We start from the raw sequence: 144,179 nt of genomic DNA, 5'->3' as shown, positions 1-144,179 counted from the left end.
CTCTTTGACCACACGATAGGCTGTGAATTGATATGGCACACCAATCACAAGAAAACACATGCTACTCGCCTATGCCGACGGCATCGACATCATAGGTCGGTCACAGAAAGTAGTAATAGCGGCCTTTGAAAGATTCCAAGGAGAGTCAGTGAAAATGGGTCTGACAGTAAATGGAGATAAAACGAAATGGATGGTTTCAACTCCCAAACTGCCTTGCACAACCGAGCAGATAAAGAAAATGGAGAAAGTTGGGAACCACAACTTTGAGACAGTCAGTAACTTTATCTAACTCGGCACCGTCGTAACCGAAACGAATGACTCCAGTTTAGAGATTAAGCGAAGAATATTACTGGCAAACAGATGTTACTTTGGACTAAGTAAGCAGCTTAGAAACTAGGCCACCTCTCCACGAGACACTGATACTACCCGTGCTGTTGTATGGTTCTGAAGCATGGGTACTTGTGAAAGCAGATGAGGCAGTGCTAGGAGTATTTGAGAGAAAGATTCTTCGTAAAATATATGGACCAGTTTGCGTTATTGGAGAATATAGGCGATGCAAAAATCACGAGATGTATGACGACGATAGCATAGTTACACGCATCACAATACAACGGCTGCGTTGACTAGGTCATGTTGTCAGAATGGATGAAGAAACTCCAGCAAAGAAGTCTTTTGAAGGCAAACACGGTGGTGCACGCAAACCGGGAAGACCAACAGCCCGATGGAAAGATCATGTGGTGGGAGACACCTCGAAACTTGGTGTCAGAGATTTTAGAATGTCCTCAGAAAATCGAGGCACTTGGAACGCTATTCTACTTTCGGCTAGTGGATCAAATATTCTGTCATAGCCAATTAAAGTAAAGTAAAGTAAGAATATCCCCATAGGATTTTCGCCATCCTACCGACCGTTACGCTGTTTCACAATATTGCATGCGCATTCGTCGCCCACTCCCTTAACTCGGAATGCGTCGACCCGACAGGCTTTGGGTTTTTTTTTGACGCCAGTCCTCTGGCCTTCACAGCCAAATCGTCTGCCCTTTCGTCACCCAAACGAAGAAGATTTTGCCATCCTCAGTGAAGGCGTTAATCTCCTTCTTACACTGCAAGACTGTTCGTGACTTTACCGTCCTGGTTGTTATTACCCTTATGGCAATTTTACTGTCGGTAAAGATTTTCACACCGAGGCCACTGTAGCTCAGAGGTTAGCATGTCCGCCTATGATCCTGAACGCCTGGGTTCGAATTCTGGCGAGACCATCGGAAAAAAATTGATTTTTCAGCGGTGGTTTTCCCCTCCTAATGCTGGAAACATTTGTGATGTAAAATGCCATGTAAAACTTCTCTCCAAAGAGGTGTTGCACTGCGGCACGCCGTTCGGACTCGGCTTTAATTAGGGAGGACCCTATCAATGAGCTTAAACTTGAATCGGACTGGACTTATGATATGTGAGAAGTTTGCCCCTGTTCCATAGTGGAATTTTCATGGGCAAAATTTGCCACCACACCACCTCACGCATTCCGTGATCGGAGCATCTCTCCGCCTGCAGGACCATATTATGGTCAGGCAGTCTAAAACGTATCTCAGTCCATGGGTTCTCAATGTAGACCCTCAAGCCCTCTTTGTCCTCTAGCTTTGATCCATCCGTGTAACATGATCTTCCAGATGACAATACTAGGGTTCCGTCAATTCAAGACTGTGCCGATGGCAGCAGTGCCTCGCACTCGACTTCAAGGTTCATCTCAGGTATCCGATCGGAAAACTCTTCCCTTCTTGCCAGGTTTCCTATCGTCGCCACCATTATACCGCCATGTTATGAGCTGCTCCCATTCCCAGTCCATTCTCCCATCGCCCTTAGTCTCATAGCCGCAGTGGTTGCCTCACACTTTATCTGTATGTCAATGGGTCGGATGTCTAGAATAGTCTCCAGTGCTCTAGTGGGCGTGGTCTTCATCGCTCCACCTATGCCAACACAACATATTCTCTGAACCTGTTATATGATCCTTATGTTGCACTTTTTCTCCATAGCAGTTCACCAAACTAATGAGGCGTAAGTAAGTATTGGTCTAATCACGCTCCTGTAGAGCCAGTGGACTATCCTAGGATTCAGGTACCATTTCGAGGCTACGGCCCATCGACATAGTGCCCAACATCTGTGAGCCTTCTCAGTACTCGCCTTAATGTGACACTTGCAATTCAGTTTCCTGGCCAATATCACACCTAAGTATTAGACCCTGTGAGATGTTGAAATCGTGTTATTGAGGAAACGTGTTGCGTTAAATTGGCCCACCTTCGTATTGCTCGTGAACAGGCATATTTCAGTCTTCTCTGGGTTAACATTGAGACCTCTGGGTCTAGCTCAGTCATATGCCATATGCAAGACCCTTTTGGCTTTCTGCATAGCTCGTTCGGATCCTCACCTCTTAGAAGTATTATAACATCGTCTGGGTAGCAGACGGGTTCAAATCCCTCCTGAGTCAGCATCTGTAATAGGTCATTTATGGTGGTCACCTATAGGAGTGGCGATTTATTTATTTTATCCACAACCACGTGCAGGGCAGTCTCCACCGACCTTCCCTTGACATAGGCATGCTGTTTGTATTTGAGCACTTCGCTGGATGTTCTACTCTTTATCATCGTGTCCACAATACGTTCCATGGTTTTGAGTAGAAAGGACGTATGGCTTATGGGTCTGTAGGCCTTTGCCTTGCCGGTCTTGGGTATAAACACCAAACCTATAAGGTTTATTATTGTTTTCACCAACGAGATACGGATGAGCGACATTGTCCAAAAAGTTGGTGGGTAGGTGCGCTTGAAAAGTGTTGTGTGCGAGCTGGCATAACATATTACTCATGTGCATATCTCTGGTGTTAACCGTATGCAAGTGTGTTAAATTCATTTCAGTTTTGTAAACGAGGACTGCCGTTGCCTGCTTTATTACACCATTAATCAATTTCAAAAACTTTCATGCTACTGCTCCTATGTGGTTCTATGGAGAGAAACAAAACAAAAATCACCAACAATAAGAAGCCATAGATTCATAAGCACTATATTGACATTGGTGGGCGAACTGAGGTCAAGGCTCAGCATTTTTCACATTAGTATGCGTTCGTGAGGTTGCGTTTGCTAATGTGATAGCAAAGTCCTGCAATATAAACTCAGCCTTCTCTTTTGAATACACAAGTCAATGAGTCTAACCTTTTGTGTCTGTTAAAGTAAATGATGTAGAACTAATAGATCCCACATCAACATTGCTTACAGGCTAATAGGGGGACGTTTCATTAGAAGAGGTCATGAAGAATTGCAGGTTCTGCATGCTACTATGTGCGAGTTTAATAACATACCTATTCCACGGAGTATGTGTAAAACAATAAAGACGAGCTTAAGTCGGACAAAGCCCCAATGGGTATGCAGGCTTAGTTGTCGAAATTAAAATTTGCTATCTAGAATATCGACCAAGACCCTTACATAATGCAAGAGTCATACACTCAGCATACACTTAGCAGTGACCCGACTAAAGAACAACAAGGCAGCAGGAGCCGACGGGTTACCCGCTGAACTAATTAAAACCGAAGGCGACACGCTGATAAGGCGTATGCATCAACTGATCTGCGCAATCTGACTAGAAGAACGCATACCCGATGATTGGAACCTTAGCATACTATATCCCGTACACAAGAAAGGAGACAAGACGGAATGTGCCAACTACAGAGGAATAAGTCTCCTCCCCATCGCATATAAGATACTCTCGAGCGTACTGTGTGAAAGAATAAAGCCTTAAGTCAATGAGATAATTGGGCCCTATCAATGTGGCTTTGGACCTGGTAAATCCACCCTAAAACAGATAATCACACTGCGTTAAATCGTGGAAAAGACCCTAGAAGGACAAATCAACACCTACCATCTCTTTGTTGACTACAAAGCTGCTTTCGATACTCCTTTACGTTCAAAGGTATTTCAAGCCATGTCTGAGTTTGGTATCCCTACAAAATTAATAAGACTCTGCTGATACACGTTTCTCAGTAAGAAAAAGGAAAAAATATCTCGGAACCATTTAATACCAAACGAGGTTTCAGACAAGTAGACAGCCTATCGTGTGATCTATTTAATATCCTGTTGGAGAAGATTATACGAGATGCAGAAGTGAATAGATATGGCACACTAATCACAAGAGAACACATGCTACTCACCTATGACGACGACATCGATATCATAGCTCGGTCACCGAAAGTAGTAACTGCAGCCTTTGAAAGTATCGAAAGAAAGTCAATGAAAATGGGTCTGGCAGTAAATGGAGATAAGATGAAATGGATGGTTTCAACTCCCAAACAGCCTTGCACAACCGAGCAGATAAAGAAAATGGAGAAAGTTGGGAACCACAACTTTGAGACAGTCAGTAGCATTATCTACCTAGACAGTGATCTGTGATGACGGACACAATGACTGGGACGTCTGCTCTAGCCAATGACAGCAAAACAGTAGACCTCTTCAAGTCTAGATTAGGCCACATAGTTTTGGAATGCTCACAGCCCCCTATTTGTGACCATCAATCATTCGTTGTCCTTCAGGCCTGGTCCTGAAAACTTAGCTTACATGTCGCTAGAGGCATAGCCACAGATTCCAGTATCCCTGGAGGTAGTTCCTAGCCTCTCAGGCTCATCTGCTATACAATTCCCTAGGATATCCCTGTGGTGCGGCACATAGAATCGGTGGATTTTAAACTGTTCAGTCTTCCCGTTGAGAGATCTGCGACAGTCGAGGGCGGTGTTTGTGTTCAGAAATATGTTTTCCAGGGACTTAATGGCTGCCTGAGAAGATATCTATGCCAATTGTCGTAATGACATTATATCTCAGCCATTCCACCACTTGCTTAATTGCAAGGAACTCTGCTTGATATACACTACAGTGGTCGGGAAACCTTCTCGATATGACCAGTTCTAGATCTTTAGAATACACCCCATATCTCTGTACATATCTTCCGATACAAAGCTAATATCTAGTACCTCCTGCCTGTTCCTGGTAATTAAGGTCGGTTTATCCCCTTTATTACATATCACCAGATTGCAACTTATAATATATTCAATAAGCAGCTCACCCCTTTCCTTGACATCTGAACTTCCCCATATCTGGGGATGTGCATTAGCATAACTTCCAACAATAAGGCTCCTCTTGTCTCCAGAAGCGGCTTCGACCAGCTACTTAAAGTTTGAAGGCGGCATCTATGAATCGTCCGCCATATTTAGGGAAGCCAGCCAGTAGAGTCTTGTTTATTTCAAGACTTGCTGCCGCTTAATCTGCAGTGCTTAGCGTCGGAAGAAGAAAAACATTTAGACTACTCTTTGCAAGAATACAGGATCTGTGTCTCCCATTCCCCGTACCCTTGAGTACTTCAAATCCCGGAATTCTTAGTCCAAAAACCATTCCTCCACACACCCATAGTTCTTGGATAAGAACCACGTCAAATCCCCCAGCCATCAGGAGGACCTTTAGTGCCACCAAAGCGGCCTTATAATGGTGGAGATTTATCTGTAGAAACAGGACCATAGTCAGGATTCAGAACTTTCACCACTGTTGTGTTAGCTTCATCTTCTGACTCCATCAGGAGTTCATCCTCAAACAATTCGTTAGAACTTGTCATGATGAGCTTCCGTACACATCCAGGGACAGTTGGTGAAAGCTGTGGAACCACTCTTCCTCAGGCCACTGGGCACTTGCGGTGTGGACGATTTCTCCTTAGATGCTTCACTAACTGCTGCTGTCGAAGTACTCTCTGAGTTCCGTGCTTCTCCGCTGGCGCGCACTTTGAGCCCAGTCCAACTTTGTGACCCACCCAAGCAGGGCTTGTCGGGTCCCCTTTTGACTCGATTGTGGCAGGAGCATATTCAGTCTCCTGCAATCCGCCAGACTTTAGCGATGTTGTCGATTCGTTCCTCCGGCAAGAGTTCAGCAACAACTGCTGAGTTGTCTGATGAATCCCCAACCCCACCGCTTTTATAGACCTTCATTTTCAACTTGTTGAATGCGTAGGATACAACCCCTTCAGACTTGTTGAGACCTGCGAGACAGCCGGAGTTTAGTACGAACACTGCATGTTTCCGGTCACCATCAGCCTCATCCAATCTACCAATCTTCCAGTCGGTGGTTGAAAGATTGGGATTACATTCCCTCAGGATCTGAGGGAATTCTTGGTATCCAAGCATGCGCCATTGGTCTAGAAGGAATATCTTCCTTCTTTACTAAATCTAGTGCTACACCTGGCCAGATCTCACCAATCTTTTTTAGCGCACAACGATACATTTCAATTGAGCGTTGATCGCCGCAGGCGATTAGTCTGTATCGGCCTCGGTCGGTCACAAACTGGAGGAGACCCAGGAAATTCCTTAAAGACATCGGTGTATACTAATGCCAATCCATTGACTATCCCACTCCAATTATTCCTAGGTATGCAACGCTGCTTCTTCTCCCTTGTCGACAACTGCCATCACCAAACTGTCCCTAGCGATATTAGCAATCGTTCTTGGACCCATCTTACTGTTGTTCGCCCTAGTTCTTTTAGGCATGGGATGCCCTCCAGGTGACCACAGCCTTTTGGCTGACTGCGGTGAGTTTCCGAATCCCGACGTGTAATCTTTGGGGAAGCCTGTGCAACGAATTCCCGAACCCGAGTTAGGGAGTCTCTTTCCCTATTAGTGAGAGTCTTAGGATCATTCGCACCAAGCCTCTCAATAAACCTGAGAGCGATGCGTCTTCTATTATTCCAACCTCTTAAAGTGCGTGTTGGTTTGCCGGGAAAGGCCGATGGCCTAGGCAAATTATAGGCATGGGAAGAAAGTATAGGTTTGGCCTTGTCCTTCAGATTTGAGCCAGGTGTCTTCATCAAAAGCCCCTGTTGACAAGTCGCCTGTCGGCTAGTGGAGCCTGGAGCAGCCGCTCCACCAGTAGAGGTTTCAGAAGCAGACAACATGCTACGGCCTGATACCATCACTGCAGCTGTTGGGTCCACTCTAAGCCTACTCCCGGGCTCTAGATCTGCTGCTCCACTGGAAACAGACGTAGATCATCAACCGCCTAATGGATACCTCTATCGCAGCTATCCTTGAGTGACTTAAATTTTTCTTCTAAAAATAATGACCTATTACGAGTTACCGGAAAATTCTTGCGGAGTGAAATAACAATACGTCCGCTGCACTCAACGGTTCAATCTGTTCAGAAATACGTTGACAAAGGCTCTAACATGAAATCTGAAGCTATACCCAAATATGAACCGATTCGGACCAAAATTTGTGGTAAAATAAGCACTGTGCAAACTTTTGAGAATATTGACCTATTACGAGTTACAGGAAAATTCTGGCGGAGTGAAATAACAATACGTCCGCTGCACTCAACGGTTCAAAAATCTGTTCAGAAATACGCTGACAAAGGCTCTAAAACTGGAAATCGGGTGATACATATTTATGGGAGCTATACCCAAATCTGAACCGATTTGGACCAAACTTCGCACGATTTGTGGTAAAATAAGCACTGTGCAAACTTTTGAGAAGATCGGTTGATAAATGCGTTTGCAAAAGCTGTATAATTTAAAATATCTAAGACTTAGTCGATTTCGGAAATGACTGGTAATGTCGAGAGTTGTTAGAGTTGTCTCGATAGAATTGGTTCACAAATCGCTATATTATTGCAATGGTAGTCCAAATTCGACAAACATATATATATGGGGGCTATATCCAAATCAGAATCGATTTCTTCAATAGGCTTCGTCTGTAGGCCAAAAAGAGGATTGTGCCAAATTTGAAAACGATCTGATGAACACAAATTAACATGGACAGACAGACAGACATAACTCATTCGCATCAGGTAGTGATTCTGAGTCCATCAGTATACTTATTAATCTTATATGTATATAAAAATCAATTTGTGTTTGTTTGTTTGTTTGTGTATAGACTCAGAAACGGCTGAACCGATTTTCTTGAAATTTTTACAGATGGTGAAAATAGGGTACTACATTTTTTGATATTTGAAAGGGGGGGCGGACCCTCCCCCTTACTCTAATTTTCAGAAACGCCAGATCTCGGTGACGTGTGGTGCAATTTAAGCGAAATTTTGTGTGCTCTCATATGGTACCCTAAAAATAAAAATTTGTAATCCAAATTTTGGATGGGGTACTTAGGGGGGCTGCCCCACCCTAAAACCTACCAAACATATATTTAGACCAATCACGACAATATGGGTCTCAAATGAAAGGTATTTAAGATAAGAAAACGTATCTGATATCCAATTGTCGGACCAAGCGCTAGGCGGACCACCTCAAGCACCAAAACACCCCTAAATCGGACATATTTACCGACCATGGCAATATGGGGCTCTAATGAAAGGTATTTGCGAGTAGACTACGAATCTGATATCCAAATGTGGGACCAAGTGTTTGGGGGTCCACTCCTTCCCCAAAACACCCCCCAAACAGGACTTATTTACTGACCTTGGCAATATGGGGCTTAAATAAAAGGTATTTGAATGCAGAATATGAATCTGATATCCAAATATGGGACCAATTGTTTGGGGGCCGCTTCTCCCCAAAAGCATTCCCCAAAGGGGACAAATTTACGACAATAGCAATATGGGGCTCAAATGAAATGTCTTTGGGAGTAAATCACGAATTTGATATCAATATTCGGAAAAAGTGTCTATGGGGCCACGCCACCCCCATAACACCACCAAAATAGTCAGTATTTTCTGACTATTACAATATGAGGCTCAAATAAGAGGGTTTAAAGTGGAACACGAATCCGATATATATTTTCAAGGCCAACTCACTGAGTGGCCGCCCATCCCCCAGAACACCCCCCCGGCAGGTCATGTTTGCCGACTATGGAAATATGGGGCTCAAATTAAAGGTATTTGGGAGTAGACCACGTATTTGATATCAACATTAGGAGCCAACAGTCTAGCGGACGTCCCACCACCATAACAACGCCCAAATAGGACGTATTTGCTCACCATGACAATTTGGGTCTTAAAGAGAGTGGAACTAAATATTCATAGTTTTTAGGGCCAATACCCCAAACCGGACATATTTTCTGACTTTTACAATAAGGAGTTTAAATGAGATTAGAAAACGAATTTAATACCCAATTTTGAGGGCAATGCCAATATGGCGTTCAAATAAATGATATATAGATATATGAGAATAGAGCACGTTGCTGATATTTTTTTCGGGCTTAGAATTTGGGGGACCACCCCACTCCCCAAAACACCCCTAAATCGGGCATATTTACCGACCATGTGGATGTCGAGCTTAAATGAAAGGTTTTGAGGGGTAGAGTAAGAATTGATACCCATTTTCGGGACCAATTTTCTGGGGGTCTACCCCTTTCCCAAAATACCCCATAAACAGCAACTTTTAAAGGACCATCGCAATATGGGGCTCAAATAAAGGTATTTGGGAGTAGAATACGAATTTGATATCCAAATGTGGGACCATGTATTTAGGGCATCATCCCTTCCCCAAAACACCTCCAAAGGGAAAAAATTTTTCGACCATGCCAATATCTGGCTCAAATAAAAGGTATTTGAGATTAGAAAACGAATTTGTTAACCTATTTTGGGGCCATGTGTTTGGGGGACGCCTCATCCTGTAAACTCCTCCTAAGCCAATGGCAATATGGGGTTTAAATAAATGGTATTTGAGAGAAGAGGACGATGGTTATTTTTTCAGGGTCAAGTATCTGGGGGACCACCTCTCCCCCGAAAACACCACTAAATCAGACATCATGAGAGTAGCGGGCTGAAATGAAGTATTTTAAGAACGGAGTATACCTAACATCCAAACTTGAATTCGTAGACCAGATCATTTGGGATTCCGATAAAGGCACTTATATTGTTAAACTGTTAGTCAAGCGATATACAATTTTCGTAGCATGGTATTTCACTAAAAGATCTTTAATTGTCGAAAATAAATATTCCAAGGAAACTTTTGTTCCATATAAAGTAAAAGAAGGCGCAGCAGAGCGGGCCCGGGTCAGCTAGTGGGTCTATATATCTTCCTTTTGGGTGTTGCAAGCAAATGCACTTAGTTTTTATACCCTGTACTGCAGTAGTAGAGTAGGGTTAACTGTTGGATGGAAAATAAACTGCAAATTTCATCTTTTCTCAGCGCTTCTTTCCTTGGCATATATACTATAAATAAACGCTTCAAATTAAATCGATTGGTGATTTAAAGTGATTCATTCGGTTTTCTTTTTCATACTTAACCCCCATTCAAAAGTCTCTTTTTTCGATAATAAAAAAAAGATTTAATTGAGATTTATTTTTACATCCTCTTTCTCTCTCTTCCCCTTGGGCCATTGGTAGTTTATAGTGAGCCAACGATGACAGTCCGCTCCATTCGAGTCCGATGCGTTTTGTTGGCGTATTCCTCCAGGATATTATCAATTAAAACTATGCTTCCAGAATATTGAATGCACACGCACTATCAACTGCGCGAAATCATGAATCTGTGAAAGATTTCTCTTTGGGCCATTATTTATTTCCATTCAATTTATGATAAAACACAATCAATTGCACTGCACTTGGGTGCACTAGAAAACAAACTGAAATTAATAAATATGTATTTTTTTTTTTTGTTAAATGATAACTGGACTGCGGGCTTATTGCAGCTGTTTGTATGCATTAAAGTGCTATAAAAATGGAATCCTTCCGAAAGTGTGAACCAATGAAATCTTGCCGCAGAAAAAAAGTAATTAAAACATCAATCAATCGAATGGAAAAAATTAACTTTAAGTTTCGATAATATATATTTCGTCAAATTTATTGAGAGAAAGAACAATAGCATGGAAATATTATACTACTAAGTTTCCCATGAACATTCCATTAAGAAGCCTGTTTTTTTCCCGAAAAAATCATCAAAATTGAGAAAAAATCGTAAAATTTTTCTTCAAATTTTTCATTTCGATTTCGCAGTTTTCGCAAGGCTAAAGACCTCTGGAAGCTCAAATAATGAGGGCTTTTCGTTTGATTTACCACTACTTTTAATAAAATCATAAATATTTCAATCTTTTTTTAATTCTATTATATAACAAGTAAAAGGGCGTTAAGTTCGGCCGGGCCGAACATTGGATACCCACCACCTCGGGTATATATGTAAACCAACTTTCACCGATTTGGACCAAATACTAATAAGTACAAGTCATTGTTTAATTGTGTATAACAAAATGTTGGTCTTTTTAGTAGCTATATCTAAAAATAAACCGATCTGAACCATATACGACATGCATGTCGAAAAGCCTAACATAAGTCACTGTGTCAAATTTCAGTGAAATGGGATTATAAATGCGCCTTTTATGGGGCCAAGACTTTAAATCGAGATATCGGTCAATATGGCAGCTACATCCAAATCTGGACCGATTTGGGCCAAGTTGAAGAAAAATGTCGAAAAGCTTAATACAAAGAACTGTCCCAAATCTCGGCGAAATCGGACAATAAATGCGCCTTTAATGGACCCAAAACCTTAAATCGAGGGATCGGTCGATATGGCAAATATATTCAAATCTGGGCCGCTCTGGGCCAAATTGAAGAAGGATGTCGATGGACCTAAAACAACTCACTGTCCCAAATTTCAGCAAAATCGGATAATAAATGTGGCTTTTATGGGCCTAAGACTCTAAATCGGAGGATCGGTCTATGTGACAGCTATATCCTAATCTGAACCGATCTGGAAGAATGTCGAAGGGCTCAACTCAACTATCGGTCACCAATTTCAGCAAAATCGGATAATAAATGTGGCTTTTATGGGCCTAAGACCCTAAGTCGGAGGATCGGTCAATATGGCAGCTATATCCAAATCTGGACCGACCTGAGCCAAATTGAAGAAGGATGTCGATGGTCCTAAAACAACTCACTGACCCAAATTTCAGCAAAATCGAATAATAAATGCGGCCTTTATGGGCCTAAGACCCAAAGTCGGAGGATCGGTCTATATGGCAGCTATATCCAAATCTGGATCGATCTGGGCCAAATTAACGAAGGATGTCAAAGAGCCTTACACAACTCACTGTCCCAAATTTCACCAAAATCGGATAATAAATGTGTCTTTTATGGTCCTAGGACCCTAAATCGGAGGATCGGTCTATATGGCAGCTATATCCAAATCTGGACCGATCTGAGTCAAATTGAAGAAGGATGTTGATGGACCTAAACAACTCACTGTCCCAAATTTCAGCAAAATCGAATAATAAATGTGGCCTTTATGGGCCTAAGACCCAAAGTCGGAGGATCGGTCTATATGGCAGCTATATCCAAATCTGGATCGATCTGGGCCAAATTAACGAAGGATGTCGAAGGTACTAACACCACTCACTGTCCCAAATTTCAGCAAAATTGGATAATAAATGCGCCTTTTATGGGGCCAAGACTTTAAATCGAGATATCGGTCTATATGGCAGCTACTTCCAAATCTGGACCGATTTGGGCCAATTTGAAGAAAAATGTCGAGAAGCTTAACACAAAGCACTGTTCAAATCTCGGCGAAATCGGAAAATAAATGCGCTTTTAATGGGCCCAAAACCTTAAATCGGAGGATCGGTCTATATGGCAGCAATATCCAAATCTGGACCGATCTGAGTCAAATTGAAGAAGGATGTCGATGGTCCTAAAACAACTCACTGTCCCAAATTTCAGCAAAATCGAATAATAAATGTGGCCTTTATGGGCCTAAGACCCAAAGTCGGAGGATCGGTCTATATGGCAGCTATATCCAAATCTGGACCGACCTAAGCCAAATTAACGAAGGATGTCAAAGGGCCTAACACAACTCACTCTCCCAAATTTCGGCAAAATCGGATAATAAATGTGGCTTTTATGTGGCTAAGACCGTAAATCGGAAGATCGGTCTATATGGCAGCTATATCCAAATCTGGACCGATCTGAGTCAAATTGACGAATGATGTCGATGGACCTAAAACAACTCACTGTCCCAAATTTCAGCAAAATTGGATAATAAATGTGGCTTTTATGGGCCTAAGACCCTTAATCGGCGGATCGGTCTATATGGCAGCTATATCAAAATCTGAACTGATCAGGGCCAAATTGAAGAAGGATGTCGATGGACTTAAAACAACTCACTCTCCCAAATTTCACCAAAATTGGATAATAAATGTGGCTTTTATGGCTACATAGGCGGATCGGTCTATATGGGGGCATTATCAAGATATAGTCCGATATTTGTAATTTGTAATTTATTTATTTACACCCGCACAACAAGAATATAAAATTCTTATAATTAATGTGCGGGTAATATCTCCAACAATTGTACATAGTAAACACTTAAAACTAAGAATCTATAGCTATACAATACATCACAGATTTTGAATGGATAACTTACGGAAAAAACTAACAATTGTGGCTTTGTAGATTTGAATTTAAAAGAAAAAAAAAAACAAAAGTGAATTTATCAATTAAAGAGGAATTAGTAGACTTAGTTGATCCGAAAAAAAGAAATTAAGGTAAGTATAGAAGAAAAAAATAAATATATAAATGAGTCTTAACATTCATCAACTTAATGCAGTAAAATGTTTCCAAAGTCTGGTTTTAAATTTTGCCGAGTTACTGAGTAATTGCAGATCGTTAGGAAGAGAATTCCAGAGACGTACAGCGAATATGAACATATGCCATTCAGAAACAAGCCTCCGATACATTTTGGGAATGATTTTCTACCTCTAGTAGATCTGGCGAAATCAATAAATCCATACAGATATTGTGGTGCCTGCGTGTAGATCAGTTTATGCAGGAAAGTAAGCGATCTTAGGAACAACAAGTGTTGTAAGGAGACGCCATACAGTGATAAACAGTATTCAGAGATGGAATCGCGCCGTCTCAAGCCAAATACATAACGAGTAACGCTATTAAAAAAGGTGTTTAGCTTACGTCTACTTACCGAGTCGCAATTAGCAAACAACTCACAGCCGTAGAGAATGCTAGGAACAAGATAAGTCTTTGCCAAGAGAGACCTAACCCGCAGCGGAGTAACCGACTGAGTGGCCCTGAGAGCACGCAATTTTGAATATCCCTGACCAACGACAGAGTCGATATGATTACTCCAAGTCAGAGTGCTGTTAATAACAACGCCCAAGTTCTTTGCATGAGGAACGATTTCCAGTCTAGAGTCGTTAATGTATATACCGACATCACATGAAAAACGAGACAGCCTGTTTCTGATAACCACACACTTGGACTTTACAGGGTTGAGACACAGGCCATTGGCTTTCGCCCACGTGCTGACTCTTGACAGATCATGATTAAGCAGACGTATGTTTTCAGCAATCTCATCCCTCGGACTGCCGATATATATTTGTACATCGTCAGCGTACATATGTACCTCACAATAAGACAATTGACCCGCCAAGTCGTTACTGTACAATGAAAAGAGAAGAGGACCCAGAATTGATCCCTGAGGAACACCTTTTGAAACAAGCAGAGGTGCCGATAGAGAAGACTTATAACTGACGGACTGAGTGCGGTGTGACAGGTACGACAAAATAAGACGAACGGACATAGAGGAAAAATTGTAAAGATGTCTCATCTTATCACATAACTAGGAATGATCCACAGTGTCAAATGCCTTAGAATGGTCAAGAAGAACAAGGAAATTTATCTTGACATTCTCCAAATTGACCCTGATCCTCTCAGTGACCTCAGCCAAGGCAGTTACGCAGCTATGTCAAGGTCGAAATCCGGACTGTCTCACATATAACAAAGAGTTCTCGTTGACAAAAGACGACATTTGCAAATACAACAATTTCTCAAAGACCTTTGACAAGTAACAAAGAATCGCAATTGGTCTATATTCCTTGGAATTTTTAGGCAGTGGGATGACTTTGGCATGTTTCCACGCTGATGGAAAGTAACTCGTGGTCAAAATCCTATTGAAAACATAGGTTACATGAGGAATAATAAGGGGGAGCAAAAGTCTTACAAATCTAGGATCAATGCCATCAGATCCGACAGCGTTAGACTTTACAGTCGCGACGCACTCAAGGACATCGGTGGGACCAATACAGCTGAAGCCAAAACCAGAGTCGTCATCGAGGGAGGGGGAGACATTGAAGCCATAGAAATTGGGATCAACTGGGATCTGTGGGACATTAACAAAAGCATCATTAAGCCCATTGATGTCCAAGTTTGTTGAACATCTATTAGTATCTTTCCCAATTCCTATGTCTCGAATAACCTTCCACGTTTTCTTGGAGCCTATTGCAGAAGTAAAGCGTCTGTAATAGTAGTCTTTCTTGGCTATCTTAATCAACTTATTGACATGATCTCTTGCTAAGCGAAAGACATCATGTAACTCAGGCGTCCTGAAACGTCTCCACCTGCGATGCGACATATTCCTCACGTGAATAGCCGAACGAATATCCCGGTCGAACTTATCCTGCTTATGGACAAAAAAGGAATCTGTGCAAGGTTTAAGCTCAATATCTATATTTTTAATGACTGTAGCGTTATTTCAACAGACAGACGGACGGACATGTCTAGATCGTCTTAGTTTTTTACGCTGATCAAGAGTTTATATACTTTGTAGGGTCGGAAATGGATATTTCGATGTGTTGCAAACGGAATGACATAATGAATATACCCCCATCCTTCGGTGGTGGGTATAAAAATGAAGGCCCTTTTACCATAGACAAAGCTGTTAAAGGGTTTACAACAAACAAAGTTAGTTACGTTCAATAATACTACGTTTATGGCTAACGTATGATATAGTGAAGTGAAACGTTACACGGTTACAATAAAAGCAAAACTTTGAGATAAAAGTATTTTGTTTGTGGTAACAATTTCGCAAACGTTTTAATATGTTTTTGTGTCCAGGTATTTGACCCAAAATTTAAATGCCTTTTTTTTGATTCGCTATTAGAGTACTAACAAAAATTAACTTAAATCCGTCCAACCATGTCTCAAAAAACAGTTTTACTATTTTACACCCAAATTTTAGTATAAAATTTTGTTTTTTATTTTACATTTATTAAGACACAATAACTTAAGCTGATTTTGGTTTTAAATTGTTGCGGATGTTTTGTTTAAAATCCTTGCTCAAATTTTCCGGTTGGCTACTATAAAATGCAATCACAGAAAATGCATTCATGAAACAATGTAATTGTTTAATATATTCATATAAATTCCCATTTCATTGGGATAATGGAATTTCTATTAGATTTGCAAAATATGAAAGCTCTCTCGCCAAATCAATACCCAATCATAGCCAGCGATATGATTTCACATATCGAAATCACATCGAATTATTAATTGCATGTGGACCACCACACTATTCGAATATAAAAGGGGGCGTGCGTTCATCCATCCATGTGGCCCATTCACTTTGGATTTGTGGTCAGTGTAAATATGCTTCCATAATTACGATATTGAATTATTGCAAACAATGGCAACGACAAAGTCAATGACTAAAGCCAATGTATTTTCGTTTTAAGCAAACATTAACTTTGTAACAACACATGAATGGCATAAATGTCCAATACTTAATCGGTTTGTGGTCAATATTGAAAATTAATTTGCCCTCTCGGTTTGGTTTTGCACAAATTCAGCATTCTTGAATAGCAAATAATATTAACCCAAAGAATTGACAAATATTTCCAATAGTTTTGATTGTAAAGATTTAAGGCTTTTGTGGCAGTCTGCAAACAAACGCACTTAGACATTTTCATCCATTGTGATGCTAAGTGCATATAAGCATATAGCTTAAAACTATGCTATCAAGTTCTATAGCAGTTCTAGTTCTATAGCAAAAGTTAGAAGAAATAAAAGATATGATAATGTTTGCATACTAAAGTTGGATTACAGAGACGGTCTGCTATCAGAATGCCATACCATAGAAACAACACACAGCAGATGTGTAAAATTTCCTTGTCATCGTAACTTGACATAAGTGATGGATAGGTTAAGCTACACTCGAAAAAATTTGTTAGTAAATTTCTTAGAAAAAACAGCAAAAATTTTTGCTGTAACAACAGAAAATCTGCTGAAAATGTGACGGCAGTCATTTTCTGCTGTTTTCAGATGGCAAAACATTGAAAATAGCTCAACAATTTTCTAAACGCTTCAAAAACTTTTATATTCCATTTTAATAATCAATTTGAAGGGTAGGTAATAAAATCTGTTTCTTATAGTCAACCATTTGATAATTTTTATACCCACCACCGAAGGATGGGGGTATACTCATTTTGTCATTCCGTTTGCACCACATGGAAATAACCATTTCCGACCCTATAAAGTATATATATTCTTGATCAGCGTAAAAATCTAGACATGTCCGTCCGTCTGTCTGTTGAAATCACGCTACAGTCTTTTAAACTATAGACATTGAGCTGAAACTATGCACAGATTCTTTTTTTGTCCATAAGCAGGTTAAGTTCGAAGATGGGCTATATCGGACTATATCTTGATATAGCCCCCATATAGACCGATCGTCCGATTTAGGGTCTTAGGCCATAAAATGCACATTTATTAACTGATTTTGATGAAATTTGGGACAGTGAGTTGTGTTAAGTCCTTCGTCAATTTGGCCCAGATCGGTCTAAATTTGGATATAGCTGCCATATGAACCGATCCTCTGATTTAGGGTCATGGGCCCATAAAAGCCAATTTTATTATCCGATTTTGCTGAAATTTGGGACAGAGTGTTGTCTTAGGCCCTTTGACATCTTTCTTTAATTTGGCCATGATCGGTTCAGATTTGGATATAGCTGCCATATAGACCGATCCTCCGATTTAGGGTCTTAGGCCCATAAAAGACACATTTATTAACCGATTTCGATGAAATTTGGGACAGATTTGGATATGGCTGCCATAAAAACCGATCTCTCGGTTGTAGGTTTGGGCCCATAAATGGCGCATTTATTGTCCGATTTTGCCCAAAACTTTGAGACAGTGAGTTGTGTGAGGCTCTTCGACATCCTTCGTCAATGTGGTCCAGATCGGTCTAGATTTGGATATAGCTGCCATATAGACCGATCCTCCGATTTAGGGTCATAGGCCCATAAAATCCAATTTTGTTATCCAATTTTGCTGAAATTTGGGACAGAGTGTTGTCTTAGGCCCTTTGACATCTTTCTTTAATTTGATCCTGATCGGTACAGATTTGGATATAGCTGCCATATAGACCGATCCTCCGATTTAGGGTCATAGACCCAAAAAGCCACTTTTATTATCCGATTTTTTGAAGAAATTTGGGACAGAGTGTTGTCTTAGGCCCTTTGACATCTTTCTTTCATTTTACCCTGATCGGTTCAGATTTGGATATAGCTGCCATATACTCCGATTTAGGGTCTTAGACCCATAAAAGCCACATTTATTGTCCGATTTAGCTGTAATTTAAGACAGTGAGTTGTGTTGGGCTCTTTGACACCTTCGTCAATTTGGCCCAGATCGGTCTATATTTGGATATAGCTGCCATGTGAACCGATCCTCCGATTTAGGGTCATAGGCCCATAAATGCCAATTTTATTATCCGATTTTGCTGAAATTTGGGAAGGAGAGTTGTCTTAGGCCCTTTGACATCTGTCTTTAATTTGATCCTGATCGGTTCAGATTTGGATATAGCTGCCATATAGACCGATCTCTCGATTTTAGGTTTTAGTGAGTTGTGTAAGGCCCTTCGAATTCATTCTTCGATTTGGCCCAGATCGGTCCAGATTTGAGTTTTGCTGCCATACCGACCGATCTCTCGATTTAAAGTTTTCGGGCCATAAAAGGAGCATTTGTTCTCCGATGTCGCCGAAAATTTGGCGAGTTGAGTTAATTTAAGCCTCTTGAAATACTTTTACAATATCGATCAATATTTGGATATAGCTGCTTGATAGACCAATCTCTCGATTATGGTTTTAGGCCCATAAAAGGCGCATTTATTATCAGATTCCGCCAAAATTTGGGACAGTGAGTTGTGTTAGGCTCTTCGACATTTCTCTGCAACTTGGCCCAAATCGGTCCAGATTTGGATATAGCTGCCATATAGACCGATTTCTCGATTTAAGGGTTTGGGCCCACAAAGGGAGCATTGATAAACCGATTTCACTGAAATTTGACACAGTGAATTATGTTAGGCTTTTCGACATCCGTATAGTATATGTTTCAGATCGGTTTATTTTTAGATATAGCTACTAAAAAGGCCAATATTTTGTTATACACAATTGAACAATTACTTGTACTTATTAGTATTTGGTGTAAATTGGAACATATTTCGATGTAACTGCTATGGGACATAAGGTATGCAATTTTCACCGGATTTTGATGAAAGGTGGTTTACATATATACCCGAGGTGGTGGGTATCCAATGTTCGGCCCGGCCGAACTTAACGCCGTTGTACTTGTTTAGCAATGTTAAGTACTACACTCAACCAAATTAGTTATTCAAAACAGTTTTTGTCTGTTGAAAATGGGAAATCAGACATTACTGCTGTTTCAGCAAACATACGGCTGCTGTATTAGCAAACATTTCTTACTACTTCTTCAACCAACAAAATCTGCTGTTTTGAGTACACAAGTCTGGTGAAAAAAAAGTGTTTGTGCTACTTTTTTAGGGTGCCTGCTACTTGTTTTGATTACTTTAGGCATTTTTTAAGATTTTTTTTTTCAGATATCTTGTTGGAAGAGATGGTTTTTATTTGTGGAATATTACTGTAAAGAAGCTACCCGATCCATCCATTGGTATACATTTCGAAATGTGGCTGGGCTGGCTCACATTTTTTGGTATTGCTCTACTAACTTGCATATGACTGGCATGGCCTTTGAAATTTAAATTTAAAGAAAACAAGTAAAGCTAGCTCACATTTTTTGGTATTGCTCTACTAACTTGCACATGACTGGCATGGCCTTTGAAATTTAAATTTAAAGAAAACAAGTAAAAGCGTGCTAAATTCGGCCGGGCCGAATCTTATATACCCTCCACCATGGATCGCATTTGTCGAGCTCTTTTCCAGGTATCCCTTTTTAGGCAAACAAAGGACAAAAGAAAAGAATTGCTATGGTATTGAAACAATATCAAGTTATGGTTTATTTCGGACTCTAATTGAATTGAATATTGGAGACCATATTAGAAGTCATTGTGTGAAATTTCAGCCAAATCTAGTTAGAATTACGCCCTTTAGGGGCTGAAGAAGTAAAATAGGGAGATCGGTTTATAGGGTAGCTGTAATAGCAGATCGGTTTATATGGCAGCTATACCAGATTATAGACCGATTTGAACTATTCTTAACACAGTTGTTGGAAGTCATAACAAAACACGTCGTGCAAAATTTTAGCCAAATCGGATAGGAATTGCGCATTCTAGACGCTCAAGAAGTCAAGACCCCAGATAGGTTTATATGACAGCTACATCAGGTTAGGGACCGATTTCAACCATACTCGGCACCGTTGTTGGAAGTCGTAACAAAGATCCGAGAAGGACAAATCAACTCCTACCACCTCTTTGTTGACTATAAAGCCGCCTTCGATGCTCCTTTACGTTCAAAGGTATTTCAAGTCATGTCTGAGTTTGATTTCCCTGCAAAATTAATAAGACTCTGCAGTATTACACTTGCTGATACACGTTCCTCAGTAAGAAGAGGAAAGAATTTCTCGGAACCATTTAATACCAAACGAGGTTTTAGACAAGGAAACAGCCTATCGTGTGATCTTATAAATTTCCTGTTAGAGAAGCTTATACGAGATGCGGATGTGAATAGATATGGCACACTAATCACAAGAGAGCACATGTTACTCGCCTATGCCGACGGTATCGATATCATAGGTCGGTCACCGGAAGTAGTAACTGCAGCCTTTGAAAGAATCGAAAGAGAGTCAGTTAAAATGGGTCTGGCAGTAAATGGAGATAAGACGAAATGGATGGTTTCCACTCCCAAACCGCCTTGCACAACCGAGCAGATAAAGAAAATGGAGGAAGTTGGGAACTACAACTTTGAGACAGTCAGTAACTTTATCTACCTCGGTACGCCGTAACCGAAACGAATGACACCAGTTTAGAGATTAAGCGAAGAATAATACTGGCAAACAGATGCCAGATGAAATCGAATTATAAATGCGCCTTTTATGGCGCCAAGACTTTAAATTGAGATATCGGTATATATGACAGTTATATCCAAATATGGACCAATTTGGGCCAAGTTGCAGTAAAACGTAAATGTGGCTTTTATGGGCCTATGACCCAAAATCGGCGGATCGGTCTATATGGGGGCTATATCAAGATATAGTCCGATATAGCCCATCTTTGAACTTAACCTACTTATGGACAAAGAAAGAATCTGTGCAAAGTTTCAGCTCAATATGTCTAATTTTGAAAACTGTAGCGTGATTTCAACAGACAGACGGACGGACAGACGGACGGATAGACGGGCGGACAGACGGACGGACATGGCTAGATCGTCTTAGATTTTTACTCTGATCAAGAATAGATATACTTTATAGGGTGGGAAATGGATATTTCGATGTGTTGCAAACGGAGTGACAAAATGATTATACCCCATGGGTATAATGAAACACTTTTTGCTTTCCTGGAGCGTTCTTTCCTTGTTCCTCGTCTCACAATCAAATGAAATATTTTTTTTTTTTATTTTATATCCACTTGTCTGCAAGTACACGAAGACTGTGGCCATTATATGGTCAGTCAATACAACCAACATCGGTTTTTAATATTTAATTGACAACAGTTTAAAACACTTGTGGGCCGCAAGCAAGCCACAAAGTCAAGCGTCGACGTCCAACTTCAGGCAGGTCATCATCATCACCACCGATAGCATGGCTGGTACGCAGTCAGCGCCATAGGCATGATAGTTAACCGAAGCAAGTGCGGGTGTAAAGTGATCGGCGACACTGATAACAGCCGTAGCGTCCTTGGCCATTTTTTGTTTATTATTGCCAATATCGAAGCATAAAATAACGGAAACAACAGCTTGTTGCCCATAAAAACCAATGGCAAATAAATGAGCAAAATTTTAACTTTTTCTCTCCTCTCCTTCTGCCGTTTCACGAAATGACCACAAAGCTGAGTGCTGCTTACAAAATCGGGAATACTTTGCAATCAACAAGAGATGTGAAAGTTTTTTACCGAAAAAAAAAACACAGCTAAATATAATGGGAATTCACCGAAACTGACGGGATGCCAAATGGGCAGGCCGACAAGGTGTGACAAGCTGTTTGTGTGTATGTGTGTGTGTGTATTAGTTGCTATTGACAAAGGCAGAAATCATTCGTAGTAAAAACAGTTTTGGGCTATGAACTTTGCTGCTAAGTATGGTTCGCCTGGATTGTGTAGATGTTTTCTTCTCCCCGTTGTGCCAATAAAAAGTTATTAATATTTAATAGCAGAGGGAGAAACGTATAACCCAAGGACCATCAACTTTTATCAAAGTCCATGGCAAAGGAAATTAAATTCTCCACATTCTCCCCATTTACCCACAACCAAGTACTGAGTCCATAACACAATGCAATTCAGTTCACTATTTTGCAATAGGAGACTAAGTAAAATGAAGTGGGATGTTCGTGAAACATAAAAGTCGGTGTTGCTTACTTCCGTTTATAGTTTCTTTGTATAAATATGGTGCAACCTCTTCTTCTTCGATCTAAAACATAAGATATTCAAGAACTTATAATCACACCGTAGCTCAAAGGTAACCATGTCCGTATATGACACCGAAGGCGTGAGTTTGAATTCTGGTGTCTTTTCTTTTATCCTTTTTTGCCTATGAAGAGATGCCGGGAAAAGAACTCGACAAATGCGATCCATGGTGGAGGGTATACAAGATTCGGCCCGGCCGAACTTAGCCCGCTTTTATTTGTTTTCTGATGATCGAAGAAAAAGACAGAAAACATCAGAAAACAAGTAAAAGCGGGCTAAGTTCGGCCGGGCCGAATACACCCTCCACTATGGATCGCATTTGTCGACTTCTTTTCCCGGCATCTCTTCATTGGCAAAAAAGGATAAAAGAAAAGATTTGCTCTGCTATTGGAGCGATATCAAGATATAGTCCAGTTCTGACCACAAATAAATTATATTTTGGGAGGGATAAAATGTCAGCCAATTCGAATAAGAATTGTGCCCTTTGGGGCTCAAGAAGTAAAATAGAGAGATCGATTTATATGGGAGTTGTATCAGGCTATAGACCCATTCAGACCATAATAAACACGTATGTTAATGGTCATGAGTGAAGCCGTTGTACAAAATTTCAGGCAAATCGGATAATAATTGGGGCCTCTAGAGGCTCAAGAAGTCAAGACCCAAGATCGGTTTATATGGCAGCTATATCAAAACATGGACCGATATGGCCCATTTACAATACCAACCGACCTACACTAATAAAAAGTATTTGTGCAAAATTTCATGCGGCTAGCTTTACTCTTTCGAAAGTTAGCGTTCGACAGATAGACGGACAGACGGACGAACGAACGGACGGACGGACATGAAATGTCATGACGATCAAGAATATATATACTTTATGGGGTCTCAGACGAATATTTCGAGTAGTTGCAAATAGAATGACGAAATTATTATACCCTCATCCTATGGTGAAAGGTATAAAAACAAGTAAAAAGGCCTTAAGTTCGGCCGGGCCAAACTTCTGATACCCACCACCTCTGGGTATAACTACCTCCGGTAAACGACATTTCGTCATAATCCGGTGAAACATGCCCCCATAGCAGCTTTGTCGAAATATGGTCCGGTTTGGACCAAATTCGGCACGGTTATTGAGAGTACTAATGAGTACAAGTCATTGCTCAATTTTGTAGAACAAAATATTCGTCTTTTTGATAGCCATATCCAAATATAGACCGACCTGAACCATATACGACACGGATGTCGGAAAGCCTAACATAAGTCACTGTGTCACATTTCAGCGAAATCGGATTTTAAATGTGCTTATCTATAGCTATATCCAAATCTGAACCGATTTGGGCCAAATTGATGAGGGCTGTCGAAGGGCCTAACACAACTCACTGTCCCAAATTTTGCCGAAATCGGATAATAAATGCAACTTTTATGGGTCTAAAACTTTAAATCGAGAGATCGGTCTATATGGCAGCTATATCCAAATCTGAACCGATCTGAGCCAAATTGCAGAAAGTTGTTGAAGAGCCTAACACAACTCACTGTCCCAAATTTTGGCAAAATCGGACAATAAATGCGCCTTTAATAGGCCCAAAACCTTAAATCGAGGGATCGGTCTATATGCCAGCCATATCCAAATCTGGACCCATCTGGGCCAAATTGAAGTAGGATGGTGACTGGCCTAACACAACACGCTGTCCCAAATTTCAGCAAAATCGCATAATTAATTTCGATTTTATCGGTCTAAGACCTTAAATCGGCGAATCGGTCTATATGGGGGCTATATCAAGATATAGTCCGATGTAGCCCATCTTCGAACTTAAGCTGCTTATGAACAAAAAAAGAATATGTGCAAAGTGTCAGCTCATTATCTCTATTTTTAAAGACTATAGCGTGATTTCATAATGGGTCAAATAACCAATTTGTTTTATCTTTAGGAGGAAAAGCGTTACCTACACTTGAACGCAAATTTTAGTGTGTTATTCGCAATCTATTGCTTAATACCTTTCATTTGATTCCCGTATAGCCATGGTCGGCTAATAAGCCCATTTGGGGGTATTTGATACCGGCAAATTATATAGCCTATGTTTCCTTCAAGACCAACCTACACAATATGCGAAAATTTCAAGAAAATCGTTTCTGCCGTTTTTCAGTCTATATGAAACAAACAAACCGAGTCCCATATATCCGTGATTGGCTAATGTGCCCATTTTGGGCGTTTTTGTTGGGTGGGGTGACTCCACTCCCGCATACTTTTCATTTGATACCCATATTGTCGTTATCAGTCCACTTTTGATTTTGTGTGGTGTTTTTGGCGTAACGGTGACCCTCAACTGCCACTTCCGTTACCATTAAATTATAAAGCCTATTCCTGTTTCCCGACCATATTCGTAATCTACTCCCGAATACCTTTCATTTGAATCCCATATTGTCATGATCGTCAAATATACCTATTTTAAGGGATTTTGGGGCTGGGTCGACCCCCCAGGTACTTGAACCCAACTTTTATTATGAAATTCGCACTCTATTCTTGAATACCTTTCATTTGAATCCCATATTGTCCCGATCGGTCCACTTTTATTTTTGGGTAGTACCTTTGACCAAATTTCAGCTAAATCGGTTAAAAATTGAGGCTTCTAAGAGCTCAAGAAATCAAATCCGGTGAAAGGTTTATATGGGGGCTATATCTGTTTAAAGACCGATTCGAATCATACTTGGCATCGATGTTGGAAGTCATAACACAAGTCTTTGTTCTAAATTTTTAGCGAAATCGGATAAAATTGTGGCTTCTAGGGGCTCAAGAAATCAAATCGGAAGATCGGGTTATATGGGAGCTATGTCAGGTTAAAGACCGATTCGGGCCGTAATAGACACAGTTGTTGAAACACTACATGCTCAATTTCAACCATTTAGAAAAAAATTTTGGTTTCCAGAGGCTCAAGAAATCAAATCGGTAGACCGATTTATATGGGAGCTATATCTAAATCTGAACCGATATAGCCCATTTGACCTACTTCAATACTTAGTATCTGTGCAAAATTTCAAGTGGTTAGCTTTACGCGTTCGACCGCTATCGTGATTTCGACAGACGGATGGACGGTCGGACGGACATGGCTAGATCGACTCAGAACATCGAGACGATTAAGAATATATATACTTTGTTGGGGACTTAGGCGAATATTTTGAGGTGTTACAAACGGAATGACTAGATTATCATATCCCCATCCTATGGTGGTGGGTATAAAAAGTGACCTCGAAGAAGAAAATCGAAGTCAGAAATTCAGCTCTACTTAAAAAATATGCTCAGGAAGGAAAATAGACGGCGGAGAGACCATGGCAGAGGGCTGGAGTGAATATAGTGTCTTAGACAGGTTCAAAGTAGAGAAGATGAGAGTGATAGAAGTTCCTAAGCAAAATTCCGTGGAGAACTGAAAAGCACTAGTGAGGCATTGAGGTTGTGCTAAGAGATCTCTCTGAGAAAGGAGAGCGGAACTTACACCGGAAACAACACGGTGCATCTTTTATGGAGATGCATTTTCTTAGCAGCCAGGAGGAGAACGCAATACCTACAAAGGCCATCTAAATCAGCCGGACCTGGTGATATAATTCCAGCACTACTGCAGGAATCCGGTGAAGTTTCTACGCCATGGCAAGTCTGGTCGTACATAAAGGCTTTTCTTTTAATGGACGTAATGATAGCGCACTATCAATAGTGGTCCCACACACATCACCTCCCTTTTACCGCTCTCGCATTACTTTGAAGTGGGGTTCATTGGCTGTTACATAAAGCCTAACTCGGTAGAGACGGCCTTCCTGAATATTAAGAAGCATTTAACAGTATTGAGTTAAGGTTGATAGTAGCCGTCCTAGCCAGCATGGGAATCCGTCCGAATCTCCCAATGAACGAATAAAATGCTATGCTTTAGTATTCCCACGACAAACTTGGGAGATAGTGTGGTCAGATGGCTGGTGCAAAGGGGAACGTCTCAAACGGAGTATTCTAGCCGATTCTCCGGAACTTCGTTATAAATGTATTGCAATTTGATCTCAACAAGGATGACGCGAATTTAATCGCGATTTCATCCTATTGATCCAAGGCGTGTTTCTGGCCACAATCGGCGATATCATCGAAAGCTCGCTGAAGGGACATTTGCGATAGGCTTAGAATAATGGCTTGAGGACTATCCAAGAACAACAGAGCTGGTGCACTTCCCTTTGGATATATAAGATATCTGATTTTAGACTCCCGTGATTAGACGAGACCACCCTGCAGTTGTCGAAGTAGAATTATACATAGGTCTAGTCCTAGATTCAAACTATCCTGGACAAGGAACACGGAGAAACTAGGGCGGAAGGCGCTGTGCCCCTTCTACTCGTGTTGGTGGATGTTGGGTAGAAAGTGATTAACTGGATGTACACTGTACATTATGAGACCATTGTCGACATATGGGATATTGGTATAGTGGAAGGCTGTACCAGAAAATTCGTGACGTTACAAATACTGACTTGCGTCAGAATCACATTAGCGTAGATATGCGAGCGATGAGGAATATGCAGCTTATCAAGATTGATATTCCAAAATGCGCCTGCTCAATTATTAGACTACCCATGTATTTGCTCTTAAAATAAATGGAACATTCTCACCTACCAAAGAGACAGGTGCCACTGTAGGTAACTTGTATGTCCTGCTGAAAAGAACATATTCTGTCTTGTAGGGATTTACGCCTATATCACTTTTGGTAGCCCACTTCGATGTCGCACGTAGAGTCTTCTGAAGAATAATTGCAAGAGTTCCGGAAGACTTTCCATAACAGCTAATGCCACGTTATCAGCATACACCGTTTTCTTCCAGACACAACAATATATTGTATATCGCTAATGGCTATATTCCAAAGTAGAGGAGACAGTACACCTCCCTAAGGTGCCCCTCTGCTTACCCATATTTTTAGAACTACAGATCCCAAGCCTGCCGTAATTCATCTTTTATTAAGTATTGTTGATGCCTAAAAAGTCCATGATACCTCAAGGAGATTGACGTCGGTTTATCTAATCGAAAGTAACTCCAATATCAAGAAATGCTACCATTGTGTATTCCTTGACAGCGATAGAACTTCCTATGTACGCGACTAGGTCGTGAAGGGCTTTTTCATTGGACTTGCCCTTACTATATGCATGATGTTTGCCGAGACAGGCAATCTCCAGGGATCTTTGCCCTAATCAACCTCTGTAGAGTCTTCAGCATAAAAGATGACATATTAATAGGACGAAAATCTTGCGCCTTCTTGAGGTTAGGTTTTTCTGCTTTTTGAATGAAAATGTCTTTGTGTCCCTCCATCCCACAAGTATATACCACGTGCTGATACAAGCACGGAAGCCAAGGAGACAGTCTGTCGAACAAAGTTAGTTATTCAACCGGTGATGCATCAGGCGGCGGCTTAAAAGAGATGAAACTTTTTATGGCCCAAAGGATTTTGAACCCAATTAGAATTTCCCCAAGAATTGCCGACGAATGCATATCAGTGACAAGCTCCTCTGTCACCACATTGTCCGTTAGAGAGTTTCCCGGGAAATGTGTATCGACGAGTAGTTCTAGTGTTTCCCCAATAGACATTGTCGTACATTCTCCGACTTTTGAATATATCCCACCGTAATAGGTCTCGGGGATAGGATCTTCCTTAGCCTTATATTTTCTTAGCTCAGCCATAAAAACGTTCCAATCTTGTGGTGCTCTTGTGGCTTTCGCCCAGTTAAAGAGTTTTCTGTAGGCCTTCCTTTAACCAACCAGTTCTGGGGTCCACCATGGTGGTCGCTGTTTGCCCCTTGGCAGGGGGCAAGCGAACCCAGGCGTTCAGCGTCTTAGGCATCATATTTGGAGGTGTTAAAAACGGAATGCCATAAAATATGCCCCCATAGAATGGAGGATGGCAGTAAACATACCAAGTTTAAGAGCGTGATTAAAGAAAGCAGTTATACGGACAGGCCAATAAATTTCGACCTGTTGACAGTAGAACAACAAAATGAATATTCTCATACATCCAACTCTTTGGTCAAAGGTTAAAAAACTGCGAATATCCTGCGGATACATTAATGTGGTTGCGTCCAATTTGCTTAAGTGTCAGCATTATTTGGTCATTATTAACAACGGTATCACAATGCGGATATAACAGTGCCTAGCGATAGTATTGAGGAGGATTCTGTCAATTGCACATTGGAAAAAAGATGACAATGTGAAGAAAATTTTGTTCGCACAAGTAGCCACACACACAAAAACGAGCTCTGTCCACCAGAAAATGTGAAAATACTTTTATACCCTCTACCATAGGATGGGAGAATAAAAATTACGTCATTTTTTGGTTACATCTCGAAATATTCGTCTAAGACCCTATAGAGTATATATAAACTTGATCGTCATGACGTTTTAAGTCGATCTAGCCATGTCCGTCTTTCCGTCTGCCGGAAGCACGCTAACTTTCTAAGGAGTAAAGCTAGGCGCTAGAAATTCTTCATAAATACTTCCTTTCAGAGTAGGTCGTTTGGGATTGTAACTGGGCCACCTCGGTCCATGTTTCGATATATCTGCCATATAAATTGATCTTGATTCTTGACTTCTTGAGCCACTAGAGGGCTTAATTCTCATCCGATTTGGTTGAAATTGTGCATCAGGTGTTTTTTTATGACTCCCGCTAAGTATGCGCAGAGTATGGTACGAATCGGTACATAACCTTATATAGCTGCCATATTAACCGATCTTGGATTTTGATTTATTGATACTAAAGGGCGCAATTCGTCGTCCTACAGGTAGTGTTTCATACGCCGCCTATATTCTCCATTAACGCAAACTGGTCCATATATTTTTCAAAGAATCTTTCTCTCAAATACTCCAAGCACTGCCTCATCTGCTTTCACAAGTAACCATACTTCAGAACCATATAACAGCACGGGTAGTATCAGTCTTGTATAGTGTAATCTTCGTCTGTCGAGAGGTGGCCTTGTTTCGACAGACGAAAATTACACTATACAAGGCACTAATACTACCCGTGCTGTTATATGGTTCTGAAGCATGGTTACTTGTAAAAGCAGATGAGACAGTGCTTGAAGTATTTGGGAGAAAAATTCTTCGTAAAATATATGGACCAATTTGCGTTAATGGAGAATATAGGCGACGTATGAACCTGAGCTGTATGAGCAGTGTGACGACGATATCATAGTTACACTCATCAAAATACAACTAGGTCATGTTGTCAGAATGGATGAAGAAGCTCCAGCAAAGAAGTCTTTTAAAGGTAAACACGGTGGTACACGCAAACCGAAAAGACCAAAAGCCCGATGGAAAGATCAAGTGGTGGGAGACACCTCGAAATTTGTTCTCAGAGATTATAGAATGAGCGTTCAAGGCGCTTGGAACGCTATTCTACGGTCGGCTAGTGGAACAAATATTCTGTCATAGCCAATTAAAGTATAGTAAAGTAAGATTTCCTGGGCCTCTAGTGGTCGCAATTCTTATCCGATTTGGCTGAAATTTTGCACATATCGTTTTAGTATGACTTCCAATAATTGTTTAAAGTATGGTTCAAATCGGTGCATAACCTGATGTAGGTGACATAGAAACCGATCTGGGATCTTGACTTCTGGAGCCTCTAGGGGGCGCAATTCTAATCCAATTTGGCTCAAATTTTGCACGTTCTGTTATGACATCCAACAACGATGCCTAGTATGGTTCAAATCGGTGCAAACCCTGATATAGTTGCCATAAAAGCAATCTTAGATCTTGACTTCTTGACCCACTAGAGGGCGCAATTCTTGTCCGATTTGCCTTAAATTTTGCATGAAGCGTATTGTTATAGCTTCCAATAAGTGTGTCAAGTATGGTTCAAATCAGTGCATAACCTTATATAGCTGCCATAAAAGCAACCTTAGCTCTTGACTTCTTGACCCACTAAAGGGCGCAATTCTTGTCCGACTTGCCTTAAATTTTGCATGAAGTGTTTTGTTATAGCTTCCAATAAGTTTGTCAAGTATGGTTCAAATCGGTGCAAAACCTGATATAGCTGTCATATAAACCGATTTGGGATCTTGACTTCTTGAGCCTCTAGATTAACGCCTTCTCTGAGGATGGCAAAATCCGCATCGTTTGGGAGCCGGTCCATAACGGAGTAAGGGGAAATGGAAGGGCAGATGATTTGGCGGTAAAGGCCAGAGGACTGCCGTCAATAAACTTGGTTAACCTGAAGACTTTCGGGACGACGCAGTCCGAGTTAAGGGAGTGGTCGACGAATGCGCATACAACATTATGGAACAGCGAAACGATCGGTAGGACGGCGAAAAATCTAAAGGGGGGATTCAGATCGTGAGAGGACGAGGCTATTACTGAATGGAAGAAAGAAGGATGTCAGTATAGCTCTTGGTATCATAACGAGACACATAGGACTTCGAGCTCACTTATGTAAAATAGGTGCGGCAAGTGATAGCATGTGTAGGGCATGCGGGGAAAATGATGAGACGTTGAAGCATTTCCTTTGTCATTGCCCGGCTTTCGCATCTAACAGATACCGGCACTTAGGTGGAGACACAATACCAGACATGAGCCAACTTAGGGGAGTGGTATTGAAAACAATTAAGGATTTTCTAAGTAGCACGGAATTCCTAGCTTAAAATTTGCTTTTTAGATACACCTAAGCCGATTACTGGCTTAGGTGTATGTCCATAGTGGCATGGAACGGATTAATATCTGCATCCACTTTTCAACCTAACCTAAGTATAGTTTAAATCGGTGCATAACCTGATGTACCTGCCGTATTAACCGATCTGGGACCTTGACTTCTTGAGTTCTCTAGGGGGCGCAAATCGTATCCAATTTTTCTGAAATTTTTCATGAGGTGTTTTGTTGTGACTACCAACAACTGTGCTTAGTATTGTTCAAATCGTTGCAGTATTGTTCAAATCTTAAGTCTCTAGAGGGCACAATTCTTATCCGATTTGGTTAAAACTTTGTACAACGTCTTCTCCCAAGACCTTCAACACACGTGTCAAATACGGTCTATAGCCTGATACACCTCCCATATAAACCTATCTCCCGATTTAGCTTCATGAGCCCCTAAAGTGTGCAATTCTTATCCGAATTGGCTGAAATAGAATAACTTCTGCTACAGTCTTTAACATTCAGTTTAGTTATGGTTCGATTCGGACCATAACTTGATATAGCTACAAAAGCTTAGCAATTCTTATCCATTAACCTTTGTTTGCCTAAAAAGAAATGCCTAGTCAAGTAACCGGACAAATGCGATTCATGATGGAAGGTATATAAGATTTGGCCTGGCCGATCTTTTTTACTTGTTTAAAAATAATGTGTGCCCTGCAATGTATTGGGTTGCCCAAAAAATAATTGCGGATTTTTCATATAGTCGGCGTTGACAAATTTTTTCACAGCTTGTGACTCTGAAATTGCATTTTTTCTTCTGTCAGCTATCAGCTGTTACTTTTAGCTTGCTTTAGAAAAAAGTGTAAAAAAGTTCATTCTAAGTTTTATTAAAAATGCATTTACTTTCTTATAAAAAATCCGCAATTACTTTTTGGGCAACCCAATTTTTCCCCCAGATGATGATTCAGCTGTATCTGCGTTTTTTCCAATCCTTCAAACCTTTGTTTTGAAATGCTCTCTTTGCTATGGCCTTGTGGGTTCTTAGCAATTTAGGTATATTAACCACTCAAAACGACCCCTCCATGTGTTCTGGGTTCATACTAGAGCTGTATATCAATATTAACCGATCCCGACTTACATCAATACCCACAGTAGAATCGGTATCATTGGAAGTAAAAAATGTTCAATTTATTGAATTTCCATGAATTTCAGTTCTATTCCCTTGAAAATAAATCACTGTTGCTGCTGGTCCATGGCATATAGTAAAATATGCTCACATTAGAATGCAGCCGAGAAGCATTGCTTGATTTTCCACCCAATTGACTGCAATGATTTTGAGACGATACTGTTCTTGTCGATTATCAATTGCACGTGAAATGACTGAAATTGTTGCAATCCTATAACATTCCGGCTCTCACACACACATATGTCCCACCCACACATGTCCCTGCCAATGGATTCCTACTTGAAAAATGTACAAACGAATATTGCGAATGTGCACATTGCACAGTAAACGGAAGTCCGTTCACGTGCATGTGTATGTGTATATGCATGAAAATACCACAAAACGCCCCACTCGCAAAGGGGTTAAGAATTACAAATAAATTAAATCCCATAATGTCGAGACGTGCAACACGTGACGCAACATTGCTTCCAGCTCAAGATTTAATTCACTCTCAAGCCAGAAGGGATTACCAGAGTCTATCTACTTGCCCATCCAATGCAATAACTCTGTGCAAAATTGTGTGTATGTGTGTGTGTGTGTTGTCCTTATGAAGCACAACATTCCAGGGAACTTATGCGCTTGAATGAGTATACAGGGTGGCTGATGAAAGCCGCTACCAAAAAAAAATGTAATAACTTTTTTTCTATTTAATAATAATAATTTAATAATTAATTTAATTAATTAATTAATTAATTTAATTAATAATAATTTAATAATTAATTTAATAATTTAATTTAACATGAATAAAAGAAAAATGTATTCCATACACCGAAAAAAAAATGTAGCAATATTCATCATTGTAGCAATATTCATCAGCCACCCTGTATGTGCTTGGGGCTGTGTGGGTAGAGTTACAGTATGAAAGTTTGTGCATGTGCGTCATATCGTCAAATATTAATCATTTGCTTGGAAGCAATACAAGATTCCTCATTTGGTTTTCTTTTCTTTACATTTCTCTTTGTTCGCCATTTGTCAGAATGTGCATTTTTTAAAGTCTTTGGCAGGATGTCTTCGCTACCAACTTTGTTTTCTGTTGTGCACCAAAAGCCAATTGTTGTTCGCTGTCATTATTGTTGCACAGTGTTAGTCTACCTATTGGGTTGCCCAAAAAGTAATTGCGGATTTTTCATATAGTCGGCGTTGACAAATATTTTCAACGGCTTGTGACTCTGTAATTGCATTCTTTCTTCTGTCAGTTATCAGCTGTTATTTTTTGCTTGCTTTAGAAAAAAAGTGTAAAAAAGTATATTTGATTAAAGTTCATTCTAAGTTTTATTAAAAATGCATTTAATCTCTTTTAAAAAATCCGCTTTTTGGGCAAACCAATACAAAGAAGAATGGCAGGTCGCTTCCTAACATATTTTGACTACATTAACAGAGAATACATACCTACATATATTGCGTCAGCAGCAACTGCATGTTTTATTTGACTGTCCCAACGCTCGAAAAAAATCTTTGTTTCGATAATGCTGCATTGTGGTTACTTGCAACCTTCAGTCTGCCAGCATGTTTACCGCTCACACATTGGCCTGTCATGATGGACACATTAACTGAGACATCTATTTTGAGCCAATGACAGCAAAGCGGTAGACCTCTTTAAGTCTAGATGGAGTCACATAATTTTGGTGTGTTCACAACCTCCCCTTTGTGGCCCCTTTGGGCCTGATACTGAAAACTTAGCTCAAATGTAGCTAGAGTCATATCCACAGATTGCAGTTCTAGAAAGTGTAATGTATGTGTTGCCCAAAAAGTAATTGCGGATTTTTTACAAGAAAGTAAATACATTTTTAATAAAACTTAGAATGAACTTTAATCAAATATATAATTGCCATTTTGTTCGATAACCTTTTGCCATCTCATAGAACTTCTGGCCTTTATCTGCAAAAAACTGAACCAAGTGCGATTTTATAGCCTCATCATTGCCGAAAATTTTACCATTTAAGGAGTTCTGCAAAGATCGAAATAAATGGTAGTCTGATGGTGCAAGTTCAGGGCTATATGGTGGATGCATCAAAAGTTCCCAGCCAAGCTCACTCAGTTTTTGGCGAGTGATCAAAGATGTGTGCGGTCTAGCGTTGTCCTGGTGGAATATGACACCTTTACGATTGACCAATTCTGGTCGCTTCTCCTTGATGGCTGTATTCAATTTGTCAAATTGTTGACAGTAAACATCCGGATTAATCGTTTGGTTCCTTGGAAGCAGCTCAAAATATACCTCACCCTTCCAATCCCACCAAACAGGCAGCATAACCTTCTTTTGGTGGATATCAGCCTTTGAAGTGGTTTGAGCTTGTTCACCATGCTTGGACCATGATCGTTTTCGACTAACGTTGATGTAAACAATCCATTTTTCATCCCCAGTTATGATTCGTTTTAAAAACGGATCGAATTCATTGCATTTGAGGTGCATATCGCAAGCGTTGATTCGGTTTGTTAAATGAAGTTCTTTCAATACATGTGGTACCCAAATATCAAGCTTTTTCACCAGTCCAAGACTTTTTATGTGATAATGAACGGTTGATTTTGGTATATTTAACTTCTCTCCTATCTCACGCTCAGTTACATGACGATCCAATTCGATTAATGCTTTGATTTGGTCATCATCAACTTCATTTGGCCGACCTGAACGTGGCTCATCTTTAAGTGAAAAATCTCCAGAACGGAATTTGCGAAACCAATTTTGACACTATCTTCCTTTTAAGGCTTTATCACCGTACACATCTCGTAACTTTATAGCAACCTGCTCCGCGTTTTTTCCTTTACGGAAATAATAAAGTAAAATATGACGAAAATGCTCCTTTGTGGGCTCCATATTAAAATTGACGCCAAACAAACAAATGTAAACAAAATTTTGCGCACTTTTTTTCTAAAGCAAGCTAAAAGTAACAGCTGATAACTGACAGAAGGAAAAATGCAATTACAGAGTCACAAGCCGTTGAAAAAATTTGTCAACGCCGACTATATGAAAAATCCGCAATTACTTTTTGGGCAACCCAAACTCGCTTCCAATCGCTTCCATCAGAAATTGTAGTACAGTACTTTTCAACAAACAGCACAGGCAATGCTTAGTCTGGACCATCAGGTCCAGAGTCCGTAGCTGCCAAACGACCAAAGAGATAGCTCCCTCTGAAGCAGTTGTATCCGACGGATTCAAAAAGTTGCAGCCATAGGTCTATAGCCGCAATGGGGTTGGAAAGGAGACGACTCAGCAGTTGTTTCTGTACTATCGACCACATTTCTTAAAAATTGCGGATTGTAGCAGACTCAAAATCCTCCCTTCCGAGGTCAGAAAAGGAAAGGAAGCCATTGAGAGGGGACCTGACAAGCACTGTATGAGTTGGTCATCCGGTTGGATTGAGCTCACGGTGTAGGACGTTCCACCAATGTCATATCTCTTCGACGGCACTAAAGATTCTGCAGGTGGAGATCTGTAAAGCATGGGCGAAACGGTCGGTTGGACGACGAAAATCCTATGGGGAGATCTGGATCATGAGAAGACTAGGTTATTACTGAAAGGATGTAAGAAGGAAGTCAGCATAGCTTTCGGTATCATAACGGGACACAAAGGTAGGTGAGACCATCACCTACTCCCAAAATGCCCATGTACTGGATGACCAATGATTTTAAGTCATTTAGATAAACCTCCACCGGAGCGAAACGGCTAAAATCAACAAGGGCAAGATTCATATTGCCTTATTTCAGGAGTTATGGACGACCCTGATTAAAATTTCTAAACTGAACCATATAAACAACAAATTTTACCATGCTAATACTGGTACTCGCCCGAGGACCTGCGTTATTTGTTGTCGGATGCAGCAGAGATGAGGCATGAAGACGGCGGAGCATAACTGGCATCATTTTATCTGCCTTTCGACTCGCCAACATATGTACGTCGAAGCTGCAATGGCTGGTGAGGAAAGCAGTAAGGAAACGAGGAACTAATAGAGTGCGTTGCGAACTCTCACCACATTTTGTGGGGTTAAGTTAGGTGAAGGTAAAGAGGCAGTCTAACATCAGACTCATTTAAACGTTTTCGTTCATTGTGATACCACAGGAACAGAAGAAGGAAGATGCCTTCTAGTTCCTACCGTTGAACCATCCAAATCGCTGTAAAAAGCCCAATAACTTGTGAATATTCACATCTGATAAATCAGACAGGTTCTCAAAGAAACGAGAACCTAAAGTGGAACTCCTTCTAACTGCTAGTGCGGGACACACACACACAGAAGGTGTTCTGTAGTCTCTTCTCTCTCTTTTCCGATTAGACAGTGAACTGTAATGTCGGACACAATGGCTGAGACGTCTGTTCCAGCCAATGACAGCAAAGCGGTGGACCCCTTCAAGTCTAGATTAGGCCACATAGTTTTGGAATGCTCACACCCCCCTCTTTGGGACCATCTATCATTCGTTGTCCTTCGGGCCTGGTCCTGAAACCTTAGCTTACATGTAGGTAGAGGCATAGCCACAGATTCCAGTACCCTTGGAATGTGTAGGGTAGTTCCTAGTCTCGCATGATCGTCCGCCGGACAACTCCCTGGGATATCTCTGTGGCCTGGCACCCAGAACAGGTGAATTTTGAACTGTTCAGCCATTTCGTTGAGAGATATGCTACAGTCGAGGGCGGTTTTTTAATTCAGAAATGCGATTTACAGAGATTTGAAAGCTGATTAGCTGTCTCAAAAGATATTTATGCCAATCGTCATTATGACATTATATTGGGTTGCCCAAAAAGTAATTGCGGATTTTTTAAAAGAAAGTAAATGCATTTTTAATAAAACTTAGAATGAACTTTAAACAAATATACTTTTTTTTACACAGAAGAAAGAATGCAATTACAGAGTCACAAGCTGTGAAAAAATTTGTCAACGCCGACTATATGAAAAATCCGCAATTACTTTTTGGGCAACCCAATAGCTTAGTCATTCTACCACTTCCTTAATTGCAAGGATCTCCGCTTGATATACACAGCAGTGGTCGGGTATCCTTTTCGATATTACCAGTTCTATTAGGAATAGTGGTACAGTACTTTTTATCAAAAAGAGGCTCAGGTGGGGTGTTATACTCACTGAATGGAACATCGGACATTGTATCAAGGATAACACAGTGTCCGTAGCCGTCACATGACCAATGAGAATGCTCCCTTAAACTCACGGCAGTGGTACCAGCAATGTGTCTAGCCACAAAATCCAGAGGCGTTAGATAAAGTATTTAATTCAGTACAACAGATAGTATCATCCTCAGTGCGGCTGTGATGCACAAACAAGCCATCCTTTGGATCCGGTTAAGTATTGAACAGCGGATGGACTTTTGATGCGCCATCCACCAGACTACAACACCATATAGCATAGACCACAACACCCGACACGGGATAACTATGAGCATCACACAGGCTGGAACTTTGAACTTCAATCTGTGTGTGGTTCTTCGTTATCACGAGAAGCTTAGCGTCCACAGGTTGCGGATAGTGGAGTGCTCCATGCGGAGTGGCTGCAACTACAGCAGCGGGCAATCAGCGGTATCGAGTGGAGAGTCTCAGTGAGAGGCCGGGTGATGCTCGATGCGTCAAGGTTCCTGCCGATCGATCGTATAGACTGGAATTAGCTTGCTTGCCTATAAGAGCTTGACGAGGATCGCCAACTTCACATTCAAATGTGGCTACAACAACCATATAGGATTATAGGTCTGACAACGGCAGTATATACACAATGCAACTTTTGCCAATGGCTCTCTTGCAGGTGTATAGGGCAAGAGTTGCCTCTCTTGCCTTTTCCAAAATATTGCATTTGAAGTTCAATTTCCTGTCCAGCAAAACACCCAGGTGTTTCGCGCTTTCTGTAAATGAATCTGTCTCTCCACCCAAGGAGACAAGTGCCACTGAAGGCAACTTGTATTTCCTGCTGAAAATAACTACTTCGGTCTTGCACGGATTTATACCTAGACCACTTTCGGTAGCCCACTTCTCTGTTGGACGTAGAGCTTCCTGAAGTATATCTGTTAGAGTGCTGGGAAACTTCCCATAACCGCATTTGCCACGTCATCAGCATATGATTTTACGCCTTTTGCTTCTATAGACAATATTCTTAATGGCTATATTCAAAAGTAGAGGAGACAGTACACCTCCTTGAGGAGTTCCTCTGTTGACCCATATTTTTAGTTCCACAGATCCCAAGTCTGCCGTAATGCATCTTTTAGTATGGAGGCTCTTAAAAAACTTTCTTACGGCAGAGATGATTGACTAGAAACTCCAACTCTTTCGTGATTGAGGTAGGTTTTACATTGCTGAAAGCACTTTCAATGTCAAGATACGCCAGCATTACATCCTTGACAGTGATAGAACCTTCTATGTAGCCCATCAGGTCGTGAAGGGCTGTTTCAGTAGATTTGCCTTTATTATATCTATATTTTATTATATATATATATATATGCTACTGCCGCCACAGGCTATCTCCAAAGATCTTTGCCCTAAGATATGGTTCTATCAACCTTTCAAGAGTCTTTAGCATAAAGGATGACAGATTAATAGGACGAAAATCTTTCGCCTTCGTGTGGTAGTGTTTTCCTGCTTTCGGAATGAAAATTACCGTTGTGTCCATCCATCACACAGGTATATATGATATGTTGATACAAGCAGAGTATATCTCCCTAAGCCAGGGATCCAGTCTTTCAGACACATCTTGTAATTCAAGCGATGATACATCATCAGGACCTGGCGACTTAAAGGAATCGAAACTTCTTATCGCTCAAAAGATTTTCGGCTCAGACAAAATTTCCCCAACGACCACAGACGAATGGATACCAGTGACAACCGCTTCTGGCGCCACATTGTCCGTTGGAGAATTTCCCGGGTAAAGTGTATCAACAAGTAGTTCTAGTGTTTCCTCACTAGTCATTGTCCATACATTCGTTGACTTCTGAATATACCCCAGCGTAATAGTCTCTAGGACAGAATCTTCCTTTACCTAGAGGCCTCAGATGTATCCTCCACGGAGCTACAGAATTCTACCCAGGATTTGTTTAGGGCTTTCTCAGCTCGCCCTTATATTTTCTTATCTCTCCTATAGATGTCGCAATCGTGTGGTGCTTTAGTGGTTTTCGCCATGTTGAAGAGTTTTTTTACAGTCCTTCCTTAGACCAACCAGTTCTGCGGTCCAAAATGGCGGTCGCTGTTTGGTCCTTGGGTTGGCACTATGACATGCTGACACAAGCGAGTCATTCTTCGGGATCTGCTTGACCATTATGACTATATCCTCCGCAGTCCCTTCCTTTTTAGGTATCGATGGGATAGACGTGCAGAATTTGTGCCGAAATTTAACACTTCTGCAGTATTTTCTCCAAAGTTGAAACTAATATAACAATGATCAAAAAAGCTGTGATCATCCAACACTTCCCAGTCGCATATACTTGGGCATATTCTAGTACCTCTTGCCTGTTTGTGGTAATAAAGGTCGGTTTATCCCTTTTTATTACAAATCGCTAGATTGCAAGATTTCGTGGACCTTCGAACTTCCCCATGTCTGGTCATGTGCATTAGCATCACAATACTTACTTACGCTTCAGTCGTTTGGTGGACAGCTATGGATAAATTTAATTTAAAGGAGTGCATCTTTATTTTAAAAATTTGGTTCTTTGGCACATTTCCATTGCTAAAATCCTTCGAATAAGGAAAAATTTTAAATTTTGGACCAACTCTTTTTTCAGTGTAGATATGACGATTAAGTTTGAGGCAGCCACTGCCACTATGAGTTAAGGTGACGGGAGAATGGATAGAGGAAAGGAGCAGGTCCATAGCTGTAAAGAAACTCGGAAGCCTCGAAGGAATGGAAGAGGTTTCCGATCGGATACCTGAGATGAACCTTGAAGTCGGGTGCGAGGCACTTTGAGCCTGGGGGTCTACATTGATAACCCAGGGACTGAGATATGTTATAGACTGCTTGCATATAATACGGTCCTGCAGGCGTAGATCCAGGAGATCACGAAATGCGTGAGGTGGTCTGGTCTTTACGCGAAGACGTCGAGTGTGAACATCATTACAGACAGTAAACTGGCCATCAGGGCAATAACAATCAGAACGGTGACAGTCTTGAAGTTTAAGAAAGAAATGAAAGACTTCTTTGAGGATGACACGATCCTCATTGTTTGATTGCCGGGCCTTAGTGGAGAAAAGGGTGTGAAAGAGGGAAAGATTTGGTAGTGAAGTCTAGAGGCCTGTCTTCAATAAACTTTTTTAACCCGAAGCCTTTCGAGTCGGTGCAGTCCGAGTTAAGAGCGAACGAGCTTGCAATACTATGGAATAGCAAAACGATCGATAGGACGACGAAAATCCTATGGGGAGATCCGGATGGTGAGAAATTGAGGCTTATACAAAAAGGAAATAAAAAGGAGGTCAGTATAGCTTTCGGTATCATAACGGGACATGGAACTACCAGCTCACGACGGCGTATAGGTGGGAGATGATGAGACATCGCAGCATTTCCAATATCATTGCCAGGCTTTTGCGCGGACACGATCAATCTTAGGGACGTTGTATGAAAACAATGAGAGATTTTTCCTTTCGTAGACACGTTTTCGCGGTATATTCGACACAAGTACGGCCTACCTACCCAATATGGCAGAGCAGATATTCTAACCACATGACGAAACGCACCCCATAGTGGTTGGTGTGTGTTGTGATCTCTGGCTTTCCTTTTTCCATTGGAAAAATCTCCGATCCTTTTCCACGAAAAACAAGTAAAAGCATGCTAAGTTAGGCTGGACCGAATTTTTGGAACCCACCACCATGGATTCGGCTAAAAATTTATACGAAATAAATTTAGTTTGAAGGACATAATTTTATTCTACATACCAAACTGTGTCAAACCATCAAAAATTAAAGCTTCTAGGAACCGAAAAAGGATAATCGAAAGACCGGTTTATATGGGAGCTATATCAGGTTATAGACTGATTTGGACCGTACTTAACACAGTTGTTGGAAGTCATTACAGAATACCGCATGCAAATATCGGATAAAAATTGCGGCTACCAGGGGCTCAAGAAGTCAAATCAGGAGATCAGTTTATATGGGAGCTATATCAGGTTATAGACCGATTTGGACCGTACTTGGCACTAAGCCATCCGCTATGGGAGCTACAATATTTCAGTTTATAGACTGATTTGGACTGTATTTGGTACAGTTATCGGAAGTCGTAAGAGAACACCGCCCGCAAAATTTCAGCCAAATCGGTCAAAAATTGCGGTTTGTAACGGCAGTCTCTCGATCATCCTTGTTGGGTTCCTAGAAGATTTCATTTTTGCTAGTTTCACAGATGTTTGGTATGTAGAATAAAATGATGCCTTTCAACTAAATTTATTTTGTATAAGTTTTTAGCAGAATCCATGATAGTTTGTTCCCATGATTCGACCCGGCCGAACTAAGCTCGCTTTTTTTGTTAGTATTTAGAGCGCACAACAAGCCGATTCTTTAGGTGTCTGTCTTTAGTGGCATAGGCGGATTAATATTCACACCCTCTTTTCCAGCTAACCCAACCTTACCTTATGGGCTGGTGACATCATCTACCAAGGCGCTTCCAATAAAAATTTTTTATATATTCTGCAAACTTTATTTTATTAGATTAAGAAAAAACCCAGTAAGGAAAGGCAAAAGTCGGACGGAGCCGACTACATAATACAATACACCGGCGATACACATGGGTGCTACATCAAATTTAAACCGATTTTGATGAAATCTAGCAAAGAGTAACAAAGCTGTCCGTGATAAAATTTGTGCAGGTTGATTGAAAATTTTAGCTACTACGGTCATTTAAGTACAAATCGGGCGATACATATATATGGGAGCTATATCTAAATCTGAACCGATTTTGATGAAATTTTTCAAATATGATAAAATCAGTAACGAAACAGTCCGCGCCAAGTTTTGTGCAGATCGGTTGAAAATTTTAGCTACTATGGCCATTTAAGTGCAAATCGGGCGATACATATTTATGGGAACTATATCTAAAACTGAACCGATTTCGATAAAATATTGCATAGATGTTAGGAGCAGTAACACAACAATCCATGCCAAATTTTGTGCAGATCGGTTGAAAAGTTTTGCTACTACGGCCATTTAAGTGCAAATCGGGCGATACATATATATGGGAACTATATCTAAAACTGAACCGATTTCGATAAAATATTGCATAGATGTTAAGAGTAGTAACACAACAATCCATGCCAAATTTTGTGCAGATCGGTTGAAAATTGTAGCTACTACGGCCATTTAAGTGCAAAGAGGGCCTTACATATATATGGGAGCTATATCTAAATCTGAACCGATTTTGATGAAGATCAGTAACAAAATAATTCGTGCCAAATTTTGTGCAGATCGGTTGAAAATTGTAGCTACTACGGCGGTTTAAGTGCAAATCGGCTGATACATATATATAGGAGCTATATCTAAATCTGAACCGTTTTTTACCAAAATCAATAGCGTTCGTCCTTGGGCCAAAGAAGTGATATATGCAAAATTTCGTGATGTTTGGACAACAAATACGACCTGCACTTTGGTTACGAGAAAACTTGGACTCACAGACGGACGGACAGACGGATCGAATCATAAAGTGATGGGCTTGAGTCGATCGGTATAATTATCAATGGGTCTAGCTCTTCTCCTTCTTAGCGTTGCAAACAAGTGCACAAACTTATAATACACAGTGGTGGTTTAGGGTATAACAAGTAAAATGGATCGGTACTGATTTTTGCCACGTTGCAGGTAAATGTCGAAGAGCCTAACACAATTCACTGTCCAAAATTTCGGCGATATCGAAAAATAAATGAGCCTTTTATGGGCCCAAAACTTTAAATCGAGAAATCGGTCTATATGGCAGCTATATCCAAATCTGAACCGATCTGTGCGATATTGCAGAAGTATGTCAAGGGTCTAAACTTAACTCACTAACCAAAATTTCGGTGACATCGGACAATAAATGCTCCTTTTATGGCCCAAAAACTTTAAATCAGGAGATCGGTCTATATGGCAGCAATATTTAAATCTGGACCGATCTGGGCCAAATTGAAGAATGAATTCGAAGGGCCTTACACAACTCACTGTCCCAAATTTCGGCGATATTGGACAATTAATGCGCCCTTTATGGGCCCAAAACCTTAAATCGTGAAATAGGTCTATATGGCAGCTATATCCAAATCTGAACCGATCAGGCCTAAATTGAAGAAAGATGTCGAAGGGCCCAACACAACTCACTGTCCCAAATTGAGGCGATATCGGACAATAAATGCGCCTTTTATGGGCCCAAAACTCTAAATCGAGAAATCACGGTCAAATTGACGGAGGATGTCGAAAGGCCTAACACAACTCACTGTCCCAAATTTCAGCAAAATCGGATAATAAATGTGGCATTTATGGGCCTAAGACCCTTAATCGGAGGATCGGTCTGTATGGTAGCTATATCCAAATCTAGACCGATTTGGGCCACATTGACGAAGGATGTCGAAGGGCCTATCACAACTCACTGTCCCAAATTTCAGCAAAATCGGATAATAAAAGTGTCATTTATGGGCCTAAGACCCTACATCGGAGGATCGGATCAAGATGTAGTCCGATATAGCCCATCTTCGAACTTAACCTGCTTATGGACAAAAAAAAAAAGAATCTGTGCTAAGTTTCAGCTCAATATCTCTATTTTTGAAGACTTTAGCGTGATTTCAACAGACAGACGGACGGACATGTCTAGATGGTCTTAGATTTTTACGCTGATCAAGAATAGATACACTTTATAGGGTCGGAAATGGGTATTTCGATGTGTTGCAAACGGAATGACAAAATGAATATACCCCCATCCTTCGGTGGTGGGTATAAAAATGGGGTTGAACAAATACCCTTTTTATAGAAATCGTCTAAATTGTTTGTCAAATGCTATGCATGGCCCAGCCGCATTTATTTGTTTCATTCCCTTCCGCCTTGGATATAAATAGAAATTCGAAGAAGTTGAATTGTCCAACGCTTATCGATAGGTAAGCAATCTCCCCCTATGATACTTGAGATACCCCCTTTTCTCTGAAAAATGGCGAATTTGAATTAAAACTACTATTTCTAATGAAATCTTTTTATTTCCTCCACCATAGGATGGGGGTATACTAATTTCGTCATTCTGTTCGTAACTACTCAAAATATTCGTCTGAGACCCCATAACGAATATATATTCTTGATCGTCGTGACATTTGGTATCGATCTAGCCATGTCCGTCGGTCTGTCCATCCGTCTGAATGTCTGTCGAAGGAGTAAAGCTAGCCGCTTGAAATTTTGCACAAATACTTCCTATTAGTGTAGGTCGGTTGGGATTGTAAATGGGCTATGTCGGTCCATGTTTTTACATAGCTGCCATATAAACCGATCCTGGGTCTTGACTTCTTGGGTCTCTAGAGGGCGCAATTCTGGTCCGATTTGACTCAAATTTTGCACGTGGTGTTTCGATATCACTTCTAACAACTGTGCAGTCCATGGTATGGTTCAAATCGGTCCATAACCTGATATAGCTGCCATATAAACCGATCTTGGGTCTTGACTTCTTGAGCCTCTAGAGTGCGCAATTCTTATCCGATTGGAATGAAATTTCGCACGACGTGTTTTGTTATGATTTCCAACAACTGTGCCAAGTATGGTTTAAATCGGTTTATAACTTGATATAGCTGCCATATATACCGATCTTGGGTCTTGATTTCTTGAGCCTCTAGCCTCCAACAACTGTGCCAAGTATGGTTCAATTTGGTTTATATCCTGATATTGCTGCCATATAAACCGATCTTGGGTCTTGACTTCTTGAGCCCCTAGAGTGCGCAATTCTTATCCGATTGGAATGAAATTTCGCACGACATGTTTTGTTATGATTTCCAACAACTGTTCCAAGTATGGTTCAAATCGGTTCATAAGCTGATATAGCTGCCATATAAACGATCTTGGGTCTTGACTTCTTGAGCCTCTAAAGTGCGCAATTCTTATCCGATTTGCCTGAAATTTTGTACGACGAATCCTCTCATGACCATCAACATACGTGTTTATTATGATCTGAATAAACCCATTATTGCCTGATACAGCTCCCATATAAATCGTTCTCTCTATTTTATTTCTTGAGACCCAAAAGAGCGAAATTCTTATTCGAATTGACTGACATTTTACACAGGTCTCCAACATATAATTTAATTGCGGTCCAAACCGGACCATATCTTGATATCGCTCTAATAGCAGAGCAAATCTTTTCTTATATGCTTTTTTGCCTAAAAATGCGATCCATGGTGGAGGGTATATAAGATTCGGCCCGGCCGAACTTAGCACTCTTTTACTTGTTGTTATTTCAAATGTATCAACACTTTTTTCCTTAGGAGTTAAAAACTTTTGTAAGCTCACTCGATTGCATTCCACTGTTTTGGGGTCGCCAAACTTCTGTGCGAAGGCAAATTAACTTTTCCCCCGTTTTGTTTTCTTCATTGGCGGTGTTTAATTAACTTTGATAAGAGTTTTGATGAATGCAAACACAGAAACAGAGCAGAGCAGAGCAATGCATCCCCTTCAACTGTAGGGGTTGATTGTTTGTTTGGACGCGCCATAGTTGGAATGCTGATGCCAGGGAATAACATTCCCACCAATGTACATCGTACATCGAATATCGAAATTGATATGAAGTTATTGGAACAATTGCATAAAGTCAGTCATGCTGGCATGTTTGCCTCGTGTACTTTTATTGCCTGGACAGACATTTAGTTGGGTGCACATGGAATATGGATGTTAGGTGGTAGCACGTTCCCAAATGGTATTCCCTGCTGTGGTCGCATTATTGAACTTCTGCTATTATTGTCGCCTGGAGTTCGTTTCACTATTTCCAATGATTAAAAGAAAACCCATAAATTGTGCATTAATTGACGCATTGAAAGTTTGGGAAAATTATTGAGTGAAGCTCTGAATCCAATGCAAATCTCAGTGAGGAGTTAAGTGTCGCCAGAAAGTTGTCGACTTTATATGCGGGTACCATAAACGTTGAGCAGCATTACCCAATAATTGAACTATCAAGCGATTATTTTACTTGCCATCTTCTTCCTCAGAAATTTTTCGATTAACTTTAATAAGATAGACAAATGGATGGTTTCAACTCCCAAAATGTTAAGAAAATGGAGAAAGTTGGCAGCCACAACTTTGAGATAGTCAGCAACTTTATCTACCTCGACTATTGCTGTAGATACAGGTATTAGATCTATGTATTCCTCTGGCAGCTCTGCTTCCGTAGTTATCGCAAAGAACTCTGCCTGGAATATGCTGCAGTGATCACGCATTCGCACCACCGTGGCGCAGAGGTTAGCGTGTTCGCGTATGAAGCTGAACGCCTGTGTTCAAATTTCGGCGGGAACATCAGGAAATTTTTTTCGGGGGTGTTTATCCCCCTTCAAATACTAGCGACATTTATAAGGTATCCAATAACAAGTGGTGTCGCTTAGCGGCCCGACGTTCTGACTCAGCAAAAACAAGGAAAAGCGTGCTAAGTTCGGCCGGGCCGAATCTTATATATCCTCCACCATTGATCGTATTTGTGGAGTTCTATGTGCGGTATCTTTTTTTAGGCAAACAAAGAATACAGAATAGGAACTGTTATGCTATTCAAGTTATAGCTATAGCTATATCAAGTTATAGTCCGATTCGGACCATAAGTGATTGCTGAACATTGTAAAAGTCATTGTGTAATATTTCAGTTCATTCGGATAAAAATTGCGCCTTGTAGGGGCTCAAGAAGTAAAATTGGGAGATAGGTTTATATGGGAGCTGTATCAAGCTATTGACCGATTCAGACTATATTATACACGTATGTTGAAGGTCATGAGAGAAGCCGTTGTTTCTGTGTAATTTCAGCCAAATCGGATGAGAATTGCGCCCTCTAGAGGTTTAAGAAGTCAAGATCCCAGATCGATTTATATGGCAGCCATATCAGGTTATGTACCGATTTGCGCTATACTTGGCACAGTTATTGGAAGTCGTAACAAAACACCTCATGCAAAATTTTAGACAAATCGGATGAGAATTGAGCGCTCTATGGGCTCAGGAAGTCAAGATCCCAGATCGGTTTATATGACAGCTATACCAGATTATGAACCGATTTGAACCATACTTAGAACAGTTATTGAAAGTGATACCAAAACACAACGTGCAAAATTTCAGTTAAATCGGACGAGAATTGCGCCCTCTAGAGGCTCAAGAAGTCAAGACCCTAGATTGGTTTATATGGCAGCTATTTCAACATATAGACCGATGTAAACCATACTTAGCGCAGTTGTTTGAAGTGATACGAAAACACTACGTGCAAAATTTCAATAAAATCGAATAAGAATTGCGCCCTCTAGAGGCTCAAGAAGTCAAGACCCAAGATCGGTTTATATGACAGCTATACCAAATTATGAACCGATTTGAACCATACTTAGAAAACACAACGTGCAAAATTTCAGTTAAATCGGATGAAAATTGCGCCCTCTAGAGGCTCAAGAAGTCAAGACCCAAGATCGGTTTATATGGCAGCTATATCAAAACATGGACCGATTTGGCCCATTTACAATACCAACCGACCTACACTAATAAAAAGTATTTGTGCAAAATTTCAAGCGGCTAGCTTCCTTCCTTCGAAAGTTAGCGTGCTTTCGACAGACAGACGGACGGACGGACATGGCTAGATCGACTTAAAATGACATGACGACTTTATGGAGTCTTAGACGCATATTTCGAGGTGTTAAAAACAGAATGACGAAATTAGTATACCCCCATCCTATGGTGGAGCGTATAAAAAGAGAAGTCCCCATATCATTGAGCTAAAATTGAATAGGACTGCACTCATTGAGGTGAGAGAAGTATTCCCTGTTTCTTAATGGAATGCTGGACAGGAAATTGAACCACAAATCCAAGATTTTGGAAAGCACAAGAAAGGCAACTCTTGGCCTATACACCTGCCAGAGAGCCATTGGTAAAAGTTGGGGGGTTTAGACCGCGTGTCTTGCATTGAGTATATACTGCAGTTGTTAGACCTATAATGCTATATGGTATTGTGGTCTGGTGGACGGTGCTTCAAAAGTCCACCTAACACTCAATATTTAATCGGATCCAAAGGATGTGTTGTTTGTGCATCACAGCCGCACTGAGGACGACACCATCGGAAGCACCGAATTTAATGCAACATCTAATGCCTCTGGACATTGTGGATGAGGTTAAGGGAGCTTTCTCATTGGTCATGTGACGGCTACGGACACTGTGTTATTCTTGATACAATATCCGATGTTCCAGGTGGATTACACCTTACCTGAGCCGCTTTTTGATAGAAAGTACTGTACCACTATTCCTGATAGAACCGATGGGAACTACGATATCCCTGGTAACAGAAGTTACATAGACTTCTATACGAATGGTTCCAAACTAAACGACCAAGTGGGCTTTGGGGTGTACTCTGAAGATCTAGAACTGGTCATATCGAAGAGGTTACCCAACCACTGCAGTGTGTATCAAGTGGTGAACTTTGCAGTTAAGGAAGTGGTGGAATGGCTAAGATATAATGTCATTACGACGATTGGCATAAATATCTTCTGAGACAAACAGGCAGCCATAAAATCCCTGAAGAATGTATTTTTGAACACAAAAACCGCCCTCGAATGTCACAGATCTCTCAACAAGATGGCTTAAGAGTTCAAAATTCAACTGTTCTGGGTGTCGGGCCACAGAAATATCCCTGGGCATCATAAAGCAGATGAGCTTGCGAGACTAGCAACTACCTTACACATTCCAGGGATACTGGAATCTGTGGGTATCGCCTTCCCTTGATGGCTCGGAACCCAGCACAATCAAACCGCAGCCTCCAAAAGTCTGAGGCGCTCCTAGCATCTCCCGACAAGCTGCGACCATACGTAGCCCGCAGCGAGGGCCTTCAGGGCCACCCGACTGTCCAAATAATAGTGACAGTCTAAGAGGGCCGCCGCTACTGATTCAGGATCGCAACCAAGGCTCTGAAGATCGCAAAAACGTCTGCCTGAAAAACACTGCACCCATCCAGAAGTCCATGTGACTTCATAATTCCTAGGGATTTAACCAGTAACCAGCCATACCTCGCTTGGACCCATCCCTATAGAAAAGAGGGGCCCAACAATGGCGGGACGCCCCCAGCCCAAAGCTCCTTCAACGGGAACAAAACCTTGAGGTCCCCATCGATGAAAGGAGCAACTAACGCATAGTCCGTCTCTTCGCCAATGTCACATAGTCGCCCCACGCCAGCGACCTTCCGAAGAACAAACGAGTACCCGAAATCCAAAGAGTACCATGTCCCTGACTCCCTCAGTCTGAGGGAGTAAGGTCAACGACGTGTACTTTTATGACATTCAGTGCTGCTCTCAGTGCACTCCTCCCCGCCCACGATATCGGCACCGCCACAATATCCATCATACCGCGAAAACACACCTTCTCGAGAGCCCGGTGACACACCAGGCACCCATAGGTAAGAATCTACCGAAACACAGCAGTGTAGATCCAGTGGGCAGTACTTGGCCCCCAACTCTTGCTCACCGAGCTGCGACATGAAAACGTTTCTTCTCCAGTTCAATTTCTGGTTTAGAAAAACGCCCAGGTATTTAGCCAATATTCCTCGCTGAACCCATAGCCAGTGATGCATTGATAATTTTGCCCTTGAACATAACATCAATTCTGTTCATCAGAAGAAGGGTGACTCTCTCAACCAGAGAAAGACGAATGGACTCCAAGTCCATGTTATTAAAGGCCCCTTCTACATCCAAGAAATAAATTAAAGTGAAATCCTGTCGCTAAGTTAACCTCCACGTTGTGGAGGTCATTATCACTGACCGACCCTTGGTCTAGGCATGCTGGTAGCCGCTTATAGTTGGCATAAAGCTATGCAAAACGTAAGCCTTCAAAATCCCACACAGAAGCCCATGAGATACGGCCCTGCCCCTTGTAGCATGGCATGGCGGTAAGGTTGATTTATAGAGCTCAACCGAATTAATCGCACGGACTATCCTTCCCTCCGATACCACTAGCTCAGCAACGGATAGCGCTTCAGCACTGCTTTGTATCCGAGCGATATCCGTAATGTCAAAAGCCACCGGTCCAATGGCCACATTCCAGCACCCCGGAAATTGCTATGTTGGAACCAGACTCCGTCCAAGTTCCGTTATCTCTCAAGATAACGAGGGTCTTCGTGTCTTTAGATAATACTTTCCGAAACATAGAGCACTTGTTCACCCCTCCGACCCATGAATCACAGAAGCCGACCCATGAATCCCTCTCAGCCGATGTCATCTAGGCATAGTACCGGTTCAGGGAGTCCTTGTAGAGTTCCCAATCAATAATAAGCCTAGTACAACTGGCGTTTTTCTACAGCCTGGTCGTAGTCCGTCTCAGTTTCATCAGTTCCCGACTCCAGCAAACAAATTTCGGTGACATCGGACAATAAATGCGCCTTTTATGGCCCCAAAACCTCAAATGGGGAGATCGCTCTATATGGAAGCTATATCCAAATTTGGACCGATCTGGGCTAAAGTGCAGAAAGATGTCAAGGGGCCTACCACAACTTACTGCCCGAATTTCGGTAATATCGGACAATAAGTGCGCCTTTTTTGGGCCCAAGACCTTAAATCGAGAGACCGATCTGAGCCAAATTGAAGAAGGATGTCGGCTGGCATAACACAATTGCAGAAAGATGTGGAGGGACCTAACACAACTTACTGCCCAAATTTCGGGGACATCGGACAATAAATGCGCCTTTTATGGCCCCAAAACCTTTAATCGAGAGATCGGTCAATACGGCAGCAACATCCAAATCTGGACCGATCTGGGCTATAGTGCAGAAAGATGTCAAGGGGCCTAACACAACTTACTGCCCAAATTTCGGTGATATCGGACAATAAGTCCGCCTTAATCGGCGGATCGATCTATATTAGGGCTATATCAAGATACAGTCCGATATAGCCCATCTTCGAACTTAACCTGCTTATAGTATAGGTTAGGTTGAAAAGAGGGTGCAGATATTAATCCGCCCCATGCTACTATGGACATACACCAAGTAATCGGCTTGTTGTGCGCTCTAAAAACTACAAAGTAACCTCTAAAAGAAAATTTTAAGTAAGGAATTCCGTGCTACTTAGGAAATCCTTAATTGGTTTCAATACCACTCCCCTAAGTTGGTTCATGTCTGATATTGTGTCTCCACCTAAGTACCGGTATCGACCCGAAAGGCTTCAGGTTAACCAAGTTAAATGACGGCAGTCCTCTGTCCTTCACCGAAAAATCGTCTGCCCCTTACTCCGTTATGGCCCGGCATCCAAACGTTGCGGATTTTGCCATCCTCAGAGAAGGCGTTAATCTCCTTTTTACACTGCAAGACTGTTTGTGACCTTACCGTCCTGGTTGTTATTGCCCTTATGGCAATTTGACTGTCGGTAAAGATGTTCACACTCGACGTCCTTGCGTTACCACACCACGTCACGCATTCCGTGATCGTCCGGATCTCCGCCTGCAGGACCGTATTATGGTCAGGCAGTCTAAAACAGATCTCAGTCCCTGGGTTGTCAATGTAAACCCCCAGGCCCACTCTATCCTTTAGCTTTGATCCATCCGTGTAACACGATGCTCCAGATGGCAATACTAGGGTTCCGTCAATCCAAGACTGTGCCGATGGCAGCAGTGCCTCGCACTCTACTTCAAGGTTCATCTCAGGTATCCGCTCGGAAACCTCTTCCCTTCCTTCCAGGTTTCCCATCGTTGCATCGATTATAACGCAATGATATGAGCTGCTCCCATCCTCAATCCATTCTCCCAGCCGCAGTGGCTGCCACACACTTAATCTGTATATCAATGGGTCGGATATCTAGAATAGTCTCCAGTGCCCTAGTGGGCGTGGTCCTCATCGCTCCGCCTATGCCAAGACAACATGTTATCCGAAACTGTTGTATAGTCCTTATGTTGCACCTTTTCTCCATAGCAGTCCACCAAACTACTGAGGCGTAAGTAAGAATTGATCTAATCATGCTCCTGTAGAGCCAGTGGACTATCCTAGGATTCAGGCCCCATTTCGAGCCTACGTCCCGTCTACATAGCTCCCATATAAACAGATCTTGGGTCTTGATTTCTTGAGCCTCTAGAGTGCGCAATTCTTATCCGATTGGAATGAAATTTTGCACGACGTGTTTTGTTATGACTTCCAACAACTGTGCCAAGTATGGTTCAAATCGGTGCATAACCTAATATAGCTGTCATATGAACCGATCCTGGGTCTTGACTTCTTGAGCTTCTAGAGGGCGTAATTCTTATCTGATTGGAATGAAATTTTGCTCGAAGTATTTTGTTGTGATGTCCAACAACTGTTCCAAGTATGGTTAAAATCCGTCCATAACCTGACATAGGTGCCATATAAACCGATCTTGGATCTTGACTTCTTGAGCTTCTAGAGGGAGCAATTTCTATCCGATTTGGCTGACATTTTGCACGACGTACTTTATTAAGACTTTCAACAACTGTGCCAAATAAGGTTCAAATCGGTTCATAACCTGATATAGCTGCCATATAAACCGATCAGGAATCTTGACTTCTTGCGCCCCTAGAGGTCGAAATTATTATCCGATTTGACTGAAATTTTGCTCGAAGTATTTTGTTGTGATGTCCAACAACTGTTCCAAGTATGGTTCAAATCGGTCAATAACCTGATATAGCTGCCATATAAACCGATCTTGGGTCTTGACTTCTTGAGCCTCTAGGGTGCGCAATTCTTAACCGATTGGAATGAAATTTTGCATGACGTATTTTATTAAGACTTTCAACAACTGTGCCAAATAATGTTCAAATCGGTTCATAACCTGATATAGCTGCCATATAAACCGATCTGGAATCTTGACTTCTTGGGCCTCTAGAGGTCGAAATTATTATCCGATTTGCCTGAAATTTTGTACGACGGATCCTCTCACGACCATCAACATACGTGTTTATTATGGTCTGAATCGGTCTATAGCCTGATACAGCTGCACAGCTCCCATATAAATGGATCTCTCTATTTTACTTCTTGAGCCCCCATAGGGCGCAATTCTTATTCGAATTGGCTGATATTTTACACATAATTGTGGTCCAAACCGGACTATATCTTGATATCGCTATAATAGCGGAGCAAATCTTTTCTTATATCCTTTTTTGACTAAGAAGAGATGCCGGGAAAAGATCTCGACAAATGTGATCCATGGTGGAGGGTCTATAAGATTCGGCCCGGCCGAACTTAGCACGCTTTTACTTGTTTTACCTTCAGTTGGGTTATAAATGAGTTTAAGATTGCGTGACCTGAGTCCTGGAACTTTGTTTCTAAGGAAACACAGTTCCTGAACCAGAGTCATGTCAATACCATATCTTCTCATTATTCTAAGCAGATCGAAGTTGGCAGCCTTTTAGTGATGCAGATTAATCTTCATTAGTCGTAGGCAACCTGTGTTCCTTAACTTGTTTGTCATCATTATCGTTCGGCAATTCCAACGTTACATCGTTACTTATACCACATTTGGATACTGTAGTAGCCATATTTGCCGATAACTTCTTAACTACATGATAGAGGGATTTTGAAAGTTCTGTCCGTCTGAACGTTACATGTTGTCAAATGGCAAATGTTCATTCCCGTGTATGTATTTATGTAAAATTTTGCCAAGAGGCATCATTTAAAATGTCTACGTTGTTTGATCTACTTTAATATCATAAAATACAAAGTTATCATGCTTCCTGGTTTGTTTGCCTTACTTTGTATAATTACAGTGGATATGGCTTTAGTCAACAAACATGACTTTAGCATTTGAATAAAACAAAGTTTTCTTTAAGGTCAATGGCCAAGTCATAGCAAATTACAGCCTTCAAATTTGACTAAAGAACTTTTCTACTTAGATATGTAATTATATTAAATACCAATTCTTTACTTCGAACACAACCCATAACGCCTTTTCTTTTGTAAAGCTTATAATAGGCATTAATAGGAAGAATTGAACGAAATCAAACAAATCCCATAGAAGTGTTTGGAAATATTCACATGTTAACACATTAATACCGTAAAATCATAAACACAACTCATTTAACAATATGGATGTTTTGGGGGGGAGGCGGCCCCCAAAAACTTGGTCCCATATAAGGATAACAGATTCGAATTCTACACTCAAATACCTTTTATTTAAGCCCCATATTCCCATGGTCAGTAAATAAGTCCTGTTTGGGGGGTGTTTTGGGGCTTGGGGTGAACCCCCAGACACATGGTCCCACATTTGGATATTAGATTCGTTTTCTACTCTCAAATACCTTTCATTTGAGCCCCATATTGCTATGGTCGTAAATTTGTCCCCTTTGGGGGTGTTTTCGGGGAGAGGCGGACCCCCAAACACTTGGTCCCATATTTTGATATCAGATTGGAATTCTACACTCAAATACCTTTTATTTAAGCCCCATATTCCCGTAGTCAGTAAATAAGTCCTGTTTGGGGGGTGTTTTGGTAAAGGGGTGGACCCCCAGAAACGTGGGATATCAGATTCGTATTCTACTCTCAAATACCTTTCATTTGAGTCCCATATTGCCATGGTCGGTATATATGCCCGATTTAGGGGTGTTTTGGGGGTTGGGGTGGTACCCCTAACTCTTGGTCCAAAATTGGATATCATATACGTTTTCTTATCCTAAATACCTTTCATTAGAGTCCCATATTGTCGTGATTGATCTAAATATATGTTTGGTAGATTTTAGGGTGGGCGGTCCCCCTAGGTACCCCATCCGAAATTTGGATACCAAAATTTTGTTTGTAGGTTACCATAAGAGGTCACACAAAATTTCGCACCACCCCACCTTAAATCACCCCACCCATCTCCGAGATGTGGCATTTCTGAAAATTAGGGTTAGGGGGAGAGTCCGCTCCCACTTCATATATCAAAAAATTTAGCACCCAATTTTCACCGCTGGATCATTTACACCATCACCCCACCTTAAATTGCACCACCCATCTCCGAGATCTGGCGTTTCTGAGAATTAGGGTTAGGGGGAAGGTCCGCTTCCCCTTCAGATATCAAAAAATGTAGTACCCAATTTTCACCGCGGGATCATTATACGCCATCAGTGAAAATTTTAAGAAAAACGGTTCAGCCGTTTCTGCGTCTATAAGGAACACACAAACAAACACAAATTGATTTTTATGTATAAGAGGAAGATAGCTTTTTCTTGGGTATGACGGGGGAGGGGATTTCCTTCGGACACGTCATTTTATTTGAGTACAGTATATTCTTGGTCGTCCCACATGACAGTTTGGTGTTGTCTTTATTGGGAGGAGAGGATAGGTCCTCCCGACGCTAAGACCCAAAAGACAATTTATTTGAGTCCTTTAATGTCGAGGTCTACATGTCCTGCCGAACGGTAGGACGTGACCAAGATACTTGAATCCTTTTCTCGACATAAGATTCGAACTCTACTGTCATAGATCGTTCGTTAAATTCCCCTATTATACCGATTGAAATACACATCCTATTGAAGGGTATTTAGTGGGTTGGCCGGTCCCAGACTCTGTCCCAAATGTGTATATCAGATTCGTAGTCAACTCTCAAAGACCCTTAATTTTATATCCATTTTGTGACGTTGGACATTCATGCCCGTTTTGTAGGTTTTTGGGGTTGGAGAGACCCCGAAGACCAAATTCTTATTACAGATGTCTACTCAACTACCAAACACCTTTCATTTGATACCTAAATATATTGTCCAAATCGGATAAGAATCGCGCCTTCGAAAAGCTCAAGAAGTCCGTCTGCCTGTCGAAAGCACGCTAACTTTTGAAGGAGTAAAGCTAGCCGCTTGAAATTTTTCACAAATACTTCTTATCAGCGTAGGTCGGTTGGAATTGTAAATGGGCCATATCTGATATAGCTTCCATATAAGCTGATCTTGGGTCTTGATTTCTGAAGCTTCTAGAGGGCGCAATTCTACTCCTATGTGAAACACGTGGTGTTTTGATATAACTTCCAACATCTTTGCTAAGTTTGGTCTAAATCGGTTGCTAACCTGATATAGCTGCCATATAAAACGACCTTGGGTCCAGACTTCTAGAGGGCGCAATTCTTATCCGATTTGGCTAATTTAAATGGCTGATTTTACATGAAGTGTTCTGGTATGACTCCCAACAACTTTGCCAAGTGTGGTCTAAATCAGTCCATAACCTGATGTAGCCGCCATATAAACCGATCTCCCAATTAGACTTCTTGAGCCCTCGTAAATAAATATACTTGTGGGATAAATTTAACGAAATTTCATGTTAGACCTTAAGATTCTTAGAAATAAATCACTTTAGAATTTACACTCGACTTGGTAAGCCAATGTTATTTCCTGGGTCCATGTCCAATACTTCTGAAACATATCTTTCTGATTTTATGTTTGGTGATAATTCATTTTAGTTTTCCCTTTCCACATCACTTGTACTGGTCAAGAAGACCAGTTTAATATCCTTCACATTATCAAATGACAATCATCAATTTTAAGTCAATTTTTAATATAACCACATTTAAAGTTTTCACTTAATTAAGTGACACCATTGTACATTTACTGTTATTTTTCTTCCCAAATTGCCCACTTACATATACCCATGGCTTTATTCGATTAAAGTGCAAACTAAAATTCTCCCTCTTTCTATTGTGAAAACTTTATTTTCAGCGTTCTTTTTGAGGGGGATTTGTAAAAAAAAAAAAAGATTTGCACCTTAATTATTTGCTCAAAGTTGTTTCCGGCTACAAAAAAAAAACGAAGATCTTACTTTCAGTTTCTGTGGCACGAAGGCAAACATCCGCATTATATAAAAACCATTGCATATCTTCAGGCGATGCCATATACCAATCTAAGCCCCACCAAAGTGGAAAATTATGGCTGTTAGTTAACAGCAGTGCAGGCTGTAAAGGTGGCTGTTACTCTCATTTCATCACTAGGCCAAGAGAGCGAGAGAGTCAGCGGCATTGCCAGATGCAAAAACTAACTAAGGCAAATACCTATTAGCGCTCTGACCGGTGAGTTGTTGTGTGCGGTGAATGCTTAACATTCTCTCTCTCTCTCGTTTTGTGGCTGAGGCTTTTGTTGTTATGTTTTGTGTGCAGAACAGGCAGCGCGCTGGCAGTCGTACGTTTGGTAATTCTCAAAACAAATGTCAGTTGTTTTGTAAACACCGGTCGCGTTGGTTGTTGATAACGAACGAACGTTCTTGCATTTTTGGCGTTTCGCGTTTATTTACAATTCCGTCGTCGGCGGCGGAAATCTTAAACAGTCGGTCGCAAACAAATCATACATCGTCAAGTGGTGCTTTCGTGTGTTACTGAAGTAAAGAAGAAAACAAAGCAAAAAAAAAGAAAAAACGTGCGCGCTTCAGTGGAGCAGCAACAACTAGAGTGTATTTTATTATCCAATATTACTGCCCAGTCATTAAACTGCAGCAAACGTAAAAAGTGGCTGTGCTAAAGTTTCATGATTAAATAGCCTACTGGCATTTGAGAGGAATATCAAAAAATTAAAGAAGCAAAAGAAAAAAATTACATCAATGCATGTATGAAAGTGTGTGCTTACCATTTTTTATTTGGCAAAGTGTGCTCGCAGACAAAGAATAAAGTTAAGCAAACGAAATAATCTTGAACATAACCATCGAATGCAATAAATTAAATATCAAAACAAAACGAAACGCAAGGAATATAAAGAATAAAAGAAAAAAAAATTATAACAATAAGTGCTTGGCTTCCAACCACACACGTATGTACGTACATATACACGAAAAAAAAGAAGAGAAAAGAAAAGTAGAAGCATTTGCATGCAATTCTGGCTGCGCTTACCATTAAAATATCCAATTACAGTTTCAAGTTCTCTAAAGCCAAAAAAAAAAAAAGTTGATGTATTGAAACCAGAGTGAAGCAACAAGAAGAAGAAGAATAAGAAGAAAGAAATCCAGAAGTAAAGCAATACCCTGAATCTTGACAAAAGGGTGGGGAGTTAATTAAGCGAATTTTGATTTAATTGTGCTCTAACTAAAGGTAATTGTTGCTGTGTTCTTCTCTTTCCCCTACACCTCCCTGAAATCCCTTTGCCTTACATACGCAGTTGTTTTTCATCAAAAAGTTAAAGTGCAATTTTTTTTTTGCTTCTTTGGGATTCTGTGTGTTGGTGTTGTTAGTGTTAGTGTGCTGTTGCATTCGTTTGCCTATGGCAGGCTAAGTGCAAGCGCGTGTGTGTGTGTGTGTGCGTCTGAGTGTTTTTGAGTGCATTCATTCTATTTTTGTGTGTGATCTTGAGTAACCGGTTCTTCTTCATGTGTTTGGTTGACGACCAACACTCCAATTGTCGGCGTACATAATGGCTGAGGAGTGCAGGCTGCTGCTGCTGTTGTTTGGTGTACTCCTGGACCATTTACTTTGCAGTGAGTGACTTGGCGACTGGCAGCATTTGAAATTTGTCTTTTCTTTGGATTATGCCAAAGATCACAACTTGTTTTGGATAATGTATACTGGTTATTGCTGCGTTTGCTTGCGGCAAGGAGTGAGTGATGGCGGCAAACGACCACAGCATCTCTCTGCTGGCGTACTACAACAAAAACCTGTTTGGATTTAATTGTCTGTAACTATTGTGCAATTGCAAATTTCATTACAGTGTTAAGCTACAAATGAAGCGGTTGAGCTTGCTGCTCGCTTCATTTAACCCTTTGGCGGCCGAGTATGGTTCCTGCTTTGTTTCTCGGCTATGGCCGGAGAAGTGACCTCATGCCCAGAGTAACAGCGAAATGGCTTACAATTTATGATTCATTGCCTGTGGAACTTTTGTTGTGTTTTTATTTCTTTTTTTGAGCCTGTAAAACAAAACCAGTTTCTGGACGGCTATGAATGCTGTTTTTTTTTTTGTTACGGGCAGCTTTTTCGTTTGTTTGTTAGCTAACTCCCGCGCTTAGCAGAAACTCGAACGACCAGGTTGCCAAAGTGTAATCTATTTGGCCAATCACATGATTGACTTGAGCCTATGCCAGAAAGTCATTGAAATGTAAAATTGGACTTTTTTTGACTTGGCTCTTGTGAAAATTACTTCTGCTTCCTAAGACACTGAATTATGTGGACGAGGAGTGCCCCAATTATCCATGTGAATAATTGGTGTAATTCCTAATGTCATTCTAGTAATAGACTCGTAATTTTGGTTTATTATACATAATAACAGCAAGTTTTTATTGGGTTGATGGGAAAAAGTTTTGGGTTTTTACTCCTTGGCAACGATAGATAGAATATCCAGCGAACCTGTGATTGGAAATGCTACTTTGTAATTTTTGATAAGTTTGATGACTTGTGGTTCGGCAGCATAGAGCCAAGCGAAATTAGGTTTAATCAGAGAAGGTTGTCCAGCCAACAAAGCAGCACGTGTGCTACATAATTAGAATATAAAGTGGGACAAATTCAGTGAAAGCGCTTTAGTTGAGGTTAGATAGGAGTGGCAGTCCTTTACAGACGCACTTAGACAATTTTTAAGTCCATTGTGATACCACAGCAGCGACAGATCGAGGTTTCTGGCGGGAATCGAACCCACGACCCCTGCACTGGCAATCCAAGCATGCTACCAACTCGGCTACCGGGGCCGACTGGACCAAATTCGAAAGGCTTCTGAGAAGAAGACTTGAGCAAGATAATTTCGACTGTCCAAGCATAGAAGACATTGACGAAAATGTCAACAGGATTGCGACTGCACTTGCGGGCTCCTTCGAAAATGGGTATTACATACGCCTCAAGGAATGCAATAAGATTACCAGAGCGGCAAAATGTGCCTCCGAGAAGCTTTTCTGCGACAAGGTCGATAGCGTTAATGACGCCGCCAAGATATAAAAGTTTCCCTCAAAAATCCATGTCCAAACTGAAACTTTATTAGACGATATGGGAGTGAGGTAAGGATCCGAACGAGCTATGCAGAAGGGCCGAAAGGGTCTTGCATATGGCATATGACTGGGCTAGACCCAGAGGTCTCAATGTTTACCACGAGAAGACTGAAATATGCCTGTTCACGAGGAAGACGAAGGTGGGCCAATTTAACGCACCACGTTTCCTCAACGAAACGATTTCGATATCTGACAAGGCCAATACTTAGGTGTGATAGGAAACTGAAATGGAAGTGTCACATTCAGGAGCGTACTGAGAAGGCTCACAGATGTTGGGCACTACCTAGACGGGCCGTAGGCTCGAAATGACGCCTGAATCCTAGGATAGTCCACTGGCTCCACAGGAGCGTGATTAGACCAATACTTATTTACGCCTCAGTGGCTTGGTGGACTGCTATGGAGAAAAAGTGCAACATAAGAACCATACAACAGGTTCAGAGAACATGTTGTCTTGGCATAGGCGGAGCGATGAGGACCACGCCCACTACGGTACTGGAAACTATTTTAGATATCCGACCGATTGACATACAGATTAAGTGTGAGGCAGCCACTACGGCTATGAGATTTAAGGCGATGGGTAAATGGATTGAGGATGGGAGCAGCTCATACCATCGCGGTATAATCGAGGCGACGATAGGAAACCTGGAAGGAAGTGGAGAGGTTTCCGATCGGATACCTGAGATGAACCTTGAAGACGAGTGCGAGGCACTGCTGTCATCGGCACAGTCTTGGATTGACGGAACCCTAGTATTGACATCTGGAAAATCATATTACACGGATGGATCAAAGCTAGAGGACAGAGTGGGCCTGGGGGTTTACATTAAGAACCCAGGGACTGAGATCTGTTTTAGACTGCCTGACCATAATACGGTCCTGCAGGCGAAGATTCGGACGATCGCGGAATGCGTGAAGTGGTGTGGTGGTAACCCGAGGACCTCGAGTCTGAAAATCTTTACCGACAGTAAAATTGCCATAAGGGCACTAACAAGCAGGACGGTAAGGTCACGAAGAGTCTTGCAGTGTAAGAAGGAGATTAACGCCTTATCTGAACATAGCAAAATCCTCATCGTTTGGGTGCCGGGCCATAACTGCGTCAACAAACTTGGTTCAACCGACGCAGTCCGTGTTAAGGGAGTGGACGACGAAGGCATATGCAACATTGTCAAACAGTGAAACGGTTGGTAGGACGGCGAAAATTCTATGGGGGGGTCCAGATTGTGAGAAGACGAGGCGAAGAAAGTAAGAAGGAGGTCAGTATAGCTACTGGCATCATAACAGGACTCATAGCACTACGAGCTCACTTATGTAAAATCGGTGCGGCAAGTGATAGCATGTGTAGGGCATGCGAGGAAAATAATGGGACGTTAGAGCATTTCCTTTGTCATTGCCCGGCTTTCTCGCGTCTAACAGATACCGGCACTTAGATGGGGATACTATACCAGACATGAATCAACTTAGTGGAGTAGCATGGAATACAATTAAGGATTTTGTAAGTAGCACGGAATTCCTAACTTAGATTTTCTTTTTCGAGAATACTTGTTTTTGGGCGCACAACAAGCCGGTTACTGACTTAGGTGGCTTGGAGCGGACTTATATATGCACCCTGTTTTCAAACTAACCCAACCCTACATATTAGCTATATAAGATTATCAACTGGACCATGGACAAAAAATAGTGTCTCTTGAAGTTCTGAAAACGGTTTATTTATTATTAATATATCCGATTTCGATGAAATTTGGCACAGTGAGATCTAATAGAACCCTTCTCATTTCCGTGAAGTGCTGTTCAGATCGGACTCTATTTGGATATAGCTGCCCTATAGAGCTACCGCCCAATCTCCCGAAATAGGGTATTGAGGCTATAAAAGATCCATTTATTACCCGAATTTGATGAAATTTGGCACAGTGTGTTCTGGTAGACCCCTACCCATTCCTGTTATGACTTCCAAAAACTGTGCCAAGTAAGGTCCAAATCGGCAAAGAACATGGCATAGCTCCCATATAAACTAATCTCCCGATTAGACTTCTTGAGCCCCTGAAAGTTGCAATTTTCAGCCGATTTGGCTGAAATTTTGAACATTGTGTTCTATTATGACTTCCAACAACTGTGTCAAGTACCGTCCAAATCGGTCTATAATCTCATATAGCTCCCATATAAACCGATCTCCCGATTTGATGTCTTGAGCCCCTGGAAGTCGTAATTTTTGTCCGATTTGGCTGAAATTATGCACATAGTGTTCCGTTATGATCTTCAACAACTATGCTAAGTACTGCTTAAATCGGTCAAGGACCTGATATAGCTCCCATATAAACCGATCTCCCGAATTGACTTCTTGGGTCCCTGGAAGTCGTAATTTTCCTCAGATTTGGCTACAATTTTTCACGTAGTGTTGTGTTATGACTTGCAATAACTGTGCCAAGTACTGTTCAGATCGGCCTATAACCTGATATAACTCCCATATAAACCGATCTCCCGATTCGAGATCTTAACCCCCTGGAAGTCGCAATTGTTATCTGATTTGTCTGAAATTTTGCACAAAGTCTTCCGCTGTGACTTCCAACAACTGTTTTAACTAACGTCCAAATCGGTCCATAACCTGATATAGCCCCCATATAAACCGATCTCCCGATTTGAATTCTTGAGCCACTGGAAGCCGTAATTTTTGTCCGATTTGGCTGAAATTTCGCACATTGTGTGTTGTTATGATCTCCAACAACTATGCTAAGTACCGCTTAAATAGGTTAAGAACCTGATATAGCTTCCTTACAAACCGATTTCCCGATTTGAGTTCTTGAGCCCCTGGATGCCTCAATTTTTATCGGATTTGGCTGATATTTTTAACATTGTGTTCTATTATGACTTCCAACAACCTTGTCAAGGGTCGTCCAAATCAGTCTATAATCTGATTTAGCTCCCATATGAACCGATCTCCCGATTTGACTTCTTGAGCCTCTAAAAGCCGCAATTTTTATCCGATTTGGCTGAAATTTTGCACATAGTGTTCCGTTATGATATCCAATAACTGTGTTAAATACCGCAAAAATCGATCAAGAACCTGATATAGCTTCCATACAAACCGATTTCCCGATTTGACTTCTTGAGCCCTTACAAGCCGTAATTTTTGTCCGATTTGACTGAAATTTTGCACATAGTGTTCTGTAACGACTCTCAACAACTGCGCCAAACGGTCCAAACGGTCCAAATTGGTTGATAACCAGATATAGCTCCCATATTATAGCAGAATCCATGGTGGTGAGTTGCCACGATTTAGCCCGGCGGAACTTTGCAAGTTTTTACTTGTTTAATAGTTACGAGTATCTACATGCTTAATAATCTACAATTTGTCCTATATAAATTATAGATTGTTGCCGTATTGATAGCCCTTAATATTAATAACCTGTAATTTTCTGTAACAGTGTAACATGCTCTTACCAAATTTAGTTCACAACTGAAATTTTTTATTGATTCAGGCGTTCCACAATAAGGTAAATACATGATTGAAAGGAACGACTAAGTTTAATGAATAATATGTATTAATTTTCTAAAAAAAAAATTAACTTTCTTATAAACTTTTTCTATATTCGAAAAGTAATTTGCCTTTCTTCATAATCAGCAGATAACAGGGTGACTTAACATTTCTCATCCCTTCCCATTGAAGGGGGGTTGTAAATTAACCAACTATTTTGTAAAGATTGATTCGATTTACTGAAACAAGTGTACAAATTCTCACCCTTACAAATGTTCTGTACTGAAAAACAAAATCACCCTCAACTTGCAGAAGAAAATCTGTGCAATTCACATCTTAATGAGTTCTCAGGCAGACAAGGTCTTAAAATTACAACTGTTGCAGTTTCTAATCCATGTAATGAATCCATACATAACAAAAAGATTTTCTATATTATATAAACATTAAAGGCTCTATGAAAATGGGGTGTTTAAAACACCCCTAAGACCAGATTATGAAATAAAATAATACCCGGTTCAATTCTTAACAGTTGTTGGTATAGCATATAGCATGCATTGTCAGAAGTGCATAGAGCCACAGGCTATATTGTGCTTATAGCCACAAGGCGTAAATTAGTTGTGGAAACTTTGGCTGCACGGTTTTACAACTGTATACAAACTTCCCCAGATCAATAGCAAAGTGTAACTAAACTGTTCGTTTTGTGGAAATAACTCTAGCTGAACAGGGCCCGCTCCGCTGCTCCTTCTTTCACTCTCTTATTTTATCTTAGTCCTATACTGACACAGAAATAATTCCTGTTTTGGGTTGCTGGTACGGCCTTTCAGATATTTCGCCTCAGTGTGGATATCATTTTCGTTCTCTACTCCCAAATACCTTTCATTTGAGCCTTTTATTGCTGTGGTCGGTAGATATATCCGGTGTGGGGGTATTTTTGAGGGGGTGAAGTGGTCGCCCATATATCAGATTTGGCATCTAGTCTCAAATACCTTTAATTTGAGCCTCATATTATCATTATTGGTTTATATTTGCATTTGGCGGGTTGTGGAGATGGCGATACCCATATGGCATTTGATACCCATATGGCCCAAAGCGGTGAAAAAGTCCTGTTGGGGGATTTATTGGGGTAGGAAACCCCCCACGAACACTTCAGGCGAAATTTCTATATCAAGTTCGTACTCTACTCTTATATACCTCTCGTTTGTTACCCATATTGTCCCAATTGGTAAACATGTCTTCCCGGGTGGATTTTGGGGGGTGGGGAGGTCCCCCTGACACCAAGAGATACATTTTTAAGTCAGATTTGTACTCTACTTTTAAATACCTTTCATTTGATACCCATTTTTCCTAAGCGATGAAAGAGTCCTGTTGGGGGGTTTTTTGGGGTAGGGGACCCCCCGAACCCTTGGGCGAAATTTGTGTATCAAGTTCGTACTCCACTCTTAAATACCTTTCGTTTGATACCTACAATATATTGTCCCAATTGGTAAACAAGTCCGTGCGGGGGGGGTTTTGGGGGGTGGGGAGGCCCCTCAGACATCAAGGGATACATTTTTATGTCAGATTTGTACTCCACTTTTAAATACCTTTCATTTGATACCCATATTGCCCAAAGCGATGAAAGAGTCCTGTTGGGGGGTTTTTTGGGGTAAGGGACCCCCCGAACAATTCGGTGGGTAGGCCCCTCAGACAACAAGGAATACATTTGTATGTTAGATTTGTATTCTGCTTTTAAATACCTTTAATTTGATACCCATATAGCCCAAAGCGATGAAAGAGTCCTGTTGGGGGGTTTTTTGGGGTAGGGGACCCCCGAAAACTTTGGGCGAAATTTGTGTAGCAAGTTCGTACTCCACTCTTAAATACCTTTCATTTGTTACCCATATTGTCCCAATTGGTAAAAATGTCCGTGCGAGGGGGGTTTTGGGGGGTGGGGAGGCCCCTCAGACATTAAGGGATACATTTTTACGTCAGATTTTTACTCTACTTTTAAATACCTTTCATTTGATACCCATATTTCCCAAAGTGGTGAAAGAGTCCAGTAGGGGGGTTTTTTGGGGTAGGGGACCCCCTCGAACACTTTGGGCGAAATTTGTTTATCAAGTTCGTACTCTACTCTTAAATACCTTTCGTTTGATACCCATATTGTCCCAATTGGTCAACATGTAATTCCGGTTGGGTTTTGGGATGGGGAGTCTCCCCCGGTTATTAGACCCACAAATTTTATACTAATTTGGTGATTTTTGGGGTGCCATAAGGTGGCATACAAAATTTCGCTCAAATCGGTGCACTTATCTGCGAGATCGGGCGTTTTTGAAAATTGGGGTATACGGATAATAAAAAATATTGGACCCTATTTTCACCAAATAGGGTCCCTAACAATACCATCTGTGAAAATTTCATAAAAATCGGTTCAGCCATATTTACATCTATACGAAACAGACAAACAAAGCGCAACAATTTCATTATACCCACCACCGAAGGATGGGGGTATATTCATTTTGTCATTCTGTTTGCAACACATCGAAATATCCATTTCCGACTCTATAAAGTATATCTATTCTTGATCAGCGTAAAAATCTAAGACGATCTAAATATGTCCGTCTGTCTGTCTGTTGAAATCACGCTACAGTCTTTAAAAATCTAGATATTAAGCTGAAACTTTGCACAGATTCTTGTTTTTTGTCCATAAGCAGGTTAAGTTAGAATATGGGCTATTTCGGACTATATCTTGATATAGCCCTCATATAGACCGATCCTCCGATTTAGGGTCTTAGGCCCATAAAAGCCACATTTATTAATCGATTTTGCTGAAATTTGGGACAGTGAGTTGTGTTGGGCCCTTTGACATCCTTCATCAATTTGGCCCAGATCGGTCCAGATTTGGATATAGCTGCCATATAGACCGATCCTCCGATTTAGGGTCTTAGGCCCATAAAAGCCACATTTATTATCCGATTTTGCTGATATTTGGAACAGTGAGTTCTATTATGCCCTTTGACATCTTTCACCAAACTGGGAGAGATCAGTTCAGATTTGGATTTAGCTGCCATATAGACCGACCCTCCGATTTAAGGTTTTAGGCCCTTAAAAGCCACATTTATTATCCGATTTTGCTGAAATTTGGGACAGTTAGTTGTCATATGCAAAGCGAAATTAACGGAAAATTTTGGGAATTTCTTGCGAGTATACGATACCTGGCGTTTGCAGTCTCAGGCGGACATATTAGCCTCTCCGCCACAATGACATTCAAAACAGTACAAAATCTTGTTAAAAACCCATTAATGTTTTGAGATCACGATAAGCCCAACTGCAAATTTAAAAATTCATTCAAAAAGCCAAATATCATTGCTCGTGGCTTCTATTTACACATATTATATTTGTATAACATTTGCTGGAATACGTTGTAATTTGATAATCTTATATGCATATCTGGACTGCTTTTTTTTTGGTTTGCCCTTCACACATTGCTTCTACTTACATTCATGTGGGAAAACACTCTCGTTTCTTCTTTTCTTTATTGAACCGTACGTGATTTGGAAAAAGTATTTTCTCATTAAAACATTTCGCTTAAAAATTCATAAAGTATGACAATATGTGTGTGGTCCAATTAAATTTAGCGGTTTGTTGGGTTATATCATTGAATATTGCTTGCACTTTATGTTTGTGGTAGCGAAAAGTAGCACAAAGTTGTTTTAATCCAATAAAAGAATTTTGAGCTTAAACAGCTTTACCTGCGAATTGATGTTTAAGTAGATTTTTGACACCTGTTTATTAAATATTTATATGACATTTTAAACTTCGAAGAAAATAACAACAACTGTTAGTCATTAAAATTTAAAACATATGCATGCATATTAAGAAAACTCTATTGACTTGTAGGTTAAATCAATGAAATCTTGGGGAAATAGGCTTCAACTTAAATATATGAAATGAAAAACAATAAAAGTTACATGAAAACCTAGTACAAGCATTCAAAATTCAAAACTTTTAAGCATATCTGTTTAAACTTATGTATCCATAAATTTGATTTTAATCATTCGCAAAAGGTTATGATGCATAATTAAATAAACAAGTGTGAAAAACTTCACCAGGACACTTAGAAATATTCACCTTTCCTCAATGCGCTGAGCATATTTTTATACCTACCACCATAGAATGGGGGTATACTAATCTAGTCATTCCATTTGTAACACCTCGAAATATTCGTCTAAGACCCCATAAACTACATATATTCTTGATCGTCTCAACGTTCTGAATCGATCTAGCCGTGTCCGTCCGTCTCTCTGTCGAAATCACGATAGCGGTCGAACACGTAAAGCTAGCCGCTTGAAATTTTGCACAGATACTTAACATCGATGTAGGTTAGGGGGGATTGAAAATAGGCCATGTTGGTTCAGATTTAGATATAGCTCACATGTAAACTGATGCATGTAGTGTTCTGCTGTGACTTCCAACAACTGTGCCAAGTACGGTTCAAATCGGCCTATAACCTGATATAGCTCCCACATAAACCGATCTCCCAATTTGACTTTTTGATTTGGATAAAATTTTACACGTCGTGTTTTGTAAAAACTTCCAACAACTGTGCCAAGTACGGTTCAAATGGATCAAGAACCTGATATAGCCCCATATTAACCGATCTCCCGATTTGACTCCCTGAGCCCCTGGATGCCACAATTTTTGTCCGATTTAGCTAAAATTTTACACGCAGTGTTTTGTGAAAACTTCCAACAACTGTGCCAAGTACGGTTCAAATTGGTCAAGAACCTGATATGGCCCCCATTTAAACGGATCTCGCGATTTGACTTCTAGAGCCATGTAACTATGGACATACACCTAAGCCAGTAATCGGCTTGTTGTGCGCTCTAAAAACTAAAAAGTAACCTCTAAGAAGAAATTTTAAGTTCGAAATTCCGTGCTACTTACAAAACCCTAAATTGTTTTCAATATCACTTCCCTAAGTTGGTTCATGTCTGGTATTGTGTGTCCACCTAAGTGCCAGTATCTGTTAGACGCGAAATGCCGCACCGATTTTATATAAGTGAGCTCGTAGTCCTATGTGTCCCGTTATAATACCAATAGCTATACTGATCTCCTTCTTACTACCATTCAGTAATGGCCTCGTCTTCTCACGATCTGGATCCCCCCATAGGATTTTCGCCGTCCTACCGACCGTTTAGCTGTTCCACAATGTTGCATGCGGATTCGTCGCCCATTCCCTTAACTCGGACTGCGTCGACCCTAAAGGCTGTGGGTTAACCAAGTTTATTGGCGGCAGTCCTTTGGCATTCACCGCCAAATCGTCTGCCCTTTCATTTCCCCTTACTCCGTTATGGCCTGGCACCCAAACGATGCGGATTTTCTCATCCTCAGAGAAGACGTTAATCTCCTTCTTACACTGCAAGACAGTGCGTGACCTTACCGTCCCGGTTGTTATTGCCCTTATGGCAATTTTACTGTCGGTAAAGATGTTCACACTCGACGTCCTCGCGTTGGCACCACACCACTTCACGCATTCCGAGATTGCCCGAATCTCCGCCTGCAGCACCGTATTATGGTCAGGCAGTCTAAAACAGTTCTCAGTTCCTGGGTTTTCAATGTAAACCCCCAGGCCCACTCTGTCCTCTAGCTTTGATGCATTCATGTAACATGATCTTCCAGATGGCAATACTAGGGTTCCGTCAATCTAAGACTGTGTCAATGGCAGCAGTGCGTCGCACTCAACTTCAAAGTTCATCTCAGGTATCCGATCGGAAACCTCTCCACTACCTTCCAGGTTTCCTATCGTCGCCTCGATTATACCGCGATGGTATGAGCTGCTCCCATCCTCAATCCATTTACCCATCGCATTAAGTCTCATAACCGCAGTGGCTGCCTCACACTTAATCTGTATGTCCATGGGTCGGATATTTAGAATAGCCTCCAGTGCCCTAGTGGGTGTGGTCCTCATCGCTCCGTCTATGCCAAGACAAAATGTTCTCTGAACCTGTTGTATGATCCATATGTTGCACTTTTTCTCCATAGCAGTCCACCAAACTACTGAGGCCAAGATCACACCTAAGTATTTGACCTTGTCAGATATCGAAATCGTCCTATTGAGGAAACGCAGTGCGTTAAATTGGCCCACCTTCGTCTTCGTCGTAAACAGGCATATTTCAGTCTTCTCTGGGTTAACATTGAGACCTCTGGGTCTAACCCAGCCATATGCCATATGCAGGACCCTTTCGGCCCTTCTTCATAGCTCGTTTGGATCTATACCCCTTAGAAGTATTATAACATCGTCTGCGTAGCAGACGGGTTCAAATCCCTCCTCAGTCAGCATCCGTAATAGGTCATTTATGGTGGTCACCCATAGGAGTGGCGAAAAATGCCCCCCTGTCCTGTGCCACTTTCTCCCTTATATTTACGCCATGGGACACGCAATTTGTCCACCTGTTCCTTAGCATATGGTTTATCCAGTCTCTAAGGACCGGGTCCACCCAAGGTATCGAAGGATTCTTCTACACACAATTTATCCACCAGTTCCTTACCATATGGCTTATCCAGTTTCTAAGGACCGGGTCCACCCAGTACTGGTCTAAGGATTGGATCAGTGTATCGGTCCGCACATTGTTAAAAGCCCCCTCGATGTCAATGCATTACCGCAAGGGTGTACGTTTAGGTATCGAAGGATTCTTCTCTTTTATACACAACCTCGTGCAGGGCAGTCTCCACCGACCTTCCCTTGACATAGGCATGCTGTTTGTATTTGAGCAGTTCGCTGGATGTCATACTCTTTATCATGGTGTCCTCAAGGATTCCTTCACCATAAATTCCATTATTATAAACCTTCGATCAAGGTCATTATTCCAAGATTACGGTGTCTCCGTGAGTCCCTTCGTATCCTGTGGAAAATGGGTTTTCTTCAAATGCCTCAACATGTCTTCCGTTGGCTTTGCTTTTACTCCGATGTCGTCTACTAAAGTTACAGTTTGGACATGGGTTTTTGAGAGAAACGTTTGTTTTTAGCTTGGCGGCGTCATTAACGCTATCGACTTGTTCGCAGAAAAGCTTCCAGGAGGCACGTTTTGCTGCTCTGGTAATCTGGTAATGTATTCCTTGAGCCGTGTGTAATACACATCCCAATAAAATTCCGCTTTTTTACGCCGTGCTCTGTTAAAAAGTCTGCGGATCTTTTTTCCAATCCAGGGTTTTTCTTGGGCCCTGGATAGATCTTGAGCCCAAGCCGCAATTTTTGTCCGATTTGGCTGAAATTTTGCATGTTCTGTTATGACTTTCAACAACTGTGCCAAATACGGTCCAAAACAGTCGATTACCTTGTATAGCTCCCTTATAAACCGGTCTCTCGATCATCATCTTGAGTCTTGACTTCTTGAGCCTCTAGAGGGCGCAAATTTTATCCGATTTGACTGAAATTTTGCAAGTGGTGTTTTGGTATCACTTCCAATAACTGCACTAAGTATGGTTTAAATCGGTCCATGTTTTGATATAGCTGACATATAAACCGATCTTGGGTCTTGACTTCTTGAGCCTCTAGAGGGCGCATTTCTCATCGGATTTGTCTGAAAATTTGCACCTAGTGTTTTGGTATCACTTTCAACAACTGCGTTAAGTATGATTCAAATCGGTTCACAATCTGGTATAGCTGCCATATAAACCGATCTTGGGTCTTGACTTCTTGAGCCTCTAAAGGGCGCAGTTCTCATCCGATTTGTCTGAAATTTTGCACCTAGTGTTTTGGTATCACATTCAACAACTGCGCTAAGTATGATTCAAATCAATTCATAATATGATATAGCTGTCATGTAAACCGATCTGAGATCTTGACTTCTTGAGCCAATGGAGCGCGCAATTCTCATCCGATTTGGCTGAAATTTTGCATGAGGTGTTTTGTTATGTCTTCCAATACCCTCGCTAAGTATGGCGCAAATCGAAATATAACCTGATATAGCTGCCACTTAAACCGATCTTGGGTCTTGACTTCTTGAGCCTCTAGAGGGCGCAATTCTCATCCGATTTGGCAGAAATTTTGTACAATGGCTTCTCTTATGACCTTCAACATACGTGTTTAATATGGTCTGAATCGATCAATAGCTTGATGCAGCTCCCATATAAACTTATCTCCCGATTTTGCTTCTTGAGCCCCTACAAGGCGCAATTCTTATCCGAATGAACTGAAATATTGCACAATGACTTCTACAATGTTCAGCATTCATTTAGCGTCCGAATTGAACTATAACTTGATATTGCTCCAGTAGCATAACAGTTCTTATTCAATATTCTCTGTTTGCCTAAAAAGAGATACCGCGCATGGAACTCGACAAATGCGATCCATTGTGGAGGGATATAAGATTCGGCCGGGCCGAACTTAGCACGCTCTTACTTGTTATACCCCACACCATAAGATGGGGGGTATACTAATTTCGTCATTCTGTTTGTAACTACTCGAAATATTCGTCTGAGACCCCATAAAGTATATATAAAGTATATCGTCATGACATTTTATGTCGATCTAGCCATGTCTGTCCGTCCGTCCGTCTGTCTGTCGAAAGCACGCTAACTTCCGAAGGAGTAAAGCTAGCCGCTTGAAATTTTGCACAAATACTTCTTATTAGTGTAGGTCGGTTGGTATTGTAAATGGGCCATATCGGTCCATGTTTTGATATAGCTGCCATATAAACCGATCTTGGGTCTTGACTTCTTTAGCCTCTAGCGTGCGCAATTCTTATCCGATCAGAATGAAATTTTGCACGGCGTGTTTTGTTATTATATCCAACAACTGTGCCAAGTATGGTTCAAATCGGTTCATAACCTGATATAGCTGCCATATAAACCGATCTTGGGTCTTGACTTCTTGAGCCTCTAGAGGGCGGAATTCTTGTCCGATCAGAATGAAATTTTGCACGACGTGTTTTGTTATGATACCCAACAACTATGCCAAGTATGGTTTAAATCGGTCCATAACCTGATATAGCTGCCATATAAACCGATCTGGGGTCTTGACTTCTTGAGCCTCTAGAGGGCACAATTCTTATCCGATTTGAGTGAATTTTTGCACGAAGTATTTCGTTATGATATCCAACAACTGTGCCAAGTATGGTTGAAATCGGTTCATAACCTGATATAGCTGTCATATAAACAGATCTGGGGATTTGACTTCTTGAGCTTCTAGAGGACGCATTTCCTATCCGATTTGGCTGAAATTTTGCATGACGTATTTTATTTTTTCATTCAACAAATGTGTCAAATAAGGTTCAAATCGGTGCATAACCTGATATAGTTGCCATATAAACCGATCTGGGATCTTGACTTCTTGACCCCTAGAGGTCGCAATTATTATCCGATATGCCTGAAATTTTGTACGATGAATCCTCTCGTGACCATCAACAAACGTGTTTATTATGGTCTGAATCGGTCTATAGCCCGATACAGATCCCATATAAATCGTTCTCTCTATTTTACTTCGTGAGCCCCAATAGGCGCAATTCTTATTCGAATTGGCTGAAATTTTACACAGGTCTCCAACATATAATTTAATTGTGGTCCGAACCGGACCATATCTTGATATCGTTTTACTATCAGAGTAACTCTTTTCTTATATCCTTTTTTGCCTAAAAAGAGATGCCGGGAAAAGAACTCGACAAATGCGATCCATGGTGGAGGGTATATAAGATTCGGCCCGGCCGAACTTAGCACGCTCTTACTTGTTCTTTATATATCCGTTATATACTGTATACGAAAGCGTTATCCATCGCATATGTGCTAATTTGCAACTTGTCAAATTCGAAATTCCTTTAAAGAATTAAATTTAACTCCTTGAAACTTCGAGTATCCATCAAACCATAGTTAACAACGCCGAAAATAATGTTTCTTCCCGTCTAAACCTAGCATTTTAGCAAATAAAAACTAATCGCAATCAATGATAGACATAACTGTTAGTTATATGAAAATAAAATATATAAAATTCTTTCAAATTCAATTCCATTTGCATTATAAACATAAATGTTATATACAAATTCAAATAATTAAATAAATTGTTATACACATGGACATCAATCTCAAACTTGCCCAAAATATGTTACGAAAACTCCCAACTTGATTTTACTCCAACAATTTCATTTAACATTTTCATCGTCAATCAAATTGTTATTATTCCAATTTGATCGATTGAATGAACTGAACTGCTGTTGATTTTCCAAAAAATTTTTCTATTTAATAACAATCACAACTAAACACAACCAAATCGTATTGTCAATGTATAATCAAAATACATATGCATTAACTAATTCATGATTATTTGCTTTTGTATTGAGGGCAGGCAGCACATGTTGTACTACAGGTACGAGGAGTAGGTTCTACTCAACGACTGTGTAATTATAAAACCCCCAAAATATGTCATCATGCAAATGACATAGACAAATACTATTACACAAACCCAATCAGGGCAGAGAAAAGGACGAAGGGCTGGAAGAGAAGGAAGGGGCAGAGGAACAACCATTCCGTAGAATATGGATTATATTGAAGTGTTGCTACATTCTGTGTGTAATTGAATACTTCAATTGAAGAACGAACTAGTCTTGCGGTGGAAATGGCTTCAGAATAACTCAAATGAAATTTGATATTTTCGAGGTTTTAACTTCAATAAAATTGGTTGAGGTCTCTTTTGCTGCTGCAGGTAATGTGATCGATGCCACCAAGTGCTATGCTCTAGCATGGTGCAGTTTAAATGTCTTTCCACTTCAAAGAGCAATAAAATATCTGAGCTTATAGTTTTTTTCTGGGTTTCTTTGGATTTTGGATTTTTTTCTTCAAATGAAAACCAGGCGTTTGGAAACCGCATCTGATTTATGGTGATTAAATTCGACACTTTGAGTGCTCTTTATAAATCCATTGTGCCGAAAACCATTATAAAGATTTGAATGGGTAAAACATAATATCTATTTCTTTTAAATGGAATCAATTGACTTCAATTCGAATTGGATAGTGTATTAACTTTTATGTTTATAGAGTTGAATGTTATATGGTTACTTTGAGGAAGAAACAAGAATATATGTCTAGTCCAATATAGAAATACCAATAACAAAGCCATTTGAGAGTTTAGGAAGCTCAGTTGAGAAATCTATATGGCACATTGATACGATGTTGACGTTGTGTTCTGCAGAACTTCACAATCCACCTACAGTTATGTACACTGTAGAATAATCATTAATTAATGTATTACAGCCACATTATACAATGTCTGATGTACCAGGTATTAAGGATAGCACGTTGCCCAAGCAGCAACTCCACTACAAATAGCTTTAGATGGGATTGAAACTTCAATAATCTTCTTCCGATCTCCTGATTTGATTTCTTGAGCTTTTAGAAGGTGTAATTCTTATTCTATTTAGCTGAAACTTTGCTTGGGGTGCTTTATTTTAACTTCCAACAGCTGTGCCAAGTATGCTCCAAATCGGTTCATAACATGATATAGCTGCCATATAAACCCATCTTCACATTTGATTTCCTGAGCTTTAGATGGGATTGAAATCTTCTTCCGATCTTCTGATTTGACTCCTTTAGCCTCTAGGAGGTGTAATTCTTATCCTATTTAGCTGAAACATTACATGGGGTGTTTTATTACGACTTCCAACAGCTGTGCCAAGTATGCTCCAAATCGGTTCATAACATGAACCATCATCGAACTTAACCTGCTTATGGAGAAAAAAAATGTGAAAAGTTTCAGCTCGATATCTCTATTTTTAAAGACTGTAGCGTGATTTCAACAGACAGACGGATGGACAGGGCAAGAGCGTCTTAGATTTTTAGGCTGATCAAAAATATATATACTATATAGGGTCGGAAATGGATACTTAGGTGTGTTGCAAACAGAATAACAACATGAATATACCCACATCCTTCATAGGTAGATATAAAAACATCTAAATTTATTTCATAATCTCAAACCATTGCAATTTTATAGTAAAAATACTGAAAAAACTCATCAAAATATTTGCGTTTACATATGCCAACACCTGGGCGATCCATGTTAAATGAAAGTTTATTGCAGGTTTATGATCTACGATGTTGACGTTGGATTCTGGATGACTTCAAAATCAATCTACAGTTATATACACAGTCGAATAACAACTAGTTCACGGGCAAAATTTGCATTTATGTATTACAGCCACATAATACAATGTCCGATATACCAGGTAATATGGATAACACTGTGGCTAAGTAGCAACTCGATTTGAAGTACCTTTAGATGGGATAAGCTTTGGTTAGGTTAGGTTGAAAACAGGGTGCATATATTAGTCCGCCCCATTCCACTATGGACATACACCTAATCCAGTAATCGGCTTGTTGTGCGCTCTAAATACACGAAAAAAGTAACCTCGAAAAATAAAATCTAAATTAGGAAATGCGTTTTATTTACAACATCCATAATTGTTTTCTATGTCACTCCCTTAAGTTGGTTCATGTCTGGTATAGTGTCCCCACCTAAGTGCCGATACCTGTTAGACGCGAAAGCCGGACAATGACAAAGAAAATGCTTCAACGTCTCATCATCTTTCCCGCATGCCCCACACATGCTATCAGTTGCCGCAAATGGGATTTAAACTTCAATATTCTTCAAATGTACGTTGAGCCGTATACGGTTCAACAGTAGATAAATATTGTAGTAATCATGGCGGATCGATCGAAAATCTCAATAGTTTGGCTGTTATAGACCAAAATATCCAAGAAACGTCTGAGAAATCAAAATCTGGGGGCTCGATTGTCACCGTAGACATATGGTGTAGTAGATTTTTTTGCTCAGTACCATCCCAAGAATCAAAAACGCGATGGGCCCTCATATATCTTGATCGCTCGGTTTGTCGATAGCACGCAAACATTCAAAGGAGCAAAACTAGAAGCTTGGAGGCAACCGTAGCACAGAGGTTAGCATGTCCGTTAAAACCCTGTGTTCGAATCCTTGCGAGAACATCTGAACATTTGTTCAGTGATGGTTATCCCCTCCTAATAGTGGCCACATTTGTGAGGTACTTTGCCCACGCCGTTTGGACTCGGCTATAAAAAAGAGGCCCCTTACCATTGAGCTAAAATTTGAATCGGACAGCAATCATTGATATGGGAGTAGTTTGACCCTTAATGGCATCTTCATGGGCAAATTTGCATAAGCAAAATTAGAAGATTGAAATTTAGCACAGACTCTTCCTACTAATGTAGGTCGGTTGGGATTGTAAATGGGCCAAATCTTTATATATTTTGATAGAGCTACCATATAAACCGTTGCCCTGATTTGGCTTCTTGAACCGCTAGAGGGCGCAACTCTTATTCGATTTAACTTTAATTTTGTACGAGGTTTTTTTTTCTTAGTTCCAACAACAGTGCTAGAAATGGTGTAAATGGGTCCATAACCTGATATAGCTCCCATATAAGCCGATCTTAGATCTTGAATGCTTGAGCCTCTAGAAGGGGCAGTTCTTATCCGACTTAGCTAAAATTTTGTACGAACTGTTTTGTGTTGACTTCCAACAGCCGTGTCGGGAATGGCCTCTAGAGGGCGCCATTCTTATCCGATTTGGCTGAAATTTAGCTTGTGATGTTTTTATATGACTTCCAACAACAGTTCCCAGAATGGCTTAAATCGGTCTATAACTTGATATAACCCACATATAAACCAATCTCGGATCTTGATTTTCTGAGCCTCTAGAGGGCGTAATTCTTATCCGATTGCTCCAACAGCTTGCCTATTGTGTCCAGCATAGAAAGTGGCCGGTAAGACGATGGCGATTCCGGATCACCTTTCCCCTTGCTGATCAAAACCAACCTTTGTTGTTTCCATGCATTTGGGAATATTCGTTCTGAAAGACATCTGTTATTGATGTTCAAAAGCATTTCTGGTCTGGTTTTCACGACTTCTACTAGGACTCCGTCGGGGTCGGCCGCTTTTCTGCTTTGAAGGCCACATGCAGCGAGTTGGAGTTATTGTGTGAATGCGGGAGTGTGTGTCCATTCCAATATTTTCATCGTTTAGTCTTGCATCGTGTTCAGGGAAGAGGGCGGTTATAATATTCCGCATTTTTTTGTTGTTGTAGCAGTTTATTGTGATCTATTGGGTTGCCCAAAAAGTAATTGCGGATTTTTTAGAAGAAAGTAAATGCATTTTTAAAATAGAACTTAGAATGAACTTTAATCAAATATACTTTTTTTGCACTTTTTTTCTAAAGCAAGCTAAAAGTAACTGCTGATAACTGACAGAAGAAAGAATGCAATTACAGAGTCACAAGCTGTGAAAAAATTTGTCAACGCCGACTATATGAAAAATCCGCAATTACTTTTTGGGCAACCCATATCTTTCGTCTGCTTGATTCTGTTGAGTGTCAAGACCCAGGAACTCTGCGACTAATAGGGGGTGCGTCCACAGGGATCTGGGTCTGAGTCGAGTGGGTCTGCGGTCCCTGGTTTCAATCGGGACATACATCTTGCACGTCGGCATCAATCCTAGCTCTGTGGGAATTGAGGCGGCTGCATCTGCCGGAACGCAATTGAGCCAGAACCACTCTGGTTTGCCGGGGGAGGTCGATTTCTTCGGGTGCAATGGGTGGCGGTCGTTCTCGAAGGACTACATTCACCCGGTAGCCAATTACCGCATCTGCTACCGTGTCTGCATGAATGTTGTTTAGACTCGCTTGATCTAGAGGTTCTCTCTTGTAGCGCTGAACCTCACGCTCTAGATCATGTAGATCTACCTCAATGTTTCTGGGCGGTGGATATCTATCCACAAGATGGTGATTTGGATGCTCTCTACGATAACAGCCCAAAAGGTATTGCTTAGACAGCATGTAGTTATGTCTTCGCACTGGTAGAATCTTTGTCTCCTGATGGTGGTGGTCCACTGTTTTGTCACCCATCTCCGTATTTGGGCTTTTCGTTCCAACCTTTTTCATTACAAATTTGTATCTAAGTCCCCATGTGTCTCGGTTGAGATCCTTTCTTAGTTCTTCACATTTTTCTCTTTTGCTTTTGGTAAGGTGCTCCGTAGTGCTTCTGCTTTTCCGCATGCAATCATGTCTGTGTTCATTGATTGAGTCATTCCACCAGAGTGCTGCGGTTCTGTTTGATCTGAGTTCCTTAATCTTACTCCTCATTAGGAGATGGCATTCCCATAAATTGCAACCGAGCTAAGTAAAATCGTGTAAATAAAAAGCAGCTCAGTGAAAGATCTGAATTGATGAACTAACCGAAAGATCTAATTCAGCAAGCTGATGAACTTTATGAATTCAATTAACTTTGTAGATGAACGAATTGAACGAACTAGTTCAATCGGCTCGGTGAAAGATCTGCATTGATGAACTAACTGAATGAACTGATTCGGCAAGCTGATGAACTTTATGAATTCAATTAACTTTGTAGATTAACTAACTAGTTCAATGAGCTAAATAAAATGACTTTGTACCTAAATTTTACTACGCTCAACTGATTCTATTTCCGAAAAGGGTGTCAATTCAACATGAACTGCGAGAGGAAGGTTGTTGCAACACATAAATTAATCATTGCAGCTTACCACTTTGACCTAAACTTTGTTCTCTTATTGTTCAGTTTCAAAAAACTACAGCCGGTAATCAGTTGTTGTTTTGACAGACGTCGACGTTAGAAAGGTTCCGGCAACATCTAAATAAATAATTCCAGCCTACCTCTTTCACCCAAACCTTGTCCTTTTAAATGTTACAGCTGAAAATCAGCTGTTGTTTTTGACAGACGTCGACGTAAGGCAACCAAAAAAATAACGGAGTCTACTCATCTCTGCATCTATGCTTATTTACCACATCTTTTAAAGAAAATTATTTATACATGGATGAGCAAAGCTGCAACTATTTAACATTCCTCCAAGCGTATTCTAACCGTTCCTATAGTTTCGCTTACCACCATAAGAGTTTCCTCCAAGTTGGAATTTTCATTGTTTTTGTCTCCTTCTTGGTCACTTTAGGAAGGCACAAAACCAGTTTCCCGCAAAATCCCGCAATTTCATCTGGAAACGTTTGTGGTATCTTCTTCCAAGAAATAAAGATGGCCAAGGCACAAAAGAAATGCGAAATCACAAATTCATCATGGCTTTATCATTCAGTTGTTGTGGTGTGATTGTGTGTAGCGTTGCGTTGTTTCTTGTCGCTTTTCTCAGGGGATTTATTGCGAATTTTTCACAATGTTTTTTTGTGATTAAGCAAAAGGAAAGAGGAAGGAAACCGACATTGTCGATTAACACACAAACGTGCATACACGTCAGAATGCTAAAAACATAACAAATCACCAAAAAAGGAGAAGAGGCACGACAAGGCAAAACATTAATGTGAAAAGCAAAAAGCAAGGAAGATCAAAGAAGACAGACAAACAAACAAAAAAAGAATACCTCTTGATTTATATGCCCGGGCTGGGTAGTCATCCAATAAGCAGGCATAACCAAAGCCACAGCCACAGCCTGAGTAACATTCACATCAACTTCAAAATAACAAGATTTAGTTGTTATTCTTTGATTCCTTCTTCGTGCTCAAATTCTCCAAATTGACAACTGCATGTGAATTGAGTTGAGCTGAACTGAGCTGAGCTGAATGTACCTACATACATACAACAATAATACGAATTGAATGGTCAAACTGGACGCAAAGGCGTATGGACGGACGGACCGATGGAAGCACTCCAACCAAACTAAATAAAATGCCCAAAATACAGTCAGATCACAAAACAAAATTGTTTTTGTTTTTAGCATGATGGCCTTAGTTACCCATGCCAAAGTGAGGGCTGCTGTACCCTCTTTGCTGACCACTCACCGCTAGTTATCCTCCAAATAACAAAACAAAAGATGTTCCATCGTTTGCTTTCATTATTTATTCTTATGTTTATACTTTAAATCGCCTCTCAGGCACTTGGGGTCCCCTAAGTGCCAGACAAAATATTGTAAATGACCAGTGAGTAAGCGAACGAGTGACTGAATGAGCATGCGTGCCTGTGTTTATTCACTACGCAAGGTAAAAGAGCGGCTAGTTAGAGAGCCAAACCTATACTTGAATGCAACATATCTTTATTCGTTTTTTTTTTTCATTTAACATCTCTGGTTTTGTTCTTTTGTTGCACTTTAATCCCCACATGCTTGATAGAAAGGGCAACAGAGTTGCCACTTACTTTTTATAACAAATCACCACATTGTAGATAGAACAAGAAGCTAAATCGGGAGATCGGTTTATATGGGAGCTGTATCAAGCTATAGATCGATTCCGACCATATTGCACACATATGTTGAGGGCCATTGGAGAAGCCGTTGTACAAAATTTGTGCTAAATCGGATGATAATTGCTCTCTCTAGAGGCTTAAGAATTCAAGGACCCAGATCGGTTTACATGGCAGCTTTATCATCTTATATACCGATTTGCGCTATACTCATTACAGTTTTTGGAAGTCATATCAAAACATTTTAGCCAAATCTGATGAAAATTGCGCCCTCTAGCGGCTCAAAAAGTAAAGAAGGGATATCGGTGTATATGGGAGCTGTATCAGGCTAAAAACCGATTAGGACCATATTCGACACGTATGTTGAAGGTTATGAGAGAAGCCGTTGATCAAAATTTCAGCCAAATTGTATATTAATTACGCCCTCTAGAGGCTTAAAAAGTTAAGATCCCAGATCGGTTTAAATGGCAGCTATATCAGGTTACGGACCGATTTTCACAATATTTGGCACAGGTGTTGGAAGTCATATCAAAATATCTCGTGCAAAACTTTAGTCAAAACGGATAGGAATTGCGCCCTCTAGACGCTCAAGAAGTCAAGACGCCAGATCGGTTTATATGACAACTATATCAGGTTGTGAACCGATTTGCACCATATTTAACACAGTTGTTAAAAGTCATAACGAAATACGTCTGCCAAATTGGATGAGAATTGAGCCTTCTAGAGGCTCAAGAAGTCAAAACCCCAGATCGATTAATATATTGTATATATGTGTTAGGTTATATATATACCGATTTGCGCCATACTCATTACAGTTATTGGAAGTCATATCAAAACTCTTCAAGGTAAATTTTAGCCATATCGGATGAAAATTGCGCCCTCCAGCGGCTCAGGAAGTCAAAATCCAAGATCGGTTTATATGGCAGCTATATCAGGTTATGAACCGATTTGAACCATACTTAGCACAGTTGTTGGAAGTGATACCAAAACACCACTTGCAAAATTTCAGTTAAATCGGACGAGAATTGCGCCCTTTAGAGGCTAAAGAATTCAAGACCCAAGATCGGTTTGTATGACAGCTATAACAAAACATGAACCGATTTGGCCCATTTACCATCCCAACTGACCTACACTAATAAAAAGTATTTGTGCGAAATTTCAAGTGCCTAGTTTTACTCCTTCGAAAGTTAGAGTACTTTCGTCAGACAGACATGACATGACGATCAAGGAAATGTATACCCTATGGGGTTTTAGACGCATATTTTGAGTTGTTACAAACAGAATGCCGAAATTAGTATACCCGCATCCTATGGTGTAGGTTATTAAAAATGTAACACGAAAATAACAATTTAACCTTTCATATATTCTTTTTCTTTCATATTTTAAATTTGTTATCGAGGTTAGTGATTCTTTGTAAGACTTTGGCTCTAGACTCTTTGAATGGATTAAAAAAGACTCTTAAAGACAATTGTTGCTGCCATTGATTTTTTTCTCAAGCAATTCGATAGGTCAGCTATGTATTTGGCAACATGCACAAAAACCCTCTCGAGTTGCATTGCCATTCAATTTGGCAACCCTGCTACGCACCCACTACTTCGCTTCACTTCAATGCACTCCACTGGTCTGTCTACACCCGGCAAACAATTTGTTTTATGACGAATAATTAAATTCTTCTGTTATCGTGGTGTTTTTGTTGCTGTTATAGTCGGTGGTCGGTGGTATCATTGCATTGTTTGTTTTTATTGTTGTTGTTTTCGAATCGGCAGTGTTGTGTTAGTTTATAGTTGTATCATGCCCTCTTATCATTTGTTTATCTCTCATGTTTTTTTTTACTTGCTCTATTTTTCTTACTTTGTTTTGTTGTTTTTCATTTTCTCTCTCACTCTCTCTCTCTCTTCTTTTCAGTTTAGAGGCAGTGAGTGATTCATTATTGGGAGACAGATAGATGTGTGATAAAGTGCAGTAAATAACGTGGAACAAAGTGTGAAACAAATTAAAGGCAACAAAAACAAAACAAAAAAATAAAGAAACCAGTCCCACATAAATTCCAAGTGCAAAACAGAAAGAAAAATATTTTTTCCACAAATCCCAAAACCATTTGTTTCTCTGGAAAGAAAAAAAATTCATATCGATAAGGTGCAAATATCAACAACAACAACAAATACCTATTCTGAAAAAAAAAAAACGAAACTCTAGTAGTGAGTGAATGTGGGGAGGCTAACTTTTTGAGGCCTGCCTGTTTGAAATATCCTCGATAACTTCCCTCTCATACTTTTCGAAAATTTTATGAAATTATCGCAAAAGCAGTTTTCTGCTCTGGATTATGTGACCGTTTTTTGCGGATATTTGACACCGTCGCAAGAACTTCAAGACACTCGGGCGCAGTCTGCACGCAGCCAATAAGCCAGACGGTTATTGGATTATAATTGGATTAAACATTAGCTCGTCAAAAGGTAAGTCAGCCATCCAGCAAGAATCAAGGGGAGAAGTTAATCTCTGCTTGTTTCTCTTCATTATCGTAATGCTATTTTGTGGTGGGTTCATTGAGCCTTAAAGAAATGTGGAAATGTGGAAATGTGTCGTATGGCAATAATGGTGGGCTAATTGTAAAATCAAATTTTATGGAGATGCTACATGTAATGCCTTACACATACACTCTCATGAACGTGTGTACATAAATGCCAGCATATTATTTAAATAAAGTGAAATTTATGGAATTTGCCATCTTTGAAATTTACAATCAATAAATTCCGTTAAGCCTTATCGCCATATAGATTGAACATGCTCACATACACATATACATATACATGTGTACATATGTGGTATATGGTGTGGTGCCATGCATTCATGCTGCAGATGTTTCTTGTAATTATGATAACCTCGTTTACAGATGACAAAATAATGGAAAGTTTAACGAAGAAAAATGACTTTCGTGTTTTGGCTGAAAATTCAAGCACTCATTACGAGGGTCTCAGGCCAATAAAAGCCACATTTATTACCCAGTTTGGCACAATGGTTTGTGTTAAGATCCCCGAAATCCATGCTGAATATTGTCTCCATCTTAATATCGTCCCCATATAGACCGATCTCCCGATTTAGGATCTTAGGCCCAAAAAAGATGCATTTATTACCCGATTTGGCCCACCTTAATATCGTCCCCATATAGACCGATCTCTCGATTTAGGGTCTTAGGCCCATGGAAACTGCATTTAATCCCGATTTGGCTGGAATGTGGCACAATTATTTGTGCTAAGATTCTCCACCTCTATGTCAGATATGATTTAAATCGGTTTATATTCCAATATAGCCCTCATATAGACCGAAAGGTTTCAAGGCCACATTAATTGCCCGATTTGGTCGAAATTTTACACAGCGAGCTGTGTTCACACCCTTGACGTCCGTATGGTTTAGAACAGACCAATTTTGGATAAAGCCCCCATAAAGACCGATTGGAGGTCTTTCACCCATAAATAGGGTATTTTTCCCCCATTTTGCTAAAACTAAGTGGAGTGAGCTCTATAAAACTCTTACACATTCTCCCCAATCTGGTGCAGATCGAATCATATTTGGATACATGTAGCTGTATTGTACTGTATTGTATCGACCTCCTGACTTTCGTTCTTGAAACCATATAAATGCAAAATTTGCCAATGAACATTCCGTTAAGGAACAGGGACAAACTTCTCACATTTCAATAAGTGCAGTGCGATTCAAGTTTAAGCTCAATGATAAGGGGCCTCCATTTTTTTAGCCAAGTCCGAACGGCATACCGCAGTGCGACACCTCTTTGGAGAGAAGTTTTACATGGCATAGTACCACACAAATGTTGCCAGCATTAGGAGGGAGAAAACCACGGCTGAAAATTTTTTCTGATGGTTTCGCCAGGATTCGAACCCAGGCGTTCAGCGTCACAGGCGGACAAGCTAACCTCTGCGCTACGGTGGCCTCCCTTTAACTCATATCAAATTCTTTTAATACCCGATATTGCTGACATTTGAATAGTGAATTGTGGCGAGTTTGGTTCACATCGGACCATATTTCGATATAGCTTCTATGGGCTCAGATTTTAACGATATGTTTTATATACTTATAACCGCTGTGGTGGGTATCCAAAGTTCGGGCCGGCCCAACCCAAATTACTACCTTTTTACTTATTAATTAAAATTTTTTTTTAATTTTCATATGAATTTCATAAGAATTTTACAAAGGCCAGAAACTTATATAGCAGCCCTCGTATTCGCAACAGGAAACTTAATCAGTCAGTCACGTGTGGCTCGGTTCTACCATATGTATTATCCACATTTCTACAAAATCCCGTGAAAATTCACCATTTATGAGCACGTAGCAGCCATATGATATCATGGGCTGATTTCGCGCAAACCCAACACGAACGTCGAGGGTCGAACGCGAAATCGTGTAATAAATAAACCATTTATGGGTGAAAAACTGTAAATCAGGAGATCGGGGTATATGGCACCCATATCCCAATATGGTTCTGTACCATACTTTGCATGGACGACCAAAGGCCTAGCACTGCTCTCAATGCCAAATTTCAGCGAATTTGGCTAATGAATCCAGCTTCCATGAGCCCTAGACTTTTCATCGGGAAATAGGTCTATATGGGGGTTGTATCAAGATATTGTCCGATTTGAACTATATTCGATACGGATCTTTTGGGTGCTAACCGAAATCAGGTATTAAATACGGCTTCTATGGGTCTTAGACCTTAAATCGCTAGATCGGTATAAGTATAGGGGGAGCTATATCAAGCTATTGTCCGAGGTATTTTATTTTATACAGATGTTGAGGATATAAATACAACTCATCGTGTCAAACTTCATCGCAAATGGGGTTGTAAATACGCCTTTTATGACCCCAAGACTTTAAATGGGGAGATCGGTATATATGGCAGCTATACACAAATAGTTACCTATCTCAACCGTTTTCGACATGAATGTTAAGGGACCTAACATAGCTCTCTGTTGCTTTTTTATACCTACCACCATAGGATGGGGTATAGAAATGTGATCATTCCGTTTGTAACACCTCGATGATCTAGGACCCCATAAGTTATATATATTCTTGATCCTCTCGACATTCTGTGCCGATCTAGCGATGTCCGTCCGTCTAGCGGTCGAACGTGTAAAGCTAGCCGCTTGAAATTTTGCACCATACTTAGTATTGATGTAGGTCGTTGGGGATTGCAAATGGGCCATATCGGTTCAGATTTGGATAAAGCTCCCATATAAACCGATCTCCCGATTTGACTTCTTGAGCCCCTGGAAGCCGCAAATTTTGTCGGACTTAGCAAAAATTTGCATATAGTGTTCTGTTATGATTGCCAAGAACTGTGCCAAGTACAGTTGCGGTGTTCTGTTATGACTTCCAATTCCAAACCAAATACGATACAAATCAGTCTATCACCATAAAAAGGAATTATCTCTGTAGTACATTGTTCGGTCCGCTGGCCAATTAGTCACAAACGGGTGTGAATTCCTGGAGGGTATCGTATTTCTGACGAACATCCGTGAGGAATAAGAAGGCGAATATCAGTGAAACACACACCATGAAAGTAACGATGGAATATGGCAACAATAGAGTTGGTTAACGTACTGTCCACTATCGCCCTCTTCTGGACACGATCGAGTAGCTACAAGGATGTCCCCGGAGCCCCGGCCCATACATGTTGTATTCCATCTTTGGCCTGATGTAGGTAATGTAGCTATTAAGAAGGTCAGAAGAAGTGAACTAGTTCTTGCACCGCTTAAGAATGCCCGATGCTGGATGCTTCTTTCGATACTTCAAGTACATGTTCTGCCCAACGGGAATCACAATGTGTTCTCACACCCATTCATTGTCCAATATCCATACCGTCGATAGTTATTGGCGATAGTAAAGAGTCAGCGAATCGTTTGTAAGACAACAAACAGCACTGCGTCTTGCGTGCATTAAAATCTACTCTATTCATTCAACCCCACTCAGAAATGGTCAGCAAGTCCTGACGGAGTGTATTATCCATAATCCGCCTCCTGTTCCCATGAGATTTCATGGAGACTTGGCCTATGGTCGAATGAATATGAATGACAGAGATTACTGTCATCCGCAAATGAGTAGATTGGAGTCGAAGTCTGACTCAGTAAATCGTCAATGAAAACAAGAAAACGAGAGAGAGAAACGGCAGAGCTTTGTGGCAAACCTGTGGTCAGTTTGTATTCATCGGAAGAGAACCCATCTATAACGACTCGAATAGTACGATTCTCTAGAAAGCTCGATAAAAATCGGGCGAAGTGCAACAAGCTTTGATAGCAGTGCACCATGCCAGATATATCCAGTGGCACGACCTTACTCTCACCAAACTGGTGAATAGATCGCCTCCACCGCCATCAGGTCGCCCGTAGAGCGATTTCTGCGGACCCCATACTGTTGGTCGCTATGAAGGCCATTAGACTCCAAATACCATACGAGATGGTGATAACCCATGCTCTCCATAAACTTGGAGAGAGCGGTAATTCCGGGAAGACTCCAGCACGGTAGGCAAGGTTGAAAAGGTTGTGTAATGGACGAGCAAGCGTCGAAGAACACTTGCGCAAGACAAGTGTTGATATGCCATCCGGGCCTGGGGATTTATTTACGTCTAGACTTTTAAGAACCCTCTTAACTCCACGAGTATTGAAGGTCATAGGAGAAGTCGTTGTACAAAATTTCAGCCCAATCGGATAATAATTACGTCCTCTGGAGGCTCAAGAAGTCAAGATCCCAGATCGATTTAGATGGCAGCCATATCAGGTTATGGACCAATTCAAACCATATTTGGCACAGTTGCTGGCAGTCGTAACAAAACACGTCATGGGAAATTTCAGCTTGATCGGTTAAGAATTGCGCCCTCTAGTGGCTCAAGAAATCATGATTCAAAATCGGTTTATGGCAGTTTATGGACCGATTTCAACCATACTCTGCACAGTTGTTGGAAGTCATAATAAAACACCTCATGCAAAATTTCACCAAATCGGATAAGAATTGTGGCCTTTAGTGGCTCAAGAAGCCAAGATCCATGATCGGTTTATATAGCAGCTTTATCAAAACATGGACCGATATAGCCCATTTACAATCCCAACCGACCTACACTAGTAAGAACTATTTGTGCAACATTTCAAGTGGCTAGCTTTACTCCTTCGAAAGTCAGTGTGCTTTCGACGACAGACGGTTGGATATGGCTTGATCAACTTAAAATGTCATGACGATTGAAGCATCTCAGCAACAATGATTTCACTCTCTGGAAAATCCTCCAAAATATTTGTAATGGAATCAGAAAGGGAGTCAAAGCCGTTAATGGAAGCCTCCCTTTCAGAGTTTGGACTTCTATATAGAAATCCGAAGTGCAGTATATGTGTTCCAATCCCGAATTGAACCCAAAGGTAGTTGAATTCAGGATCCTATGAGTCCAGGTGTTGTCGTCTTTGGAACACTATATCATTACGTACATATGCCACGAGGCTTCTGTGTGAAATAAAAGAGGCAGAGTGTGATACCCAGCGATGTGAAAATCCTGTGGATCTGAATCCTTACACACGTCGTGGGCGACGAGGCTTATATTGAATGGAAGTTAAAAGGAGGTCTGTATAGCTTTCGTTATCATAACGAGACGGGACGAGATCCTTATGCAAAATCGGTGTGGCAAGTGAGAGCATATGTAGGGCATGTGGGGAAGATGATGAGACGTTGGAGCATATCCTATGTCAATTAAGGTTTTAACTTAGGATTTTGTAAATAGCAACTTAGATTTTCTTTTTAAACCCACCACCGAAGGATGGGGTATATTCATTTTGTCATTCCGTTTGCAACACATCGAAATATCCATTTCCGACCCTATAAAGTATATATATTCTTGATCAGGGTAAAAATCTAAGACGATCTAGACATGTCCGTCCGTCTGTCTGTTGAAATCACGGTACTGTCTTTCAAAATAGAGATATTGAGCTGAAACTTTACACAGATTCTTTTTTTGTCCATAAGCAGGTTAAGTTCGAAGATGGGCTATATCGGACTACATCTTGATATAGCCCCTATATAGACCGATCGGCCGATTAAGGGTCTTAGGCCCATAAAAGCCACATCTATTATCTGATTTTGCTGAAATTTGGGACAATGAGTTGCGTTAGGCCCTTCGACATCCTTCGCCATTTTGGCCCAGATCGGTTCAGATTTGGATATAGCTGCCATATAGTCCGATCCTTCGATTTAGGGTCTTTGGCCCATAAAAGCCACATTTATTATCCGATTTTGCTGAAATTTGGGACGGTGAGTTGTGTTAGGCCCTTTTACATCCTTCTTAAATTTGGCCCCGATCGGTCAAGATTTAAATAAAGCTGCCATATTGACCGATCCGCCGATTTAGGGTGTTGGGCCCATAAAAGCCACATTTATTACCCGATTTTGTTGAAGTTTGGGACGGTGAGTTGTGTTAGGCCCTTTTACATCCTTCTTAAATTTGGCCCCGATCGGTTCTGATTTGGATATAGCTGCCATATAGTCCGATCCTACGATTTAGGGTCTTTGGCCCATAAAAGCCACATTTATTACCCGATTTTGTTGAAGTTTGGGACGGTGAGTTGTGTTAGGCCCTTCGACATCCTTCTTAAATTTGGCCCCGATCGGTCCAGATTTGGATATAGCTGCCATATAGTCCCATCCTTCGATTTAGGGTCTTTGACCCATAAAAGCCACATTTATTATCCGATTTTGCTGAAATTTGGGACGGTGAGTTGTGTTAGGCCCTTCGACATCCTTCGCCAATTTGGCCCAGATCGGTTCTGATTTGGATATAGCTGCCATATAGTCCGATCCTTCGATTTAGGGTCTTTGGCCCATAAAAGCCACATTTATTATCCGATTTTGCTGAAATTTGGGACGGTGAGTTGTGTTAGGCCCTTCGACATCCTTCGCCAATTTGGCCCAGATCGGTTCTGATTTGGATATAGCTGCCATATAGTCCGATCCTACGATTTAGGGTCTTTGGCCCATAAAAGCCACATTTATTACCCGATTTTGTTGAAGTTTGGGACGGTGAGTTGTGTTAGGCCCTTCGACATCCTTCTTAAATTTGGCCCCGATCTATCCAGATTTGGATATAGCTGCCATATAGTCCGATCCTTCGATTTAGGGTCTTTGACCCATAAAAGCCACATTCCGATTTTGCTGAAATTTGGGACAATGAGCTGCGTTAGGCCCTTCGACATCCTTCGCCAATTTGGCCCAAATCGGTTCAGATTTGGATATTGCTGCCATATAGTCCGATCCATCGATTTAGGGTCTTTGGCCCATAAAAGCCACTTTTATTATCCAATTTTGCTGAAATTTGGGACGGTGAGTTGTGTTAGGCCCTTTTACATCCTTCTTAAATTTGGCCCCGATCGGTCAAGATTTAGATATAGCTGCCATATAGACCGATCCGCCGATTTAGGGTGTTGGGCCCATAAAATCCACATCTATTATCTGATTTTGCTGAAATTTGGGACAATGAGTTGCGTTAGGCCCTTCGACATCCTTCGCCAATTTGGCCCAGATCGGTTCAGATTTGGATATAGCTGCCATATGGTCCGATCCTACGATTTAGGGTCTTTGGCCCATAAAAGCCACTTTTATTATCCGATTTTGCTGAAATTTGGGACGGTGAGTTGTGTTAGGCCCTTTTACATTCTTCTTAAATTTGGCCCCGATCGGTCAAGATTTAGATATAGCTGCCATATAGACCGATCCGCCGATTTAGGGTGTTGGGCCCATAAAAGCCACATCTATTATCTGATTTTGCTGAAATTTGGGACAATGAGTTGCGTTAGGCCCTTCGACATCCTTCGCCAATTTGGCCCAGATCGGTTCAGATTTGGATATAGCTGCCATATGGTCCGATCCTACGATTTAGGGTCTTTGGCCCATAAAAGCCACACTTGTTATCCGATTTTGCTGAAATTTGGGACGGTGAGTTGTGTTAGGCTCTTCGACGTCCTTCTTCAATTTGGCTCAGATCGGTCTAGATTTGAATATAGCTACCATATAGACCAATCTGTCGGTTTTAGGTTTTGGGCCCATAAAAGGCTCATTTATTGGCCGATTTCGCCGAAATTTGGGACAGTGCGTTGTGTTAGGCTCTTCGGCATGTTTTCTGCAACTTGGCCCAAATGGGTCCAGATACGGATATAGCTGCCCCATAGACCAATCTCTCGATTTAAGGTTTTGGGCCCATAAAAGGCTCATTTATTGTCCGATATCGCTGAAATTTGAGACAGTGAGTTGTGTTAGGCACTTCGATGTCCTTCTTCAATTTAGCCCAGATCGGTCCAGGTTTGAATATAGCTGCCACATAGACCAATCTCTCGATTTAAGGTTTTGGAGCTATAAAAGGCGCATTTATTGTCCGATATCGCCGAAATTTGGGACAGTGAGTTGTGTTAGGCTCTTCGACATTTTTTCTGCAACATGGCCCAAATGGGTCCAGATATAGATATAGCTGCCATGTAGACCGATATCTCGATTTAAAGTCTTGGCCCCATAAAAGGCGCATTTATAATCCAATTTCACTGAAATTTGACACAGTGACTTATATGAGGCTTTTCGACAACCGAGTCGTATATGGTTCAGATCGGTGTATTTTTAGATCCGATTTTTGATCAATGACTTGTACTTATTAGTATTTGGTCCAAATCGGAACATCTTACGATATAACTGCGATGGGACAAAAGGTATGCAATTTTCACCGGATTTTGATGAAAGGTGGTTTATATATATACCCGAGGTGGTGGGTATCCAAAGTTCGGCCCGGCCAAACTTAATGCCTTTTTAACTGTTATATATAAGAAATGAGAAAACGCGTTTAGTATGTAAGTATGACACTAAACAAGTTCGATTGCTTGTTCGAGGTTTCTTTATAGTATTTAGAGCGCACAACATTGTTGCATGGGGCGGATTAATATCCGCATCCTGTTTTCAACCTAACCTAGTCAAAATTCAATGAAAATATATAAGGGAGCTATATCTAAATCTGAATCGGTTTCTGGTAACTGGCGAATAACAAGCCAGTGATCTCAAAACCCATTGGATATACAAACATGAGAAAACCATAAAAGGCTTTTACTTAAAATTTGTGTAAAAAGTATTAAAAGAAGAAAAATTTCACATGTAAACGGATTATGTGAGCATAAAATGTTTTCCTACTTTATGACTTCATTAATAGACACTCCTTTCACTTACTTCCACACATGGCCAAATAATATTTGCTCACAGAAAGCCCTAGCATTTATTTTAATTAGTGTAATCTGCTATAATTCCCCGTTTTATGTTGGGGATATTAAAATCAAAGGCTTGTAAGTTGGCATGTTGTTGAATAAATTCAAATGGATATGTAAATGTAGGCCGATTATATCGACCTATACAACATGCGTGCCGCGCCGCTCACAATGAATGAATCATGGTACTCATTATTCAACAAAATAGGGCTACTGTGTCACATGGCTGGAAATATTCGTACATAAATGTCAGCGCTCGTTTTCGACAAACTAATTAGGAATCAATTTCCAATTGGCTTTTTCACGTTCTCCATATGTTTTTATACAACTGTCCCAAAGGTGTCGATGCAATGAAGTTTTCAAATAAATTTGTCACTTTTTTTAAACGAGCAAAAGGCAAAGTCGTAAATTCTGTAATGTCTCACATGTGAATTTAATGAAAAAGTTGTTGGTTGGCTTGCCCAAAACGCCGGGCAACGAACCTCTTGAGCGTAAATCCAAAACTGTTGGAGAATAGCTCAAGAAAATTTATGCATAATTAAGTGTTTCGACGCTCCAACATTTTTTTATGGCTGATAATACGATGGCTGCGATATGGGCGTGCAGCACGCACAGACAGCTACCATGCCATAATGACTGCAGATTAAGATATTTATTTATTTCTCTATTGAATCTCTGAATCTGCTATTTTTGGTAGTATTTCTTGTCGCTTTTCCCCAACGCTATTCGATACTGGGGGAAGTGACAAAGCCTGCTGCCTCAGACCATGCAGAAGGGGCACAGATATTTACTTTGTGTCATAATGGGGGTTTACCGCATAGCTTTCAGCAAACTCACCATCATCGAAACTCTGATGAAAATCTTGGTTTCTATTCTTTTGGCATTTGTTGAAGAGATATCTCAAGGTATGCCAAGGCAGCCATACAGCATCACTTCAGCATTCTTCAATGGGGGGGGGGGGAAACAAACTATTCGCCGTGGGGAGGAAAGATTCTGTTTTTTGCTCAAATGGTCACAAGTATTTCCATAAAGGGAGTCAGCCCATTTCTGAGCAGCACCAAAAGAAGAGGAAGAAGACAGACCACAAATACGAAACATTCAGAAAAACAACATTGAAATATTAAAAAAAAAAAATAAATACCAAGGGAGAAGAACCAAGCATCACCAGCAGCAGCAGCGTGTAAGAGAAGCCAAAGACAAAACAACCAAAACCGGCATACGAAAATAATCAATCAATGTCAATGTTTAATATTAATAGACTGGAAAAGTTGATGTTGTTGTTGTTGTTGTTGCTGTTGTTGTTATTGGAGTGGTTTCTGTTGTTTCTATTACAAACCAAATCGAATAGAATTATGGCTAGAATATAGAATTTATAAAGTCTTTAATCCATATCGGGACGCATGGGCGAAAGGAAAGCAAAAACACATTGGATTTGTGATTTAAGAGCTTCTTGGTTAGTTAACGAGCCGAACAAATGGTCGATCCGATGGACAAGACTAGAGCATACCCATGCTTCATATCAACGTTTAGTTGGCTTTTTTTATCCCTTTGTGTCCCCTCTGATTTGTAATTAATTCCCTGATGGAAATTCTCTATGGCCAACTATTACTGTGATCTACTTCTGCAGCACATCCCTCATAATTCCCTCGTTTATGGCAGAAATGCCTGAAATGACATGGCATGTGGTTGTAATAAAACGTTTTGTGTGATTTAATGGTCAATGTGGCAAAGAGTAAAAAAAGTGGAGTATTGCCAATATTGAAACTCGTTATTCAACTTCAAAGGGGAAATGAAGTTCAGTGTAGATAGTAAAAACAAGTAAAAAGGCGTTAAGTTCGGCCGTGCCGAACTTTGGATACCCACCATCTCGGGTATATATGTAAACCACCTTTCGTCATAATCCAGTGAAAAATGCATAATCCCTCCTTAGCAGCTATATCAAAATAGGGTCCTATTTGCACCAAATTCGACACAGATATGGCGAAATCGGACAATAAATGCGCCTTTTATGGATCCAAAACATTAAATCGAGAGATCGGTCTATATGGCAGCTATATCCAAATCTGGACCGATCTGGGCCATATTAAAGACAGATGTCGAAGGGCCTAACGTATCTCACTATCCCAAATTTCAGCAAAATCGGATAATAAATGTGCCTTTTGTGGGCCTAAGACCCAAAATCGGCGAATCGGTCTATATGGCAGCTATATCCAAATCTGGACCGATTTGGGCCAAATTGAAGAAGGATGTCGAAGGGCCAAACGTAACCCACTATCCCAAATTTCAGCAAAATCGGATAATAAATGTGGCTTTTATGGGCCTAAGACCCTAAATCGGCGGATCGGTCTATATGGGGGCTATATCAAGATATAGTCCGATATAGCCCATCTTCGAACTTAACCTGCTCATGGACAAAAAAAGAATCTGTGCAAAATTTCAGCTCAATATCTCTATTTTTAAGGACTGTAGCATGAATTCAACAGACAGACGGAGGGACATGGCTAGATCGTCTTAGATTTTTACGCTGATCAAGAATATATATACTTTATAGGGTCGGAAATGAATATTTCGATGTGTTGCAAGCGGGATGACAAAATGAATATAGCGCCATCTTTCGGTGGTGGGTATAAAAAGAATGTTGAAGGGCCTAACACAACTCACTGTCTCAAAATTCGGCGAAAAAAGGACAATAAATGAGCCTTTTATGGCCCCAAGACCTTAAATCGAGAGATCGGCATATATGGCAGCTATACCCAAATCTGGACCTATCTGTGTTATATTCCAGGAGGAAGTCGAGGGGCCTAACGCAACTCACTGTCCCAAATTTCGGCGACATGGACAATAAGTGCGCCTTCTATGGGCCCAAAACCTTAAGTCGAGAGATCGGTCTATATGGCAGCTATATCCAAATCTGAACCCATCTGGGCCAAATTAAAAAGATATATCGAAAGGCCCAGCACAACTCACTGTCCCACATTTCGGCGAGAACGGACAATAATGCGCATTTATGGGCCCAAGACCTTAAATCGAGAAATCGGTCTACAATTTATGGCAGCTATATCCAAATCTTGACCGATCTAAACCAAATTTAAGAAGAGTGTTGAAGGGCCGAACGCAACTCACTGTCCCAAATTTTGGCAAAATCGGACAATAAATGTGCCTTTTAAGGGCGCAAGACCTTAAATCGAGAGATCGGTCTATATGGCAGCTATATCCAAATCTCAACCGATCTAAACCAAATTTAAGAAGAATGTTAAAGGGCCGAACGCAACTCACTGTCCCAAATTTTGGCGAAATCGGACAATAAATGCGCCTTTTATGGATCCAAGACCTTATATCGAGAGATCGGTCTATATGGCAGCTATATCCAAATCTGGACCCCTCTGGGCCAAATTAAAAACAGATGTCGAAAGGCCTAACACAACTCACTGTCCCAAATTTCGGTGAAATCGGACTATAAAAGCCTCTTTTATGGCCCCAAGACCTTATATCGAGAGATCGGTCTATATGGCAGCTATATCCAAATCTTGACCCATCTGGGTCAAATTGAGGAAGGATGTCTACTGGCTTAACACAACTCACTGTCCGAAATTTCATCAAAATCGGATAATAAATGTGGCTTTTATGGGCCTATGGCCCTAAATGGGCGGATCGGTCTATGTGGGGGCTATATCTAGACATAGTCCGATATAAATTAACCATTCTCTTTTATAACAAGTCCACCACTCTTTATACCAGCCAGTCGAATATCCCAAGTGCGGACAAATATCCCGGCGCATTCAGTGGTACTCGTAGACGAGCGCGATAGGGTTCGTTGTATGGACCCTACTTACCCCAGAATCAACGACCTGAATCTGGAAATTTACAGGGTAGTCAACGAACATAAGCGAAATTTGTGGCTGGAACACTTGGAGCAATGTAACTTAGGTACCGATTCAGGCAAGTTGTGATCTACTGTTAAGTAACTCTCGAACCTCAGTAGATGGGACGACAAGACCTCAGTAACTTTTGGTGACGTTACCGTGACTCATCCGAAGAGTTGCGCCAGGTTGTTCAACCGTCAATTTATTGTGTATCTCGAGAGTGACAAAGCTAGGAGGAAAGCCATTCGTCGTAGCTGTGGTATTCGAGCTGAAGAGCAGCCATCATAATTCACAGTGCACGAAGTTACGAATGCCATCCGTGGCTCCAAGTCATTCAAGGCGTTGGGGCCCCGACGGATTCTCTACACTGATGCTGAAGAATCTGGATCAACCTGGAGTCAAGTAACTTAAGACTCTCCTCAACCTGTCTTTGAAAACTCTTAAAGTATCTGATCTCTGAAAGATGGGCAAAGTAATCCCGCTACTGAAGCCTGAAAAGGAACCGAGTAAAAGGGAGTCGTACAGAACGATCTTCCTACTCTCACCAGTAGCCAAGACGCTTGAGGGACTACTCCTCTCGAGCCTCGTTGGGAAATTTCCATTCGCCGAGCATCAGCAGGGATTTCGAGGACTTCATAGCACAATAACTATCCTGCATGCCATCACAGCACACATTTGCCAAGGCTTCAATCACCCCAGGCCATGTGATAGGACGGTCCTCGTGGCACTGGACCTATCGAAGGCATTCGACTTGACATAACATGGACTTGACATGACATGGCCATTCCAAACTCCTTGAGGACATCGTCAATACGTTCCTCCAGCCAGGCCTGAAACGCTGGATCGCGAATTATCTGTGTGGTCCCCAGTCATTTTTGGAATTTAGAGATAAGAATTCGAGTTCCGCAAGGCGTGGTGATATTTCCGGCACTGTTTAACCTCTACCTATTACACCGCCTACAGATGGCATAGAGATCGTGTCATATGCGGAGGATTGATACGATCAAGTCATCAGGCCCCACACCCATTGATGACATCTGTAATAGGTTAAACATCTACCTCAACGAACTGCCAGTTAGTCGGAGATCCTCCGTATCCATTACACCCAGAATCGAACTGTCGCCGCAACCATCCTCGTTCAGCATGCCGAGCTCTCTCAGCCTAAGAGCGACCCTGGCGGCGCAGTTCCAAATCTGGGCCCCAATGGGCTGCATATCAAGCATCGTCCCCAGACCTGCCTGCGGTGCAGATCCCAGCGCCCCTGTGATCCCGAAGCAGGCCAGTCTCTGGACCTTTTCCAACTACTTCGCATGCATTCTCTTCCCTACGGCGTCCCACCATACCAGTGCTCCATTGGCCAATACTGGTCTCACGATGGCCGTATACATCCAATAAATCATCTAGGGATTCACCCCCCACTTCCTATCGAACATCCTCCGACAGGAGTAAAAAGCGCAAAGTGCCTTACGGCTTCTTTCCTCGGTGTTTCTCTTCCAGGACATTTTCGAATCGAGGACTATGCCTAGGTACTTCGCCTCATTCGACAGCCGCAGGGTGATCCCGTCCAAGGACGGTAGTCTGAACTCCGGTATCTTATGCAAATTTTGCCCATGAACATTCCACTAAGGAACAGGGGCAAACTTCTCACATATCAATGAGTGCAGTCCGCTCAAGTTTAAGCTCAATGATAAGGGGTCTCCTTTTTATAGCCGAGTCCGAACGGCGTGCCGCAGTACGACACCCCTTTGAAGAGAAGTTTTACGTGGCATAGTACCTCACAAATGTTGCCAGCATTAGGAGGGGAAAACCACCGCTGAAAATTTTTTCTGATGGTCTCGCCAGGATTCGAACCCAGGCGTTCAGCGTCATAGGCGGACATGCTAACCTCTGCGGTACGGTGGCCTCCACGCGGTATCCGGTATCTTATATCTACGCGTAAAGAGCACCAGCTCCGTCAACTGGTTAAATTAGGCAACATGTTGTCCCACAGATGTTGTGATAACAAATTTCATTGGTCTTTCATGTTTGCTGGGTAGGCAATCTTTGTAAGATACCCTAAACAGATTGTAAGTAAAGTAACAGCAATTGGGAATAATGTAAACAATGTTCATTGTTCATTGAGGCCTACATACATGAGGGGAGTTTTGTGTGGTGTCCCTTTGATGAATGTGGGTATCATTAACCTTTGTGCGTTAGACTGATTGCAGGATATCCAAAGGCATTGCTGGCTAGATTGAAGCGATAAAAACAGGTCGTTTTCTTCGATTTGCCAAAGCAGCAGCAGTATAGCTGGCAACCTGTGTGTTTGCTGTCTGTGGGTCTGTTTGTTTGCAATGGGTATTTATCAACGCTATACATCCGGTTAAATATTTGCACAATACTCGCCTGAGCGAGGTGACTAAACTTTCCAAGGAATATTATCCGATTATCTGCACCGCCAATGCACATGAGAGAGTGTTGGTGCATTATCGCTTTGAAATTCTGAGTATTTCAGTATATTTGTTCAAGATAGGGGAACGTTGGATGTAGTCATTGGTTCTATAACGCATTGCTGCAATCGTTGCATTGATAATTGGGAAATCTTTGTTTGGTTAGTAACCAGGGATTGTTGTGATATGCTTCCATTGTACACTTTTTCATGACAACAACCAAAAAACCGCTCTCACAGAGTAGAAAATTCTTCGACAAAAATGGACTGAACCTTTTCTTTGTTTTCGATCTTTTGATTTTCTATTTACAATACCTTGTCTTACGAAAGGTAAACTCAATGGTTTGGTTGGCTGCAACAAAACTCCCCATGGAGCATATCAATAATTTTCGTTTCTCCTCCTCCCGCTCCCCAAACAGTCCCTGCGGTCCCTTGAGCATAGATGAGGAGAAAGCCTTCTTCTCAATTCTTTTCAGATTTAATCAATACTTATTTGAATAATAATGAAAGCATTCGTTCTTGCTGCTGGGATGATGGCATAAAATGAAAACTTTGTAAGTTACTTGGGCCAAGAGGGAAATCTCTTATCTTCTCTCTCCTCCCCTACTCGCTGTCAAGTGAAAAGGTACACAAGACAATGCCGTTTTGCTACAGATGACAACATAGTTTTGTGGGTATTCTTATGATTTCATGCTACAAAGTTAGCCACAAAATTATTAATTAGTACAAGTGCTGTAATCCGTAACAAAGACCGCTTGTTTAGATGGGTGTATTAGGGTGGCTTAAAGTTGTATACGAGAACTCCGTGTTAATAAAATAACCAAGGGATAAATGAGAGTTGTAGTAGAATTGCCCTAGTTTTTATTTGAGTTGTTTCCTCATCTTGTTGAATTCTTGATTGAGAATAGAAAACAAAATGAAAACCTTTTTAAAAAGTTAAGGCATATGTGGTGCCATAAATGCATTGGACAGGCTATGGAGATTGCCATTTCGAAGCTGACCAAAGCTTCATCGTCGGTCCGCTAAGCCCCATAAAGATTACATGTGTTCCCCCTATTCATTGCTTAGTGAGCAGTGTAATGTTGGAAGCATGCCTTTTGAACGAAAAGTTTGATGGTTTTTGAAAGCATGTGATCTTTAAGTGGCAAAACCGCCTGATGAGACCCTTCTGGTAGGGCCGAAATCGCGATCGCACTTCGCACATATTTTACTTTGATTTTTTAAAGGTTTTTTTTTTGTTTTTGCTTTTCTTTTGGAAGTAGAAACAAAAACGAAGACCCAGCTGGTAGTAAATCCAATAACAAATCTTATATATTAGGTTGCCCAAAAAGTAATTGCGGATTTTTTAAAAGAAAGTAAATGCATTTTTAATAAAACTTAGAATGAACTTTAATCAAATATACTTTTTTTACACTTTTTTTCTAAAGCAAGCTAAAAGTAGCAGCTGATAACTGATAGAAGAAAGAATGCAAATACAGAGTCACAAGTTGTGAAAAAATTTGTCAACGCCGAGTATATGAAAAATCCGCAATTACTTTTTGGGCAACCCAATATATAAAAGAGTTGCGTGACTGACTGACTGATCATAGCCCAGCCCAAACGGCGAAAGCATCTTCTTTTTGGATGACAAACATGAAATTGTGTATGAATGTTGGCCTAGGGTCGTAGGCACGTAATAAGGCTGGTTTTGGTGATATTTGTACGTTTAAGTACCAACAAGTAAAAGCGTGCTAAGTTCGGCCGGGCCAAATCTTGGGAACCCACCACCATGGATTCTGCTAAAATATGGGAGCTATATCTAGTTATAAACCGCATTGGACCGTATTTGGAGCACTCTATCAAATGAAAAGGTAAACAAGATAATACCGTTTTGCTCAAAACAGAACACTTTATGGAAAATTTCAGCCAAATCGAAAAAAAATCGCGACTTTTAAGGGCTCAAGAAGTCGAAACGGGAGATCGGTTTATGTGGGAACTATATGAGGTTCTAGACCGATTTGAACCGTCCTTAGCACTGTAATTGGGAATCATAATAGAATACCATGTTCAAAATTTCAGTCAAATCGGATGAAAATTGCGGTTTCCATGGGCTCAAGAAGTCAAATAGATAGATCGGTTTATATGGGATCTACATCAGGTTATACTCAGATTTAAACCAAACTTGGCACAGTCGTTGGAAGTCAGTATAAAACACTATGTGGAAAATTTCAGCCAAATCGGACAGACATTGCGGCTTGCAGGGGCTCAGGAAGTTAAATCGGGAGATCGGTTTATATGGAAGCTACATCAAGTTATCGACCGATTTGGACCGTACTGAGCTCCGTTGTTGGAAGTCAAATGAAAATTGAGGCTTCCAGGGGCTCAAGAAGTCAAATCGAGAGATCAATTTATGTGGGAGCTATATCAGGTTCTTGACCGACTTGGACCGATTTTTGACAGAGCACCTTGTGCAAAATTTAAGCAAAATCGGACAAAAATTGTGGCTTCCAGGGGCACAAGAAGTCAAATTGGGAGATGGGTTTTTATAGGAGCTCTACCAGGTTCTTGAACGATTTAGACCGTACTTAGCACAGTTGTTGGAAGCCATAACGGAACACTATGGCAACATTTCAGCAAAATCGGATGAAAATTGAGGCTTCCGGGGGCTCAAGAAATCAAATCGAGAGATCGGTTTATATGGGAGCTATATCCAAATCTAAACCGATATGTCAACCCAATCCCCTACATCAATACTAAGTATCTGTGGAAAATTTCAAGCGGCTAGCTCTACGCGTTCGACCGCTCTTCTGGCTTGAGCAACAGAAAATAAATTTTCAGAAAAAAAAATGTTTTCTCCTAATGCTGGCAACATTTGTTAGGTGCTATGTCATGTAAAAACTCTTCCCCAAAGAGATGTCGCACTGCGGCACGCCGTTGGTACTTGGCTATAAAGGGGGGTCCCCTTATCATCGGACAGCACTCATTGCTTTGCGAGAAGTTTGCCTCCGTTTCTTAATGGAATGTTCTTGGGAAAGTTTACATTACGTCCAACTTAGACCAATGGGTGTTTGTTTTCGTTCTTATTTCGAAAAATAACAAAAACCGTTTAATAAGTCAAGGCAAAATGTGGTATACGAAATGCATTGGCCAGGCTATAGTGATCATGATTTCCGCCTTACGAGGGTCCTCATCAGACAAGTTTGCCACAAAGTTTACATTACGTCAAACTTGGACCAATGGGTGTTTGTTATCGTTTTTTTTTTTTTGAAAAATAACAAAAACCGTTTAATTACTCAAGGCAAATCGTGGTCAACGAAATGCAATGGCCAGGCTACAGTGATCATGATTTCGGTCTTACCTGGGGCCTCATCAGACAATTTTGCCAGAATGCTTACATTACCTACATTGTTTTCGTTTTTTTTTTCGAAAAATAACAAAAACCGTTTAATAATTCAAAGCAAAATGTGGTATACGAAATGCATTGGCCAGGCTATAGGCCTTACCAGGGGCCTCATCAGACAATTTTGCTACAAAGCTTAAATTACGTCCAACTTAGACCAATGGGTGTTTGTGTTCGTTTTTATTTCGAAAAAAAAACAAAAACCTTTTAATAAGTCAAGGCAAAATGTGGTATACGAAATGCATTGCCAGGCTTTAGTGATCATGATTTCGGCCTTACCACGGGCCTCATCAGACAATTTTGCCACAAAGCTTACATTACGTCCAACTTAGACCAATGGGTGTTGTGTTCGTTTTTATTTCGAAAAATAACAAAAACCGTTTAATAAGTCAAAGCAAAATGTGGTATACGAAATGCATTGGCCAGGCTTTAGTGATCATGATTTCGGCCTTACCAGGGGCCTCAGCAGACAATTTTGCCACAAAAAGATTAAAATGTTCCTAAAAATTTTCAATTAAGTAAAGTTAAAAAAAACTCAATTTAACTTCGTTTGGTTATTTTTCTAAACAATACATTGTTAACAATATTTTCTATAAAATTAAAATCTTAAAAAAGTTTGCGCAAAAAAAACTTTTGAAACACATTTTTTTAGTGAACCTTAAAGATTTTTTTTAACAACTTTTGACAAAAATTTTCTTTTAAAAATATTTTGGACAACATAATTTTTTCCCCTTATGCTAACTCAGTATGTCGCCCGGCCGAACTTAGCACGTTTTTACTTGTTCCATATTTCTTGCATCCTTTTACAGGGCATTTTCAGATCTTCAGCCATATGATTGACAATACGGCATGGACTTTGTTTAATTGGTTTAATTGGAGCCCTCACTCGCCGAACCATTTCAGATGTTGCAGTTTATTTTCCTTATTTTTCGGACCACCACCATCCTTTCGTTTAGTAACGCTGCCGGTATCATTATATCGATATGTGGAGCGACACACAAACTTGTTGTTTACTTTGAGGTGTTTGAGTTTGCCAACAACAGCCGGTTGTGATTTTTCAGCCAAATATTATACATGCAGACCATTACGAATAACTTTCTTTTGAGAAAAAAATCCTATTTTCCATAATTAGTTCAGCTTGAGGTCATATACTATTTGAAGAAATCGTCGATATTTTTGAAGAGACTGTCATCAAAACCAAAACTCCAAATTATATTTTGAAAAACAAAAATTAAAGTTACAATAACGTCGATCCCTAATGTTAAAGATAATCTTCCTCTCTATCGTTCTGTTTCAAAGTTATTTGGTTGTGAATTCTGTCATACTATTTTTTGTCATCAAATGATGGAATGGAATCCTTAGAACAACGAAATCCATGAATACATTAGCGAAGTTTAGGTAAATGAATGAAAGCTAATTGAAGAATTAGCATTTGGTAAAGATTCTCAAGCATCTGCAATCACAACTAAGCAGGAAACATTGGGGATTGGTGGCTTTGGCTAAAAAATCAAGTGTTGCTTAATTCATGGCACGAAAAAGGGGATTATTTATTATTCCAACAACGTAGTTTCCACTCTACCCGTACTTTGAAAATTAAAATTGAGGATAACTTTGAAATTTGGTCAAGATTCAGACGGAGATATAGCAGTACGATAAACTGACCTCAACACCGTTATAGAAATGCGTTAAGCTTGATGTGATTTTTTTTTTGAAGATTTGAAATTAAGCTGGCTTTTGTTTGATGGTTGAGTGAAAGCACTACTCTTCAGTTGTACAACTTTAGTGGTTGAACATTTCAGGTAGTTTTTGAAACATCTGGGAATGTATTATCGAAATGTAAATATTAATTTTCCTATCAATATTCCATTAAGACATAGTAGAAATACTTTTTTCACATCAATGATTGCTGTACAATTCAAGTTTAATGATTAGGGCCTTCCTTCTTATTTCCGAGTCCCAATCAAGTGCCGCAGGGATACCACATAGTAGAGAAGTTTTACTCGGCTTACTAACCTCACAAATATGGCCAGCATTAGTGAGGTGATAACCACCAATGAAATTTTTTTTGTTATTCTTGCCAGGATTCTTACCTAGGCGTTCAGCGTCACAGGTGTCCTTTACCGAGGGGCTTAGTGAAAAAAATTTACCCATGAGCATACTCTCAATACTGCTGGCATCATTTATGCCGATCTGCATATAAATTGTTGCATACTCGTTTCTTCAAATCAGATTTCCATTTAGGTTCTTCTATCGATTTTAATGCCATGGCCAATTAAATGTCAATTAAATGATTTTCCAACTGAATTTTCATTCACCTCATGCATTTGTCTATCCATCCAAGCTGCGATTTATAGACTTTTTAACAAGTTATTATTATTTTGGCAGACTTTTCTAATTGTCTGCATTCCATATGATGTCTTAATATGGAAATTATTACCACGTGACATTATTTATATTCCACACAGTATGCATAGCATGAGGTATTTGGTGTGAGTAAATAAATTTACATATGCAAACACTTGTATTGCCTATTCAAGTAATTTTAGAAATAAATTGATTAATGAATTTTACAAATACAATTAAGATTCTCCCAAACAGTGTCATAAGAAATTCCTTTTGTTGTAAGGTACACTGAGCGAAAGTCACATTGAAGATTACGGAAATGAATGAACTCCGCAGTAAAAACTTAAATGGAAAAAGTACTTTTGGAAAGTTTGAAATAATGAGGATTTATAAGTTGACTAGCATTTCGGTGGTCCGCTTAGCTGGCCCCTTTTTAGTGTTGAACTTCCAAAAGCGTAGGTAGTTTATAAGATTATGAAGTTTTGTAATAAATGCATATAAAATTTCAAAAACCGGTCCCCTTCTGTAAAGAGATTACCAAATACTACCAAAAATAACAATACATCGGAAAAATCATCAAGTCGCCCAATATAAATTGTCAATGTACAAATGAATCCCATTTTTGGTCCTTTTAGCTCAGTTTGTAAAGAAAGTACAATTTTGTATGTTTTAGTACCTATTTTGCACTTTTTGGTAACAAAATGTACGAATTTTTAATGTATCACTTAGTCACCCATTCTTTATTCCCCTTTTGTACCTACATGCCGATTTTCAGACCTCTAGCTCCATTTACAAAGAAAGTACCAAATGGTACCTTTCTTGGTACCAAAATTTATGCATTTGTAATAGAACATTTAGTCACCAATCATACATTTCTTAAATGTACCCTATTTCAGACCTCTAGCTTCATCTCTTAAGAAAGTACCAATTTTGGTACCAAAATGTACGAATAGTGAATAGTTCATTTAGCCATCCATCATTTATTTTTTAACTGTACCCACATGCCAAATTTCAGAACATTAGCTCCACCTGAACAGAAAGTACCAAATGGTACCAAAATGTACGAATTTTTATTAGAACCTTTAGTCACCCATCATCAGACACCAAGATCCATCTGAACAGAAAGTACAAAATGGTACCAATTTCGGTACCAAAATATAAAAATTTTTGATAGATCAATTAGTCATCTATTATTTATTTCTTAGTTGTATCTATATCCTAAATTTCAGACCTCTAGCTCCATTTATACAGAAAGTACCAATTTTGGTACCAAAATGTTAGAATTGTGAAAAAATTATTTAGTCGGCCATCATATAGTTGTACCTGCATGCCAAATTTTAGACATCTAGCTCCATCTATGAAGAAAGTACTAATTTTGGTATCAAAATGGTACAAATTTCGGTACCAAAATGTACAAGTTTTTAATAGAACCTTTAGTCATCCGTCATATTTTTCTTAGTTATACCTATATCCTAAATTTCAGACCTCTAGCTCCATCTATAAGGAAAGTACCAATTTTGGTACCAAAATGTTAGAATTGTTAAAAAAAATATTTAGTCGGGCATCATATATTTCCTAGTTGTACCTGCATGTCAAATTTTAGACGTCTAGCTCCATCTATGAAGAAAGTACTAATTTTGGTACCAATTTCGGTGCCAAAATATACAAATTTTTTATAGATGATTTAGTCATCAATTATTTATATCTTATTTGTACCTATATCCTAAATTTCGGACCTCTAGCTCCATCTATAAAGAAAGCACCAAAATGTTAGAATTGTGAGAAACTTATTTAGTCGGCCGTCATATATTTCCAGGTGTACCTGCATGCCAAATTTCAGACCTCTAGCTCCATCTATGAAGAAAGTACCAAATGGTACCAATTTTGGTAACAAAATGAGCGAATGCTCAATAGATTATTTAGTCATCCATCATTTACTTCTTAGGTGTACCTTCGTATCAAATTTCGGACCTTTAGCTCTATCTATAAAGAAAGTACCGAATAGTACCAATTTTGGTACCAAAATGTTCGAATGGTTGAAATAGTCGCACATCATATATTTCTAAGTTTTACCAACATGCCAAATTTCAGACCTTTAACTCCATCTGCACAGAAAGTACCAAATGGTACCAATTTTGGTACGAAAATTTACGAATTGTAAAGAGATCAAAGTCGCCTATCATATTTTTCCTAGTTGTACCTATGTGCCAAATTTCTGACCTCCAGCTCTATCTGTAAAGAAAGTACCAAATAGTACCAATTGCGGTACTAAACGTACATTTTCTTCCGTTACCAGTACTATTTTTCAATTTTTTCCTTTCACTCTCATCTTTTTGTACCTGATATCTTTTAATTCAAATTTCAATTGCGTACATTTTTTCCCGTTACCTGTACAATTTTTTAATTTTTTCTTTTCACTCTCATCTTTTTGTACCAATTTAGGTACCAAAATGTTTGAATTGTTGAAATAGTTGCACATCATATATATCTAATTTTTACCTACATGCCAAATTTTAGATATTTTACTCAATTTTTACAGAAAGTACCAAATGGTACCAATTTTGGTACTAAAATGTACGAATTTTGAGTAGATCATTTAGTCACCCATCATCTATTTGTAGTTGTACCCACGTGCCAAATTTCCGACCTCCAGCTCAATCTGTAAAGAAGGGTACCCAATAGTACCAATCGCGGTAGTAAACGTACGATTTCTGCCGTTGCCAGTACTATTTTTCAATTTTTTCTTTTCAATCTCATGTTTTTCCACCAGATATCTTTTAATTCAAGTTTTAATTCTACCTCCTATAGAAGGTTCACTCATTTCGTACTTTTATGGTACTTTTTTACTACCTAAATGTACAAATTTCCAAAAACTCTTATAAGTCACCCAATTAAGATGGCCAAAGTGTACCTATGTTTCAAAATTCAAAGGTCTAGTTCAATTTACAAAGAAAGTACCAAATTGTACCCATTGCTGTACTAAATGTACTATTTCTCCCACTTCCGGTACGATTTTCCAATTTTTTACCAAACTTTATTTTTTCGAGAAGCTCTTTAATTTTAGCCCAAAAAGGTAATTCTAGGCCGTTCCGTTCGCGCTGGACAAATATATACCATTTCGTACTTTTTAGTACCTAAACGTACGAATATCACCAAATCCAGCCTTATACCGTGCCTATGACCCAAGACCAACATTCGTGCAAAATTTCATGGTTCTATTTTTAGCCATTTGGGCTGGGCTATGGTCAGTCACTTAGCAATCATTCGGTCACACTGTTTCAGATGTCATATTTGTACAGGGTAGCTACACGAAGTGTTGTTAAAAACTAACTCCATATTTGCTATATTAACAGCTCATTGTATTCGGAACGGCGTGCCGCAGTGCGACACCTCTTTAGAGAGAAGTTTTACATGGCATAGTACCTCACAAATGTTGCCAGCATTAGAAGGGGAAAACCACTGCTGAAATTTATTTCTGATGCTTTCGCCAGGATTCGAACCCAGACGTTGAGCGTCATAGGCGGACATGCTAATCTCAGCGCTGTAGTGGTCTCCATTTCGTTATATTTGGTTGGAAAATCACAACCGGCTATTTTTGGTGAACTCAAACACCTCAAAGTGAACAAAATGTTTGGGTGCTATACAAAAATTGTTATAATGATACTGGGGCATCGTTGCCAAACTCCATGGTGGTGGTTCATGGTCCACTAAAAAAACTGCAAAACAACTGAAATAGATCAGCTAGTAAAGGCTCGAATTCAACGAAATCCATGCCAAATGTGTAAAGATCTGAAAATATTGAACAAACAAATGTGTGCTAAATTCGGCAGGGCGAACGATCTGCCGATTTGTGGTCTTAAGCCCATAAAAGCCGCATTTGTTATCCAATTTTGCTGAAACTTGAAACAGTGAGTTGTTATAAGCCCACCGATATCCAAAATGAAAATGACCCATTTTGAACCATAGTTAAATATCACTGCCATATAGACTGAGAGGCCGATTTAGGGTCTTAAGCCTATAAAACCCTTATTTAGACCCAATTTCGCTAAAATTGAGAAAAGTGGGTTGGAATATGCTTCACGTTGTTTGAATCAGAAATGGTCGACTTCGGACCATATCTTGTTATAGCTGCCATATAGACCGTTAGTATGCCAATTGTGGATCTTAAGTCCATAGAAGCTGCATTTATCAGCCGATTTCGCAGAAATTTGAAAGAGTGAGTTTTTTTGGCCTACCGTCAGCCGATCAGAATATCCGTTTAATAGAGAACCACAAAATGCAAGAAATTTGTTTCAAACATCCGATGTTCTTATACCCACCACCTTAGGGATAGGGGTATACAAATCTTGTCATTCCGTTTGTAACACCTAGAAATATTGGTCTAAAACCCCATAAAGCCATGTCCGTCCGACTGTCGAAATCACGATAGCGGTCGAACGGGTAAAGCAAGCCGCTTGATATTTTGTACAGATACTTAATATTGATATAGGTCGTTGGGGGTTACAAATAGGCTATATAGGTTCAAACTTAGATATAGTTGCCACATAAACCGATCTCCCGATTTGACTTCTTGAGCCCCCGGAAGGCACATTTTTTGTTCGATTTCTCTGAAATTTTGCACGTAGGGTTCTGTTATGACTTCCAACAACTGTGCCAAGTACCGTCCCAATCGGTCTATAACCTGATATAGCTCCCATATAAACCGATCACCCCATTTGACTTCTAGAGCCTTTACAAGCCGCAAATTTTCTCCGAATTGGCTCAAATTTTGCATACGGTGTTCTGTTATGACTTCCAACAACTGTGCCAAGTACCGTCCCAATCGGTCTATAACCTGATATAGCTCCCATATAAACCGATCTTCCGATTTGACTTCTAGGGCCTTTACAAGCCGCAAATTTTGTCCGAATTGGCTCAAATTTTGCATGAGGTGTTCTGTATAAACCGATATAGCTCCCGATTTGACCTCTTGAGACCTTATAAGCCACAATTTTTGTCCGATTTGGCTGGACTTCCAACAGCTGTGTCAAATATGGTTCAAATCGGTCTATAACCTGATGGGATGGGGGAGCTATCCATATAAACCGATCTCCCGATTTGACTTCTTGAGCCCTTACAAGTCGCAATTTTTGTCCGATTTGGCTGAAATTTTGCACATTGTGTTCTGTTGTGACTTCCAACAACTGTGTCAAATATGGTTCAAATCGGTTCATAACCAGATATAGCTCCCATATAAACCGATCTCCCGATTTGACTTCTTGAGCCCTTACAAGCAATTTTTGTCCGATTTGGCTGAAATTTTGCACATTGTGTTCTGTTGTGACTTCCAACAACTGTGTCAAATATGGTTCAAATTGGTCTATAACCAGATATAGCTCCCATATAAACCGATCTCCCGATTTGACTTCTTGAGCCTTTACCACCCGCAATTTTTGTCCGATTTGGCTAAAATTTTGCATGACGTGTTCTGTTACGACTTCCAACAACTGTGTCAAATATGGTTCAAATCGGTTCATAACCAGATATAGCTCCCATATAAACCGATCTCCCGATTTGACTTCTTGAGCCCTTGCAAGCCTCAATTTTTGTCCGATTGGGCTGAAATTTTGTACATAGTGTTCTGTTATGACTTTCAACAACTGTGTCAAGTATAGTTTATATAAACCATATAAACCGATATCCCGATTTGACTTCTAGGGCCTTGATTCGGACAGTGCTCATTGATATGTGAGAAATTAGGAACATTCATGGACAAATTTTGCAATTTTGCAACATCCAAACTTCACTTTTTTCACCACCTTCAGCATATTCTTTCAGTGTATATAACGATTATGGAGCTGCGGTGCCAAGCTACTACATTGTCACCATGCAAATGTTGTGGCGTGCTTTTACTCAGGAGTAATTAAAAGTAATTAAGGAAATTGAATTCGTTTTTTGGAAGTAGGTACTTTGAGATTCGTGCAAATCACTTATTCTCCCCATAATGATTTCCCCATAACAAATATCTCATGACAGGTTTCTTTCCGTTTGTCGGCTGTTTTCCCATAGTCGTCACATCATACCAAAATGCTACAATGAAAATTAATCAGAATCGGCAGTTGTCTTGTTCAGTTCTGTTCTGTTGCTATTGTCACAGGGTGAGTGCCTTATTGAATATCCACTGCGAAAGCACAATTTTGCTGCATGTCATCTGTGTTTGGTTCACTCTCCCTACATGTCAACTGTGTTTGGCTTACTATCCCTCTCGCTCAACAACAAAAACAAAAAACATAGGTACTCCGTACTCATCTAGCGAATCGACAAACAAATGAACATCGACGTAAAAATGACTTTCCAGGTAAATTGATAAAATATCGAATTTTCTTTACAACCTTACCACTCCCTCCTCCCCCCCAGCATTTTGTGTTCCCATGACATTTTGCCACAGTACCAGTACCAGCAGCAGCACCACAGAGAAAACTCAATTTTTCCCCCAAAATTACTGTTATCATTCTTTCCGTTAACCAAATGTCTGATATTACGACAATGCTTCAACGTAAACGTTGAATGTATTACAATGGTTTTTACCTGTTCCATAAAAAAGCCCTCAACCATCATCATCATCGATAGGCACCACCTTCACTCTCTCTCTATCGCCACAACACAAAGAAAAACTTTTAAGTTTTTTTGGTATTGATTTTTAAATTATTATTGGGCGCTACAACAAAAGAGCAACAATATACCACGAAAACACTATACCTGTATTCGCATACAACAACAACAACAACAGCAACATTATCGTCTTTAGCTCTCATGAAATGTATTGTTTGCATGTATTCCCAGCAAACATATTGTCATCATCGCCATAGCCATCAACATCATCATCATTGTCATTGGGAATGTTGTGCGTTGACGTTCTCATTGTCTTCATCAGAGAATGAACAGAACAGGAAGAGCTGTGGCTGTTGTGGGTTGGGGTTTATTTGAAATTGGGGGGGTTGGTACGTAGGTACTCCAGTGAAAGTGGATACACTCTGGCATTCATTTTCACGTACCGGCCGCACGCATCCATTCAAACACACACACCCCCACCACAAACACTACTCTCTCATCCAGTCAAATAATGATTTCGTTTTTTGCTCTCCCATCTTCTTCGCATTCATTATCTTTGTTAAAATGAAATTGAAAATGTTTATGACTTCGCGAGCAATCAAAAAAACAAAAACAACAACAAAAAAAGCCAACCAAGAGCAATGAGAGCATTCTAAGGGGACAACAGTACCTACTTGGCATTTTTGTTGTGGCGCACAGTGTTGTGTAGTCGATTGATAAACGTGTAATAAAATTGAGCATTTTCGACTTGAAAGCAGAGCTGCCAGACGTTACGATTTTAGGTCATTTTGACGAATGAAAATGTAGTAAAAATCTAAGTCATTGAAATTGTAACCACCGTTTCAACAATATAAGCCCTCAAAAAAAAAAAAAAAAGCAAGTAAAGCGTGCGAAGTTCGGCGGGGCCAAATCTTAGGAACCCACCACCATGCATTCTGCTAAAAATTTATACAAACTAAATTTAGTTGAAGGATATAATTTTATTGTAAATACCAAAATTCTGTCGAACCATCAAAATTCAGACAAAAATTGCTGCTTGTAAGGGCTCAAGAAGTCAAATCGGGAGATCGGTTTATATGGGAGCAAAATTTCATCTAAATCGAATTAAAATTGAGGCTTCCAGGAGCTCAAGAAGTTAAATCGGGAGATCGGCCTATATGGGAGCTATATCAGGTTAAAGACCGATTTAGACCGTACTAAGCACAGTTGTTGAAAGTCATTACAGAACACTACATGCAAAATTTCAGCAAAATCGGATGAAAATTGAGGCTTCAAGGGGCTCAAGAAGTCAAATAAGGAGATCGGTTTATATGGGAGCTATATTTAAATCTGATCCGATATATCCCATTTGCAATCGCCAATGACCTACATTGATATTAAGTATCGGTGTAAAATTTCAAGCGGCTAGCTTTACGCGTTCGACCTCTATAGTGATTTCGACAGACGGACGGACGAGCGGACGGACAGGCGGACAACTGTGTTAAGTACGGTCCAAATCGGTATATAACCTGATATAGCTCCCATATAAACCGATCTCCCTTTTTGACTTCTTGAGCCCCTTGAAGCTTCAATTTTCATCCGATTTGGCCGAAATTTTACGTGTAGTGTTCCGTTATTACTTTCAACCACTGTGCCAAGTACAGTTTAAATCGATCAAGAACTTTATATAGCTCCCATATAAAGCGATCTCCCGATTTGATATCTTGAGCCCCTGGATGCCTCAATTTTCATCCCATTTGGCTGACATTTTGCACATGGCGTTCTGTTATGACTTCCAACCACTGTGCCAAGTACGGTTTAAAGGGATCTCCTGTTTTGACTTCTTGAGCCCCGCAATTTTTGTCCTATTTGGTTAAAATTTTGCACATAGTGTTCGGTTATGACTCTCAACAACTGTGTCAAGTACGGTCCAAATCGATCTATAACTTGATATGGCTTCCACATTTTAGCAGGATCCATGGCGGTGGGTTCCCAAGATTCGGCCCGGCCGAACTTATCACGCTTTTATTTATTTATATTAGTGTGCATGACCAATGAAAAAACTCCCCCAAGTTCAGAGCATTGTTCTCAAGCACGGTCTAGTTTCACCCACTGTGCATTGGCAACTTTGACAATTCTTTCCAATTGTTTCTTATTACACTCAAACATAAACGGCACAAATTCACACAAAACAAAACCTCACGCACACCAGGGCACACACACATACAACCACACACACACTTACACTTACATTTGGGATGTCAATGCAGCGTTACATTTGATGCGATAACGTTTTTCAAATACACATTTTATGCGACGATAGTCGTCGTCGACGCCTCATTGTCAATGTTTGCTGTACACCATCAACAGCTCTTGGCACTGCCTTTTTAGTAGTTGTCGTCTCATCGTTGTCGAAGCCATTGGCGTTGTCCCTTAGTTGCCTCGTCACTAAATGCCTGCGTCTTTTGCGTGCGCTCATTTGACGCAACAACGTGTAAAATTGTCACAATTTTTGTTTTTGTTCCTTTGAGCTTATTTGACATTGTGTCGTTGAGGGGCTTGAAGTGCACCCACCAAGCAACTACACTGGCGGCAAACACTACTCCTACCAAATTTTCTGGTATTTTATGAGTCTTCAAGTTTAATGTCTGGGGAAGGAGCGATGATTTCCTTTTCGTCAAACCACTCTCTCGCTTACAGGGACAACACAGTACACTATGACTTGCAATATTCTGCTGCTTAACTTTGTCACGAAGTACCACACCAAGCGTGGCACTAGTGGTTAATGGCATTGACGACGGAGCTGTAGTATCCAATACCCAGGATGCCGCCAAATCAATTTACACCCAAAACCAGGCCAGAGCATACAAAAAGACTAAGGCTATGATGAGGCCAACAAAGCGGATGAACTCATAACAAAGTCATGTTGTAGAAGGATGTTGTTGGCAAGTCCTCCAAACACTACAGCCAAAAAAGAGGTTGAGTTTATTTTCGCTTTCTGAAATCAATGACATAAACTATGCGGCCAAATGGTTTCTTATCGAAAAGGCGACATTTCAACAAAGAATTATGGTTAGAACATAAACTCAAAGATTTGTCCGATTTGATTTCGAGAGCGGGGGCTATAAAAAAAAACCACTTCACTGGGCTGAATTGAAAACCAATGACGATTCGATTCCTTCGAAAGTAGTTCATTTCAATCAAATGTGTCATTTTATTGCTTGTGTCGGCGATTTTTTCCCATCAATTGTGACAAATGAAGTTCAAATATTGAAAAAAAAAAAACTGTAGTTGTTGATGATGTTGCTATTGAAGGTGGTGGTGGTGGTGCTGATGGCCTTGTTTTATTACAAGCCGCGGGTTATTTTTCAATGACACTTTGTTTCCTGTTGGCCTCAGCAATTTCGCCTTTAATGATGGTCTGTCTCTTCATAAATTTCTCGGATAAAATGTAAACTTGGCCAATATATTTATATTGAAAAGAGATAAATAAACCTAAGTACTATGCGCTTAAGCAGAATTTATGGCAAAAATTCAATAAATGATCGTTTAGATGATGATTTTGGGTAGTAAAGTTGTGGCCCATACCGCGGAGAAAGCTGTTTCATCCTGTGATTACTGGCACTGAAAAATTACTGGCACATCTAACATTGAAGTCGTGCTAGATTTTAATGTCACTGAATTTGTAAGGCTAAGGGCATGAGGAATATCAAGCAACGAGTGCGAAGGGCCTTCACTTGGTTAAGTGCAGTCCAATCTTGGTCTCTCCTTCATCTCCATAGTGGGCACTAAACTTCCCATGATATTCCCAGGGGTAACTGGCTTAAGAATGAGGTACAAGTCGCAGTGACCCGACTAAAGACCAACAAGGCAGCAGGAGGCGACGGGTTACCCGCTGAACTATTTAAGACCGGAGGCGACACGCTGATAAGGCGTATGCGTCAGCTTATCTGCGCAATCTTGCTAGATGAACGCATACCCGATGATTGGAACCTCAGCATACTATGTCCCGTACACCAGAAAGGAGACAAGACGGAATGTGCCAACTACAAAGGAATAGGTCTTTTCCTCATCGCATACACGATACTCTCGAGCGTACTGTGTGAAATATTAAAACCCAAAGATAAAAACCTATCGTGTGATCTCTTTAATATCCTGCTGGAGAAGATTATACGAGATGCAGATGTGAATAGACATGGCACACTGCCGACGACATCGACATCGTAGGTCGGTCACCGGAAGTAGTAACTGCAGCCTTTGAAGGAATTGAAAGAGAGTCAGGGAAAATTGGTCTGGCTGCAAATTGAGATAAGACGAAATGGATGGTTTCAACTCCAAAATTTCAGGCAAATCGGATTAAAATCGCAGCTTGTAAGGGCTCAAGAAATCAAATCGGGAGATCGGGTTATATGGGAGCTATATAAGGTTCCTGACAGATTTGGACCGTACTTGGTACAGTTGTTTAAAGTCATAACAGAACCCTATGTGCAAAATTTCAGCCAAATCGGACAAAAATTACGGCTTCCAGGGTCTCGGGAAGTCAAATTGGGAGATCGGTGTATATGGGAGCTATATTAGGTTCTCGAACGATTTATCCCGTACTTGACCCAGTAGTTGAAAGTCACAACAAAACTCTATGCGCAAAATTTCAGCCAAATCGGATGAGAATTGAGGCTTCCAGGGGCTCAGGAATTCAAATCGGGAGATCGGTTTATATGGGAGCTATATTAGATTCTCGACCGATTTGGATCTTACTTGGCACAGTTGTTGAAAGTCATTACAGAACACTATGCGCAAAATTTCAGCCAAATCGGATGAGAATTGAGGCTTCCAGGGTCTCAGGAATTCAAATCGGGAGATCGGTGTATATGGGAGCTATATTAGGTTTTCGACCGATTTAGACCGTACTTGGCGCAGTAGTTGAAAGTCATAACAAAACACTATGCGCAAAATTTCAGCCAAATCGTATGAGAATTGAGGCTTCCAGGGGCTCAGGAAGTCAAATCGGGAGATCGGTGTATATGGGAGCTATATCAGGTTCTCGACCGATTTAGACCGTACTTGACACAGTAGTTGGAAGTCATAACAAAACACTATGCGCAAAATTTCAGCCAAATCGGATGAGAATTGAGGCTTCCAGGCCCTAAAGAAGTCATATCGGGAGATAGGTTTATATGGATCCTACATAAGGTTCTCTACCGATTTAGACCGTACTTGACACAGTAGTTGGAAGTCATAAAAAAACACTATGCGCAAAATTTCAGCCAAATCGGATGAGAATTGAGGCTTCCAGGCCCTAAAGAAGTCATATCGGGAGATAGGTTTATATGGGTCCTACATAAGGTTCTCTACCGATTTAGACCGTACTTGGCGCAGTAGTTGAGAGTCATAACAAAACACTATGTGCAAAATTTCAGCTAAATCGGACAAAAATTGTGCATTCCAGCGGCTCAAGAAGTCAAATCGGGAGATCGGTGCATATGGGAGCTATATCCAAATCTGAACCGATATATCCCATTTTCAATCCCCAACGACCTATATCAATGCTAAGTGTTTGTGCAAAATTTCAAGCGGCTAGCTTTACGCGTTGAGACGATTCTTGATCGTCTCACCAGAATGGTGATATATGGGAATAATGGTGATATATAGCTGGCGGATATATGGGAATAGTTAAAGGCCAACTTTATAGCCTTACAGGAAATTTCATGAATTGCGAGAGATGTCACAACAACACTAATGGGTTTTGCTCGCTGAATTGCCTAGAGTAACCCCGAAAAAATGTATGTAAGGAATTACGTTTTAAGCACTCAACCTTTAATAGTTCCCTATTCTTTGCCCTATGATTCGCAGTGTTATAGGCAAGCTCGTCGTGCTCGCCCTTAACTCGGACTGCTTTTTCCGTAAAGTTTTGAATTCACCAAGTTAACCGATGTCAGTCCTCTGGCCTTCACGGCCAAATTGTGTGCCCACTCATTTTCCCTTTGGAGAATAGATAAGGTTGACAATAGGATGCGGATATTAATCTGCCTCATGCAACAATTGATATACACCTTAATCAGATATCGGCTTGTTTACCTTACTTTAACAGAAACACATTTCCTTTAACCGAACGTGAAATAGATTTCCAAGCGCCTCGTTCTTCTCCAATCTCTGACACCCAGTTTGGAGATGTCGCTCTTCACTTGGTTACTCCACACTGGTAAGGTCCATTTATTTTGTTGACTTCAGACTTTAATATTTCAAACAGTAGATAGTAGATAGATAGATAGTATCTTGTATGCGACGGAGAGCAGACTTAGTCCTCTGTAGTAGACACATACCGTCTTGTCCCCTTTCTTGGGCCCGCGTATGTTTCCAAACATCGGGTATGTGTTCTTCTAGTCAGCTGATGCATACACCTTATCAGAGTGTCGCCTACGATCTTAAACAGTTCAGCCAGCAACCCATGGGATCCTGCTGCCTTATTGTTTTTCAGCCGGTTTACTGCTACGTGGACCTCGTTTTGACTTGGAGCTACACCTTCAATACCATCATCAGGGATTGGTTCTGTGGTATACACATGTTAACCATTGTCGATTACCACCAGCTGGGAAAAGTGTTCTTTCCATATGCTCAGCACACTATCTGTATCAGTTGCCAGATTTCCTTCTTTGTCTCTGCAGGAGGATGTACCTGTATCAAATTTAACGGTTTGATGTTTAATTCTTTGGTAGAATTTTCGGACTTCATTCAGGCTCCTGAATATCTCAAGTCGTTCTCACTCACGTTTTTCCATTTCCTTCCTTTACTCTAGATACCTCTCCTTCATCTTGTGGGTTGTTACCTGTATTGTGGTTTGTGCAATGTCGACCATTGCCCACTCCATGCTATACTATAGGGTCATAGAATGCTTTCTTCAAGCACTTTTTCATTCTTCTTCTTGCCGGACAAACTTTATTCATCTGTCTTTTCTTCCGATACCTGTAGAGTGATTGCAACAGACGGACGGACATCGTTCAATCGGTTCCGTCATCCCCAAGTCACCCTTAGCCTAGAAGAACAAAAATATCAAACCTTATGACTAGATCAGTGTTGCCACCCAAGAAGAAAAGTCCTTCTAAACAAAACCTACGAAACCAAACAAAAATGCAACCTGGGCCAGATCGTCTTAATATTCATAGAGGATCTAGCCATATCCCTCCATCTGTCTGTTGAAATCACTCTACAGCCTATAAAAATATCGGCCATAATTAAAGTTGGAACATATTCTAGCAGAATTGGACAATCTGGTGGGCTCAAAGGGAAAAATGAAAAAAGTGAGATTTTTTCTCATTCCTGTAGTATTGCAATAACAAACATTACACAAACATTTTTTTAAACTCCAGACCATTAATTAATTGTGTTTTTTTTTCTACAATTTTTTATCGTTCGCTGGCTGCAAATTCGCATGCTTCAATTTGTGAAATTGAAGTAGTTTTTCTGATGAAAAAATCATTCATTTTCAGTGTTAGCATAGAAACCATATGCATTCACTGTAGCCTACGCAATACATTTACTACAAAAACCACAAACTAATTTTAAATTCTTAAAACTCCATCAATCTTTGTTAAATTTAAGCCAAAAAGCTTAAAACTTTTTTGCTACTCATATATCATTTCAAAGTCTGATTAGCTGTTTGCGGGTTTGCAAATTTAAAAATTTAAAAACCGAAAACTTTTTAATTTGTTCAATGAATAAAATCATAAGATTATGCATAAATAAAAACAAAAATGCTTTTAAAAATGCAGACAAATTACTTTCGATATTTAATACAAAATTCAGCTAAGCAAGAAGATGACAAACAAAACAAACTTTAGTAAGAGGTGGGGTTTTCTCGAAAAAAAAACGAGTAAGTTGGGCCGGGCCGAATCATATGTACCCTCCACCAAGGATCGCATTTGTCGAGTTCTTTGCTCAGCATCTCTTTTTAGGCAAACCAAGAATAATGAATAAGGACGAAGGAGGAGCTATTTCAAGTTATAGTCCGATTCAGGGATCAAGAAGCAAAATCGGGAGATCACTTTAAATGGGAGCTGTATCAAGCTATAGTCGATTAAGACCATATGGCACTCGTATGTTGAAGGTTATGGGAGAAGCCGTTGTACAAAATTTCTGCCCAATTGGATGAGAATTGCGCCCTCTAGAGGCTCAAGAAGTCAAGACCCAAGATCGGTTTATATGGCAGCTATATCAGTTTATGAACCGATTTGCGTTATACTTAGCACAGTTATCGGAAGTCATATCAAAACACCTCATGCAAAATTTTAGCCAAATCGGATAAGAATTGCGCCCTCTAGAGGCTCAAGAAGTCAAGATCATTGATCGGTTTATATGGCAGCTATATCAGATTATGAACCAATTTGAACCATACCAAGCACAGTTGTTGGATATCATAACTAAACACGTTATGCAAAATTTTAGCCAAATCGGATACAAATTGCGCCCCCTAAAAGCTGAAGAAGTCAAGACCCAAGATCGGTTTATATGGCAGCTATATCAAGTTTTAAACCGATTTGAACCATACTTGGCACAGTTTTTGGATATCATAACAAAACACATCGTGCAAAATTTCATTCCAATCGGAGAAGAATTGCGCCCTCTAGAGGCTCAAGAAGTCAAGACCCAAGATCACTTTATATGGTAGCTATATCAAAACATAAACCGATTTGAACAATACTTGGCACAGTTGTTGGAAGTGATATCAAAACACTACTTAGTCAAATCGGATAAGAATTGCGCCCTCTAGAGGCTCAAGAAGTCAAGATCCCTGATCGGCTATATGACAGTTGTATCAGGTTATGAACCGATTTGCACCATACTTGGCACAGTTGTTGGATATCATAACTAAACATGTCATGCAAAATTTCATTCCAATCGGAAGAGAATTGCACCCTGTAGAGGCTCAAGAAGTCAAGACCCCAGATCGGTTTATATGGCAGCTATATTAGGTTATTAACCGATTTGAACCAGACTTAGCACATTTGTTGGATATCATAACAAAACACGTTGTGCAAAATTTCATTCCAATCGGATAAAAATTGAGCCCTCTATAGGCTCAAGAATCAAGACCCCAGATTGAATTATATGTCAGCTATATCAAAACATGGACCGATTTGAGCCTTACTTAGCACAGTTGTTGGAAGTGATATCAAAACACTACTTGCAAAGCTTTAATCAAATCGGATGAGAATTGCGCCCTCTAGAGGCTCAAAAAGTCAAGACCCAAGATCGGAACCGATTTGAACCGTACTTGGTACAGTTGTTGGAAGCGATACCAAAACACCACGTTCAAAATTTTAGCCAAATGGGACGAGAACTGCGCCCTCTAGAGGCTCAAGAAGTCAAGACCCAAGATCGGTTTATATGGCAGCTATATCAGGTTATTAACCGATTTGGACCACACTCGGCACAGTTGTTGGATATCATAAGAAAACACGTCGTGCAAAATTTCATTCCAATCGGATACGAATTACGCCCTCTAGAGGTTCAAGAAGTCAAGACCCAAGATCAGTTTATATGGCAGCTATATCAAAACATGGACCGATTTGGCCCTTTTACAATTCAAAGCGACCTACCCTAATAAGAAGTATTTGTGCAAATTTTCAAGCGGCTAGCTTTACTGCTTCAAAAGTTAGCGTGCTTTCGGCAGACAGACGGACGGACAGACGGACAGACGGACTGACATGGCAAGATCGACTTAGAATGACATTTATGGGGTCTTAGATGCATATTTCGAGGTGTTACAAACAGAATGACGAAATTAGTATGCCCCCATCCTATGATGGAGGGTATAAAAACAAAAACAAAAAATTCCGGTCTTATGATGGCATTTTAAACGCCGACATTGAAACCAGTCTCTGCTAAAAAATGATAATTTTCCAAAAAAAATGCTTTGCAAATCCTCATAATTTTTTAAACAAACACACGTAGAAAACTTAAAAGATATTTAATTAACAGCTTTCAAGACCATAGACAGCAGTAAGAATACCTAAGTGAATGAATGGGGGGGGGGGGGCCTCATGCATTTACTTCCCCAACCCCAGCCAGAGCTTTAAATGGTAAATTGATCCTAATGCCCATTATCTGGAATTTAAGTAGCAATAAATAAATTAATATGGAGTAGGTATGTAGATATCTTTATTTGTTTATCAATAAATTACGTATCTCTACGGTCTATAACCCCATATTTGTAGCCAGCATTGGTTGGCACCATCAACACACCACACACACACACACACACACACACGTACACCCCCCAGCAGCACACCACACTAATTGAACGTGCCAGAGCCATCTGTTTGATACTTTAGAAGTTTTTTTGTTTTTGTTTTTGTTTTTTTTGGCGGTTTACTTTGATAGAATGCCAAGGCAGATGATGATAAGAAGGTTGGCTGCTGTAGCTATCATACCATTACAGCATTAAGATGCACAAAACGAAGCTTTAGAGCACCAGCCCCACAATTCCAAATGGCGAATGAAAGAAAAAAAAACAACAATTAATAAAAAAAAGCCGAATAAATTCAAAGATAAACAATAAAGGGCCCGCTTTGCTGTGCGCCACCACGAAAACGGTGGCAACTGCTAAACTGCGAAAATACCATAAAAACAAATGGAATAAATTGTCAAAAAAACGCTCGCTCTCGCACACAATATAAAACCATTTATTTCGTACTTAAGCTAAGCTACCTGAAGTTGAAAAATGGTCTTCTGTGTTTAGCCAACATTTTTATACGCTCAAAAAATGTGACTTTCATCGACCAACAAATTTTACAATTTGGCTGAGAATGGAAAAAGGACAAACTTTTTATTGTTTTATGGCAAAAACGGGGTTGAAGAGGGTTGTCGCCTGATGTCTTCTTATAGCAGTAATGGCAAATAATAAGTAATGGAAGCCAATGGGTTGCGGTTTAGTTGTTTGAAACCTTAACCGAATGTAGGATTTGACTGCCTTGAAAATAGGCTCCTAATTTTTGAATATCAAAAGAGGGGCAGGCCCTCTCCCTTTATCAGGCCCAAAGGCCAAATCCCAGAAATGGATACTTTAATGTAGACGAAATTTTATTCGCAACCTTATGGCAACTCAAAACCCCGAGGTTTTTTATACCCACCACCCATAGGATAGGGGTTATACTCATTCTTTCATATCAATTTCCGACCCTACAAAGTATATATATTACGGATCGTCGTAAAATTCTAAGACGATTTAACGGTGTTCGTGTGTCTATCCGTCTATCAGTCTGTCCATGTGTCCGTCCGTCTGTTGTAATCATTCTACAGCCTTCAAATAGTGAGTTATTGAACTGAAATTTGGCACAGATACATCTTTATGATGCACGCTGGTTAAGCTCTTGAACGGGTCAAATCTGACCATATTTCGATTTAGATGCTATATAGACCGATCTACCGGTATTTATTTTTTATCTGATTTCGCTGAAATTTGAAACAGTGAGTATTCTTAGGCCTCTCGACATCTGACCCAAATATGGTTTAGATCGGACTATATTGAGATATAGTTGCCATGCAAACCGATCTGCCGGTTAGGGAACTAATGCCCATAAAAGCTGCATTTATAACCTAATTTCGCCGAAATTTTAAACAGTGGGTTATTTTCAAACTCCCAGCATAAGTCGAAATATGATTCAAACCGGACTATATTCCGTTCGGGTCTGGAGCCCATAAAAGTTTAAATTTTTAACTGATTTCGATGAAATTTAAAACAGTAAGTAGTTTTAGGCTTCCCAACATCCGCCTCAAATATAATTCAGATCGGACCACATTTGGATATAGCTGTCATTTAGACCGATCTGCCGATAAAAGGTCTGAAACCCATAAAAGCTTAATTTTTTCAACCGATTTCGATGAAATTTAAAACAGTGAGTAGTTTTAGGCTTCCCAACATCCGCCTCAAATATGGTTCAGATAGGACCATATTTGGATGTAGCTGTCATTTAAACCGATCTGCCGATAAGGGGTCTAAGCCCATAAAAGCTTAATTTTTTCGACCGATTTCGGTGAAATTTAAAACAGTGAGTAGTTTTAGGCTAACCAATATCCGCCTCAAATATGGTTCAGATCGAACTATATTTGGATATGGGCCCCATATAGACCGATTCGCCGATTTAGGGTCTTAGGCCCATAAGAGCCACATTTATTATCCGATTTTGCTGAAATTTGGGACCGTGAGTTATGTCAGGCCACTCGATATCCTTCTTCAATTTGGCCCAGATCGGTCCAGATTTGCATATAGCTGCCGTATAGACCGATCTCTCGATTTAAGGTCTTCGATCCATAAAAGGCACATTTTTTGTCCGATTTCGCCGAAATTTGAAACAGTGAGTTGCGTTAGGCTCCTCGACAGCCCTCATCAATTTGGCCCAGATCGTTTCAGAATTGTATATAGCTGCCATATAGACCGATTTTCCAGTATAAGGTTTTGGGCCCATAAAAGGCGCATTAATTGTCCGATGTCGCCGAAATTTGGGACAGTAAGTTGTGGTTGGCCACCCGACATCCTTCTTCAATTTGGCCAGATCGGTTCAGATTTGAATATAGCTGCCATATAGACCGATCTCTCGATTTAAGGTTTTGGGCGCATAAAAGGCGCATTAATTGTCCGATTTCGCCGAAATTTGGGACAGTGAGTTGTGTTAGGCCCCTCGACATCCTTCTTCAATTTGGCCAAGATCGGTCCAGATTTGCATATAGCTGCCATATAGACCGATCTCTCGATTTAAGGTTTTGGGCGCATAAAAGGCGCATTAATTGTCCGATTTCGCCGAAATTTGGGACAATGAGTTGTGTTAGGCCCTTCGACATCCTTCTTCAATTTGGCTCAGATCGATCCAGATTTGCATATAGCTACCATATAGACCGATCTTCCGATATAAGGTTTTGGGCCCATAAATGGCGCATTAATTGTCCGATTTCGCCGAAATTTGGGACAATGAGTTGTGTTAGGCCCCTCGACATCCTTCTTCAATTTGGCCCAGATCGGTCCAGATTTGGATATAGCTACCATATAGACCGATCTTCCAATATAAGGTTTTGGGCCCATAAAAGGCGCATTAATTGTCCGATTTCGCCGAAATTTGGGACAGTGAATTGTGATAGGCTCTTCGACAATTTGTTTCTGCAATTTGTTTCAGATCGGTCCAGATTTATTTAAAGCTGCCATATGGACCGATCTCTCGATTTAGGGTTTTGGGCCTATAAAAGGCGCATTTTTTTTACCAATTTCGCCGAAATTTGGAACAGTGTGACAGGCTACCAAAAAGACCAATATTTTGTTCTACAAAATTGATCAGTGACTTGCATTTATTACACCATTCAATATCCTTGTCAAATGTGGTCCAAATCAGGCCATATAAAAGCTGCTATGGAGGCATAAATTATGCATTTTCGCCGTATTATAACTAAAGGTGGGTTACCCCAGGTGCTGGGTATCCAAAGTTTGGCCCCACCGAATTTAACGCCTTTTTACTTGTTTACTTTCTGAGGGAGTACTTTGAGGTCTTTCTGAAGAAGTGTCGTTAAGAGTGCCATGAAACTTCCGCTCTGGCGTAAAATTTAGGTGGCAACCCTATGTTAAGGTGGATTGGGTAGCCTACCCCGAAGAGTGAGTTCACTCGGAGGCCTCTCGGACCCATTCTGACACCCTGGTAAGAAAAAGAAAACGGAAGATTAGGTGAAAATACTCCTATAATCATGAAGTATGAGCCCCTTGCTGCAAGAATAGAATAGGGAGCAAGCGCCTATCCATCCCACTACCACATGTGTGCTTCCAAAGAGGAGCGTCGGTCCATACTTACTCAAGTATTTACTTACCAAGTGGTACTTCGTGTCTACGCATGCATGACCGCTTGTTAGGATTTTATCGGGTCCTTGGTCAAAACATATCCACCTTATCCATGTATCCGTAACCTATGGTCGTTAATAGAATGTTTTTGTAGAAAAAGTATTCACCATCAGGCCTGTTCCGGTTTTTACAAAACGCAAAAAAAAATACTCTGGATATGTTTTCCAAACTTTACAATTTTAAGGTTAGAAATCATTTGAGGTTCCTCTTACTGGAACCTTAACTTTAATGTGGCAAGGTTTACAAAAAATAAATCAGAAAAATTCTATCGTTTTACCTTTTCGAATGTTACAACTTCTTCACGATTTGTAAGTCTTGTTTTATTTGTTCGCTGAAAAAATTAACAAATGTAAAAAATTTCAAAATTTAAGAATCCCTTATGGAATGATCACCCTCTATACATTGCAGTACTCATACTTGCCAAAACAAAAATATTTTCCTCTACACAAACAGTGATTGGCCAGTGTAGAATTTAATGGACAAATTTCTCTTTGTTGGTGTAGGACCAGCACGATTTTTTTCTAAATCATCCATAGCATGAAACAGCGATTAGGTCAAATATATTTTGACAATTCATCCATGGTGCAGAGAGTTAAGATAGCCAAAGGTGGTCTGGTTTAGAGCCCATTTGAAACAATTCAACACACCGGTAACAGAAACAAAAAAATATAGAAAAAAAAAAAACACAATTGACTAAAATGATGACGATGTCAGTCACAGCTGTTTCTCTTTGTTCTTCACCCAACTAAAATGTTAATAAACAAATGCCAGCCACAACAACAACAACAATATAGGCGGCAGCAGCAGCACAACCACCACCAAACAATTGGAAATTGGAAATGTGGCAGAGAAGTTGAAAAGAGCAGCGTAACATAAACCACTCCACCAATGGTTATAGAAAAATATATAAAGCGCCAGACGAATAGACTCACAGGCGGATGGATGGACAGACAGGCATTTGGGAATACGAGTATGTAGCCAGTGTTTGTATTGAACCCAAATGAAATGGAAAATAAAAACAGTTTTAGTGCTGCTTCAATTGACTACAGGTCATAAAAATTCAGATACATTGAATAAAATATACTAGTACTCTCTCTCTCTCTGCATCTCTCTCTCACTCTCTATCCCAAACACTTACCCACACACATAAACACAAACACAGGCAAAGCCTTAGGCCTGGCATTTGAAATAGGCTACAGCTGTACTTGGGTGTTGTGTGGCTGGACTCTATTGCATTAGAGATTGCAGATAAAGTCAACAGCATACTGGCCTATGTATGTGTCTGTCTACCTAAATTGCACTCTCTAGATTTTTAGCATAGATAACTAAACTCTTACTTGTGTTGTTCTTGTTGTTGTATTAACCATAAAGTCCCTTTCGCCCTCTTCCATACATTACCATTTCCCTTGTATTTTATTCTATTGCCATACGATCTCTTCACCACTCTTCTCCCATGCCCTGACAAATGTCATGTCGCATATGTGACATAAATTTCAAGTACCATACAAAAACTGCCCGCATACAAATGTCCTGCCATTTGTTGTTGTTGTTCTCCCGTTGTTGTTTGCGTTTCCATTGCATTGGGGAATAATCTGTTTGACTGGTGAATTGATTAACAATACCTATTAACGTCCATCACCCAGAGCGCTTCTCATAATTATGCCCTGGCTGTGATAAATTATATGCGCTTTAAAAGCAATGACATATTAAATAAGTCGGCCACATTAATAAATGTCGCTATGATTACAAAGTTCTGAGCTGTGAGAGAAAAAAAAAAACAAACAACGATCTGGGAAATATATAATCTATAGAGTCGAGTTACGCACAATTCATAATGGGCAAGTAAAGTCGCTTTAATACACCACATAAAGCCTTCACTTTGTCGAGCACATAAATCCAGCAAAAGCTGTGAATTTGTAAAATATGATCATTAGCCATGCATTCATTCATCTGACAACACCACTGAAGACATATTATATGGCAAATTATAAACTGCTACCATTTGCATTAACTTTGATGTCCAATTATGCGCATTGGAAACATTTATCTGTCATAAGGATAGTAAAATTAAACCATATTTATTTTAATCAAAATGCCCATTTCAAAGGGGATATTAAAAATAATAAAACTGCAAAAAAAAAAACAAGTGAAACGGCATTAAGTTCGGCCGGGCCGAACTTTGGATACCCTCCACTATGGATCGCATTTGTCGAGTTCTATGGGCGGTATCTCTTTTTAGGCAAACAGAGAATATTGAATAAGAACTGTTATGCTATTGGGGCTATATCAAGTTATAGTCCGATTCGGACCATAAATTAATGCTGAACATTGTAGAAGTCATTGTGTATTACTTCAGTTCATTCGGATAGGAATTGCGTCTTGTAGGGGCTCAAAAAGCAAAATCGGGACATAGGTTTATATGGGAGCTGTATCAAACTCTTAATCGATTCAGACCATATTAGCCAGGTATGTTGAAGGTCATGAGAGAAGACGTTGGGCAAAATTTCTCCCAAATCGGATGAGAATTGCGCCCTCTAGAGGCTCAAGAAATCAAGATCCCAGATGGGTTTATATGACAGCTATAACAGGTTATGTACCGATTTGCGCCATACTTAGCACAGTTATTGAAAGTTATATCAAAACACCACGTGCAAAATTTCAGTCAAATCGGATGAGAATTGCGCGCTCTATTGGTTCAAGAAATCAAGATCCAAGATCGGTTTATATGACAGCTATACCGGATTATGAACCGATTCGAATCATACTTAACAACTTAACTTAACTTAACTTAAATGATTCCAGAACACTACCTTCAAAATTTCAGTCAAATCGGACGAGAATTGTGGCCTCTAGAGGCTCAAGAAGTCAAGACCCAAAATCGGTTTATATGGCAGCTATATCAAAACATGGTCCGATTTGATCCATACTTAGCGCGGTTGTTGTAAGTTATACCAAAACACCAAAATGAAGTGAAGTTACAAAAAATTTGTCACTTCACGAAAACACATGCATTGGGAACAGTTCAGCTAATAGACGGGGTTGTCGAGCGTGATAAATGTGGTATGTGTATCATAGAGTCGTTCTCGCAATAAATAGAACATACCAATGTACGGCCCTTGAAGCCATCACATCTAATATAATTGAAAAGTCTTCTAACCCAAGACGAAACGCGTCCCATAGTGGTGTGTGTTTCAATCTCCGGTTTTCCTTTTCCGTTTGCAAAGAAAATCTCCGATTATTGAGCTCGTCTCGAAAGAGAAACAAACAGAATTTGTGAAATATAATAATCTTTGCCCTAACAAACAAAAACATGAAAATAAAAATGTTACTGCTTAATACATAAACATTTGTTTTAATATTTTGACTCATTTTCTTTACTCTTTAATTTTATTTCAGGTAATTAGATGATCCATATGAGAGAGATGTATGTAAGTAAGTTTAAGCTTAGAAATATTTTTTTGTATTGAAATAAAGTTTAGCATTTTATTGATTAAAACTTTTTCTATTGTATTGAAATAAAGTTTCCCATGAAGATTCTATTCAAGAACAGCTAAGGGGATTCTTCTGAATAAAGTTTAAGCTCGATGAAGAGCATTCTGCCATCAGACTCACTTAGACGTTTTTGTCCATTGTGATACCACTGGAACAGAAGAAGAAAGATGCCTTCTAGTTCCTGCCGTTGAACCATCCAGGTCGTTTTAAAAAGCCCAATAACTTGCGAATGTTCACATCCGCTAAATCAGTCAGGTTCTCAAAGAAATGAGAACCTAAAATACACACACACACAGAAGGTGTTCTCTTCTCGAGTCTCTTCTTCCTCGATGTCCCTACAGCTTCTGCAAAAGTCGTTGCTGGAAACCTTCAGTCTGTCAGCATACTTTCCGATTAGACAGTGACCTGTCATGATGCACACAACGACTGAGACGTCTGTTCTAGACAATGACAGCAAAGCAGTAGACCTCTTCAAGTCTAGATAAGGCCACATAGTTTTGGAATGCTCACAGCCCCCTCATTGTGACCATCTATCATTCGTTGTCCTTCGGGCCTGGTTCTGAAAACTTAGCTTACATGTCACTAGAGGCATACCCACAGATTCCAGTTTCCTCGGAATGTGTAAGGTAGTTCCTAGTCTCGCAAGCTTGTCTGTTTTAGAATTCCCTGGTATATCTCTGTGGCCCGACACCCAGAACAGGTGAATTTTGAACTGTTCAGCCATCTCGTTGCGAGATCTGCGACAGTCGAGGGCGCACCTTAATCAGTTTGACAAAGACGTTGATGAAGACACATGGCGTATCAGAAATCATGATCCACCAAGCCAGTCAAAATGTTTTGGATAATAACACACACTTGCTCAACTTGTATAAGTTCTTTGCAATGCTATTCTTCGAATAGAAAGCACTGGATATCATCATGAGCTAGAGGATGTTTGAAAAATCACCAAAAATTTAACTTATTAGTATGATTATTTTTATACGCTCCACCATAGGATGGGGGTATACTATTTTCGTCCTTCCGTTTATAACTCATCGAAATATTCGTCTGAGGCTCCATAAAGTATATATATTCTTGATCATCATGACATTTTAAGTCGATCCAGCCATATCCGTCCCTCCGTCTGTTGAAAGCGCGTTAAGTTTCAAAGGAGTAAAGCTGGGCGCATGACATTTTGCAAACATACTTCTCATCAGTGTTGGTCAGTTGGGGTACGCTATATAAACCGATCGTGGATCTTGACCTTTTGAGCCACTAGAGGGCGTATTTCTAATCCGATTGGGCTGAAATCGGATGATATAGCCGCCATATAAACCTATCTTGGATCTTGACATCTTGAACCACTAGAGGTCGCAATTCTTATCCGATTTGGCTGAAATTTCGCACGAGATGTTTTGTTATGACTTCCAATAACTTTGATGAGTGTGGTTCAAACCGGTCCATAACCTGATATAGCTGCCATATATAGACCGATCTGGGATCTTGATTTCTTAAGCCTAGAGAGGCCGCAATTCTTATCCGATTTGGTTGAAATTTTTCGTAAAGGGTTTTGCTATGACTTCCAACAACTGCGCCATGGTTCGCCATGGTTCAATTCGGTCCATAACCTGATATTGCTGCCATATAAACCGATCTTGGGTCTTGCCTTCTTAAGCCTCTAGAGGGCGAAATTCTTAACCGATTTAAATGAATTTTTGCACGACGTGTTTTGTTGCGATATCCAAAAACTGTGTCAAGTATGGTTCAAACCGGTTCATAACTTGATATAGCTGTCGTATAAACAGATCTGGGATCTTGACTTCTGGCCTCTAAAAGGGCGCAATTATTATTCGATGTGGATGAAATTTCGCATGACTCCCAACAACTGTGCCAAGTATGGTAAAATCGGTCCATAACCTGATATAGCTGTCATATAAACCGATCTGGGATCTTGGCTTCTAGGCCTCTAGAGGGCACAAATCTCGTCCGATATGACTCAAATTTTGCGCGTGGTGTTTTGGTATCACTTCAACAACTGTGCTAAGTTGGCGCAGTTCTCGTCCGATTTGACTGAAATTTTTCATGTGGTGCTTTGTTATGATATCCGACAACTGTGCCAAGTATGGTTCAAATCGGTTCATAACCTGATATGGCTGTCATATAAACCGATCTGGGATCTAGATTTCTTAAGCCTATAGATGCCGCAATTCTTATCCAAATTGATTGACATTTTTCGTGAAGGTTTTTGCTATGACTTCCAACATCTGTGCTAAGAATGGTTCAAATCGGACCATAACCTGATATAGCTGCCATATAAACCGATCTTGGGTCTTGCTTTTGAGCCTCTATAGGGCGAAATTCTTAATCGATTTGAATGAATTTTTGCACAACGCGTTTTGTTACGACATCCAACAACTGTGTCAAGTATGGTTCAAATAAGTTCATAACCTGATATAGCTGCCATATAAACCGATCTTGGGTCTTGACTTCTTGAGCCTCTAGAGGGCGCAATTCTTATCCGATTTGGCTGAAATTTTGCATGACGTATTTTGTTTTAATTTTCAACAACTGTGCTAAGTATGGTTCAAATCGGTTGACAACTTGATATAGCTGTCGTATAAACAGATCTGGGATCTTGACTTCTGGCCTCTAGAGGGCGCAATTCATATCCGATTATAATGACATTTTGTACGACGTGTTTCGATATGACTTCCAACAACTACGCTAAGTATGGTTCAAATCGGCCCATATTTTGATATAGCTGCCATATAAACCGATCTTGAGTCTTGATTTCTTGAGCCTCTAGAGGTCGCAATTATTATCCTATTTGCCTGAAATTTTGTACGACGTATGCTCTCATGACCTTCAACATATGTGCCTATTATGATCTGAATCGGTGTATAGCCTGATACAGCTCCCATATAAATCGATCTCTCCATTATACTTCTTGAGCCCCCAAAGGGCGTACATTTTTATTCGAATTGACTGACATTTTACACAGGTCTCCAACATATAATTTAATTGTGGTCTGAACCGGATCATATCTTGATATCGCTCTAATAGCAGAGCAAATCTTTTCTTTAATCCTTTTTTTGCCTAAGAAGAGATGCCGGGAAAAGAACTCGACAAATGCGATCCATGGTGGAGGGTATATAATATTCGGCCCGGTCGAACTAAACACTTTTTTTTATACCCTCCACCATAAGATGGGGGTATACTAATTTCGTCATTCTGTTTGTAACTACTCAAAATATTCGTCAGAGACCCCATAAAGTATATAAAGGGTGATTTTTTTGAGGTTAGGATTTTCATGCATTAGTATTTGACAGATCACGTGGGATTTCAGACATGGTGTCAAAGAGAAAGATGCTCAGTATGCTTTGACATTTCATCATGAATAGACTTACTAACGAGCAACGCTTGCAAATCATTGAATTTTATTACCAAAATCAGTGTTCGGTTCGAAATGTGTTCAAATTTTGACAAATTTTGTTCAGCGATGAGGCTCATTTCTGGTTGAATGGCTACGTAAATAAGCAAAATTGCCGCATTTGGAGTGAAGAGCAACCAGAAGCCGTTCAAGAACTGCCCATGCATCCCGAAAAATGCACTGTTTGGTGTGGTTTGTACGCTGGTGGAATCATTGGACCGTATTTTTTCAAAGATGCTGTTGGACGCAACGTTACGGTGAATGAACACATTTCGAACCGAACACTGATTTTGGTAATAAAATTCAATGATTTGCAAGCGTTGCTCGTTAGTAAGTCTATTCATGATGAAATGTCAAAGCATACTGAGCATCTTTCTCTTTGACACCATGTCTGAAATCCCACGTGATCTGTCAAATACTAATGCATGAAAATCCTAACCTCAAAAAAATCACCCTTTATATTCTTGATCGTCGCGACATTTTATGTCGATCTAGCCATGTCCGTCCGTCTGTCCGTCCGTCCGTCCGTCCGTCCGTCTGTCTGTCGAAAGAACGCTAACTTCCGAAGGAGTAAAGCTAGCCGCTTGAAATTTTGCACAAATACTTCTTATTAGTGTAGGTCGGTTGGTATTGTAAATAGGCCATATCGGTCCATGTTTTGATATAGCTGCCATATAAACCGATCTTGGGTCCTGACTTCTTGAGCCTCTAGAGTGCGCAATTCTTATCCGATTTGACTGAAATTTTGCATGAGGAGTTTTGTTATGATATCCAACAACTGTGCAAAGTATGGTTCAAATCGGTCCATAACCTGATATAGCTGCCATATAAACTGATCTTGGGTCTTGACTTCTTGAGCCTCTAGAGTGCGCAATTCTTATCCGATTGGAATGAAATTTTGCACGACGTGTTTTGATATGATATCCAACAACTGTGACAAGTATAGTTCAAATCGGTCCATAACCTGATATAGCTGCCATATAATCCGATCTTGGGTCTTGACTTCTTGAGCCTCTAGAGGGGGCGCAATTCTTATCCGATTAGAATGGAATTTCGCACGACGTGTTTTGTTATGATACCCAACTACTGTGCCAAGTATGGTTCAAATCGGTCCATAACCTGATATAGCTGCCATATAAACCGATCTTGGGTCTTGACTTCTTGAGCCTTTAGAGGGCGCAATTCTTATCCGATTTGAATGAATTTTTGCACGAAATATTTCGTTATGATACCCAACAACTGTGCCAAGTATGGTTGAAATCGGCCAATAACCTGATATAGCTGTCATAAAAACAGGTCTGGGGATTTGACTTCTTGAGCTTCAAGGGGCGCAATTCCTATCCGATTTGGCTAAAATTTTGCATGACGTATTTTATTTTTACTTTCAACAACTGTGTCAAATAAGGTTCAAATCGGTTCATAACCTGATATAGCTGCCATATAAACCGATCTGGGATCTTGACTTCTTGACCCCTAGAGGTCGCAATTATTATCCGATATGCCTGAAATTTTGTACGATGGATCCTCTCATGACCATCAACAAACGTGTTTATTATGGTCTGAATCGGTCTATAGCCCGATACATATCCCATATAAATCTTTCTCTCTATTTTACTTCGTGAGCCCCAATGGGCGCAATTCTTATACGAATTGGCTGAAATTTTACACAGGTCTCCAACATATAATTTAATTGTGGTCCGAACCGGACCATATCTTGATATCGTTTTAATAGCAGAGCAACTCTTTTCTTATATCCTTTTTTGCCTAAGAAGAGATGCCGGGAAAAGAACTCGACAAATGCGATCCATGGTGGAGGGTATATAAGATTCGGCCCGGCCGCACTTAGCACGCTTTTTTATTTCTTCATACTACCACCGCCATCTATAGGTAACAAGTCGGCTACTTTTGGGAAAATTTGATCAATAAGTTGTTGAAATATTCATTGCAAAATCCTAAAACGACCTTCCAGCCATGTTTTGGCATTATGTGCATTTATTTAACGGAGAAGAACTCTTGAAAACCTTAGTAGCCTGACATACTCCATATGAATACCCCATATTCACTCACATTTTCTAACATTTCAATGTTGTGTTTAGATTTTACCCAAATTATTTTCACACTCTGAATTTAAAAAATCTTTAAAATTTTTTTAAGCTTCATAAACCACAAATAAAAGGACCAGTAAAAAGGCACAAATATGGCCACAACAAAAGACTTTTTTTTTTGGTTTTTTTTTGGACCACAAAAGTCGATTGACAAATGTTTCTCATTCATTAAATAGAAAATCCCACATACGAGCGAGTATTTATATCGAGTTACTACCTACTACATGTGATCCCTAATCCCTTGCGGTAATCCTCTTAGCCCAGTCAGATATTTTTGTCTCGCTAGATATCAAGTTTGTGAATGTCAACTTAGAGTGCCATTTTAGTTTCAATGAGAAATGGTGCTATTACACCTTCATCCACTGATAAAAGCCAACGGCTCACGCCTTTTTGTAAGCAACCGCAAAAACAACCCAAATGTCCAGCAATTTTTCCACACTACAAGGACATCAAAGGCCACATAGTTGTGAGAAAATTACTGAGCCTATTATGTGTTGGCATTAGCAAAGCCCTCAAAAGGCCATCCCTCACACAAGGTCAGGGTGGTTGGAAATTAGAAAATTTCTGAAATAGGAAAAAGCCAAAAAACATCGCATTTCATGTATTTCCTTTAACCATTGCTGTATCTATGTGGAGTTTCTCGCCTATGGTGACAGAGGATATGCTTTAATACTATGCCACATGACGGGTAGCCTTATTTGCCAGTGATTTATTGCCAGCATATATCCGCTTTAATAAATACGTTAGCATTCTGTGTCATTCTTTGTGTATGCTGTAATTCAATAAAATTAATGTTAATTTCGTCATCATTTTTCATCATAACCAGCCGTTGAGGATGCTATCTACCGTTGGGCGCCAGTTCATTACCAGATTGCCCTATTCCCTTTGGCATTTGAAAGTGAAAGTGAAAGCATGAGGCATGAGGCATGGCACAATACGCGGCAGCCATAATCTCTCAGCAGCAAAAAAATAAAAACAGCAACATTTAGCGAGCAACTCACTTTTCGCACTGCTGGAATGAGAAATAAACTCGGCTTACGAGTATTCCATCTGGTTTATGGATGAGCGTTAAAGTTTATTGTTTCCATTTGGTTGTAATTTTTGAAATGCTCACACATTCGAGATGCCGCGCATCCATCCAGGCATCCATTCAGCCGTTCATCCATATTTCTTGCAAAGGCTTAGCATAAGCTTAAGCAATTCAAGGCATAAAACTGTAAAGACGAAGACGTCCATGCCGATGATAATGATGGGCTACAATAATGGCAAGATGAGACTGACGATGATTATGATGGCGATGAACACATAAAGAATCGTTGGTATAAATCACCCATTGCCGGCAGGAAGCAATGTTACACCCATCATTACGCAGCCAGGCAGCCAGTCAGCTCCATGGATGGCTGGCTGGCTGGCTGGCTGGCTGGCTGGCTGGCTGGCTGGCTGGCTGGTTACATTGGTTGTGGCGCTATGGAGTCTTATCGACATCGTATGGCAACAATGGCTGATGACTTTGTGTAATATGCTGTTGTCAGGATCCTTCAATGATTTTCTTATTTGAACGAATTTTGTAAAAGCGAAAACCCCGAAAACCCCGAAAAACTCAAACAACCAAAAAGAAAGGAAAAGAAATAAAGCAATCTGAGAAAGAATATTAAGACTTTCAAATCGTTATGATGCCACAAGAGATACAAGATTCTAGCCACTCCACTCCATACATACTGGCAAACCAAACCCTACTCAGAATAACAATTTCGATGATTCTTCAAGTATCCTTTCAAGTCCTTGCGAGTATGTACGTGTTTTCGTTTTCTGTTTTTTCTTTGTGGTGGTGGGGGGTGGGCTTCAAACAAACAAACAAACTACGATATAAGCCAAATGCTTTTCCTTTCTCAATAAGTTTATAAGGTGGGTGGTTTATACACCAGAACACCCGATAGCCCATAACAACAACAATAACACAGTTACAAGACAATAACCAAAACTCTAACCAATTGATTCACACATAGATACGATTATGATTCAGGCACAAAGAATGAAACAACCAAAAGATGAAGAATAACAAAATGCGGGGCCAAAAAAAAAAAAAAAACATGCATAATATAAGTTAAGAACTAAGCTTATGTGTCCTTTTTGCACCCTACCTTACACTGAGCTGGTGTAATCAATACTTCGTGGAATATAAAACGTTTCACAGATCTATGCTAGAGGCTACAGGTGTAACTAGAATCCATGATAAGTAGCATATTTAGCGTAATTGATTTCAGAAGTCTTCAGAAGTCTTCTTTTCATTCTCCTTTTCTGGAAAAATCTGATTCACATGGTCTCTGGAGGACTTTTCCATTGAAAGACGAAAGGTTTGGCGATAAACCCCAATCGCTACTTCTGTTTATTCTTGGACTAAAAGGTATTGCATTTAGACGATCTTTGGATGGGATCATACCACAACTGGAGAAAAATTACAAATTTCTAGGTCCTTTTATCGAGCCAAAGAGCCTTTTGTTCCTTTAGGCAAATTTTAGATAAGACATTGGGGGTTAGCCCAAATAAGTTCTTGTATATGATATATGGGCCAGCGGCATGAAGTAAGAGTGATGACTTTTTTACAACCTCATATCCTTCTATCATATTTTGATGAGTTTTTATTCAAGACTAGCTGAAGCGGGCCCGCTCCGCTGCTCCTTCTTAAACTCTCCAATACCTTTTTAGGGTGGGGATACTTCGCCCTGAATGCGAATGTCGAATTCGTGCTATTGTAGTCTAGGACGCTGAATACGTTCGAATCCTGCCGAAAACATCCGACAAAGCGGTGTTTGTCCCCTCTGAATGTTGGCGATGTTTGCGAGATACAATGCCATGCATGGTCATTTCAAAAATTTTCCCCAAAGAGATTTCGCACTTCGGGACGCCGTTCGGACTCGGCTATAAAAAAAGCCTATAAAGCTGAAAGCGTTCGAATCATAGCGAGAACATTGGGGGCTCACAAAGTAAAATTGAGAGATCGATTCATATGGGACCTGTATCAGGCAATAATCGTTTTATTCAGACCATAATAAGCACGTATGTTGAAGGTCATGAGAGCATCCGTCGTACATAATTTCAGGCAAATCGGATTAGAATTGCGCCCTCTAGAGGCTCAAGAAGTCAAGACCCAAGATCGGTTAATATGACAGCTATATCAGGTTATGGACGGATTTGAACCATACTTAGCGCAGTTGTTGAAAGTCCTAGCGTAACACGTAGTGCAAAATTTCATTATAATCGGATAAGAATTGCGCCCTCTAGAGGCTCAAGAAGTCAAGACCCAAGATCGGTTTTTATGGCAGCTATATCAAACCATGGACCGATATGGCCCATTTACAATCCCAACCGACCTACACTAATAAGAAGCATTTGTGCAAAATTTCAAGCGGCTAGCTTTTCTCCTTAGAAAGTTAGCGTGCTTTCGACAGACAGACGGACGGACGGACGGACAATTTCGTCTATGCGTCATAGAGGGAAATGGGCCTTAATTGGTGACTCCATCAAAAAATCCTTGAAAATCGAAATTTCACTTGGAAAACTTAAAATGGCTGTATCTCCTAAACTATGCGTCGTAGAGGGAAATGGGCCTTAATTCGTGACTGCATCGAAAAATCCTTGAAAAATCGAAAAAAGCTTAAAATGGCTGTATCTCCTAAACTATGCGTTGTAGAGGGAAATGGGCCTTTATTCGTGACTCCATCAAAAATCCTTGAAAAATCGAAATTTCACTTGGAAAACTTAAAATGGCTGTATCTCCTAAACTATGCGTCGTAGAGGGAAATGGGCCTTAATTCGTGACTCCATCCAAAAATCCTTGAAAAATTTAAATTTCACTTGGAAAACTTAAAATGGCTGTATCTCCAAAACTACACGTCGTAGAGGGAAATTGGCCTCGAGACTCCATCAAAAATCCTTGAAAAATTGAAATTTTTCTTGGAAAACTTAAAATGGCTGTATCTCCTAAACTATGCGTCGTAGAGGAAAATGGGCCTCGAGACTCTATCAAATATTCTTAAAAAATTTACATTTTACTTGAAAAACTTTAAAAGGGCTGTATCTTGTATCACATTTTCAATGTTACCAACGCCATGATGAACCTCTATGTCGCTCATTCAGCAACTAAATGATTCATTGTCATCATGTAGCAGGATGAAAGATGTAGAAGAGCGCATGAAAAAAAAAAAAATAACAACAACAGCAAAATTATCAATTCCTAAGGAAGGGCAAAGGCAACAAACCTTTATTGATGTTTTTCCAACATTATAATCCGAAATATTAGACAAGATAAACTGCCAAAACAGACAAGCATCATAAAAGCAAAAGTCGGATAAAGAAAAACACAAGCTCTTCTCCATGTTCTGTAGCGTTTTTAGTTGAGTTTTTTTCCCCTTTTGTTGTTTGTGCTGTAGTTCAATAACTATATTTCGCATGGAAAATGGCATGGATAATATACATACTATACTACATCAGTATGTATGTGTGTGTGTGTGTGTGTGTATTTGGGTTTCTATTTCTGTGTACTCTAATATCAATGCTATGATGATGATGCTGCAAATATCTAACATGGAACAATGGCACCACTCACTACTCCTGGCCCGCAAACTCCCAAGTCCTTAGTTGTTCTTAGAGTGACAGTGAATGTTTTTCGCCTCGGCAACTCTATATGCTTCATTGGACAACGACAATGCATATGTGTATGTGGAATAGAAGGACTCTGACATTCTAATATTCCACATTCCACACATACATATGGATGGATTTTTCCCCATGCAAAGTGATTTGGAGATTGAGCTTATCATTGTCGTTATTGTCCCTGCCAACCATTGCTTTGGCTACTCTTTGACGGACATAACTGGCAGACACAAGGACCGCAAGTCTTGTCTTGCCTGTCCCCAGCCATAAAGCCCGGTTGATGATGACGATGATGGTATTACATTGGAATACTTGGAACCACAAGAAATCAATTGACGTAAATATTAAGAGTCATTTAATGACACAACAAATATTTAATAAATAAATATTTCAAATTGTGTATGTATGTGTGTGTGGGTACACACCATTATCCTCAATTGAAGCGAGTAACCAAGTTTAAAAGGATAGAGAGCTATGTGATGAAGGCTAGCACAGTGATTGGGCATAACACAAACTAAATTTGTGGCAAGCCACACGCTAAATGAGAGGGAAATGATGTAATAAATGGACCAAAGCGATCAATGGTTTTTGGACCAGTAAAACTTGACCTTGGCCACACCTCTATCCAAAAGTATTAGCTTTTTTGAATTCAAAGGGCGCTTTGAAATGTTGACAATGAACTGACAAGTCAATGTCTTATGTGGCGTGAAAAAGGACATTCTGCACAGGGTGATTCATGTTCGAATCATTGAGTGAAGCGGACGTTTTGTTATTTCGCTCCGCAAGAATATTCTGTAACTCGTAATAGGAGGGTATTTTTGAAGAAAATTCACTCAAGGATAGCTAAGATGGAGGTATCCATTAGGCGGATGATGATCTGTGTCTGTTTCCAATAGGGAGACAGATCTAGAGCCCGGGAGTAGGCTTAGAATGGACTCCAAAGACCCAACAGCTGCGGTGGTGGCATCAGACCTTGGAATGCTGTCTGCTACTGAAACCTTGACTGGTGAAGGGGCTGCGCCAGGCTCCACTATCCGACAGACGACTGCTCAGCAGGGGCTTTTGACGAAGACACCTGGTTCGAGTTTTAAGGTCAAAGCCGAACCTATTCTATCTTCGCATAACTATAATTTGCCTAGGCCATCGTCCTTCCCCGGCAAACCAACACGCTCTTTAAGAGGTTAAAATAATAGAAGGCGCATCTCGCTCAGATTTATTGAGAGGCTGGGTGCGAATGATCCTAAGACTCTCACTGATTGGGAGAGAGACTACCTTTATTGGGCTAGGGGATTCACTGCACAGGCTACCCCAAAGACTACAGGTCTAGATTCGGAAACTGTACCGTAGTCAGCCAAAAGGCTGCGGTCATCTGGAGGGCATCCTCTGCCTAAAAGAACTAGGGCGAAGAATAGTAAAATGGGTCCCAGAACCTTTGCTAATGTCGCTAGGGACAGTTTGGTGATGGCAGTTGTCGACAAGGGAGAACAACAGGGCTACATACCTAGGAATTATTGGAGTGGGACAGACAATGGACTGTCATCAGTATACTCCGATATCTTTAGGGAATTTGCTGGGTCTCCTCCACTTTGTAACGAAGCAGGCTGGTATAAGGGCCGATACAGAATAATTGCCTGGACCTGGACCTCCTCCAGTTTGTGACGATGCAGGCTGGTATCAGGACCGAAACAGAATCGGCCCTTCGGTTCGACAAGGGAGAAGACCAGGTTGTATTCTTAGAAACAAGTGGAGTGGGATTGTCAGTGGACTGTTATCTGTATACTCCGATTAGCGAAATTGCCTGGGTCTCCTCCAGTTTGTGACGATGAAGGCTGGTATCAAGACCAATTCAGAATAATTGCCTTCGGGTCGGCAAGGGAGAAGAACAAGGTTGTATTCTTAGGAACAAGTGGAGTGGGATAGTCAGTGGACTGTCATCAGTATACTCCGATGTCTTTAAGGAATTTGCTGGGTCTCCTCCAGTTTGTGAGGAGAAGGTTGTGTTCTTAGGAACAAATGTTGTATTCTTAGGAAAAAATGGAGTGGGATTGTCAGTGGACTGTCATCTATATACTCCGATTAACGGAATTCCCTGGACCCCCTCCAGTTTGTGGCGATGCAGGCTGGTATAAGGGCCGATACAGAACATTTGCCTTCGGGCCGACAAGGGAGAAGAACAAGGTTGTATTCTTAGGAACAAGTGGAGTGGTATAGTCAATGTACTGTCATCAGTATACTCCGATGTCTTAAAGGAATTTGCTGGGTCTTCTCCAGTTTGTGACGATGCAGGCTGGTATCTGGGCCGAAACAGAATCGGCCCTTCGGGTCGACAAGGGAGAAGAACAAGGTTGTATTCTTAGGAACAAGTGGAGTGGGATAGTCAGTGGACTATCATCTGTATACTCCGATTAGCGGAATTGCCTGGACCTCCTCCAGTTTGTGACAATGCAGGCTGGTATCAGGGCCGATACAGAATAATTGCCTTTGGGTCGACAAGGGAGAAGAACCAGATTGTATTCTTAGGAACAAATGGAGTGGGATAGTGGACTGTTATCTGTATACTCCGATTAGCGGAATTGCCTCCAGTTTGTGACAATGCAGGCTGGTATAAGGGCCGATACAGAATAATTGCCTTTGGGTCGACAAGGGAGAAGAACCAGATTGTATTCTTTGGGACAAGTGTAGTGGGATAGTCAGTGGACAGTCATCTGTATACTCCGATTAGCGGAATTGCCTGGACCTCCCCACAGTTTGTGACGATGCAGGCTGGTATAAGGGCCGATACAGAATAATTGCCTTCGGGGATAAACGCTCAATTGAGATGTGTCGTTGTGCCCTTAAAAAGATTGAAGAGATCCGGCCTGTCGAAGCACTAGATTGAATCAAGAAGGAAGTTATTCCTCATCGACCAATAACATACGCTTGGATGCCAAGGATACCCTAAGATACTGAATCCATTTTTGGAAGACTAAGGGACTGTAATCCCATTCTTTCAACCACTGACTGGAAGATTGATAGATTGGATGAGGCTGATGGCGACTGGAGACATGCAGTATTCGTACTAAATTTCGGCTGTCTCGCAGATCTCAAAGAGTATGAAGGAGTTGTATCCTAGGGATTCCACAAGTTGAAACTGAAGGTTTGTAGAAGCGATATGGGTTTGGGAATCAGAAGACGACTCAGCAGTTGTTGCTGAACACTTGCCTGAGGAACTATCAACCACATCTCTGAAGTCTGGCGGATTGCAGGTGACTGAAAATCTCCCTGTCATTATCGAAACATGAGGGGAACGCGTCGAAACAGGACATGTCAAGCCCCGGGTGGGAGAGTCATACGGTTGGATTGGGCTCAAGGTGTGCGCCAGCGGGGAATGCGGAAACTCAAAAAGTACTTATTCAACAGCAGATAGTGAGGCATCTTAGGAGGAATCGTCCACACCGCGAGTGTCCAGAGTCCTGAGGAAGAGTGCTCTCACTGCTTTCTCACCTGCCCCTGTATGCGTACGGAAGCTCACCATGACAAGTTCTAACAAATCTTGTGAAGATAAACTACTGGCGGACTCAGGGGACGAGGCCAAAGTAGCAGTGGTGGAAATTCTGAATCCTGACTTTGTGCACGGTTTCTGCAGATAAATCAACACCATTGCAAGCCCGCCTCGGTGCCACTAAAGGTCCTCCTGATGGCAGGAGGATTAGACGTGGTTCTTATCCTGGAACCATGGGTGTATGGAGGAATGGTACGTGGACGTGGATATGGGGATTGGAAGCCACAGAGCCTTCATTCTTCTAAAGAGTGGTCTAAATGTTTTTCTTCTTCCGTTGCTAAGCACTGAAGATTCAGTAGTAGTTAGCCTTGAAATTGATAAGTCTCATTACTGGAACTGGTACATGAATGAAAGGTACCGGCTGCAAGCCTTAAGTTGGCTCGGTGATTCCGCTTTTGCAGGGAAATAGGAATTGAAATTACAAAGTGATGCTAATGCACATGAGCGGATATCAACGAAAGGGGTGAGCTGCAAAATCGAATACATTGTAAGTTGCAATCTGCCACCTTATCGCAGAGGTTAGCATGTCCGCCTATCACGCTGAAAGTCCAGGTTCGAATCCCCGCGAGGTTATATTTGGTTAGGTTTAAGTGGCAGTCTACCATCAGACTCACTTAGACGTTTTCGTCCATTGTGATATCACAAAAACAGCAGAAGGAAGATGCCTTCTAGTTCCTACCGTTCAACCATTCAGATTGCTTTAAAAAGCCCAAAAACTTGCGAACGTTCACATCCGCTAAATCACATAGGTTCTCAAAAAAATAAGAACCTAAAGTGGAACTGCTTGTGACTGCTAGTGCGGGACACACACACAGAAGGTGTTCTATTATCTCTTCTTCTTCGATGTCCTCACAGATTTTCTGTGAGACCATAAAAAAAGCAAAAAATTAGCTGTGGTTTGCCCCACCTAATGCTGGCAACGTTTGTGAGGCACTATGCCATGTAAAAACTTTCATTTAAAGAGGTGTCGGCCTGCGTCACGGCGTTTCGTCTCGGCTCTACAAAGTAGGCCCTTTCTCATTGAACTTAAACCTGAATCGGACTGCACTTATTGATATGTGAGAAGTTTGCCTCTGTTGCTTAGTGGAATGTGTGTGGGCAAAGTTTTAAATCTGGTGATTTGTTGTAAAGACAATAAACCGACCTTAATTACCTGTACCAGGTGGGAGACACTAAATAGGTGCTATCCTTATATCGCTAGATATCAGTGGAAGGATATGCGACTGGAAAGTGTTGGATGACTACAGCTTCTCTGATCATCGTTGTATTAGTTTCAACCTTTCGAAAATACTGTAGAATTGGCTAAACACAAGAGAGATGGATTGGTAAAATTTTTGGCACACATTTTGCACGACTATCCCTCCTAGACCAGAAATGAAAGTAGAAACTGCGGAGGACATCGACAAAATGGTCAGCTAATCACGACGGCCCTGAATGGCTCTCTTGTGTCAGCATTGCCTAAAGCTAAACCAAGGGAAAAACATTGAACGCCATCGTGGACCTCAGAACTGGTTGGTCTAAGGAAGGGCTGCAGAAAACTCTGCAACAAGGCGAAAGGCATAAAGGCACCGCACCGCGGGATGTCTATAAGGCTGAGTTAAGAAAATTCAAGCGCAAGCTGAGAAAGGCGCTGAACAAATCCTGCGTGGGGTTCTGCAGCTTCGTGGACGATACATCTGAGGCCTCTAGGCTAAGGAAGATCCTATCATCGAGACCTATTACGGTGGGATACATTCAGAATTGTCTAGTGAGGGATCACTAGAACTACTTGTTGATACACCTATCCCGGGAAGCACTACAACGAATAACATGGCACCAGCAGAGGTTGTCACTGATATGCATTCGTCAGAGGTTGTTGGGGAAATTGTGTCAAAGTCGTAAATCTTTTAGGAGATAAAAAGTTTTTACTGCTTTAAGTTGCCAGGTATCACCGGCTGAATTAGAAGCTATGCCCGACAGACTGGCTCCTTGGCTTAGGGAGATATACTCTGCTTGTATCAGGCATGTCGTACATACTTGCGGGATGGAGGGACACAAAGTTAATGTTCATTCCAATAGCAGTAAAATCTTACCACACGAAGGCGGAAGTCTTTCGTCCTATACGTCACCCTTTATGCTGAAGACTCTTGAGAGTTTGATAGAAACATATCTTAGGACAAAG

The 144,179-nt window shown here is 40.5% G+C and overlaps 1 long non-coding RNA gene across 1 annotated transcript; it reads left to right on the top strand.

Annotated features, from left to right (window-relative positions):
- Positions 1-57,669: 57,669 nt before the first annotated feature.
- Positions 57,670-128,647, top strand: LOC106080774 (uncharacterized). The gene is made up of 3 exons (XR_001220265.2): positions 57,670-58,532; positions 82,989-83,536; positions 128,215-128,647. It is a non-coding gene; the product is annotated as an uncharacterized LOC106080774 (long non-coding RNA).
- The last annotated feature ends 15,532 nt before the right edge of the window (positions 128,648-144,179 follow it).

The sequence above is a fragment of the Stomoxys calcitrans genome, chromosome 4, assembly GCF_963082655.1.
Source record: "Stomoxys calcitrans chromosome 4, idStoCalc2.1, whole genome shotgun sequence".
NCBI classification, from domain to species: domain Eukaryota; kingdom Metazoa; phylum Arthropoda; class Insecta; order Diptera; family Muscidae; genus Stomoxys; species Stomoxys calcitrans.
Note: the sequence above shows the minus strand (reverse complement) of the source record. Positions and strands in the feature narration are given on the sequence as shown.